The sequence below is a fragment of the Brienomyrus brachyistius genome, chromosome 12 (genome assembly GCF_023856365.1).
Source record: "Brienomyrus brachyistius isolate T26 chromosome 12, BBRACH_0.4, whole genome shotgun sequence".
Classification (NCBI taxonomy): domain Eukaryota; kingdom Metazoa; phylum Chordata; class Actinopteri; order Osteoglossiformes; family Mormyridae; genus Brienomyrus; species Brienomyrus brachyistius.
Window position 1 is genome coordinate 13,526,831 of NC_064544.1, and position 130,936 is coordinate 13,657,766.

General features: G+C 42.2%; 4 protein-coding genes and 2 non-coding genes across 15 annotated transcripts; 3 read left to right on the top strand and 3 right to left on the bottom strand.

Moving 5' to 3' along the window:
• Positions 1-1,568: 1,568 nt before the first annotated feature.
• On the top strand, positions 1,569-4,879 carry LOC125704373 (cyclin-dependent kinase 2-associated protein 2-like). The gene is made up of 4 exons (XM_048969802.1): positions 1,569-2,120; positions 2,763-2,860; positions 3,496-3,616; positions 4,682-4,879. The coding sequence occupies exons 1-4, from the start codon at positions 2,066-2,068 to the stop codon at positions 4,747-4,749; spliced, it is 342 nt and encodes a 113-aa protein (XP_048825759.1). The 5' UTR covers positions 1,569-2,065; the 3' UTR covers positions 4,750-4,879.
• A 128-nt stretch (positions 4,880-5,007) lies between these two features.
• Positions 5,008-16,511, top strand: LOC125704372 (calcium-binding protein 2-like). 2 transcript variants are annotated; one of them, XM_048969801.1, is made up of 7 exons: positions 5,008-8,428; positions 9,815-9,968; positions 11,812-11,842; positions 13,734-13,877; positions 14,097-14,206; positions 14,952-15,099; positions 15,858-16,511. In XM_048969801.1, exons 2-7 carry the CDS (start codon positions 9,819-9,821, stop codon positions 15,881-15,883), a joined length of 609 nt encoding a protein of 202 aa, XP_048825758.1. In that variant the 5' UTR covers positions 5,008-8,428; positions 9,815-9,818; the 3' UTR covers positions 15,884-16,511. The 2 variants fall into 2 exon arrangements, with proteins under 2 accessions (XP_048825758.1, XP_048825757.1); XM_048969800.1 differs by having other exon boundaries at positions 9,818-9,968.
• Positions 16,512-17,268: 757 nt separating this feature from the next.
• lonrf1l (LON peptidase N-terminal domain and ring finger 1, like) lies at positions 17,269-29,494 on the bottom strand. 2 transcript variants are annotated; one of them, XM_048969790.1, is made up of 12 exons: positions 28,447-29,494; positions 27,147-27,265; positions 26,707-26,829; positions 25,558-25,710; positions 25,302-25,452; positions 22,539-22,614; positions 21,741-21,855; positions 21,523-21,644; positions 20,461-20,622; positions 19,255-19,417; positions 19,007-19,159; positions 17,269-18,287 (listed from the first exon to the last, which is right to left on the bottom strand). In XM_048969790.1, exons 1-12 carry the CDS (start codon positions 29,036-29,038, stop codon positions 18,129-18,131), a joined length of 2,088 nt encoding a protein of 695 aa, XP_048825747.1. In that variant the 5' UTR covers positions 29,039-29,494; the 3' UTR covers positions 17,269-18,128. The 2 variants fall into 2 exon arrangements, with proteins under 2 accessions (XP_048825747.1, XP_048825748.1); XM_048969791.1 differs by having other exon boundaries at positions 20,461-20,619; positions 28,447-29,493.
• An 11,435-nt stretch (positions 29,495-40,929) lies between these two features.
• Positions 40,930-105,312, bottom strand: LOC125704611 (rho GTPase-activating protein 7-like). Of its 8 annotated transcripts, none has more exons than XM_048970430.1 (18): positions 105,113-105,248; positions 93,818-95,223; positions 87,094-87,225; positions 86,852-86,986; positions 81,868-81,901; positions 58,102-58,173; positions 57,076-57,157; positions 55,934-55,997; positions 53,157-54,394; positions 52,259-52,438; positions 50,568-50,730; positions 50,002-50,200; positions 48,276-48,489; positions 47,011-47,125; positions 45,158-45,352; positions 43,154-43,371; positions 42,745-42,918; positions 40,930-42,421 (listed from the first exon to the last, which is right to left on the bottom strand). In XM_048970430.1, exons 2-18 carry the CDS (start codon positions 95,042-95,044, stop codon positions 42,322-42,324), a joined length of 4,542 nt encoding a protein of 1,513 aa, XP_048826387.1. In that variant the 5' UTR covers positions 95,045-95,223; positions 105,113-105,248; the 3' UTR covers positions 40,930-42,321. The 8 variants fall into 8 exon arrangements, with proteins under 8 accessions (XP_048826387.1, XP_048826389.1, XP_048826386.1 ...); XM_048970432.1 differs by lacking the exon at positions 105,113-105,248 and adding an exon at positions 96,784-97,293 and having other exon boundaries at positions 86,852-86,917; XM_048970429.1 differs by lacking the exon at positions 105,113-105,248 and adding an exon at positions 96,784-97,292.
• On the top strand, positions 67,313-67,404 carry trnar-ucu (transfer RNA arginine (anticodon UCU)). Its single transcript is given in 2 exon segments — positions 67,313-67,349; positions 67,369-67,404. It is a non-coding gene; the product is annotated as a tRNA-Arg (tRNA).
• Positions 86,067-86,139, bottom strand: trnak-uuu (transfer RNA lysine (anticodon UUU)). The gene has a single exon. It is a non-coding gene; the product is annotated as a tRNA-Lys (tRNA).
• Positions 105,313-130,936: the final 25,624 nt, after the last annotated feature.

The following is a 130,936-nucleotide window of genomic DNA, read 5'->3' on the forward strand; positions in this document are numbered from 1 at the left end:
TCGAAGCCGTCCGGAAGTCGTTCTCCATGGCCTCACCAAACTCCTCCCACACCCGAGTTTTTGCCTCAGCGACCGCCAAAGCCGCATCCCGCTTGGCCTGCCGGTAGCCGTCAGCTGCGTCTGGAGTCCCACAGGCCAGAAAGGCCCGATAAGACTCCTTCTTCAGCTTGACGGCATCCCTCACCACCGGTGTCCACCAGCGGGTTCGGGGATTGCCGCCGCGACAGGCACCGACTACCTTACGGCCGCAGCTCCGGTCAGCCGCCTCCACAATGGAGGCACGGAACATGGCCCATTCGGACTCAATGTCCCCCGCCTGCCCCGGGATATGGGAGAAGTTCTGCTGGAGGTAGGAGTTGAAACTCTCCCTGACAGGGGATTCTGCCAGACGTTCCCAGCAGACCCTCACTATACGCTTGAGCCTGCCAGGCCTGGCCGGCTTCCTCCCCCACCAGCGGAGCCAACCCACCACCAGGTAGTGATCGGTTGACAGCTCCGCCCCTCTCTTCACCCGAGTGTCCAAAACATGCGGCCACAAGTCCGACGACACGACTACAAAGTCGATCATCAAACTGCGGCCTAGGGTGTCCTGGTGCCAAGTGCACATATGGACACCCTTATGCTTGAACATGGTGTTCATTATCGACAATCTGTGACGAGCACAGAAGTCCAATAACAAAACACCGCTCGGGTTCAGATCGGGGGGGCCGTTCCTCCCAATCACGCCCCTCCAGGTCTCACTGTCATTGCCCATGTGAGCATTGAAGTCTCCCAGCAGAACAAGAGAGTCCACAGGAGGAGTGCTCTCCAACACTCCAACACAATGACTCCAAAAAGGGTGGGTATTCTGAACTGCTGTTTGGCGCATAAGCCAGTTATGCTTATAACAAATTCAGTTATGTAACTGGAAAATGATTAGAAGTAAAATACTACTTAAAATTTTGAAATTATGAATGTTACTAGAAGTGTACATTTGACTTTTCTTGATTTTATAGCTTTACATAATACCTTAAATTAGATAAATAGACACCATATAAAAAAAAAAACACACACATACCATTTTGGGTCTAATCCATAATTTACCTCTTTTGTTTTTGCAACTACAACATTTTGAGGATCCTTATCAAATGATCGTTTTTATAAATATATACTTATCTTAGCTTAGGTTACATTTAAATTCAGTTCCTTTTATATATACAAAACTTATGGTATGGCATTAAAAAATATATCTGATTAAGTTATTATGGAGAGAAAAATAAACGAAATACTTTGTTATAGGATTTATGTGATATTTACATTGGCTAAACTTATTGTAAAAGTATTCCATAAATTACTTTGCTTTTCTTTTGGTGTGATATTATTGAATTAATTATTTTTTACTCACAAATGTAAATTGTCTAACTCAAACTGCTGTTTCTGACATATAAAAATAATTTGAATAATTAGCATACTTTGATTCTATTTTATTATCAAAAATTGTGAAGCTGTTTCTGCACGAATACTCCTGCACGCACTTCTTAGACAGATAAACACTCACGAAACGGAAACTGATGCAGACAGCGGAAGTGCATGCTGTATTGCATTCTGGGAGAGCGGAAGTAACTTTTCATACACGAGCCTATCTTTGGTAACAGCAAACTGCCCGGTGGAAGGGTCTTAATGTTTTTTTTTTTTTTTTTTTTGTATTTTCTGCCTGCTGAAATTTTTTGTCTAGAAAACGTATAGTTAAAGCAAGCCATTGATGTCCATTCTGTGCTAATTTCAGCACTTTCAAGCCTGGAAGCTTATTTACTCAGTTTCTTGCCTACTGTTTCACCACATACTTAAGCACGATTGTTGCGGTTTAGAACTTCAGTGTTGAATCTGTAATCGAGGACAGCGAATCTGCTGCCATTTGGCGCCGGTTACAAAAGCAATAGAAAAAAGAAACTGGCATGCTTTCTTTGAGAAGGAACTGAGGCTACAGAGTGATATTTACTCTTAATTTCGGTAACTGGAGGCACAGCCGGCACTGAGAGGACTCCGGATACGGGGGACGCAAAGAGAAGAAGGGACTAAACGCAGAATGAGCTACAAGCCTATTGCGCCAGCCCCGTCCGGCCCCAACCACACCCCGCCAGGTCAGCGCCCTCGGACGGGAATAGGTGTCCGGATTCTGCTCCGCCAAGACAATTTTTTTAGTTAAATTATATCATATGCCCCATCTCATGGTAGCACAGTAAATTCATTATGGGCACTTTGTTCTTTGTTGCGGAGATGACCTGAAAACAGCGTGAATGAAAGGATGAAGCCGGTCTACATCTGAGCGGTGACCGCGGCAGATCTTCTATTTCCCTGATGCCTTCATGTTTCTTGGCGATTTTTTTTGTGTTGGCGACGGTGTGCTGTATAGTTTCGGAGTGTAAAGCTGACTGGTAGTATTTGAGTTGCCATACTCTTTTTTCCAGCTATAATTTAATAGGCGAGGTGTTTAAAAGCAATAAGTGCTCTAAAACAATAAGGGGTATATTTTCCAAGACAATTTACAGAATCGGTACTACTCAGTTGCATAGTTCGAAGCATGTAAGTTGCTAATGTTGCATGGTGCTTTGTGAACAACTATGCTTTTGGGAAGCGTACCGCAGGTTGATTGTATACGGTTTGAGCTGTTAACGTGTTTACGACCTGGCTAGCATGTCTAATGTGGGCTGGTTTGATATTACAATGATTATGTTTGAGTGTGTTGTTCTGAACGGTTTAAAACCTGTAACCTTTCTTTGCAGGTTCTAGTGTTTCTTCCCTGTCTCCCTCTCTCCCTTCCTCTTCCACCTACAGACAGGTGTTTAATGACTTTGGTCCCCCTTCAATGGGCTTTGTCCAGGTAACAGTTGAAAAAATATATGTATGTATGTATGAATGAATGGAAAAAATATATATTTGCACACTATTGCACCAAACAAAAATGTTTAAAACGATTTATTTGGATAATAAGTATATATTTGCATAAAAAAAGCTATTTAACAACACAATATACGCAAATTAACAGTAAGGCAATAAAAACAAGACTTTCTTCTTTTCTCCAAAAAGTTACTGATATCTTATTGGATCCGCCGCTTTGGTTACCGAATGTATTCTCTGTATTAGTTATATTTTATCACCAGCTCATTAAATTAACTTAATTAGATAAGTCAATGAGACATTGATTAGCCAAGCAAGGTGTGCTAATGGTCTGGATAGGAAATGCAGGGGTTAGGGGAGGTTTAGAAATGGCTAAGCTGACACACTTTGCACATAAAATCATAAATTCTCCTCTAACTTAAAGATTAGTCTAAACATAATTTTCTTTGATTGCTTTAGAACTGTGCGGAACTGTGTGTGTTTGCTTGTCATGAGCATCTGTGTGCTTATATATATTGGAATTGTAATTTTGTGTCAGAATATTCTTCTCACTGTGTGGGGTGACGGTTAAGTGTACTGTTCTCATCTGTTGTCAACTCCCTCTGCCATCTCTCTCAGCCAGTGAAAATTTCTCAGGGGTCCACTTACAGTGAATTGCTGGCAGTCATCGAGGAGATGAGTCGTGAGATCCGGCCCACCTATGCTGGTAGCAAGAGCGCCATGGAGAGGTTGAAAAGAGGTATTGCAGTTAGGAACCATGAACCCCGTGTGCAGTAATAATGCACAAAATCATTATTTGTGTTTGTTTGTCACCTACTTCGACCAGTCTCACCCATTCTTGTGGACTGGAAACCACTCCAGTGCCACGTGTGCTGTGTTATAAGGTTGCGGTTAAGTTTCCCAGTCAGCATGGTGCGTTGACTCCAGATTTAAAGTTGCCTGTTTTTTCCTGCCAGCTCTGATTATCTGCTTGTGCTTCTTGGGTGTGTTAAGCTTTGCATGATGTGCTGCAGGGTATGTGTTAAGGTGGCTACACACTGCAAATGACGTCCTGACCAAATTAAATCGAACACTTTTGCATGCTTAAAATGACGTTTGGCACCTTGTCCGATCTTTGTCACTATACAACCCTGGAGGGCGCAGAATATTGTCGATGCAGCAGACCCACATGCAGAGCCAAAATAAATGTATTGTAGCAAGCGTACAAGTCATTTCAATAGAGATGACAGCTCTTTTGAAATGGAACCTGCTCTGTTTATTAACAGCCACTGTCGATTTAATATTTGCGGTGGCCCAGTCAGAAAAGCTAGCAATTTACAGTTTATGACACAGTTCCACATTTTCCACAACAAACAGTACATTGATGCGATATTTGCTATTAACAGAAGTACACAAATGCACATTAATTTTCAAGCCTGTTGTTAACTGCAAAATTATCCAGCTGACCAACCCTAATCATGCAGTGTGTGATGGGTCAGAACAAACAAACAAAAAAATGTTTGCCTTGAGGACCCTGCACAGGCAGTGTGTTGAAACACTGATCACCAGTGATCACTACTCATACAATGAGGTATTGCTAACATTATGCTGATTCTGTCAGTTTCGTTTGAAATGTACACCCAGCCTTTGCTCTGCCTTGTCAGTGTCTATTAGCTGGGTGAAACCCACTGTCACTATAGGACCTCATAGTCATACCTTTGAATGTGCTGTTTCTCTGACACTACGTTCTTTTATCTGTATTCCTGTGTTGAAGTTCTCTGTTATCTCGATTTGCGTTAATGGGGTACTCTTCTCTTCCCCTCAGGTATTATCCATGCTCGGGCGCTTGTCAGGGAGTGTTTGGCAGAAACGGAAAGAAATGCTCGCTCATAACACGCCACATTATCACACATCTTCTCTGATTCGTCATTCTCTGCTCCATACAAATCAATGCTGTTAGTGTGGCTGTTTTTATAAACCTTTTTTTACAGTTGGTTGATATAAATAAATTGTTTTTCACTCAGCCCTTGTGTATACTGTGTGCCTGTTTGGAGCGATTGTACTTCATGTCGCTGGGTTTAGTATTGCTTTGCTGTGCAAATTAACTTTTTGCCAAGAAGAAATTTCATGTGAGGGATTTTCCTCCACCATCTTGACGCTTCTTAATTTTTAATAGCTGTTAAATCCTCTGACTTGCAGAAATGCAGCGCAGTTCAGGATGAACGTATTGAAATTTTCCATTTGAAAGTCAGTATTGGGGGGGTTGGGGGGTGCTTGTGAACCTTTTGAAACATCTGGTTTTCTGCATGAAATGCACCATAAAATATGACCTGATTCTCATCTAGGTCAATAATATAGTCTTTTTTAAGACACACCCAACATCTTAAATTTCAATATATTTATTGAACAGTTTTTTCAAGGTCATTTGAAGAAAATGCAATTTGAACCTCATTTATTTGCAGTAACCTTAAGCAAAGATGTTTTGTAGCTGCTGATAAAACCTGGGCAGCATTTATGGGGTATTTCAGCCTATTTCCCCACACTAATTTCTTTCAGGTTGCACATTTTTGTAGGAAATCTTGTTTGTTTGTCCTGCTTCAGCTCATGGAACAGCATTTCAGTGAAATTGAGATCAGGCCATTTTCTGTTGGAGTCAGTCTGCTGCACATTTACTCTCTGTGTTTCTTCAGAGCTATCAGATCATATACAGACACCCCAGCACCCTTTTGTAGAACTTCTTTGTAAAATAATCATTGGTCCTTCAATGACTGCAAGTCAGCCGAATCCTGAGGCAAGTGTTTGGCTGCATATCATCATATGCTCTTCACAAAGCCCATGAACATTGCCGTTCTGGCCAGGATCGTTTTATGCTCCCCCTCTATTTATTTATGCATCCTCCTAGAATATCCTTCCTACTCATCATACTTCTACACCTGATGAATGGTGATTCCTCAGCTGCCTCGCGCTGCTGCCTCCATGCAGTATTAGTGTAAAATAATAGAATCAGTAAAAGAATTGTCCTGACTAAAGTGACTGTCAAGCTCCTATTGAGACATCGACAGTCTTGGTGCCTGAGGGCAGTGTAACAAACCTCTTAAGCCAGACACTGCAAACAATGTCTTCTGCACACAATGGCTTTTGCACACAATGGCTTTTGCATTGCTCAGATTTAAGTTGTCTTTGTTTACTCTGTTCTTGTTCACATCTCCTTTTTTTCTATACTAATACCCGTTCAAAAGGGTTTACTATAAAACACCAGGCATGATTGAGAAAGAATGGCTGTAAGAGTCAATTGTTTGTATGTGTTGTTTGTATAATGATTTCTGATGCTCTAACATTCAGGCAGTGTGAAAATCAGCGCTTAAGGTAGTTATTCAAAGATTTTGGATTCTGATTTTCAAACTACAGGGCATATGTAGTAGGGAGAATTATAAATGTAAATTTTTGTGGTCAGAAACTCCCAGGACTTGTACAGCTGTATTCAGCTATCAATCATTATTACATTTAATAAATTGAATGCATATAAATTCTATTCATAATTTAATTGTATCCATCATTTCCACGATCTCGCGGCTTTCTTAATTCGATCTTCAATGTTACAGGCATTGCTGTATTTTGGCGCCCTCTAGTGTTTGCTGATACGTTGGAGCACAGAAAAACGTCCCCCTAAAGTTGTGAGTTTCTGAGAACTTTTGCTTTGAGAAAGAGAAAGAGAAAGTATAGTGAGACGTGCGCTGTTTAGATAATATCTTTTGGACTTCACCCGAGTATCAGCCTGCATTGCAGTTGTTGGTTTAAAGCTGTTGACTAATGCTGTGTGCTTAAATGCGTGTATGCTGTGTGCTTAAATGCATATACTGTGGGTGTGTGCTCTTAAATGGACCAGTGTCCCTTTCAGGGTGTTCCTCATCCTGTTCCCCGTAACAGAGCCACAGCAAATTCACCCAGATAACCCCAGGTAATGAGCAAACCAGTCACACCGGGCCCCACGTTGTTCTGACAGACCCACAATGAGAATAAACCTCTGCAGGAGAGGTTGTGGATGGATGGAAATGAGGTGAAGCCTCTTTACTCCACCTTAAGCAGCGTTAATTATAAGCTTAACCTTCAACCCTTCAGTAAATGTCCAGTTGTGTGTGCTAACTGGTAGGCGCATGGAATCGGAAGGTCAGAGTGACACTCTCAGTTCTGCTCACATGGACTTCCTGGCCACTGGAATACTCAACAAAAATATACCCTTTTTATGGGAGTACTGTGTATGAGATGATAAGCAGGTGCCATTCACTTTCATGTTTGATTGCCATTAAAAGTTTTACTACAGATTAACGGGAATTAAAATGCTGGAGACCTGGAGGATTTTTTCCCCGCCTTTGTGGGTGTTTTGTGGACGGGAGAGATGCAGTACATGCTGCAGACAGAGGAACAGGGGAAGGACATTTGAGACCCCGAGTAGGATACTGTGCAGTTTGATACTTGACCCAAAAACTCAACGTGATAAAAATCACCAGTTCTGGCAGCTGGAGCGAATCCTGAATCATCTCGGGTCCTGCAGCCAGAATTACTTAATTGTAAATGACAGCATCTCTGGGTCAATAATCATGGTCTGGTGTCCACCCTCATGGAGACCTGTGACACCTCTGTTTTGTGCATTGTGGTGATATGTAAACCCATCCCCTTGACTTGATAATTTGTGTAGCTCAGTGTAAGGCAGAATGGAAATTGGAGAGAGAGAATAAACCATGGTGTGATAAATAGTCAAAATATTGTAGTGCATTATGGAATAGGTGTGGTAAACTAAGAGTAAATAAAGCATGATGCCAAAAATGCTAGATGTTTCCACAATTTTGGCCACTAGTGTAAGTTAATGGTATTTCAAGTCCCAGTAATATATTGTTATATATATGTAAGATTTCTTACTGAAACAATAATAAACATTTCTTTTCTAGTATTATTTCAGTTTTTTACACTGGTGATGCAGTGTGATCATTCTAGAGATTAATGGCACGAGATCCCATCAGAGCAGGCACACTGCAGTTATGTTCTCAGGCTTTGCAGTGTGAAGCAGTCCACGCTGACAGGGAGGATAATGCCTGGATAATCGTAGCCTGGAAGGTCTTCAGCTGCAGTTCCAAAAGCCATAAACTGCAAAATAGGCTGGAACTGTACTGAGAACTTTGCTTGTTTGGACACAAGGTATGAATTCTGGTAAAAATCATGTATGTGGCAGAAAGGGGTGAAGGCTGACTGCATGTGTGATTTGTGATGCAAGTTATGAGTTCATCCTTCGTGAAAAAGGGATAATGGTAAATAGTGCACTCAGTGACCCCACCCCTGCCCCCACCCCACATACACACAGAGTTTTTCTCCTGAAGTCACACACAGACATGGTGGAGTGTCTAATCCGGACACATTTATCCAGGTAATCAGCTCTCGCAGTCTTACTGACACATCCCCAAAGGTGGAACAAGCTGCGGTTGGTCACATCTCCCCAGTGTAGAGCAGAAAGGCGGAACTTCCCCAGCGAAAAAGCAGGATTTCTTTCCCCAGTATCTCCCAGCCGGCTGTGATCAAGGTAAGACCAACACTCTTTACTTTCCTTCTTTTTCTGCAGAAAATTCCCAGTCAGTATTTACAGTAGCTGCTGTCTATCATTATAAATGGAACTTTATTTGCTACCTTACAATAAGGCTACCCATGTACAGAGTTTATGAACGGTTTATAATCTGGTTATTAATTAGGTTATAACACTGTAAATTATTAATAGACACTTTTAAACAAGTTATAACACAGTTTTCTATTTATTAATGAGTTACTAATATTTACCGGCTGCACAAGGGAGATTTATTGTAAAGTGGTACTTTTCTAGGCATGACTTGTTTTCTGGTGCTGGCCAGTGGTTAGTGGTTGAGAATGAACTGGTAACCATCAACGTTGCCTGTTCAAGCCTTATCGGAACTAATCAAGTGTCCATGAGCGAGAAACCAAACCTAATGCAGTGAAAATATACAGCCTTGAATACTATGTTGCTTTGGAGGTTAACAAAACGGTAGTGATGTATCAGGGACTGTGAGGTATCTGTTGGGGGTGACTTGTCATGTATGATGAGATCAGTCAGATATCTCACATTCAGCTGCTTTCTGGGTTCATGTCGCACAAAATGAAGGTTCACATCAGCTAAGAGAAGCTGTCCATAGAATTCAGCTTCAACATTAAAACGTTCTATTTTAGCCTTGTGATTTTCATTTTTTTTCTTGAAAGTTTATTTTGACATTGATCTCAAAATGCTTTCTTTGCCCCGACTACTCTTCCATAGAAAAGACATTATTAAAAGTGAGTAGGGCAAAAAAAAAAAAATTTAAGTAGATTGAGTTTGAACTGATCTGGGAGTTTATCTGTAGGTGACTGGATTTTTTGGACTTAAACTTCCTCCTTGTGTTTGCACAAATGTTACGCATGATGTCATCGCGCACACATTATGAAGAAAGCATTCCTTGCATTTTCAAAATACAAAAATACTGAACATCAAACTATGTTGGTAGAAATTGCATTATCATTTTTATAAAGTAAGTCAAATACATATAACGAAATGCAATTTTGTATTTAAAATATGTATTTTGAAGACATGTATCGGACATACTGCCCTCTGTATGTAGAATATGTAATAGAACAACAATAATAATAATAATAATAATGAGTTCTATTTATATAGTGCCTTTCATACAGTGAAGTAAACTTTACAAAAACACATTTAACAAGGCAAGCAAGTTACATGCAAGACGAATAATATTCATTGAATAGATGTGTTTTTAACAGGAGCTTTTTCCTTATGGAGACTAAGAGGAAGAGCATTCGAAAGTTTAGGAGCTGTTACACTAAATGCTCTAATATGTGAATTTCTACGCAAATTTAAAACAAGCAATATATTCCCACGCTTGTGCACATAACGGCTTTTCTGGAGAAGCATGTCTGAGAAGAAGGCAGGAGCTGCTGCTGCTGGGGCCTCTGGGGAAGCTTCCACATCTCAGCCCAAGAAGACCAAGAAGACCAAGATGAGCAGTGAAAGCGCCATAGCTAAGATGTACTCCCCCCTGCTGAACTCACTCTTCGGCCAGGTCAGCCTCTCCCGACCTCCCCAAGCCCCCATATACTACAGAACATTGCAGAACATATGCAAACGAACAGTAACACAGTTAAAATCAACGGGAATTCCTTCCGTTCTTCGAGAAGTTCCTGATATGTTCTTGGCTATAAGAAACCAGGTTTTGCTCCCAAACCTCTTCTCAGGGGCACCTCAGCCAAATTTGATGAACACTTAACACTATACTAGTGGTTACAGTATGTCAACAAATCCATGGATATATTGCATGGCTACTGTAAATGGCCAAGTCAGGGCTGCGCTGATCATCATGTACCAGTGGGTCAACAAAATTTGTGGGGGACCCCATGTCCCCGGACAGAAAAATATATTGCTCAGCAACAGTTCTCATGGAAATCCTTCTTCCCCTCTCAGAAAAATTCATCATGGGAAACCTCAAAATCCAGGGCCGTTTTTAAATTCCAATCCAAGTTAACATACTTTGACATGTTTTACACCAACATACAGTAAAGATCGTTTAAGCATCATTTTATGGCTGCCTAAGTATTTTATATAGTATTGCTTCCTCAAAACTTTTTCTAAAAACAATCGTCAGCATAAAAACCGACATAATGCACGCTTGTTCCAAACGTCTGCCCTATGTCTACATACACCTAAAATCAACATATGACATATGAAAGCTTGATCCTTTGAATCCTTTTGTTTGGTTGTCGATATGAACAGCAACAACAAACCAGTAATTTCACAATTTGAAACACAAAAGCTGAGGGTGTCACTTAAAACACACTGTATTGTGTCCGTATGCAACAAGATTCAATCCACTGAAGAGTGGTTAGACCCCAGAAAAGACCCACCACAAGCAGAAAGGCTGTATTAATAGCTCATTAATATGGATTAGTGTCTCCGCTAATTGATGTTGACGCGAATCCACAGTAAGGTGAGACACACACGGCGGGGAAAGTGAGGATTATCTTTTCTGTTGTCAGTCTGTGTTTGAGTGCTTGTTTGTAGAGGTCGGAGGATTGTGGATATATCTTTGTGTGTGTGAATGCATGACAGGTCGACTGATTCAGTGTTTGGTGTCAGAGTTAGTTAATTAATGAGTAACTTTTCCGGAAAAGAAGCCCAGAATGATCACTCCGCAAAAGAGCTCCGTGACCCCTAACCTGATCTCAGAAGCAGCCTTTTTGATATTCTTGTACATTCGTTTCCTGGTTCCTTCTTGCTCCACAGACCTCAACAGCAAAGCCTGACAGGAACGAGGCTGAGCAGGCAGTTCAGTGTCTATTGCTCGGGTCTCTCTGTGAGTCCCCCCCCCCCCCTTGTCAGTCAGGGCTTTTGCTGCTTCTGATGTGCTTCTGGCCTATTAGATGACAGGTGAGGGCAGGGTTGAAATAGTGAGTGACCTTGCTTTAGTTGCAGATACAGTGAAATTTGAGCCACTCCATTGAAGTATTACCGCTACGTAATGGCCTACGTGTGAGGCGGCTCGTTTGGGCCCCTGCTGTTGCATTCCAGCATCCTGGAGCGTATTTCTGAGTGGAGGCTCTGCTCTTAATCCTGTAAACACCGGAACTGCTCATCCTCAATGCTAGTTCTACTCTCCACCATATTCCTAGTCGCATCTACTCATGTTTATCTCCACCACTTTAACGCAATCCCCACAAAAAACATTGGCAGTTTATTTTGCATGCTATTAATGTGGTAAGTAGTATACCTTAAATGGTAGGGTTACATTTTTAAAACCTCCATTTCATACCGTGACTCCACTGAATGTGCATTATGGAAGGTAGGTGGATGGAAATCCACCGTTTCCGTCGTTCTCTCAGTCCTTTACCTTGTCATTTTTTTCTCCTTAGGAACGGCAATTGGTACCTGAGGAATTGGATGGTGAGTTTAGTTTGACTAATAATTATTGCACAGATTCATTCAATTTCTTGTTTCACTCATTGGGACTTTGGATTCTCATTACTTGTGCAGCAAGGACATTAAAGCACATACCTCTGTGTGTAGTACAGTGGGGGTCTCACAGTGGGTTATTTTCCTGTATGGGGAGTGTTTGCACTCTTCATCTGCCTGGTTTGCACATCTTAACATATCCACATGTTCTGTGGATATTGTACAGTTATAGAAAAAATATATGTTTATTTTGGGTGTATCTAGAATCAGGGACGGATTATGGGTTGTGTGGCCCCTGGGCAAAACGTTCGTGAGGCCCCCCCACCACCACCACCACCACAATTCAAGGGCCCTTGGCAGCCAAACGCCCTCCCTATAGGGTCAGGGGCCCTTGTAGGCAGAGGATCAAAGAATGTAGGCCCTCTAAAATAGACAAACGAAAATACATCGTTGATAAGCGTTGCAAATTGTTTTGGGCTAGGGGCCCCATGGGCCCCCTGCACCCCAAGGGCCCCTGGGCAGAGGGCCCGCTGGCCCAGTCCGTAATCCGTCCCTGTCTAGAATGTATATTTTTTGTTCAGGAATTCACTGTATTATACCACAATTCACTACATTAATTAAAAAACGTCTTATTTTTTATTAATTATGAGGAAAGTGAATTGATATATTTAGCACTGTTAGCCCACAAATCTGCATTATGTCTCCACTATTGCTCCATGTGTGTGGAGTTTGCATGTTCTCCCTCTGTCGCTGTGGGGTTTCCTTCGGGTAGTCCAGGTTAATTGGAGTTACCAAATTCCATCCATCCATCCATTTTCCAAACCGCTTATCCTACTGGGTCGCGGGAGGTCTGGAGCCTATCCCGGAAGCAATGGGCACGAGGCTGGGAACAACCCAGGATGGGGGGCCAGCCCATCGCAGGGCACACTCACACACCATGCACTCTCACATGCATTCCTACGGGCAATTTAGCAAGTCCAATTAGACTCAGCATGTTTTTAGACTGTGGGGGGAAACCGGAGTACCCGGAGGAAACCCCACGACGACATGGGGAGAACATGCAAACTCCACACACATGTGACCCAGGCGGAGATTCGAACCCTGGTCCCAGAGGTGTGAGGCAACAGTGCTAACCACTGCACCACCATGCCGCCCCCGAGTTACCAAATTGTCAGTAGGTTTTGGTGCCCCATCCTGGGTTGTTCCCTGCCTTGCGCCTGTAGCCTCTGGAATAGGCTCTGGACGTCCCGTCCACCCCCCCCCCCCCTGCGTAGGACAGGTGTGACTAGTGATTGTACCTATATGTTCTGTGGAACTCTAAGTGACGTGATGGGATATGAGATTGGTAGGTGACACAGTAAGAGAAAATAGCCCACATACAGTGTACTTTATTAACGAAAAACATGCATCCAGGGTGGGGATAATGCTCAGAATTAGGACAGAATACTTGCAGGCAGTGGGTGGTTCTGGGTAAAACCCTGGAATCCTGATGGGATGGTTGTCAAGGTGATGTGAACAGCAGGCCTATCGCAGGCATCGTTCTTCAGGGGAGTCCGCATAAGAAGATGGGAGCACAGCTGGCTACTGGTGGTCCCCTCCCTCATCCCCCCACCCCTCCTTGCTGCCCTGCTTTTATGGAATGGATGGTGGGCCAGAAAGGGGTCACTGCTGGGGGGCTTTTCTAGCCACCAGCTGTGGGTAATTGAGACTCCCCCACCACGATGTCTAGCACTCGTCCTTTTTGCCAGCATGACTCTGATATCCATGCGTCCATGCCGGGAGGATGCGCTGTATGTCACTCAATATCTCAGAATCATTCTGAAGGCTTTTGTCCTACATTGGGTTCCAGTGAGACTAGCAAATTTCTTTTGCTGATTTCCAGAGTTAAGTGAAGCCTTTAAAGAGTTCGACTATGACCAGGATGGCTACCTGAACTATAAAGACGTGGCTGATTGTATGAGGACCATGGGCTACATGCCCACGGAGATGGAACTCATTGAAATCATCCAGCAGATCAAGATGAGATGTGAGTGTTGCAAACTGGACTGCAATGTCGCACTCAGTTTAGTTTCTCGTTAGAATATTACAGTACTGTTTGTTTGTCACTGGCCTTGTATCCTAGAGTTTGCTCATTTATTAGTGGTTATAAAAATTCTGAATCATAGATTGTGGCGGTGCTGCAGTATCTGTTGCTGATTGGTTGATTTATCGCAGTGCTAACCCTTGATTGATGGTTGCCTTGCAGTGGGAGGTCTGATTGACTTTGATGACTTTTGTGAGCTTATGGGGCCAAGGATGATGGAGGAGACAGCTCACATGATGGGGATTAAGGAGCTCCAGTGTGCTTTCAGACAGGTGAGGGAAAACACTAGGGGAACAGGTCACCATTCTATACAATATATAACAATTGTCATCATACGGAATACAGACCACAGACAATGCTACAGAATTTACAATGACACAGGTCTGTACAGACTATGGATGTGCATCTCCGTCACTCAGGCCAATGCAATTTGCATCTTGCTGCATTGCCAATGATCCAATACATTAAAGATACATACGAAGCAACTACTAATGTGATACGATATGATTCGCCCCAATGCAATGCAGTGCCAGTGAACATGATTTGATCCAGTACAATGTGATTCAACACGATGCAATGCAACGTAAAATAATATGATGCTATGCAATTCAATATGGTACAAATACAGAAAGAGTTTAGAGAGGGGGAATCAAACTAAATATAAAATTATTAGTCAGAATTCAAAATAATAATGGCATAGGGCTCCTACTAATAATTATATATTAATCAATCGAACTATGCGTAGATGTTAGAAACGATGCATCCTGAGTTCATTCCATAATTGTATCCATTGCATACATTTTTAATCAGGACAATTGCATCAGCAATTTTTATGTTGGTGCACTGATGCCAATTGGCGAATCTTCCAAACAGATGCTATCAAACGCAATGCTATGCGAATGCAATGCTAATGGTCATACAGATCACTGTTCTGTCCTGCTAAAGACCACACAATGTTCTCTTACAGAACAGAGCTGCCTCTCGCACTCATGACTCCTTTCCTTCTCCCTGCTGCAGTTTGATTCTGATGGCGATGGACTGATCACCTACGACGAGCTGAAGGATGCTATGAAGTCCCTCCTTGGGGAGAAGCTAAAAAAAGGGGAGCTGGATGAGATGCTCAAGGAAATAGACCTGAACGGAGATGGGAACGTAGACTTTAATGGTACGTCACACGCAAACCTACAAGCGTGCGCCTGCATTCCTCACTTTTTGCATAATGCTAGTATTGACCTTTTTGGAAAAGGTGCCAGCAACAAGGAATCTTCTGCAAGATTTAAGAAGAACCTTTGCTCTTTCCTCAGTGGGTCATTTTCTCACATCTCACCGTGTAAATTTGTGAATCACTTTTCACAACCCAAATTTTGGTGTATAGGATCTTTAGAGTAGTTTGGCTAAAACGTCCTGATGCAGGATATTGATGCAAAATTAGTCAAGATCAACAAAAACCTGCAGTCGTGTTTCATTATAGATCCCACATTCCATCTTCACAAATTTTACATGAAATGAAGCAGTGTTACTTTTATGAAGATACCTGTTCTCAGCTATAAAATCGAACATGTTCTTTCTTTACATAAAGATTATTTTGCAGGAGGTGATATAAAATGGTTTTGAAACTTTCATCTTCAGAATGTCAGATGATTTTGTTTTGGAGACGGTCTCAGTTGTAGCTCTTGAGTTTCCTTTGACCTCTCAGACATTCTTTCCACTGGAGTGAGGTTCTGTTCTCCATACCATGTGCTCTGGTGTCACACGCATGGGGGACTTGTACAGATCTATCTAATGTTGCTTCATTAGTCTCACATTTTATAGAAAATGGTTCAGCATATTATATATTCAGAGAGTAATATTTGCTTAAACACAGTGTACAGCAGTCAGAAATGTACATTATTTGTGTTTTTTTTTTGTTTTTTTGCCTTTCAGAGTTTGTAATGATGCTGTCCCGGTAATTGTGGGCGTTACTTCCAGCTGGGCTCCATACCTGCACAAGCACTCTAACAGAATTCTGTATTTGTGATTTTTGTGACTATATGGCTGTTCTGCAGTTCTGAAAAGGTCATGTTTCTGTCTTTCCGTGTGTGTGACTGGTAACGAAGCTTGTAAGATTCATAAGATACACCTGATATTGTGTACGGTTCTCCTAGAAATCCATTAGAAACGGTTTTTAAAATGCATTATGAAATAAGAGGCACCAAAAATATTGGCATTTTTGGTTGGAAATTACAATTGTTACACTCCTAGTATAGATGTGGGGAGCTTGGAACCTATCCAAGGAAGCACAGGGCAGGGAAAGCCCAGGAAAGAAGGTCGGCTGGCCCGTCACAGGGCACACACTGGGAAATTTGGACTCCAGTCCGCCCAGCTGTAGACTTTTGGATTGTAGGAGAAAGATGGTACAGTGATGCTACACATCCAGAGCTGGGGACGGAAATCGAACCTGCAACCCATGAAGCGTAGCGTGCTACCCACTGAGCCATAACACCAACCCATAGTTAAATTGTTGTGATATAGTGTATCATTGTGTTATAGTGTACTGCTGTATATTATAGACAGTATAGCTGCACTGGTCTAATAAAAGGCACGGTCTCTACTGATGTTTTGAAGACTTATTTATTCGTTCCGATCTCCAAAGACACCGTGAAAACTACACAAAACAAAGGAAAATAAAATATGAAGCATTAGCGTAAGTTCCCCGTTCATACGTGAGTGTACATACATCAGTAAACATATCACATAAATAACAAACTTGACAAACCACAAATTGCTGACAATGTACACACATCAGTAAATGTATACATTTACACAGTGTATAATATTACCGTTTGCGCCCCATGACCATGTACAGACTATTTGCTCTGCCGTGGCATCCATGCTACTCATCCCATGATGCTTCAGGCCACACCTTACCGGGCTCGAGTCATGTGACCATGCACGTCACACACCAAATTAAGTGCAGCTCAGCCACTTGAGCAATTGAAGCACACACCTTTTAGCACTTTTTTCAACAATCACAACATTTTTATACACTTTAAATCTAATGAGCAATTCAAGAATTTGACTAAATATATTTTCAAATAAACAATGTCCTTAGGACATTTACAGACAGTATTATAGAAAGTTGATTATTAAAGACAGTGATTTAGTGGCAGAGGAGGCCTTGCGATTTTCTTTTTATCTGGGTGAAGAGATACTGTCTGTACAGTTTCTAAAACTGTACGGAAATATAATTAATCTGATTTTATTCTCTGACATTTTGTTTTTTGTGACCCAGTCAAATCCACCGTTTGACACCCTGCCCGTTCCCATTTTCATTAAAAATAAACACAGACGCAACTCCAAGCAAGGTATAAATTTATTTTACTTAAATTTGATAACTTAAACAATACAGACAAAAAAAAAACTATAAAAAATCTTCATGAATGATTTACAAACTTCAAAGACTGAATCTGACACAGAAGCAGTAAGTTTGTCGAAACATCTCAGGTGCAACGCAACGCAACGTTAAGGCACAGTTACTCTAACTTTATCCTGCTCCTCCGCGGTCGTGACGATCCCTTTAACAGGCTGAATGTCCAGAACCATTCAGGTGGTATCTACACCATAAACTGTGCAAAGCTGGACCTGAAGATCCTTTCACATCTCCTCCTCCTCCAATTTAAACATGCAAACGCCTCCTTCCGAGAGCCGTGCTACGCCTCTCCATGCACAATGGATACATCAAACCGTCACACCCGCCAACAAAACAGAGATAATCTAAACGCAGTAAACACATCATTTACTTAATTTAAATGCTGCAAATATTCCCACAATAATTGCTCCTGATATTATATAAAGTGCAAAATTAAGTTTGATTTAAAAAAATCTAATTTGGTGAAATAGTGAATTAATGAATACTGAACAGAACAGAACAAAAAAAATGCAGGCTAGCCATTACATCACAGTTAATTAATTTCAACACTGATGACGACTGATGTGGGTCTCAGATTCAGGAGGCTGTGCATCTCCGTCAGCTAAATGGGAGAAGCGCACGTTGCCTCACATTCCACAGGGACGGCACACGAAACTAGTGCAGAGTCGTCGAATACGAAGTGTCACGAAGCAGAACTTGACGTCGCTTGTACTCGGAATTTCACGGAAATTGCTAGAACACCCCACGAGACATTTTCCCACCAGAAATATGAAGGGTCACTGGGGTCAGGGGTCGGGGACATTTTGCAGGTAGGTGAGGATCTGTTGGATCTTTAGCAGCCTTTCGCGCAGTGACAGCAGGGAGAGCACTGACAGCTGGTACCGCGGGTCTACGGGCAGCACTGCCAGGAGCCACCAGCAGCAGGCTGGCCCGTTCGCTGTGGCCTGGAGACCCACCAAGACACACAAACACACTCAGAATCACACTCACATAAAGACCTTTTTTTAAACTGCATTTGCACATTCTTCATGAGCAATACACTGCAAATCCCCGGCTTAAGAACATCCAACTTACAGACATCTTGTACTAACGGATGGACTGCCATAAAAATATGAAATATAAAAATATTTTTATACATATAAAAGTAGAGTTAAATACAATGCTTCTATATTATTATTTTTGTTTGAAATGTTTTAGTGTATTTGGAAGCGTTTCTTAAGTGTTTTATATGCATTGAAAGGTAAAACATATGGTATATTCTAATACAAACATTTAACTGCTGTATGTACCTGTTCTGACTTACCTAAAAATCTGAGTTAAAGACGCACTTAGGAATGGATCTTATTCGTAACCTGGGCACTGCATGTCCTAGTTTTGTACACTATTTATATTTATCTTTATATTTATAGTGTATTTATTGTGTTGCCAATGTTTTATACTGTGTACGTGTGTACGTGTGTATGTGTGTGTGTGTGTGTGTGTGTGTGTGTGTAGTATTTGAACTTATGTGCTGCACTATAGAGTGCCCAAAGAAAATAGCATTTCAAGGCACTAATGGTACATTTTCTGAAAATAAAGAACTCCTAAGTCTTCAGACACAAGCGAAACGAATGACACACTGTAGATCAATGGCATATATGATGGCCATGGACCGACTCCTTACCTGTATGTCTATCTCTCTTGCTGGCATGGGGCCAAAATGCTGCAGTATTTGGTCGCGGAAACGTGGCTCAAGGCTCCCAAACCAGGTGTGCGCTTGTCTGTACACCTGGTCATGCAGCTCCTGGAGTTTCAGCATCTCCTCTGCATCTGTCACCTGGGCCAACGGAAAAGGGGGAGATGTGACACGCCGGTACACACCCGTGTGCCGAGGAAGGGCGATGGGGGGTGGGGGTGCAGCCGCTGGGGTACCTTCACGTCTTCCAGGTACTCGATGTCGGCGACGTGGTAGCCATCCCTCATCCCCCGGGCCAGAACGCGGAAGCGCTCACCGCCCACCGTGTCCACCACGGAGCGACCGTCCGGCAGGAAGTGGACGCAGCGGATCTGCAGCATGCAGCCATAGTCCACAAACCTGTGGCATGGAAACAGAGGGAGATGCAGAGTATTATAACTTGGTAAAACAGAGCAACAACACACACACACACACACACAGAGTTACGGGGGGACACACCTGATAAAATCAGTAGTCATTCACTAACACTCATGATTAATGACCTTTAGACAAAAAGTAGCTGTAAACATTGCAATACACAGTCCTGTTAAATTTGTGTAAACATTGTAATGTAAAAAATGAGTTCGGTAAACATGTGGCCCTGATAATGACCACTCCTCATTGAAGGACTACCTCAGTTAACAGCCATTCACAAATAAGACGGTAGTAAAAGATTTGTTTTGGACGCATTTACGACCAAATTTCGTACACCTGACAAAAACACACGCCACAGTGGCAGAGATTTTTGAAGTAGAATGTCAAAAATGTGAAAAATGTCCACTTCTTGAAGGGTAGAGGAAACTGAGTATGGAAGGCTGAAGTAAAGTCGTAACCACAGTTGTGGTCATGACTAGGCTACCGAGATTTTCAGTTTCGCTTAACGCAATTTCGCTTAACGTCAGAGTTCGGTCACTAAATGAGAAGTGGCTGTAATACGTAATGAATGTTTGTTAAACACATGGAAATGTATGCATTGCATTCAAGGTTGTTATGGAAGCCACCTTAAGCGTAATGGGAAGCTCTGATGAAGTAGACAGATCATCTCCCTCTGAGTGCACACAAGGGCTGGGCAATCAATGGAATTTTAATTTCAATTACAATTACAATTTTGGTTCCAATGATTATCAAAATAAAATAATCCAGATAAAAAGATTATTGAACCACATTTCATTTTGCGACAAAATCCAATGTACCCCCCTTTCAGTCCCTTTTTATTTATTTCTCAGCTGAATTATATATACAATTCAAGGAAATCCACCGTTAAACATTTTTTTAATTCAGTAAATGCAGGATATTTCCAAATATTTGAATGTATGTGTTATGTAATCGTGATTATGACTTTTGCCATATTCGAGCTGCCCTAGCAGACACCCCTGCGGCTGGACACTGTGCCGCGGCCTTACCCCTTGTGTGGGTCACTGATGCACATGCCGAAGCGTCTGGTGCCCATCTCCAGGCAGCGGCGGACCATGAGGCGATAGCGGGGCTCAAAGACGTGCAGCGGGCAGGGCACAGTGGGGTAGGCTATGGTGCAGATGAACATGGGCACACCCCTCCTCAAGCTACTAGGGCAAAGGGGGACCAAGTAGAGAAAAAAAACAGCAACAGAAAGAATCAAACAGGGTGCTTTAGTGTTATTCTGTTTGATGGTTTTATAGCTGGAGATTATTGCATGTAAAAGGTTACACCAGCAAACGCTCTGCACACTAACAGCCTAAGTCCTGAATTATCGTCTTCTCCATTTTATAGCAATATAGCAGTTCTCCGATATCCACGGATAATACGGTAGGTCTAATGCGGAAAGCCGAAACCGGGGATAATAGCGAGCCATCCATTGGTCCTAATTCTTTAGCATTGCACCGTATTGTGTCCAATCAAATTATGATGAATCTTATGACATCAAATGGCAGTGCATCGCTATAGGGGGGAATCACATCATATCGCATCAGATTTTTGTGTGCTTACATATGGTAATTGATAAATTATGCACAGTAAGACATTACCAATATTAAACACAGTAATAATAAAGTACATTGTACATGATTATACAGTACTATACTCGAATGAAAGGGATTATGTATGTTTCAACCTAATTCTCAAGAGACAATAGAGTAATGAAAAAATATAATGCATCATAGCATGACGAAGCAATGAAAATCATGCTTTTGTACCCCTCGAAGGATAAAAAAAACAATGAAAAAACACTGTTACACATCTGACATTTTTTTTCAAGCTGCGGAAAGCCGCAGATCAATGAAACCGATGATAACTGAAACCACGGATTACTGTACAAAGCGATGAAGGCTTTAAAGAGTATCATTTAAAAATTAGCGTACAGCTAAGACATTAGCCTCGGTTGCTAATTAGAGTCACTTCTGAAGGGGTAACACTACAGGACTAGGTACAAGTCCATGCAGTCAGATCGTGCTAGGGTGGGGTGCAGGTGGGTAGTGGGGGTTACTCACTCTGAGAGCTCCTCCATCTCCACGGAGTGGCTCCTCAGGCGTTCCAGGTACTCCTCAGGGAGAAGCGTCTTCATCAGTGTCTCAAGCACCGGCGTCACGCTGAACTTCCTGCACGCCAGGAACTGTAGGCAGAGAGCCAGCCGTCACGGTGTGAAGATACAGCAGAAAGAGAAAGACACCATCTTTTTGGGACTGTATTGGGTGGGAGAGTGGCTCACCTCCCGTAGGCTGTCCTTGCAGAGTGGACACTGAGGGGCATGGTCCAGGCACCGTTCCAGGCAGTTTCGGCAGAAGGTATGTCCACAGGGCGTGGTCACCGGTTCGTAGAACAGTCTTTAACAAACCAAAACACACCCAGTTAAGTATCAGTTAAACCAAACCACATAAAATCAATTCAATCAAAACAAAGTTTATTTATCAATTGCACGATCTGGCGTGGGACAAGGTTTTGAACTCAGGGTGCTGAAAGTCGAACGACCATTGGAATTCAAAGTATCATTGCAAGTTATCAATAGCTAACAACAGTAGTGTTTTTTGGAGAAATAACCATGAAGTTGCCTCGGAGCCATTGTGAGATAAGTGACATAAAACTAGGTTATTCCTACACGAAACAGACAAGAGGAGGCGCTGAAACACCCTCAGCAACCCACCTTCCAGCACTACTGGGCACAATATAGCATGCAGCAGTACGTGTAAGCAATGAAATAAGCAATGAAATGAGCAATGAAATGAGCAATGAAATTAGTTCCCCTGGAAAAACTAACTAAATAAATAAAATCATAAAATAAAAACCAGAGAAGTGCAAATTATCCATAATAATAGATTGATCAACTATTGAGTAGCCTCACTGCCTCAGGGTACAAGCTATTATGGAGTGAATATGATAAACGTGAAATGGGAGCGGTCTGTTAGACAGGCATCCCACAAGCAGAAAGCTGGTGCATTTGGTCTTTTCTGACCCTCTTGTCATGAATGAGTGTCACAGTGCTGCTGCATTTAATCTTCATGCCCCTCACCTGATACAGAGAGAACACTCAAAGTCACTGGCCTCCAACAGTTCCCTGGGAACCCCTCTAGAGGGCGCTGTGGCATCTAGACAGAACAGGAGAGAGCGGATGATTGAAACACAGTTGAAAGGGAGTGCTCTTTGGACGCGTTCCATTTCAACTCAGAAGTTGAGTTCCGAGTCCAAGACGGAAATTTCAACTGGGGCGCCCGCTGAAGTCGGAATTCTGACTCTGAAAGACGAAGGAACCTTTGAAACCCCAGTCTCATAATTCAAGATTTCTGTTTCCATCATCAAACAGAAGTGAATGCTGTAGTTATATACTTTTTATTTGCCCTTATGTCTTATTTGTGTCATTCAATTAGTTTTAGACACAGTATATATGGGTACGTGTTCACACACTGCTATCTGTGGACATGTTGCTATGAAGTTTTCATGTGCAAAATACAGCATGATGCATTGTTATCAACTGGTATTGGGTCATTCCATGTCAAATGGAATCATTCCAGCCCGTTTACTGAGGGGAGGTGGGTGTCAATTTTATCCAGCCTCATTTTTAATCAAATTTCACAAGTCCATAGCTCAAGAACTAAACCATCAAGCAGGCTCAGATTATTTGTTATAGTAGATGCCAAAATTGGTCCAGATGACCCTGTATGGTCAAAGCAGCCCCTTGAATTTCACAAAAATTTAATCTGAGTTTTTGCCTCAGCTATATTTACCTATATTTGTAACCAACACAGACTTTAGATTTTTCTTCCTTATTCAGATAATATATAGGCTTTCAGAAAAATCAATACACAGAACAGGAACTGTATCAGGGTTTGAAGAGCGAACCTGTCAAATCCAAAAAAACATTTAGGATCTCATTTTCAGAGCAACCTAACGGCATGTGGGAATGTGCAGATAATTTAAAATATATTTTTCATTTATTCTACATTGTCCCCTCATTCTCAGAACACAAATCTTACTTTTCTTAAGCAAATGTTTATTTTCCATCCTAAACACAGGCTGAATGCATCGCGTTTCAATAATGGTAATCGTTGAGTTTTCAATCAATATGTTTTGATGGAAAGAATAAATCACTGTGTGGTTTATTTCTTACTGTCACCTGTTGCTCTCCGACGAGATCAGCTGATGGTTCCTGAGTAAGCGTGGGACTGTCCTCTGAAATGTTAATGATGGCCGCACCTGTGGTTGCACTGAATTCTTGGTGTCCTTTACCACAGCTGTCTCAATATGGCCACAAATCTCCCAAGCTGTGCTCTCAGTTCGGCTGACAGTGAATGCCATCTGTCTCATTACACCAGGTTAGTAGTCTTCCTGTCATGCCCGGCTCGTCCGCTCCTCGTGTGTGCCACGCCCCCTAATTACCCACGTGTGATTTCCTGATCGTGCCCAGTCGTGTCTTGTTTCCTGCTGCCTTGTTCCATGTATTTAAGTTCCTGTTTTTTACTAACCCGTTGTCTGTCATTGATGTTCCTGATGTTTGTAAGCGTGAGCTGTTTCCCGGTCCCTGTCTCCATATTAATACGTTTGCCCCGTATTCCTGCTTCCTGCTTCCTGCTTGCCTGCTTGCCCGCACGATCGCCGCTCTCGCTTCTGCCGATCGTGACACTTCCTTTCACTTCATTTTTTTTGACAATCATTGAACATTATACCAATATTAAATGAGGGGAAACCCAAAAATGTGCAGGGCTCTGGCCCCCCAGGACTGCAGTTTGACACCCCCTGTCCTACACTCTGCACGTCGGCTGAAACAGAAATGAAATGGATCACGTTCCAAGCTGTTAACATTTCATTATAACTACTGTTGTATTTAACGATCAGTCAAGCAGCTGCTGTTTATGTGCTTCATGTCCCTTTGGTGATTTATTTTTTTATCAGACACTCAAGTTACTGGATGATTAACATTACTGACAAATGGAAAATGTAACCCATGTTTAGAATGGAAAATAAAAATTAAAGATTCACATAAGAAATGTAAGACTTGTTTTTTGAGAAAGGAGGGACCATGTAGAGTATAGGAAAAATTATAAAAAAAATGTCTGGATATTCCCCCCAGTGCATTAAGCTGGTCTGAAAATTAGACCCAAAATGATTTTTTTTCAAATCTGAGTGGTCTGCTGGTCAAACCCTGATGCAGTTTCTTGTTTGTTTATAACCATTTGAAAATCCCTGTCTATGTATCTGAACATGGAAAAAAATTCTGCAGGCTGTATCAGTTAGAAGTACTGAAAGCGTAAACATGGCAAAGCCAAAGATGCTAAATATTTTTTGTTTTCCATTTTTGAAGGTCTGCTCTTACCAAGCAGTGTCATCTGGACTAAACATCTTGATTTTGTTCCACACTATAACTACAGAGATATCACTATGCAAAATCTGAGCCTGCCGGGTGGTTTAGTTTTTCAGTTACGGTCTTGTGAAACAGACGAAAAAATTAAGTTGTGTCAATTTTGACACCCCTCTCCCATCACATAATTCTCTGTATCTTGGAAAGTATTGATCTTACATCAAAATAATTTTATTGGGTGTCTCCTGGATAACATGGGTACACCTGGGATTTAACTCACACGGGATGACTCTTGCCAACAATGGCTAACAATGAACTTGGCTAAAATTGGTATCGCTAAATGGATTTCTGACTTGCTGTACTGGAACGCGATTAACTAGGGTATGATGTCATTCCCAGCTCAAACCTCTGACCTCTGAAATAGGTAAATGAGTAAATGCAGCTTAAGCATATCTGTCACTAGCCATGAGGGACACTCACCTTCTTGTCTTAGGTGTTTGCTCCTCCCATCAGCAGAGACAGGTAGCTTCCTCTTCGGCAGGGTGGGCTGGTCCTGGGGAGTTAACAGTAAGGTGGAGCTCCTCAGTCTCAGATCCCCCAAAGCTGGTGGAGGAGGGGGTATGTCACAGTCCTGGGCACGGAAGGCAGGTGAGAATCAGTCTCAATCATTAAAAATAGAGCCTCATGAAATGAATGATTGCATCATGAGAAAGACACTCCCCATAAAAGGATTTACCTGTTTTTGGTCCTGGAGTGACGGGGGAGATGCTTGCACCTGGGTGTTCACCAGTGCCACCTTCCTGGGCAGGCAGGAGGACGAGCTCAAGTGTGCCACCTGCTGGGCCAGTCTGGCATCCGCAGAAGCAGGCAACAGCAGGTCATAAAGGATCTGCACAACAGCAAAAACACGTGGCTAAATTGAAAATGCAATACAAAACACATCTGCCTTAAAAATAAACGTTTAGAGATGGTTAGGTAACCACTGATTGTCTTACTAATGAGTAATGCACTCATCTGTTTTTAAAATACTCCAAGGACTTTTGTCTGTGCGCGACTCCTGTGTCGACTAATATTCTTGTTTATCAAAATGAAAAAGTATTTCCCAAATTATTACAACAATCTGGAGCCTCGGTAAAGGCCTCCAAAGGTTTCCATTATGTGCACGACTTTCTATTTAAATCTAGTTAAGCTGTACATAAAAATGAAGCTCATCCATCAACAATTTATTAATTTATCCCACGGAACACAATACAACGTTTAGCAGTAGCAATGTGCATACAATCCTCAACAGTTTAATTGCTATATTGTAGCAAAACTGTATTACTACTGTATCTACAAGAGCTTCAGAAATACAAGTTCTTTGGTCTGGGTCAGTGTTATGAAAGACTCAGCAAGACAACACTTAGCAAACATTTACATAATCTGTGTTTATTCCAGACCGTATTTGTGACTGTGAAGTTAGCAGTGCTATCTGGGATCAGACCCAGATGTAGAAAACAGATACATCCAGTGCCCACAAATAACTGTTCTGGTACATTTATTAATTTGATGTACCACCTAACCCTAAAACGTTTTCCTGTTTTATTGCATCAGTTGTTTAAGTTGCACTTTCAGAGACCATGCATTCCTTACTAGTTTGCGACAAGCCACTGAATTCTTGCTTCTGTTTGGAATATTCAAGCATAAAACCATGAACAGATCCTAATAGGCTGCAACAATACGCTAAAACATTCAGAAACGTTCCTTATTTCCGTCTCAAAGTATTTTTTTTTGTGCAGACATCTAGTGCAAACTGTAAAACAAGAAGAAAGTCCAAAGTTGCAGAACTATAGCTATTTATAGTTACCCCAAGGTCATGGAGTTCAATAAGCTGGCCGATCATTACCTTTTCCACTTCCTTCCTTGCAAGAATAAAATCTGCATCCAGAGCCAGGCAGTGGAGGAACACCTGCAGGGCGTCGTCCACGCGGCCCATTTTCTGCAGTACATCGCCTTTCCGAAAATAACCCTGTGGCCAACACAATGCTTTTTGTGAACTGACCCACTTGGCAACAGTGGGTTACATCCTAACCATTATAACAACGTAACGGAAAAAATACACTGGCTCTGGCACCGTGAGATGACCCCTAACACATAACACATGGCTCTCACTGCAATTCAAGCTTCTCTAGTGCAACTCCCGAGCTCATCAGTTTTTATGCAGTGCCCTTGCTCGACCCATCATCTAAGGACAGTAACGTATTGTAATTAAAGATAAATGCCAAAGACCACTTGGTATAAATATGGCTTTCATATAACACAGAAGGTAACCCTTGTATCAGTTACCTCTGGCCAGTGGGGGGAGCTCTCACACAGCACCTCCAGATCATTCAGGGCGGACTCGTACCTCCCAAGCCCAACGTACGCCTCTGCTCGATACGCTAGAGCGAGCATATCACCAGGACCTGTGGGAGAGGGCGGGATCAGGTCTGACAGGTGCTCAGAGACCAAGCAAACATTCAATATAGCCTTGTGACTTCCGAGTAAGACCTGGCACGCGTCCACTTGGCCATCCTGTCTGCTGAATGAGCTCACGACACACTGTAAACACCTCTATGAAACTGACACACTGTGAATACACTGTAGTCCTTCTTTATTTATTGTGTTATGAATGGAGGACAGAAAAAAAAACTCACAGGGTAAAACAGCAATCTATCTGTGCGAGTCTGTGTGGGGTGGAGTAATCATAGTTGCCTGTAACTTTTACTTTTCTTGTATACAATACAATAAAATACATCACAGTAATGTATGCAAAAGACAGAATGAATCGATATGACAGAGGACACTTGACATTGATGTTAACTTTGCCCGTCACGTGACTGTAACCAGTGAAAAATTTGGTAAACTTGCTGCCATTTGATCTGTCAGTACGGTAAGTCAGTAGGTACATTTTTACCTGAAATCCAGTATACACTGTTAACTTTTCAATGATATTAAGGTCTGCTAGGTTGGCTTCACTTCATGATGAAATTACGAGCTATATGAAAAAATACCATAATATACTACTAGAATTGCAGATAGGATAATAAGCGATTCTTACTTGGCTATAGTGATTGTTTGTGAGAGTGTATGTGCCCAGCAATTGACTAGCATCCAATCCAGGGTATACCCCAGCCTTGTGCCCTACAAAAACGGTTATATTTTCAGCCTACAAGTAACGGTGAGGACTATCTTGGTGCATTAAGGACAGTCATTGTATAAATACGCAATAACGACATGGTTTAATTATTATAAGAGTAAATAAAACTTTTGTACGTTACTGATGGCTTAAATAACGCTTGGAGCACTTTATTATTTATACATGCATCGGTAGACCGTGCCTCGTAGCGCGCATGCGCGCTTGCCAGCTGTAGGTGGGTAAGTAAATAAATAACCTTCTCTAGAAAAAGAAAATTTTGTTCAGTATAGCAAAACACAGACACTGGTTTCCACAGTTTTCCTGATGTAATGAACATGCTTACGACGAGCTTCATTTCTTATAATCAATTGTATAAGGCTCGTATTAGAGTTATAAGTTAAGTAACTAAACATATGTTAAATCAATAATTGCCACCATATCACATCGTGTGAAACCTACAAGGCTTACCTGATTCAATCGCCTCATTGGCAAGAGCCAACGCTTTGTCAAAAAGTCTTCTTCTGGACAGATCTTCAATTTCTCCGATGACTTTACACTGTTTTGTCTCTGCAGGGAACCACTTTTCCAAAAGGTAGTTGAGAATCACGTTTGGTTTCAGTGTCCCCACCTTCTCAGTCCCGATCGTCGCGTCGGTGGTCTCCTGGCACAGCGTACATTTGGAGAACAGGTGCCGTCGCAAACACCTTTTGCAGTATGAATGTCCACAAGCAACAGTTACGGGCTCGCAGAGAAATCCACGACAGCTCGGACAAGTAAACACGGCGCTGGAGTCTCCAGAGCAGCCGTCTGACGGCGTATTAGCGCTGGAGTTTTGCAAGATACTATCAACTAAAGCCCTTAGTTGTTGTGGTCTGACAGGACCATACCGTAAGGCCACGGAGAAAGAATCTAGTGCTTCTTTAACGCGGTTTTCTGATGCCAACATGAAAGCTTTCTGTAAAATGAATATCTGATCTACACAACCCCCCTCGTCCCACGTAGTTTCTCTACATAAACTGGGATCTCTAAAGATCCTACTGTCGGAATGTAGAACAGACATCGCGGATTAAGGACACAAAGTGTCAGATATCATAAATATGGACAAAACATCTCAGTACATTAAAGCGCGATGCCCTCTGACTGGTAGGTAGTTTAGTTATTCACTGCACACTACAGATACAGTAAAATTATCATTCTACTCCGCTTCGTTACATAAAAAAAATCACGTGGGCTGCGCTCCGTTCTCTGATTGGACGAAGGGATTCGATTATAAAACCTTTGTTTTTACGTTTCGTAACAACTCCGCTAAAGTACCGAGAAAGGGAAATTGCAGGCATATAACATCCACTCCTTTTCCTACAGCGGTCACCTTGTTCTGTGACCCGACTTTGATTAAATGTCATTTGTGCAGAAGTGAAACTACGCAGCTCGACGCCGATTCGTATTCGCGTCTTTTTGGGAGTTGCGGCCGGTAAAACTGGGAACTGGTGAGGATAATGTCAACATCAATGACGAACCTGGTATCAGCTCCGCTTCCCCTGACTTGTCTTTTGCTGAAAGACGTCAGAACTCTTCAATTTGGCAGGATGTTAGAGAAAAACGTATGCAGAGGAGCTTACACTCAGCATTAACACTGTATTTGCAACCAGGGCAGCAATTATAAATGATCTCGTTTTGTAAACAAAAAACATATATTTGTGTCGATTTTTAACTGTGGAATTACAAGGCAATTCTAGATTCTCGGTGAGGGCTATTACACTTTTTAATAGGCCTGTTTAAAATGTTCTTCACTAAATTGTAGTAACAGCTTCTGCCTGGAGCTTATGACATTTATTTATTTTAGTGACACTTTTATTTAAAGCAATGTACAATTACAAAATCCGGATTATACAGGAATTGGGGGTTAAGGGCTGTGCTTATGGGCCTATTGGTGAAATCATTTTGCCGGTGTTGGGATTTAAACTGGCAACCTTTCAGTCAGAGGTTCAGTGTTCTAACATGCTGAGCCACACACAAGCCTAGATTTCATGTGGAGAAAATAGACTGCTTTACTTTTATATGATATTTTGTATAACCTATAATCTGTATATCGGTGTAGGTTTAAATGATAAGCTGTGAACTAATATCCTTCTAGGTCATGTAATCATGGTAATTAGCAACCCTGCATATGCATCACTAGTGTATTGTAGGTTGCTACGTTACGGCAAAACTTTCGTCAGTGTAGCCTGAGAATGAATGTCAAAGACACGCCATCAGCATGGCGTGGTACAATTTGTGCTGTGTTCATTTTGCAATGCTATTGTACATCACAACCAATCACAGACATTGGCAGTGATAAATTGGAGCCATGATTTATGCATGTCTGCTGCTGAATGCATTTGTTCCCTTCAAAAACTATGACATACTAAATCATTGTAGTACATACTCACTAGTCACTTTATTAGGCACACCTTGTTAGTACCAGACTGGACTCTCTTTTGCCTTCATAAATACCATAATTCTTTGTGGCTTAGATTCAAGAAGGTGCTTGAAACATTTCTCAGAGACTTTGGTTCCATGGTGACACGATAGCATCACGCAGTTACTACAGATTTGTCAGCTGCACCTTCATGATGCAAATCTGCCAATCCACAACATCTCATAGGTGCTCTATTGGGTTGAGATCTGGTGACTGTAAAGCCCATTTAAGTAGACTAAAGTCACTGTCAAGTTCAAGAAACTTGTCTGAGATGATATGACCTTTGTGACATAGCTCGTCATTCTGCTGGAAGTATCCCTTAGAGGCTGGGTACAGCAGTCCCCAGGTTACGAACAAGATCCTCTCCGTAAGTCTGTCTTTAAGTTGAATTTGTCGGTAAGTCAGAAAAATCCAGTACATATCAGTGATAGTAAAAGTAAGTACATACGGCACTGTACTGTACCTCAAGCTTCGAACCACTAAAGCCATGCAATATTTTCATAAGGGTCAAAGTACTGCCTGCATTCGTTATCACGCACCATTTAACCCAAATCTTTAATATAACAGGATTTATGGCAATCTGTTCGTAAGTACGAGTTTTCCACAAGTCAGACATTTGTAACCCATGGACTGCCTGTACACTGTGGTCATGAAGGCATGAACCTGGTCAGTAATAATACTCAGGTAGGCTGTGGCATTTCACTATAGCTAATAGATACTAAGGGGCACAGAGTGTGCCAAGCTACCCCCCATACCATTACATCACCACCAGCCTGAAATGTTGAGACAAGGCAGGATGTTTCCATGCTTTCATGTTTGGACCCTACCACCTGAATGTCACAGCATAAATCAATGCTCATCTGACCAGTGGCACACGATTCGGTCTTCTGCTGCTGTAGGCCATCCGTGTCAAGGTTGGACATACTGTGTGCCGGAGATATTCTTCTGCATTGGTACCTTGGTTGTAACAAGTGGTTATCTGAGGTACTGTTGCCGTGTTCTATCCGCTTGAACCAGTCTGGCCATTCTTCTCTAACCTCTGCCATCAACATGATGTTTTTGACCATAGCCCTTCCACTGGATGTTTGTTTTTCTATTGCAGACCATTCTCTGAAAACCATAGTGATGGTTTTGTGTGGAAAATCCCAGTAGATCAGCAGTTTCTGAAAAACTCATACCAGCCCATCTGGCAACAGCAACCATCCACGTTCAAAGTCCCTTAAATCACCCTTCTTCCCTCATTCTGCTGTTTCATGTGAACATTAATTGAGGGTCCTGACCTGCATCTGCATGCTTTTATACATTGTGCTGCTGACATATTATTGGCTGATCGGAAATTTGCTTCAAAGAACAGCCGAACAGGTGTACCTAATAAAGTGGCCAGTGAGTGCAATATGTTCATGTTAAAAATCGTTTAACAGACTAATTTGGTCTTTCGTTCTACTTAAGCATGTTAGAAGTGATATCATACCAAAAATGCTGCTGTCGCACCAGTTGTTTTTAAGACAATCAGTTGTTTTTAAGACAACCCATAAATATTGAATGAATTAATTATTGTGTGACTGACATCATTATGCAATACTTAAGCTAATGTTTTTATTATTTATATTCAGGTTAAATTATGCGTCATTGTAAAACATTTAAGTTTTTAAATAGAACCTTTGCTCAAAATGTTCTAAATAGAGCATGGTGTGCTAGCTGTCAAGCATCAGTTTGAATGCTGTTCTTTTATCCCCGAAAATGGCATGTTTGCTGTGTCTTTTCCTGGCGTTATTCTGACAATCGCCTAAAGTTGTTTAGCTTAGCGAATAACGACATTACGATTGAAACGCGTATGAGATCAAGTATGTGTTTAGTCAAATGTAAAATCATTCTTAAGTGTGGTTGGCAACTGTCAGGTTGTGATTTTATATTGTTTATTATTATTATTGTTTGAGTATAGTCTCTGAATGGGTTTTCCTGTGTTTGATGATATATTGGGACGAATTATAAAAATACAGCACGGTAGCTTAAGGCACCCTGGTCTGCGATCGGCTGTCATGCCATCCAAGTGCACCCTTACCTTAAGCTAGTATTATGCATTCAGCTTTTTAAATTTATTCAACGAAGAATAAATTGCAGTACTAAACATACATTGCCAAAATATAGGCTATATTTGTCAGCAGTGTTTACTTAAAATTTTACGTCAATGTAGATAACCCATTTTAAACATATTTTTGTGCTGAACCAACAAAATATATTTAGGTTCACGCAAAAATAATCAGAATAACCATCTTTTGTATTAATTGAAGTTTTTTTCCTTTTCTACTGCATTTCCAGTTTTCTGTTTTGCCAGGTTAGGTACCCAATGATTGGTCTGCAGGGACACCTGCCTTTGACTGCCACCCTGTGTACGTTGCACCTTAACCCCCACAGCCCCTTCTAAAGGTGGTGGGCACACAGGAAGACGGGCCCATTTTCAGTTTTCTGGCTATGCCTGACTGGGGCCCATGGGTGGGCCCTCGGTCTCCCTAGTCCAGGCGGGGTCACATAGACCATCTTATACATCATCATGTCAGTCACACTTAGTCTGGGCACTCATCTAGCATCAGTTTGCCTTGGGTAACCCTATTAGGGGTAATGGCTCCCAACAGCATATCGCATAGGATCACAGATGGGCACAAAGCCCTCCACCTTAATAAGGTGGGGCTGTGATCTGCAGCATGCACTCAGGAGGTTTGCATCTGAGCTTGAGGCGGCTATTGATTTTTACTAGTTGATCTACATTCCTACCCTCAACTATGGTCACAAGGTTTGGGGAATGACCAGAAGAATGAGATCGCAGATGCAAGCGGCAGAAATGAGCTTCCTCTGCAGGGTGTGTGGGCTCAGGTCGAGGGTGAGGAGCTCGGACATCAGGGAGGGGCTCAAAGGAGAGTCGCTGCTCCTCCACGTCGAAAGGAGCCAGTTGAGGTGGTCCAGGCATCTGGTCAGGTTGCCTCCTGGACGGCTCCCTGGGGAGGTGTTTTGGGCATGTCCAACTGGGAGGAGGCCCCGGGGCAGACCCAGGTCATGCTGGAGAGATTATATCACTGGGCTGGCCTGAGGATGCTTTGGTGGCGAGAGAGGTCTGGGTCTCCCTTTTTGGACTGCTGCCCGCACAACCTGACCCCGGAGACGCGGCAGAGAATGGATAGCTGGATGGATGGATGGATGGATGTTGTCTTTTTGTGAACTTTACACAGGTACCTAAGTTGTTTGGAATGCATATGCCTACTAAGCTAAGTATCATGGAATGTGCTGTTGTTGCACATGATAAATCAGTCATTACCTCTGTATAACATTGTATAACATCTTTGTAAAGTCCTGAAAAATGTGTTTCTCGGTTAATTATGCTCTGCCTGCAAAGCTGCGGGAAACCAGCAGGCCTAGATAGGCCTATTTGAATGCTTTGATTTAACAATTTACAAGGTGTTTTATTCCTCTTTAAACTGTGTGAGTTATTTGCCTTTGAGGCTACGTCAATTAATTTAAAATATATGTGTGAACATGTCTATTTACGTATACAGATGCTCCGGCCGTTCGTAACTTGAAATGTTCTTAAGTCGTTATTCAAGATCATTCTAAGGGTATACGCAAGTACTAAGAACTAGGATGCTGGGAGTACGCACGCTACGCCGCTGTGTGGCGGGAGTAGCGGCCAGAAGTCGTATTAAGCGGAATTGGTGTGCAGAAAAAAAAATTGATGTTGAGGACCGGAAACAGGAGCCCAAGGAACACAGTTTCGACTTACAATCTTCTTCGTTCGTATGTCTGAAAGTTCGTAAGTTGAAAGTAGAGGAGCGTCTGTACTTTGATTTTGGGTCTGGACCCAGCGTGACATGTATATGCACAGGTGGTCATTTAGGGGGCTAGGCCATCTTGTTGCTCCCCGCACCAACACGGTGTATATGACATACTCTATATGGACACTTGGCCATTACACATACAGGAAGCGAAGGCCTGGCTCACAGTCGCCGTTCTAGTTCATCCCAAAGATGTGTGAAAAGGACCTTCCCCAAACTGTTATCATAAAGTTGGAAGCACAGAATTGTCCAAAATGTCTCAGTATGCTGAAGCATTAAGAGTTCCCTTCACTGGAACTAAGGGGTTTGGCCTAACCCCTGAAAAACAACCCCATACCATTATCCCTCCCCTACGAAACTTTACAGTTGGCACAATGCAATCAGGCAGGTAACATTCTCCCAGCAATCTGCTCATCCATCAGACTGCCAGACAGAGGAAGTGTGATTCGTCACTTCACAGAACACGTTTCCACTGCTCCAGAGCCCAGTGGTGATGTGCTTTACAGCACTCCATCTGACACTAGGCATTGTGCTTGGTGATGTGAGGCTTGCATGCAGCTGCTCGGCCATGGAAGCCCATTCCCTGAAGCTCCTGGGGTGCTGTGGTTAATGCCAGAGGAAGTGTGGAACTCAGTTATTGAATCAACAGCACGCTGGAGACTTCGACTCAGGAACCTCACTCTGTTACATTATATGCCACTTTGTGGCTGACTTTCTTTTGCTGCTTTAAGCTTCCACTTTGCAGTAATACCACTTACAGCTGACTGTGGAATATCTAGCAGGGAAATTTCAGAAACTGACTTATTGCAAAGGTGGGATCCTATGACAGTACAATGCTTGAATTCACTGAGCTCTTCAGAACGACCCATTCTATCAGAAATGTTTGTAAACCTGACTGCATGAAACACCTGAATTCAATGATTAAGGGGTTTGTCCCAATACTTTTGTCCACGTAGTGCAGGGGTATCAAACTCCAGTCCTGGGGGGGCAGAGCCCTGCACATTTTTGGGTTTCCCCTCATTTAATACACCTGATTCAACTCCTTGTGCTAATTACCACACAGCTCTTGAGCTGAATCATTTATGGTGGAACAGGGAAAGAACTAAGATACACAGGGCTCCGGCCCCCCAGGACTGCAGTTTGAGACCCCTGATGTAGTGCATCACACGAGAAAGCTGTCAGTTGTAATAGCCAGTTGTAGTACTGAATTTATCCATTAGATGTCCTCGTTTTACAGAAGATACTGATAAAATTGCCCGGCACACTGTAAGTAATTTCTGCCATAATTGAAACAAAAACAAAAACGAGTAACTCGATTATCACAATTAACCATATTCTCAGTCTGCATGTTTTCCTGATTGCCAAAGAATTGTAGGGAGGATGGGGATTAACCTCATTTTTGGAAAATCTCAACATTCAGAAGATTTTCAGAAAAAGGGACAGGAAGCCAAGTAGCCATTGTGACCTTCTACGACTTATTATATCCGTGTTATTTATTCAGATTTCACAGTGAAACTTCTAAGATATGCTAGGACTGGGAGGCGGCTTTTTCCCCATTGTTAAAAAAACATCATTAAATAATAATAGCCTTATCGGCTGGGGCTTTTGTAAAAAGGACTGTATTTTCTGTAGTAAAAAAATTGTTTGTAATATACACAACCAAAACCCCACCTGTAAGTATGAGTATGAACCCGTTACATTGTTGATTTTTCTTTAGACCTCGGTGATGAGACCACGTTGGGGCAGATGCGTATGAAGTCTGCAGAAAGAAGAAAATGCACATCCATTCTTGACTGGGTTCATTGTACAACGAAGGCATCACATTTTTGAAAAAGCTCGGCTCTCCCATTCGGAAATGATTATAGCTGCATCTCCTTGTTTACAAAAATATATATACTGTAAAAACTTGGATCTTAGTGGTTTACTTGCTGGATATCAATACTCTCGGCTTTAATATTCAAATCAGCTTATGACCCTCTTAGGAAAACATTCAGGCTTTTGACACAAACACATCTCTTATTTGAATGTGGCTTAAATGTACCATGTTGTTCTCTTGGCAGGGGTATACTTTACGTTTCCCTGAGCCCAAGCAGAGTCTGTGTTTTATGTCGTTCTCTCTGTTCTCTTCCGTTCCCCATACTGCCGGTCGTCTCCCTCTCTGAGATGCTGCTGATCAAAAAAAGCATTGAAGTTACCACATATCTCTGTAGAAGCCAGTTCATTTCCAATACCGGGAGCAGCCAAAAATAGCTTATTGATTGTGTAACACCTGTTTTGCATTTAATAAACCGCAGAAGACGGTCTCTTGCAGCTTGACGGCCCCCACGTAATTGTGTCACTAAAAAGGTCTTTCAGTTATGGAATGCAAAATGGAGTCATGTAAGTGTTGATTTTATCGGCAGGTAAGAGAAATTAAGACATTATGCTCTTATTTTGAAACGTAGCAGATATTTTATTGCATTTTGTATTTATTGCTTTGTATTTTTCAGGGGGCAGATAACTTAGACTTTCATGGTACCACAGGGTCCCTCAATTCTGGACCTGGAGGGCCAGAATCCAGCACAATTTGCAGATTTGCAGAACTGGCCCACCCTGTTGTACCAAATGAAAATAATAAAAAAAACCCTGAAACTTGATTTGCAAGGACCTTTTTATGAAGACTTCAAATGTGAGTGGCTGTAAGGTGGGCATTGTATGGGTTGGATTGAGAGGACTGCAAACCATAAGACTTGTTCCATCGTGCAGAATCTGTTGGCGATTGGCCAATGGAGATGAGCTCCCTCGACCGACCTTGGCAGAGATGAAAGAGTCCTGTTGGATTGGCCTGCTAATGTCTTGATTGATTATTTATTTTCTGATTTACTGTTTTTCCACTGGATCTGTCAAACGACGTTGTGCAGATGCAGGTGGGAGTCAGAACAAGGACAACAGATGCAGGTAAGATGAACAACTTCTGCAGCGGGAATTTCTGAGAATCGCAGAGCGTGACGCCTGCTGGCAAACGCAACCTGTCACAGCAATATGTAGAACCAATAGACTGGAAAGAGTGACACAGCATGCGCACACGCAGGGTGTTCATTCATTTTGCCTTTCCTGTAAATATAATTTTCAATTTCCAAAGAAGAGTCAAAGTAATTATTTTTATATAAATGGTGGTTAAAGGAATATAATAAACCTCTGGGGGTGGAGTGTTTAGCACTGTTAACTCACACCCCCGGGTTTTCAAGTCTCTGCCATGTCTCTTTGTGTGTGGAGCTTGCATGTTCTCCCCATGTCGTCGTGGGGTTTCCTCTAGGTACTCTGGTGTCCCCCCACAGTCCAAAAACATGCTGAGGCTAATTGGAGTTACCGAATTGCCCATAGGTGTGCATGTGTGTATGAATTCTGTGCGAGTGTGTCCTGTGATTGGTTGGTGCCCCATAGCATCAGACCCCCATGAACCTGCATGGGACAAATAGGTATAGAAAAAGGATGGATGATGGTTCTTCTGCTCAGATTTACCCAGCATGCATTTTGGGTATTATGTTAAACTGATTTATACAGAGTAAATGAATGAAAAGTAATCACCTGCTTACAATGGAAGCAGAGGCCATCCGACTACAGGAAAAGGTTGTTCATGATGTGTATACAAAAATGGCATCCTCCCTCAACATCCATGGTAAATTCCGGCTCTGGGTTCGATATTCCTTTCTCTGTCTGTAGCCAGGGAGCCCAGTGGCAGATGTTGTTAGTAGTTCGATGACTCATCACTAAAATGGAATGTCCATCCAACATGACTCTGTATATAATTATGAATATGAAGCTGATAGCATATTGACTTTATGCAAACTTAATGCATTCGTGCTTGACATACATTTATATAATCACATATATTCAAATCTATTCCATTATGCAATCATATGTGAACTCTGCAGCATGACTGTAGCAATGGATCTGGTAGTCATCACAATGTCCCAGTTTGATAAATTCCAAGTTGCGGTACAGGGAAATACATGTGTGTCAACCTGGAGGTGTATGAAGTAGGCAGGGATTTGGTTCCCCCTGGTGGACGAAGCTGAAAAACCGGGTAGCCAATAACCTGCATATGCCATCGATATGACGCAATTTTCTACGCTGTCGTCTCCATTGGTGGTAAACAGATTCTTCCGCTATGCTCTGCTGGGGTCCCAGAGCAAGCCCTTTATCTTTCTCAAACAGTCCAGATGATTCTCTGGCCCATGCAGTTTATCAAGTAACAGCCGACTTAAATAAACGTTGCCTTAGAAGTGTTACAGGAGGCAAAAGAAATGGAAAGACTCTGCTTTGGCTTCTGGCTGTAGAACGCTGGCAAATCACGTAAAACCTCTGTTTCTGCCTAAAATATAATTATATGTATCAGTTGTAGCTTTGGGATAGTAAGAAATCCATCGTTATGTTGAAAAGAGTTATGATGCAATCCTGCTATAATCGTGCACGCCGGCCTTCATTGGGACCTCCTGCTCAGTTTGGCACATTTTGTAGTTGGGTCCCACTGCAGGGTCTTCAGTGGACCTTGGCTTTCTGTTACTGATGGAGTTTGGCTCTCGGGGATCCTTGCAGTAGACCGTCATAGAACATTTATTTGCTGAGGTATGAATCTGTGACCCTTGCTGCGTTTCTTAGGTTGTAATCGTGTGCTGTGTTTCTCAGTGATTCGCCACCCTTGACAGGAGGGTTGGTGCCATAGCAGAACCAAGATCTCAGCAAGACAGTTCAGGATCTCTGTCAGGGCACAAGAACAACAGTGTTGTGCTTCCAGATCTTGTAGCCTCGTACCCAATGCTGCCTTCTGAGCGACCGGGCTGGAGTAGTAGGCCTGCAGACTCTCAACACCATGGGGCCCTTTAGCACTGCCTAGTGGCCTCAGTCCTCTCCTGGGTCTCCTCATGGTCCTTGGAGGAGGTATACTCCTTGGGGGTGGGGTCATTCCATTCCCATAGGCGTGGGAGTGTGGACACAGCCCAGAGCCAGGGGTTCATGAAGGTCGTGAAGCAAATAAAAGCAGCGAGGATGAGCAGCGCGAGAGGGCGAAGCAAGACGATTGGCAGTGCAGACAAAGCCACACCCCCAAACTCCACAGGGCCTTCGGGCCAACCAATGAGGTGCTAATGTGAAGCTATCACGTTTTCAGGCAAGGGGAAGTGTCTGACATCATGGTTCTGAGCTCCAGTGTTAAGCACAGACTTTGGTGTATGACAAAAACAGCTCACTAGCACATTATTATTTGATGCTTTTATCCGTAGCAATATTTAATTAAAAGAAAGATTTTAATTGTATTTCTCAAAGGTGAAGCAAGGCTCCACTTATAACTGACAATTTTTAGATTGCCTGTCCGTCTATAGCAGTGAATGAATTTCCTGCAGTATGTGGTGAGTTTTAAATTCCTTCCGCTTTCACACGTTTCCTGTATCCTTTGAATTGTCATTTTGCCGGAGTATCTAAGATATCCGCTATAGAATGTTGTTAGAACCTCCTGCTGTGGGAGGTTGTGTGAGTGCAGCATAACACCATGTGATGTGAGGGAAGGTGACTTAAAGGTGAACACGCCAGACCCTGCAGTAGGAACAAGCCTTGTGATTCAGTGTTAAAGGAGACCTGACCACCAGATGGCGGTGTTGGGCGGCTTTTATTTGGAAAACTTCGTCATGGTGTACCATTGGGGCGCTATGCAAACTAGACATTAGTCCATCACAAGCCACTAACCAGTATTGTTTAAAGTCTAGAGCGTATTTTCAATAAAAATACGGCTCTGGAAAAAAACCAAGAGACCACTCACTGTATTTTCTTTAGCAGAAGGCTACACCGTGATACAGGCTGCTTCCTGGCTCAAAATTTCTAAGCCAGCAATACACAAGCACAAGGTGAAGCAGGAGACATTGGGAACAACCAGAAACCAGCCAGGTAAAGGGCGGAAGTGAATTTCAAATGCCAGAGATGACCGTTAACTTATCTGACAGTTTCTCATGAATCAGAGGGTGATGTCAAGTAACCTTTAAAAGGAATATGGGAAACATCAAGTGCAGGTGTGAAGCGCACTGCCAGGACAAGGAAGAAGCCCTTCATTCATTCATGAGAAACAGAAAAGAACCAGGCTGCAGTTTGCAAAAAATACAAAATATTATTCCCAGACCCATAAATTGAGAAATGAGTGAAACGAAAAATTGTCATGTGGTCTCTTAATTATTTCCTGAGCTGTATACTGATAAAGTCAGTAAATCTGGGGTAGGTTTCTTTGAATAAGTGTATCCAATATACAGCATTTAAACTACTGCCTGAAACACATATCAAAAGATGACTTTTAAGACATAGTAACAACTTAGAAAACACATTTCCATCTATTTCAGCCTCACAGAGGTTTGGCTAAAAGCCCAGTGCGCTTAACATTGGAGTATCGTATGCAGATGTCAGTGCATACCTCTCTGTGAGTGTAAATATATGTATGCGAGAATAAACACCCCCCTTGTGCGTAAATGCATGTCTGTGAGTGCAAACACATCCCCACTGGTGTAAATAAGAACTGTGAATGACCAGGCCTCATTCCAAGAAGATGAAATGGCATGATTTTCCCAACATGAATTAAATACAGATGTTAATAAAGCCACCATATAAACAAATATAAATCAGCAAAGTAATATAAAATAACACAGACAATTTACTTTAACTCATTTAATAGGGCACGTAATGTCGGTGAACTGTACAGAAAAATGCATATAAAATGATATATCGTGTATTTACCTTAACTTAAAGAATAACATTTACAATCAAATGCTGTTCCTGTTGAAAATGAATATCTGATGCATAAATATCAGAATACTTCAAACAAATGTTCATAGTCATGCATTACTTTTATTTTGTCTGAATCCTATTAATGTATAGAAGTTATGCATCATGTACAGGAAGTGAAGTAAATATTTTTGCAGATATCTAAATTTAACGTTTATTTTGCATTAACTTCATGTTGCTTAATACTGATAAAATGATACCGAAAACTTACATATAGTATTGTCCTTTGATATAAACCTGACTTTTCTCTGCTTCACACAGAATAAGATGCAGTTATGGGTCTTTGTGTATTGGACATTATTCTCTTTACAGTAAAACCTGTATAATAACCCCTTTATAAAAGGACAGATACATTTTAATTTAAAAATCCATAATTTATATTTTCTTTATATATACATATATATATATCAAGATACAGTGGTTCTTTCTCAATGCATTAAGTCGGACCTACTCTGAATTCCATTTCTGTAAGACATTAGGAATAATGATCCTTAAAGAATGATTTTTTTATTGATAAATGTTCATCGCAGTTGTTTTTGTAAACTGCTTTCAGATGTAATGCATATCTACTATTGCTTGTGAAACACTTTCCCAGCGAACAATTGGAATAACATGCACGGAGCTTCACTTCTAACAGGTAAAGTATTTTGAATAAATCTTACAAAAGGCTCAATAAGTTCGTACTTTTTTGCCCAAAGATATCGTGTTACTCACGTCATAAAGGCTTCATTTGGACTTCTCAACATGAACAAGTTGTCTTGCTCATGATTACCCTGCGAGATTATACGCACACTTCTCTCCCACATTTAGTCTGTCCATCATTACATCTTGCCTTAAACTTCCATCAAAAGTATTACATACCAGCGCATTTCCTGCATAGCCTTTTACAGTAAAATAACATGTAAAGCCTTCCCTGTAATGCATAATTACATACAGGGTTGAGTGCAGAGTAGAATACATACCTATACGCCCATGCATACATATATAAATACAAACTAGTAAGTGTATTCTCTTGCTTCTCAGAAGCAGTACTGCCCCCTGCTGGACAGCTCAGGATCATATTGGCCTACATGTGGCTTGCCCTGTAGCCTGTTATTCCAGCGAAGCAGCTGAATGTTTGCAGATGTGATCAGAGTCTGGGGCTGTTTTTTCTCTGTGTGCAAAAGGGTCCTCCGTGGAAGAGCAGATTACGCTTTTCTGCACCGTGCTTGCTACGAGCAGAAGAGACATTCCCCAAAAGGACTGCCACCGGGTGGAGGTTCATTTCTCTGTTTGAGCCGTGAAGGAATCTCGTATCCGCACCACTTCAGCCGCACACAGGTTTCCGAAGATCTTACTGTAATACTCCGGGAGACGGCCCCTGTGTCCAAGAGAAGGAGCGAACAGTAAGCTAACAGTGCCCCCTAATGCTGAGAAACGTGTTTCCTCCTACTGGTCAGGATTCTTGGTACCTCAGACTTCAATCTGATGTCTCAGACACTTCCCTCTGTCCTTATCAACTATACCCATCCAGACAGACTGTCACATGACCAGCTATATCTCTCAGATCTATGAGTAAATCCAGGCTTTACTTTAACACAGGCAGGAACAAGCATTCACTAAAATACACTGCTAAACATCAGCAGAGCCTCCAACAAACCCTGCTTTCAGGTAGGTGTGTGTGCTCCTGGACTTGAAGCTTACCTGCAGTCCACCCTTGAGATATATGTGAGACGAGACCGTCCAGGACGGCTAGGCTCAATGAAGTAGCGGGCTGTCAAGACATTAACCCGCACGCCCAACATTGACGCCCCCTCATGGTCCACGGAGGTACAGACCAAGGCACAAGCACCCTTTGGCAGGTCTGTCACCCATGTCCTAGCAGGAGAAAAGAAGCAATAATAGATTAACAAAAGGTCTTTAGTGGGAAATTCAACCATTTTGTAATGTTGTGGTGCGAGTCTGTGAGAACAGCAAATGCATCTCAGCTGAACATAGGCAAAGTGACTGTATCCGAGCCGAACATGAGCATGGTAAGTGTATTTGGCTAGATGAATAGATCGGATAAGAATTTGAGCATGGAAATCTTTCTGAGCAGAATCAGCTTGTATACCTGAGAAGGACATGGTCACGTGGAGGATGCGGCGCCATGCTGTCCCGCCCATACTGATACACTTCAGTCTGTGCGTCCAACGTTTCCAGAACCTGGGCCTCCAGAAGGTCATCATCCCAGCGGTGCTGCTCTCGCAGCAGCCGGGTCAGGACCTCCTCGGGGGTTGCTGGCACCTCTAGAGCTGCCTTCCAGAACCTCAGCGGAACTCCATCCTGGACCTTTTGTGTAAAGGGATGGATCAAAGAATAATATATAAGCAAATGGAAAGTCAAGAACTATGTGCACCGTGCAGTGATGACTAAATGAAGCTTCATGAACCATTTGCTGTATTTTCTGACACCACTAGATGGCACTCTTTGTTCAAGATAGGGCTCAAAACAAAGAAAACCAAGTGCATCATCTAGTGGAGTAAAAAAATACAGCAAATGGTTCATGAAGCTCCGTTTGGCCATCACCAACCTTATGCACTTTTTCTCAGCGCACAGAACTCAACCAAGCTCAGACTTGGAGTGGATCTCGGCTCCTCAAGCATGCTGAAAGCTGTGTGTGGCCGCCGAGAGCCTTAATGATCATTTGTCCTTACAGGGCCAGACAATCGCAAAAAATTGACAAAAGACTGAGCCATAAAGGGAATGCGATGGAAACTGAAAAAGACAAGGATGAGTACTGAAGAAACTGTGCATATAAGTGTGCATTGGATTTAGCGACTCCGATAAGCAAATTCTAAACCCAGCAGCTTATCTGCGTGGATGAGATAGCTCCCTTGCTGTTCACTGTGGTTTATCTCTTGCTTACAAAACACGGGTACTTTCTCTTCATTTAACAAGCAAACTCCGGTACAAAGCTACAGCGGAGCCAAGCAATGTGCCACATCCCATGTTGAGAAGGCTATTTTTGAAATGTAATGGGTTATGTATTACTTGTTACCCCGTTAATAATGTAATAAGTAATGTAACTATTCTGATTACGTCATCAAAGTAGCATAACTTATTACATTTGATTACTCTACTAACATATTTTTAACCTGGGCAATAAATATGAAATGTTAAATTTGTCCCAATGGCTTTGCTGACCTGGATTGTTTGGAAACATTCTGAAAGAAGGTATTTCTGCATGGGTAAAAGATACAAAGCAACAAAATGAATGTTACATTGTATATATAGCCTTTTTTACTGAAAAGAATATATTCAGTTACCCCTTTGTAATCACCAACATATTAGTAACAGTCAATGGAGCGGACTACATTTACATTAATTTTGTAATTTAGTTACGTAATGACGTCACACGTAACTAGTTACTCCCCAACACCGACTCCAGTCCCAGTTAACAATGGACTCCTATCTCTTAAACAGAGGAAGGAACAGGGACCTGATTGTGCTGAAAGGAAAGCTTGTAAGCAGCTGGAGAAGTTGGCCATGGCTTTAACCATCGAACAGTGACAAACTGGAGGATGTGTTCTCATGTGAAAGGCTGTGCCGTAAGATGCGGCGGGGACACAGAATCTGGCTGCCCTCTGCGCAAGCCAAAGGGGGGGGGGGGGGGGGGGGGGGGGGGGCACCACGCTGAGAAGCCATGAACTGTCTGACCGCCCAGGTGTCACACGGCCAAAGGGGGGGGGGGGGGGGGGGGGGGGCACCACGCTGAGAAGCCATGATCGGGGCAGATCTGAGCAGCGATGACAAACTGCTACCATCAACACCATCCTCTGAGCAGATAAATCACCGTGCAGCAACTGTCCTGGGGGATTTTCTGCTGCTAATAAAAACTGAGGCGTCGGCCTTAATGAACCGTACAGAAGAGTAGACTGGATCCTTAACGATGCCACTAGCAGTTCAGTGTGTGGCAGGATGCACCCGCACACGGTACGGTACGGTATGGGTTAGGGTTACCGTTTGTTCGTGAAAGGAACAAATGACCAGCTTAGCTGCTGTACGCAGGTTAGTGCATGGGGGTGAGGGGTGAGGTGTATGTATATGTTCGGTGAGTTCGCTATAGCCCAGATACCTTCTTGCTCCCCAGCTCTGCAGGCTCCAATGTCGACCGGCTGTCATAGCCCCGGAAACGGTCTTTGGCCTCCTTCAAGAGACCATCCAGACTTTCCTTCAGGACGCCCCCGTGGGTGGTCTGCTTCCCCTGTCCTGGGGGTTTCAAACCCTGATCCGTGTACGAATTCCTGCATCGACTCATTTCTTCTGGAATCTAGGATGAAGAGCAAAAGCAAAGGGGTTCAGATGGAAGTTTGCCTGATGCAGTGAGAACGTTTCCTGGCCTGAGAGAGACTGGGTAGGGCAGAGGTTTTGGGTCCCACTGAGCCCATAATTAATTAGCCAGCGTTATTTGTTGGCAACCTGAATTTGCACACCTGAAAATAAACCAAACACCTGTCTCAGCTGTGTTTGTCCTAGTAAAAATATTTCTGTTTATTTTATTCTTACTGAAATTTAAACAAATCAAAATATATCATGAAATGTTTAATCATTTAGGAGCAATGAACAACAAATTAATCTGAGATTCTTTTAAAGAATCCATATTATCCATAAAAGAGCAAACTGTATAGGTTAACATAACATTTTAAAAATCTTCATTTGTTTATATAACACTAAGTTCTAAGCTTCTTACAGTTTCATTTGATTTAGCCGATAACTTCAAAAAAGCTAATTAATTAAGCTCATCTAAAAGCAGCACTCAAGGCACACAATGCCCCAGCTGGAACCTGCAGAGGATGAAGCCTGCAAACTTATGAACAAAACTGTACACAAAGCAAGTCTTCTGTCTAATCAATAAAGGCTTTGCAGGGGGGGCCCTATAACCAGAAGCATGTGGCATGAATTTATTGTCAACAAATACAATTGCATGTATAAAAACCCTTGTGTCCAGCCCTGTATTTTCCACTGTCCTCTATTTTGCATTTTAAGTCCTGTGTAATCCCTCCCTTACCAAGTACTGCTTGCATGCCACACCGTGGTCCTGGGAATACACGTTATTTCTTGCCACAGTATAACGGCCTACGGATGGTACGGCAATAAAGCCCACTTTACTTGACTTGACAACGATGGGATTTCAGTCCATCAAAAGGGATACACTTGAATTAAATAATTCACCAGAAAGCATTCATTTGCCAAAATATTATTTTTTAAATTTTAACTTGGGGGAGGAGCCTGGGGCACCTGGAGGAGACCCTCCGCAAACAGGGACGAACGGCAAGACCGCCGGAGGAAAGCCTGCGTGGTGGGGGGGGTGCGAGGAGACAGGGCTACCCACTAAGCCACAGTGCCGCTTTCCTTTTAATTCCCAGTTTCTTCAAAAACTCTTCAAGCTTTTCACTTATTTACCACATACTTATCGCTACTCAAAGAGAATAACTCACTAAATTCTCAACATATTCAGCATTTTTGGAAATTTTCACAAAACTGAAAACATTTATGGCGTTTACACTTTGATTGATTTTCAGGGTACTCTGCGCGTCGCATCAGGCATTCAGCCATATAGCAAAATTATGGGTTAGATCCCCCCCCCCCCCCAATATGTTTGCTCCTGACCGAGGTACGTAGATAGGTAATAAAGTACGGAGTTTCCATTTCCAGACCCTCCTTCAAAATTCATTTTTGGCTATGGTCCTGTATCACGTCATGGAGGTCACAGGGTCACAAGGTCATGGGTTGTTGCTGGTTAAACATTTCAGATTCTTTCAGTCTCAGCTTGCGTTTAAACAAATAAACCGGCCAGATCCGGTACTGTGACACGGTGGCTAAAGCCCAGACGATGCTGATCTGGAGAGTTTCCCAGCATTCCTAAGCCTGGCCTTTGAGAAAGAGATCTGCGTGGGGGTGGAGGAGGAAGGGATGGCACAGCCTCACCAGGAAGATCTTCCTGCACTCTGAGATCATGTGGGCCAGGCCTTGGGTGGCTGCCAGGTTCTCATTCAGGTCCTTCTGGTCCGGTTTTCCCAGGCTCTGCTTCCGCTGCATCACCCTGTGCAAGCAACGATCCAGTCAGACACTTCCTGCGACTAACACAGGACTGATGCTGCTGCCTGACGTCATTCAGCATTTATTTAAACACCTCTACTGCTGCACTGTGCGAAGCTGCTCATAGAGACCCATTACTTTAACTTAAATTCAACAGGCTGCGATCTCATTCACTCGGTCCGACACATGTTATACAGTAAAATCCCATTATAGTGGATTCGCTTATAATGGACAAACAATTCGGTCCCCAGGGCCGCTTTTAGCTGTAGTTTTGTTCGCTATAACGGACACGCAGGCTCCGCCTACAAGGCGTGGCGTGCCGGTGATATCCAGCGCAGATACGTAGTCGGGATTATTAATAGTTATGCATCTGGTCAGGTAAAGTTGGATTACTGCATGTACAATATAATAATCTATACCACAAGTGTGTCTGCAGGGGTGTGGCATGAGTAAATGGTGTCCTGTAGTTGTGTTCTAGGCAAACAGCAACTCTGGACATAACAAACTATGGATATAACGGACTGTTTTGCCAGGTCCCTTTAAGTCCGTTATAACGGAATTTTACTGTAGTCTGATTTTTTTATTTCATTTGAAATCTCGTTTTGCTTTAGCTAGCTCTCCAGTGTGGATTTATTCATCTTCAAAGTATTTATTCATTTTGTTTACTTTATTTTAAATATTTCTTAAATATTTGTAGTTTTTATGTATTTTATTTTCAGTTTAAGTATTGGTATTTTGAATTCTAGGAACAGACTGAAAGTTGTCTGCAATCTTTAGAGAATCCTGCAAGAACGCACAGTGCCCATTACGTGCTAATGTACCCAAAATGGGATAAAATATGTCCCAGGTATTATTAATTGAACGATAATTTAAAAATGAACTAATCGTGACTTAATAGCAATAAAATTGTAAATTTCATGTTTTTATTTTATTTCAGTTTCTCAAGCAATATTTGTAATTATTGTTAGTTCTATTTTTTTCATATATCTTTATTTTGGTTTACAAAAATGAGTTCTTACAGATTTATGATAATAACCTTGGTCCAACAGCCGTACCTACACACTGGATAAATTCTTAAAGAGTGTGTGGGCCCCGTCGGTGGGACTGTTCTTGTTTGAGCAGGAGTCCAGTGTAGGGATGTGGCGAAGGCTTACCTGCTGGTGGAGCCGTCTCGCCGCAGTGTGTTCAGGTGGAAGAGAGAGGGAGCCAAGCACACGGCCAGATTGGTGCAGGTCATCTGGTTATCGGCGGCGGCACCGGCGACATCACTCAGGAAGTAAAGCAGCGTCTGCAGCGCCTCCCTGTGATGGTCAGGCAACAGCAGCACGGCCGCACGGACGGCCTGCAAGCGCTGCTCTTTGGGGATATCTGCGGTGGGGGGAGAAGGTGGGAGGGGGGTCACTTAGGGTCTCTGCAGACGCCTCCAAACAAAGCCATAAAGCAGGATGCTTAAAATATCAACAGAGCCGTCATGTGAAATAATTACGACGGACAAACAATTATATGTAACTACAACAATGTAACAACTGGCTTTAAGAACCCTGCAGTGTTCAGTACCAGACTACAGATGCCAGAATCTTTCTTTAATCCAGACAGTCACACTTAGAAGCTGTTTAATTGGGCTCCGGGAAGAGTTTGGCTTTTGTATTGCATCGCACTAAATCTGCCACAGTCCTACTTATTTGGAACACATCAAACATTTTTAATGCTTGTTTTTCCCTTCCAATATTTTCCCCTTTAATAAAAGTGTAATATTAGTTATAGACGACCCCGCCTTAAAGATCTTCTGAGGGCTAACACCACATTCGGGCATTTGCAGCAGTCAGGTGATGTAATGGTAGGGAAGTTTCCTCATTAAAAAGTGAAGGAAAAAAAAAAACCAGATTAAATCATAATTACTATTACGCAAGATCTATTATAAGATGCGGTTTATGAGAAAGGTCCTCAAAATATATGTTTTATGTGTGGAAGGGAGAGAGAAGAAAGGCATTGAAAAATAAGCATGTTTTGCGTGTTGTGGTAAATTTTAACAACCAGCACAACAAGGCTTCCCGTTACAGCAAGCGGAGAGATATTCTACTCAAACATATGGAGTCTTTCTGAAGACAACACACAGGAGTGTGGTTAGGTAACAGCTTAAAGGCTCCACAATAATAATAATAATAATAATAATAATAATAATAATAATAATAATAATATCCGGGAGCCTATCCCGGAAGCAATGGGCATGAGGCAGGGAACAACCCAGGATGGGGGGCCAGCCCATCGCAGAATAATAATAATAATAATAATAATAATAATAATAATAAATGAAGTCAGACAACAAGATGGCCAGCTATCCGCATTGGTCGATCTGCAGCAAGTTTGGTGCAAGGAGAAGTGCCTCAGAAATGTGCCTGAAACACCAACATTAGTAACACAACCATCATGTTGGACATGACAGTACAGACCAGCTAAACCATTTCAGCATAAATCGGATGTAGTGGTTCACTTAAAAAAGGAGATGCAATGCCTGCTGATCGGTGTAGCAATCCCAGATGACTACATTATCATGCTCAAGGAAGATGAGGAACTGGGCAAATGCAAAGATCTAGAGATCGAGATCAGCAGGACGCGGGGCACCGAGACGGTAATGTTGGTAATGATCAGAGCTCTAGAAAGGATTCACCAAGAACCTTCACGAGCTCCCTGGTCACCACACAGCACAAGAAGTGCAAAAGATCACACTGATGAGAACTGTCCTCCACAAAGTACCTGACTAATTACCTTAGGTTCCTGGTTGGGACACAGACCACCCAGTGGCTGCGGACCAAAGCCGAAAATAAGAGAGTAAGAGAATAATACAAATAATAATAGTAACAAAGCAGCCATGCTACTCACACTGGTAGATCTGTAGGAAGGTCTCTCCTAGCTTGCTGGTCAGCAGAGGCTCGGGAAGATCTCTGAAGTACTGCTTCAGCATATCCGCCACGTCGTAGGCCGACTGGCCCTCGTAGCTGATGCCATCGAGGCAGGCCTCGTTCATCTGCCTGAGCGCCTGGATGCGCGACTTGACCCCCGACTTCCTGAACAGGCCCACCTGCGGGAGTAGAAGTTACAAAATGCATGGGAACTGCCGTGAAGCGCCCGGGGGTGTCCGCGTCGCTGAGAATTCACGGGCCGTTAGCCTGTCCTTCACAGCTGCTGGGGAGCTCTGCCCCAGGGCCCTGCTGATGGCCGCACTGAGGCCAACGCACTGATATCCTGTTGCAGTTTCTCCTGCACCATTTCCACTCTGCTTCACATGACATAACGGAGACACAACGGACTGTCGGAACAGGGTTTACGTCATTATTCGGTCAGCTAGCACCTGCGAGATGAATTTACGTAGACTCAAGGCGCACCAGCTGTTGTGTGGAACCAGGGAGCTGGGGGAGGGGGGACTTGTCGATGGACGGGGTTCTCACCTGGTCCAGGCATTGGCTCCGCAAGTAGCGCATAGCTTGCTGGATGCCCAGGGGGAGGGGCTGTCCGCTGTGCTGCATGTTCAGCTGCAGAGACACGCTGAAGACACTCCTATCCCGGTAATCCCGCAGCTTGGGTCTCTTCATGAACCGGGGCAACACCCTGCTGGGGCAATGCCAAGGGAACGCCATGAGGCCAGCAACTTCTCTATCTCTCTCCTATCTCTGCATGCTATTCCCCTCACCTGCCTGCACAAATTAGTCCCTCCATCTCTCTGAGTATCCGTTACTGCCTCCACATCACTCTTGCATCCTCCCATGTAGCATGACTGTGATAAACCCCCAGCCAAGCTCTGTGTGGACAGGCGGTGTCCACTGCCTCTTGCTGATCTTCAGTGCCTTTGGGGGCCCCCGGTAAGCGGGGATGTGCTGCACGCTGAGCACATACATCAGGCACCAGCGGGACAGTTGTCAGTAACAGAGAGGGACCCACACCTGCATTCACTAATTGGACCAGATGCACATCTGGGGTTGTAATCTTAGAACCTCAGGACCAAGGGTGGGGGAGGTTAAAGTTCCAAATTAAGAAAAAGCCAGATGAATCATTCTATTGTCCACCCCCCCCCCATTACAGTGTATTTCCCATGGGGCTGCTTGACTAATCTTCTTACTTTTGGGAAGCTTATGAGTTTATATATGTAGAGGACAGTTAGAAGAAGGTCTAGGCAATGACACAGCTAGTAAGATGAAAAGGATCTTTAGCTTTGATTAGTGTGAGGGGTGCTGCAGTCAGGCTTCGGAGGGAAATCACGCTGAGATTAAAGGTCTCGGAGACAGGGCCGATGCAGTGGTGCAGTGTATAAGAAACTCAAAGCGAGGGGTATAACATTCTCATATAGAAGGGCAAAGCAAAACTGAAAGGTTTTGAGATGAGACCTAGGGGGTATTCGATGGAGGATTTCTTGCTTAGCCAGATAACTTCTTGGATTTAAGGTCTGGCTAAATAGACTTTATTTTCGTTCCCTTACATTTAGCCCAGGCTACCTTAAATCCGACAAGTTATCCGGCTAAGCAAGAAATCTTGCATTGTGGAACAGCCCTCAACAACGATATAAAGTCAGGCTTCTTCATCACATGTTATAGTACTGGAAACCAAAACTTCCTCAGTCATATAGTCCAATGATGGATTTTCATTGAATTAAAAAAAATTCAAAAATGTATCCCATGAAAATTTGCGCTTCAATTCAAAGGGTAAACCTGAAGTAGGTCAGTGATGAAATTCACTACTCTGATTAGAGAAGCAAACCTCAATCAGCAGGATTGGGGCCATTCCGGAATGCAATCATCAATTCCAATCCAAGTCAGGAAAGGGAACTGGAGTTGGAATTTAAATCTCCAATTCTAACTTCAAATTCTGTTGCCCATAGTTTTTTTCCCAATCCCAACTCCGGTTCCATTTCTTGATCTGGATTGGAATTGAAGAATGCATTCCGGAGTGGCCTGTTCATCAGCGGTGTCTCCCATTACTTGTTTTCTCTCCTACCGCTGGCCCCGGCCCTGAACGACTCATTAACCATGCCCCATCCCACGCTAGACTCCACCCCCACCATAGCCCCACCCACTCAGTCTTGACTCCACCCAACAACTATGCCTCACCCATTCCACCCGTGACCCCGCCTCCATCTCACACTGACCAGCTAAGGCTGTGCTTGTGCCCCGGTGTGTGCTTCTCTAGCAGGGCGGTGAGCTTCAGCAGAGCCAGCTTCTGCAGCAGATTCATCTGAAGCACAGACTGGGAGCTGAGCTGCAGGGGGGCAGAGGGGAGGCTGGCACGGTGCGAGTCCTGGAAGCTTGGCCAGCGCAGCTTGGGGGGCCTGTAAAGGAAGCAGGGGGCATGAACATCGGGGTACGACTGCTGGGGATAGAATGGACGGCTTTGTTGTTTGCGCTGGTCATTAATATGGACTAGATTCATTGTGTGCGTCACCAAAACTCTTCCAAAGGAGCCTGAGCCCAGAAAGAGGGCATGTGCAGCATTGTATTAGCCTGAAATCCTTCTGTACTGAGTACATTTTATCTGCACTTAAAAAAAAACTATCTACTATATTCTACAAATAATCATAGGGTGGTTGTACTTATCAAGGAAACATATCTTCTTAGGGGATTAAAAGGGTGCACATTGGAGTGGATTTCCTCCTATTTTCTGTTAGGTCCCTTCCTCTTTACTGTAAGTAAAATCTTAGTATTTGCCCTTATTTTGCTTCAAAGGATGGGATCTAGGGTAAGAATCAAGTAGTTTGCTGGTCACAACAACATGGTTCCTGGTATACTGTGCGACCTCCCTGAGATCCAAAGAGCATTTAAATTTAATTAATTAATCTGATGTTTTCACCCAAAGCAAGCATCAATAAAGGGAGGGATTACTTATGGGTGCTCTGTGGGATTTGAACCTACAACCTTTACCTTGGGAACTCATTTCGCTACTTGCTGAATTACAAGAGCCATGTAGAATACAAACAACATAACCCTGGCAAGAATGGTTCGGTTACACAGACACAATCGCCAACGTCAGGTTTAAAAAATGGGACTCGCCTGCTTGGCCTGGTCAGGGAGGCTCCCACGCCAGAGTCCCTCCGATCTCGACTCGCCAGGCCCTCCTCCTGTTCGCTGATGTGGGCCGCGCTGTCCAGGTCACTGCTGCTCTCCGCCTCCTCCAGGTGGTGCTGCAGCGGCGAGTCTAGGGCGGAGTCCGAGTCAGCCTCCTCCTCGGCCCACTCGCTGACGAACCGCTGCAGGCCGTCCACCTGCCGCAGGATGTCATCCAACCGCGGTTCGGGGAGATCCGTTCCAAGGGGCTCGGGGGACACGTTATCGTACAGGCTGAGCCGGCTGTCGATGGAGCCCGCCGAACCGCTGCGCTTGCGTGACCCCCAGCCGCCATCCCGTTCGCTCTCTGACCGGCTCCTGTAGGGGGCGACGCTGCGGCATAGTGCCTTGGGGAAGGTACCTGGCTTGTGACCTTCTGGGATGAAGAAGATGATCTCTGCCTCCTCCTTTTCACGGTCCTCATCCAACGTCCCTGTGTCTTTGTACTTCTGCTTCTCCTCTTGAGTAATGGGCAAGAATTGGGGCAGGCTGAGCAAGTCTACTCCATCCAGCAGGGCAGCAGGGTCCAAGCCTTCTAGGTAGAGCCCGCCTCGCTTGCTGGCGTTGTGACCAGAGCTACTGCGGTTACGCGAGCGAGTGATGGGGCTGGGCGTGCTCACGACGCTGCTGGCTTCTGACTGGCTACTGCTGCTGCTCGTCTGGGTACAGTAGGGGGCGCTGTGGTTCTGGGCCGGGGGGCGGCCCTGGAGGCTGGAGACGTCCACACAGCGCAGCCGACGTAGGGCGTCTTCATGCAGACCCTCCTGTGGTACAGGGGCACTGATTACCGGCCTCGACGGCGTCTTCCGTTGCTTGGTAGAGGAACTTCGCAGACGTAGGCTTTCCATCCTACGTAGGAAGCTCTTGGCCCGGGACCGTGCGCTCCGCCCCATCGGCCTGGAGCTAGGTATAGCTGGTGGAGGAACATCTCCTGGCAAGGAAAGGCCTTCAGAAGAGCGGCTGGAAGAGCCGGTGCCTAGGCTGGGATGCCCGGGATCGGTGCTGCCCGAGCTGCTGTCCATACTGTGGAGGGAAACCACCTCGGACAGCTCGCTCTCAACGCTGACCTCGGCAGGCTGGCTGCGGCCGTCCAACTCGGCGATCCTGGACCAACGTCTGCTACCCCTCTCGAAGGCCCAGCGGCCGCTGATGGCACAGGGCTCATCCTCATCTGAATCTTCGTTCTGGGTCAGCATGAGAAATGTAGGGAGTAGGGAGACGATTAGCGACTGGGAGAGTGGTAACTGATCAGGGAAACCTCACCAACCTATCAGCTGTCCCTGATCAAAGAATTCTATTGATCTTGGGCTGATCAAAGAACCCTGGGAATTCTGCCTGACCTAATTATCACAAATCCATAACTAAACTTACAAATACTTTAAGATAAACCTGAGATAACACATTCCGAAGTCCAAATTTTTAACACAGATTTTTTTTCCCCAGATTTTCTATTTATGTCAAATTTCCAGGTGATGTGAGACAACATTTTTTATTGGTGCACTATGTTATGCAACAAGTATAATCTGGTTAATTTACCAATTGAGGAGAAAATGATTAGTGAAGAGGGTACTATGCTTTACTTATCTTTGTCAACATCACAAGAATCCCATGTGGTTCTAGTTAATCAACAACTGCCCCAAGGGCAAGAAGAAATTCCATCCTCTCTGCATAACCTATAAGAGTCAGTCAGGCGCAGGGGTGGGGGTTGGGGGCAGAGGCCACAGGGTCAGCTCACTGCCCATAGTGACATTGAGATAAGGCCTCCATGGAGACCGAAGAAAGGAAACCAAACTTTTCTCCAGGAAGCCACGACGGCCTGGTATTGGAGCTCACATTTTCATTTACAGCCTGGGACCTTGAGCTTTGGGAACTCAGGTACGCTGCCTGTTTAACACGTACACCAGTACGCGGGTAAAGCATATCTTAATGATCTAGCAGATAGGCTCTCTTTACAGCTCCTGATAAGTGCCCTGTGGTTGAAATGCCATTCATTCCAGTGGGAGGAGCCGGGCTGTCACATGACGTGGGTAATCACATTCCAGCGACGTTTAGAGCTGCACATTTATTAAGTGTGCAGATAAGCTCCCTCGGCTATGCGGCGGCCCAAGCTGACCCTAAAGGTCAGTGCATGTTGCTGGTCCTCCAGACTCCTTAACTGGCAGGTCATTCCGAGCTGGGAGACTGCCGCTCATCCAGACAACTAGATCACATCTCCCCAAACCTCAAGATGCTGCAAAAGGTCCTGAAAAGATGGCCCAAGATGGACACTCCCTGTATGAAATATTAGGTAAACAATGTCTAGGCGGAGAACAATGAGGCACATTCCTCCCAACCATCTCGGCCAACGAAGACTAACGACAAAGATCAACAGAGCAAGAAGCTCATCCAGTAATCATCCTGATGACCAGAACACCTGGAGAAGCATAAGAATAAATATGACCTTCATACAACACTTTTTATATGTGAGAAAAGCAGTCAGAGATGGAAATTCCAGGTCCAGCAAGTAAAAATCCAGACCAATATTTTATTTCAACCAATCAACTGCGTATTCTGAGAATGTGTTTCTTTATGCCCAACTGGTTGGTTGAAACTAAATATTGGTCTGGATTTTTACTTTCTACTGAACTTTCAGTAGAAAGTAAACTGAACTTTCTACCTCTGAATGCAGTACTGTAATAGGAGGGGGTAGGTGCTGTAAACAGGGCTGCAGGTGAAGGGCTTACCCGTTTCCTTGGGGGCGTGATCTCCAGCCTCATCATGGCGCACTTGTTAAGGGTGGCCAAGCGTCTGTGACACACGCAAACAGAAGGGGAAATGAACAGGAAAACGGGATCGCATTTACACCAAGTAAAAACCCTAAAATCAGCCTTACAAATGCAGACCCGGTGGTTCACTAGTGAGTGGGAAAACCGCTGCCATGGAAACAAATGTAACAAACAGAGAGCATATCCCCCACGGAATGGTGTCCACCTGGCCTGCCTTCTGACGTGAGAGCCAGGCTTCGGCTGACCCTGAGTGATGTTTTCCAGATGTCCATCGCTTGTGCACCTTAAACTACCGCCTGCTTTTCTTGCCTGTGCATTTCTCATCAAACTGGTCCGAACCATCCAGAGGCTGTCTTCCGTTGGTCTTTCATGTTCATTCACAAACACGCACACACACACACACACACACACACATGTAGGGTATACCTATCCTTATGGGGCCTGCTCATTCACTTCTATGGGAGAAATGCTAACGCTAACTACCTTAACCCCTACCCTGCCCTAACCATAACCATAAGTAACCAAGAAAAATACAAGAGTTTTTGCATTTTTAGTTTTTTCATAGCAGTCACTGATTTGTATAAAATAGAGTTTCCCTTATGGGGACCAGAAAACCGGTAAGGGAAAATTTTTTTTTATTTATCACGTTATGGGGACATTGTGTCCCCATAAGGATAGGTATACCCACTCACACACACACACAGACCCACACACACAGATTTATAATTATATATTTGTGGGGACATTTTTTTATTTGGAGAAAAGTCTAATCCCAACATGACGACCTTATCACTTGGGAGAAAACATTCTTAGATAAATGTGATGCTTCCGTTTGATACAGGTGAAGGAAAGAGCAAACGGGACAGCTGAGACACAGCAGAGACTGAAGCCCCTTGACTCGTGCTGGGGAGATGGGGACATTTTGATTAGCTTATCACCTTCTGCTCTCAGCAACATGTCTGAAGTCTGTGATCTTCTCTTATCAGACCGAACCCCCTCCCGACTGCGCAGGTGGGGAGAAGCCCACCAGCTGCCAGCCGGAGCCGTTGGCCAATCGCGTGCTGGGGGGGGAGTGGCCTGACGAGGCTTCGCGGTCTTACCTGCAGAGTGCGGCGATGGCATCTCGATCCAGGAAGTCATGATCCCGGGTCACGGAGGAGATGTCAATGGGAAACTGAGCGTCTGAGGTAGATGCAGGGGAGGGTGCAGGGACATGGGCGAGGGGTTAGAAGGCTAGTGATGAATCCCAGAAGCACTTCTTAGACATGAGGCATTTTTGGGTGGGATGGCGGGGGGCAGAGGGTAGAAGAATGCACCGGCTTCCCCAGCCACGGCAGCTCTGTCATCAGATCTTAGAGAAGCCCCCTAACCCTAACCCCCCCCCCCCCCATGAAACTACAGAGGAAACGCATCTCTGCTAAGCAAACACAGCTGCCAGACAGAGGCCTTCCATGTGGGGGGAAGAGTCAAGTGCTACACTGCTCTGCTCACAGGAAAAGGTATAAAGGGTCATGAGAGCAATGCGATGATGTTGGCAGACCCCCCAGGGGTGACGCCTTACCGGCTCAACTTTCCCTCCAGTTCGCCTTAGCACTGACAAACAGGTCGCGCAATAACAAATGACAGTTCATTTCTGGAGCTGGTCTTCACTTAATATGGAATGTAGCATGGAGACAAACCAGAGCTCAGCAGGGGCTAGACAGAGAGAGCGCCTCCTGCAGGAAGGGTGGCCACAGTGCACAGATTCACCCCCAGGGCTGAATTTAGGGGGCTGGGGTTGAAGTCATTGATGGCCACCTACAGCATGTACCATTCGGGGCCCTGGGCCACTGGCCAGGTTACCCTGCTCTCTCTCCTCATTCATACAGTCCTCACTCCATAACTCAGTATTGTGCGTGTTTTTAAAATATGACAGCATGGAGGGAAAATTTTAATTGCTGAGAATGAAGGACACGATGATTTGGGGTGTGGGGGGGGGATCCAGCGATACAGGATCAAGCCCGCTTTGTAAAGATGCAAAGATGCCGGTTATAAATCACCATGACCACCAATCTGACCACCCACAAGTGGTTTGAGTGCAGCTGAGGTCAATGGATTGGGGGGGGGGGTGGGGGGGTGGCCGTTACCTTCGTAGAGCTGCGCATACTGTGGAAACCCTGCCGCTCTCAGCCAATCACACACCTCCTTGGCCTCTATCTCTGCGAGAGAGAAAAATAAGGTAACCTGCTGTTAGACATCTCCGGAGAAGAAAATTCCAACAAACAGTCTGTTGGCACCATAGCAACCTAATTACCCTGAACACCTACAAGCCGATCAAGGACAGAAAAGCTCCTTTTCATTTGACTTCCTCAGTGTTCAACCCACAGTTCCAGCATGAGGAGTATTTCCTGCTTCAGGATTAGCAGCGCGGTGGAATCGATGTTATCGCTGGCCACTTGTGACCGATTTCCTCTACGTGACTTGTGTTAAAAAGAACACCGCCTTGAAAGATCTCATAAATGAATATAACACAACAAAAAACACCCAGCCAATACTGAAGCCCTTTATATCATCCTTGCAGGGTGCTGAATTTGCAGAGAATCTAGGGATTATGAAAGGCCCCTTTTTCACGCACTGCCCTCTTGTCATGTGGGTGAAAAAGTTCACATGAGAGTCATGGGAGCTAGAGGAGGCCTCCGGTGAAAGCAGGATCAAGGCTGTGGGAGTAGTGGACCCCTGACATGGAGGCCCATTACGCCTTGCCAAGTCTTACCATGCTTCAGTTTGATTCAATGGACACTGTGCTTCACTGTGCTTCACTAGGGTCCTGTTTGGTGCTTCACTGAGTCTCATCCTTCAATAATGTTTGTTTCAAAACGTCTACCTAAATGTCTCTTTCCTGTCAGGAAAAGCCCTTTTCAACAATTTCACTTAATGATAATAAAAAAAACACACAATTCATTCCAGTCTACTCCATGTGGAAACCTTCCTCAGTTCACCAGCAAATATGCAGAAAAGGCCCTCAACCCTGACAAGGACAAGTGGATTATGGATGGATGGACTTGAAGAAAGGCATATTTTGACCATTGAGGTCAGGGTGTGATGGAGAGGAGAGCAAACAGTGAGGCTGGATGGATCTGTGTGTTTTGGACGCATTTACATCTGTCCCTGTACACAGACCATCCGTATAAGGGAGCTTAGTGGCTCTTGAACCTGCTCGGAATTAGTCAACATTGTGCATTTGGCCCAAAGAAACGACCACTTGTGATGATCACATGCTAGTACCAAAATAAAATGTGAATAAAATGTGATGGTGTACAAAACAAAGAGAGTAGAGCAATGAACTGTGTGGTCAGTTAACTTCCAGTTGGGCTCAAATGGAAAAATAAACAGAAACAGACCAAAAGAGAAAATGAGTTCTTAGCAAATTTATATTAATTTCTCTAGTGAGTAAATGATAATTAAACTTGACTTCATATACAGGCTTCTCTGTTTAGTTAGTATTAACTTTTATCACATCATATATCCATGTCTTTTTGAAAAGTTCTCTCAGCCACATAAATCTGACAAAGTCAAAATTGTATCTATCCTGCACAATACATTGACAGGAAGTCTTGAAAAGCTCAGAAAAGTGGATGTGCATTTAAGACGGCCGAGTTCACTGTGATCTATTAGCCGCTTGCAATGAAGCTGATGGCACCCAATAACGCTCATCACAGACAGGCACCAAGTGGGTATAACCGGAAAGCACAGACAGCATTTTCATGGAGACACAGGAAAAATAAAAAGATAACATATCTGGGCCTTCTGTTATGCCATTAGTAAGGGTGACGATTCCTTGGCAAATGCAGATGGATCTTATCCACAGCACGATAAATATAAGATGAGTCAGAGTAGCAAGAAATCCAGAAATCCACTGAGCAGAAGGAGGATAAAATCAGCTATAAGTCAGATCACTGCATCATTGATCAACACAACAAGGTTTAAGAACCGCAGCAGCCAGCCTTATTTTCAAGGGAGATCTTTATTTAAGCCGTGTTAGACTAAACAAAGGTGCAATTTATCACAGTTCTGCCAGGTTCTTGCCTCTAGAGAGTGTCAGTGGTGCTGCTGTGGGCGGAATCTTACGGCAGTACAGAAAGGACGCTGACATGACCGCATGAACAGACGAGCAGCCCTCAGTGCTCGAATGCAGGATCAGCCTGTGTGTTTGTGTGGGGCGTGCTGCTGTATTGTCTACAGATTTCCAGGGACGTCAAGTGACCTCATTTCCCTTCTCCCATTGGTAGGAAACGTGTGAAGTTGTTTACTGTACGAGACTGTCCTGTACTGCAACCCTGCCCATTTCTCTCAAGGCCAGATAACAGACCTGCCAACTCAAAGAAAAAAAAAAATCGTCCGGCAATTGTGAAGGTTTGAAATATACTATAATTCTTTGCTAAAATAAGTGGAGGGCAGTCAGCCAAATACTGTGGACTTCCAGAGACTTTTAAAGCAGGAAAAAAAGCTAATCATCTCAAAAAGCACATAGTTCTTTATAGAATTTAAGAGGGCACTTAGGAAAGAGACCTCGCAATAATACTTAGCTGCTGAAAAACCCATTCAACACGATGACAGTAAAAAAAATGTAAAAAAAAACTTTATCAGGAACGCATAGTTAAAACTGTGAGAGATAAGAGGGAACAGGAATTGTGTAAGAGAATCAGTCGAGTTCCTGACGCCTTCCTGGGCTCTGCATTGGATGCTGGAAATACGTCACACAGATGATTGACAAAAAATGCTTGCGAGGCTACAAGTGTTCAGGGGAGCAGAACTCCGGAAGGTTCCGGTGCTGTTAATGGTGTCCCACTCAAAGCCATTCTCCAAACGAGTTACCACAATGGATCCCCATTTTGCTAAAGAAAAATAATAAGTATACGTAAAAAAAAAGCACAATCACACACACACACACACACTTAAAGAGAATGGCATATTCATACTGCAATTTTGAAATATGAACATTTTCATACCAGTACTGCTGCCATAAAATTTTGTGGCTCCCACTGTATCCATGACAAAATTCAGCTACCAAGATATTTTCCCATGATCAGCACCTAAAATTACTCTGCACCCCCTGTGTCCCCCAACAGCCCCCGACTCCTTCCTGTCGCAGGAAACTCTCCCCACTGGGGGCCAATATTTACTTGAAGCCACACTAAGACCTACGCCAGACTCGGCCAGGCTGACTCGCATGGGGACAAGCGCACGTCGCGGCCGAATGAAATGTTTTGAATCAAGACAGCTTATAGCTTATGCGTGTAAACGATTGCTAAGGGTGGAGCCTTCAAAGAGTTCAGTGAACCACAGAAGGATTTAGATTCAGTATTTTCCTAAGAGAACGTTATGTTCATATAAAGGTCCTCTCATATTCGCCAGAAAAGTGTGTAAATATCCCCAGGTATAATTCCTTGCAAATGATCCAAACTTAATGGTTTGTTATGCTATTATGTTACATTAGGGAGGTAGCTACGAACACTGTGCCCTGAACATTGTCACGTAGCATTTCGTAAAGATCCTCTTAAAGGTCTGAGCTCATGGTGTTTCAGCCAGTGGCTGTAAGAAGAACATTTTCATAGCAGTACCACCCTAAGCAGATACCGTGCTTAGTGTGTATTAGGTCCTTCTTCACATCTCAGTGAATGAATACAATCACACAGCCATGGAGCTAAATTTTAAAGACCCTCTCGTCATACTGAAGAGCCCAGGAATTCTGGAATTCTGACATATTAACAATCTATGTCTTTGAACACAAAGGTCACGGTGAGGGGGTGGGGGTGACTGACCCTTGGTACACCATTGCTGAGCAGTGACTGAATCTCTCAGGTGATTGTGAGGCATGTTAAAACCGGCACTTGGGACCCTCGCCAAGCCCACTTCCACACTGATCCGCTCGGCCCCAGATCCACAACCACAAGCCGTTTGAAGTTACTCCCATGGTTGCAATCTCCAGCCAGCTACACACACGGTTACAAACAGGCAATACAACTAGTTTAGCGGCAGATAAAAAAAAGACGCAACACTAAACAGAGAGTACACCACATTACCAAAGGGCAGACATGCACAAAGCATGCAAAGCATGTCCGCAAACAAGATTCAGCAAATGCAACAACGCAAGATGCAATTCAAAGATGACTGGTGAACAGAACAAGCAATAAGTCATGATTGGTCTTCAATAATTAATTGTAGATATCAAATATGTTTCGCAATATGAGGTTTCAGATTGTTTATGCCACAATTTTAATCATTAATGCCACCAGAATACCTTATTAAATATTGTATCTTCACCGTAAAGTTCTCATAACCCAGCAGTCACGCTTTACTGTATTGGTTTGCATTTCTTAATGTACCCTCGCTTTCCTCAGGAAGGTGCCGAACGTCTCCCATTAGTGATGGGAGATCGCCAGTACTCACAGATCTGCACGTACATTGGCAATGCAGACTTCTAGTAATTAAAATCATATAACTTAAATATTTGTAACAAACAATTTTTAGTATATTATTTTTAGAATATACTCACTTGTTAAGATCATTGTTGTGATACAATATTTGTTCCGCGCATAAAGTATTCCCAGGCGTACTAAAAGCGGGTTATTCCAACATCAAGGCGAGACAATCATTCCATCCATAATAAAGGAGACATTTAGCAGGAGCAACGCTGAAAACAGATCAGACTGCAAGCGAAGTCCTTCCACCGTCACGTCATTTTATTTCTCCCCACGCTTTTTGGGACACGATGCCGGTGACCATTTGGCGCAGTTGCCCCAATGTGGAATGTGAATGACACGGGTGGGGAAGGGAGAAGTATCGCGGGGCTCCACCTCCTTCCTCTAAACACACCTGACAGCGGCGACACCCAGCCTGCCTGAGAAACACATGCACCGTATAGATCAGATTCACATAGAATTACAGCGGCTGTAATTCGATTCAGCGCTGGATGCGAATTAGCAACAGAATTTAATGCGATCTCACATTAAGTGGCGGTGCCAAGATCACTTTCCGAAGTTTATATCAAAACCTTCAGCGCAGTTTAGCCAAACGATGTCACAAGTCGTTGCTTTGAACTCGATTAAGCAAGTAAGGCTGTTAATAAAGACGAACTAAAGTGAAAATGCGGCTTCAGCAAATTTAAGTTTCTGCACGTTTCTGTACACGCATTTGTCACTGGTAATGTTAATACAATTAAAAAAAATGTTATGGAGGGAAAACAGAAACGGGATTCAAAACCATCTTTTATATGCTTGACCCGTGGTCTGTACTACGAAGCGGGGTTACTGGTTTATCGGGGTAATTTGGAAGTTTATCGAACTTAATATTCGTTCACTTACATTTTGCCCAGACAACCTTAAATCCGACAAGTAACCCTGATAAGCTGCAGTAACCCCGCTTTGTACTACAGGCCACAGGGCAATTAGGGGTAAAGCTTGGTTCTGACAGTGTTACGTTCGTAAATTGCCCTTTTGTGCCCTTAATTGTGACTCTGTCTTGTGCTGCTCGGTCCCTTTTTCTTTAGGTGACCAGATAATCCGCGTCAGGGAGGACACTAAGGGCTGCTTCAGGCTTTACAAGCTACTTTGTACTCATCCAGCTGTTTCACATTAACATTAGAGAAACATACTGACCAGTCAGCACACAGTAAGAACACAGTACATACGTGAAATCCAAGTCCTTTTGATTGAAATGGTAGTTTACAAATCCTGTCCTAGCTCAAAGTGTCCTTTCTGACATGGATAATCTGATCACTCTACTTGTTACCCTAGGGTGCGTTTCTCAATAGCATTGTTGCTAACTGTTAGCAATTTAAATAGTTGGAACCATGCGACTGACTGGATCTGACTATGAAAGTTACAAAGAGGAGCTTTTGGGAAACATCTCCATGGCAGGAAGACATTGGTACTGAGGCACTTAGACCCGAAGATATTGTGAAACAGTTTCCTTTCATTTTTTTCTGAAACCTCATTGATTATGAAAGCAAGTTACACTTTGCTTGTTTGGTCTGAATACATTGTTTAAGGCCCAACATTGTCCCTACTGTAAAAACACTGCTATCCTGTTCTGCATCTTCTTGCCAAACCCTTTGGCTGAGCGGGGCTTGAATAGAAGATTGCACTGGTCATTTATACCCATGGCTGGCTTCATCCCTGCTTTGACCCCAGTAGCCGAGAGCAAAATCCCTTCACTATTAATTCAGCCCAGAATATCATCCAAAAAGACAAATAGCCAATGTGTCCGCAATTTAGGTCAAGAAAACAGTTTAAGATAACAAAGAGGCAAGCTTCTTGAACAGCTTAATTGGTTGTATAATGTGATCATATTGTTTATTTATATATTTATTTAATGTGGTTTCTCATTAGCCTTTTTGTTTGACGTTGCCTTTGCTACAACATAGAACATTACCCACAATGCACTGCACAGTCATGTTATTTTAATTTTCTGAAAGCCTGGCATGAACAAGCTGCACTGAGCGGCCTGTGGTGATATTTCAGGCCCCCGGTACTGAGACACTGAGAACAAAAGACGTCTGTTGTAGTCAGAACGGAGGAGCCACACGGGACAGTGGGTAAATGGGGGGAACGAGGGGCACAAGGGCAATTTGCGGCCCCCATAGCCCCAGGGAAGACACCCTCCGAGACGTATCCACCCAGCCCTCCCCCTTCCCAGCCCCATTAGATGCTTCATATGCCCACAAAAAAGCCAACAAAGATAACAACAAGGCTAGTCATTTCAGACGACCACAAGATTCAAACAGCTTCTGGGCTTGTGTGAAATGCAGTGCAGCAAACCACCTAATCTGAGGTGACAAAATCCATCCTCATCCAGATAAAACGTGTCTGCAGATTGTCTTTATTTCACTAGACTGGACATACATAGTATGATGCGAATGATACGCCTTGACAGCATCCACCCCCTGTGCCGTTTTTGCATCCCTTGTCGTGCATGCATTCCAGCCGTGCACTGGAGCAGCACCGGGTTAGTCTGGCTTTAGCGTATCTCTGTGTACTAGTTGGGGTACTAAAAAGCTAGCAGCTCGTAAGCCCCCCCCTCCCCCTTCCATTAATGTGGTGGCAATAATGCCCATGACACCAAACGCTTTCTGAATGACTGAGTAAGAAACCCGGAGTTCATCCCCGGAGTCAGGTCGTAATCACGGAATTACTCTAGCTCCAGTTCAACTCCTGTCTAATTATAATCATGAGCCTAAATATCTCTGTTCAAGCTGGAGTATGACCTTTACTTGGGGTTAATATGGGGAGCCATCCAAACGATGGGGGATGTTTTCACTGCCACTGAAGACTTCTTTGCATGCGGTCATGCAGCAGGACAGAGACAGGACACAGACAGGACGGCTCTGTGTTCACGCTGACGCTAATTAAAGCTCAGGCCGCGGCCTTGTGGGCTCCAGCCCCCGCTTCCTCTGCCTTATTGTAGGGACGCATCCTACGGGACCTGGGCGTGGCCTTAATATCTTCTGCAGAGCCAAACAAAGCGATGCTATTTCCATTGTTCCTGTCAAGGGTTGGGGGCGCGTGGACGCTGGGACGATCTCCTTCCTGATGGATTTGTAAGCACTGCACGCAAGCTCCGTCACCTTTCTCCTGGAAATAACGACTGGCTAGATCTTCCCTCCTTACCAGCCGCATTTATGTCGTGATAATTTGTATAATAATTATTATCGTAGCTAATGAGTAGCTAAATGCAGTTTGCACATTTGAAAATTGCTCTGTATCAAATCAGCTAATAGTTCTGACCACGTTCCCTGCCTGAATCTTGGGACCCTTTATACTGGTGTGCATTGCAAAATGCAATGTGGTTTTAACAATTTTTTTTTCTTTTACTTCTGTCTGCATCCATGCTGTAGTTGGTTTCCTGAAGTATAATGACTTTGCTAGTCAATAGCGTGACTGTATGAGTTCTACGTAATTCATCGCATTGGCATGAATGAGCTGGTGTCAGAGACAGTTCGCATCTTCTGAGCTTCATGCCAGACCTGTCACTTGCTCGCTATGGTGGAGACTCACGCTATCAACATTCTGCAAGCGGGAGATGGGAGTTCCCCTTTTAATAAAGGATTTTAATTTATACACTAGCGGCTCATTATACTGCTCTTTGGCATCACGGCTTTCTTGTGGCGTTTCAGATGCTGATTATTATCAGATTTTCCAGGCAAATTCCTAAAATAAAACACAGAAGATGAAGGGAACGAAAATTCTACAACTGAAAACTATTTGGATGGTCATGGGTGAAAGTCGGGATCACATGCGGTTTAAAACTGAAGGGTGGATGCTGTATATTAAGGAGGAATAGGCCCTGTAGCCACGGATCTTTCTCTTCAGGTCAGATAATAATCCCACATCCTCCAATTAATGTTCCTGCTTCAGTGCACAGCACAGCAGAGCTAATGACAGCTTGACAGGCCAGTGAGGGATCTTTCAGAAGCTCCACCGATAAGCGGTGGAAATGGCGCCAAATTATGGAAAACCAGGTGAAAAAAATCACCCCTTTGAAAATGATATGCTATCTATCGTATCAGGTACATGGCAAACACATGCTTATGAGAAATAAGACCTCAGGAATATCACGCATGATAAAAGCTGTATTTTCCCTGAAATTTCTGTGAACTTGTAAAGCCACCTATCCAATATGAAAACACAAAACAATATAATAAAAATCTGTGGTAGTTCAGTAAAAAAACAGTAAAAAAAAAAAAAAAGGTATGTTGAGAACAGTGAAATAGGTCAATCTTTGTATTTCAGCGTCTTCATGCAATAACTCCACTAGACTCATGTTTCATATGAATGGAGCGTAGAATCGGATTTTTGATATTGGATTTATGACATGGCATGAAACGGTAAGAGGCGAAGCCAAACAGCTTTTCTTTGGCATAAAAGAAGCAAGACATAAAAAAACCTTGAAATATAAACCACAGAGAGGGCTGGCCAACATCCAAGTCATGTTTTTTTAATTTGTTCTGCATGGATGAGGAGAAATGTGGTAAATTGATTTGAGGATGAAAAGAAAAGAGAGTGAAAGACGGCAAGAGAGTAAGGAGAGAGTAAGACTGTAATCTAAGATGTGGAGCAAGAACCTTAAACACCTGAGCATACTGTATGGGCCAGTAGGAACCTTAATGGAACCTTCTTCACTTCTGTTTGCCTGAAGTATATTTTCAGATCAAGGGCATAAGACTTCATTCAGACAGGCAATTAGACTACTCATATTTTTCCATTGCCCTGTAGTGGACTGGCATCCAATCCAGTGTCCCCTTGGAGGGGGGCAGGCTCAGGAATGGATAGATAAGCATTATTGAGAGCAAAAGTAGGTGGCTCTGTGGCGCAATGGATAGCGCATTGGACTTCTAGTCAAGTGCTTGAGGAGTGATTCAAAGGTTGTGGGTTCGAGTCCCACCAGAGTCACTTTTGGACAATGGCATGCGGCTCAGCAAGTAAGTATGGTCTGCCTGTAATAGGAAGATTGCAGGTTCAAATCCCTGGATCAGCAGAGCGATTTTGACGTTGGGCCCTTGAGCAGGGCCCTTAACCCTCACTACTCCCGGGACTGTCTGACTCTGCTATGTCGCTTTGGGTAAAAGTGCCTGCTAACTAAATAAAATTAAACAGAATAACGTTCTGATCTTTCCAGCAGTCTTAAAAAGCCTCGCTTTAATGATGACCTGACTATGAATGATTATGGGTCTGGTTCTCATGGCGCCTCTGTGGGCAGCTGGTGATTCATACCCATGCATTCTTACAGTCTTGTTTGCCAATTAGCCGCCTGAGGGGGTGGGCGGGTGGGGTCAAAAGATTCACAGGTTACGTTGTTGTTCTGATTTGTTTACTTACACTGTCGCTAGGAGGCAGTAGCTAGATGGCAGTTTTACCGTCAAAGCCACACGGTTTAGTGCCACCCACAGGGGAAATCTGAGTGGACCAGGGGGCTACAGTTTAAAAATATGCTCATGTTGGCTGCAGAGGAGCTGATGCTATTGAATACAAAGCCTTTTTAAAAGCCTAAGGTGGCTTCAAACTCTGAGAATCACATATACAGGAATTCCACGGATATCTCTGATATACATTGTCTGGCCAAAAACAAGCACACACTTTAATATTTTGTTGGACCGCCTTTAGCTTTGATTATGGTGCACATTCGTCAATGCATTGCTTCCACTTGCATATATGTGTGTGTGTGTGTGTGTGTGTGTGTGTGTGTATGGTGTAATTCATAAATGAATATCAGATAATTGCCGCTCTTCCTTTACAACACTAGTGACTAATGCACCACATCCCTTTAAAGATGAGCAAATGCTGGTATTCATACCCAAATCCATCTAGCAGAAAGCATGATATGAAACAGGCATCATGGGAAGTAGCCCATGTCAAGCTGATGCAACTTCCTGTACAAAAATCGCATTTACAGCCTCATTGTCAGTATTACATATAATATCAGAACATATATCCCTGCAGAGGATGACACAACTAGTCAAGGACCCAGCACTCAGGGACAGAAAAGGTCTCCCCTCTAAGCCCTATACCCATGGTCACATCTCTCTGTCCTTGGAAAGGTAACAATAAACACAAGACATTCCCAAAACAAAGATCAGTATTTATAGCGAAGATCAGCTTCGAGGTTCAGTCAGACTGGAGCCTGGGCTGTGAGTATTAAGACGTATAAAGACTCTGGGGACCTTTGATGTCCCATAGGGGGCTTGACCATGAGCCTAACAACAATTGGCACAATCCCATCAGGGACTCCAAAGCATAGCGATGTGCAAGGAATGTGGAGGCATTCCCAGAATGCACGTGAAGCTGAGAAACACATTAAAACAGAGCCTTAGGTGACAACAGCAGACACATTGTGGTTTTAAACACAGCGCTAGGTGAGAGAAACAGACGCACTGCGGTTGTTAATGGAGCGTTGGCTGGGAGAAGACTGGATGTAACAGGGTTTTTATGATGAGAACTAGCTGAGTGTCTGGGGTCACACAGAAAATCTTGGCTGAAGGAGAGGCGGTAGGTGATAAATACAGACGGAATACAGGAAATAAATAATGGATATTATGGAGATGGACATAATGAAGTTAACATGATCACCTTCTCAGCAACTGAAAGGAATGCATTAAAAGGAGATTTTTATGCCTTTTTAGAACATCCATTATACAATAGCTTTTTGTTTTGCCCAAAGGGATGCTTGTTGCGTAGGACAAGAGCATCCTTGTATTACTGCATTCTGACTATGAGTTCCCATTGTCATTAAATATTTTGGATATACATCCTCACAGACAAGGTTGCTCTTTGACAAGTTAAGACTGACCGGCATCTCGTGCTTAAAGGCAAAATAAGCCGTTGATGCTCTCTTTGCAAATTTCAGTGGACTATATAAAATATATAGAGCACAGGTAAGAAATGTGTCGGGGCAGAGCAGCCGTAAAACAAAGGTAGGTATTTGTAATGTGGGAAAGTCACATTATTAGCTTTTGGTATAAATACAATCCATGAAAGTGAGTAATTGTCATTAGTAATCGTGTTTCCAAGAATGAATGAAAACCAAACATATAAAGGAATATGAGTGGAATTGTCATTGATGCAGGATAATGTCACTGATCACACAGCCACAGTTTCACAGATATTATATAATTATAACATATTTCTTGTTAGATTTTTTAAACATGGCTTACGCATTGTGGCGGAAAAGCACACTCTCGAGACAGTGAAAGGCAGTGATATATATATTTTTTGAATACTGACCTTAAACAAGCTCATGAGAGAGACTGAGAGCAGTAAGGAGCCGGACAGCCAGCTGTCTTTCATATTCCTTCTGAGGATTAACACAAGGTTGCCCAGATCCTTTCAACCACATCCGCGTCCAATTAAAAAGCTTCGGTTATCTTCTGTTTTACAGAGGTTACATTCACAATGAGCCTCTGACTCATGCTAGCTTTCCTTTGAGCAGCCTGGGTGGGCAAGATACCAGGAAAACAATGACCCCCCTTTTGTGGAAGAAAGAGGTCCTTCTGACACTTGGAGGTCGAAAAGTCTCAATTATTAATAATTACTATTGGCTGATATAAGTATTGGAGAAAACTGCCGTGTCAACTGACAAAAAAGATTAGTGGAGGATGTGATCTACTTGCGTGCTGTGACATTCAAACTGGGTGTGAGAAATCCGATGCACTGGCAGAATAGAATTGCAAAAGCGTTATGTGCATTTTCATTAGAGCTTAACACCCGCTGTGAATAATTCATTAGTCATTATGAAAAGCAGTGACGGGACAAAAATGGTTTTCTAGGGATGTGAGCAGAAGCTGTTAAGGATCTAATCGAAGGGAATCCAGCTAAATGTACAGTGTGATGCTGAAAAATACCCTCTAACAAAGATTCAGTCATGTTTGTTATATAGCTCTAACTTTAAACATTATTAGAAAAAAACATCATTCTGTGCAGTACTTTTAGTGAGATCTGGGTTTGAGACACAAAAGATCTGTGGCACACCCCACCCAAAAAACTTTGGTCTCACCAAGATGGAATCACCAGCAATCACCCTCGAAATGCTGAATGATCTATTCCAGGTACCTGATTGTTTTTCCTGTGCTGTGCCACTAAATCAGCCAAGTTGTGAAGTCTTGTCTGTGAGTTGCGATCTGAAAACTAGGTACAATCTGTGGTTTCTCTATGTATGACTCTTGCTTGTAATGCTTGATTCCAGATCTCCCATGAAACTCTGCAAGTGATTGATTGACCTTGGAAATAAACTCAGCACTTGGATCTACACTAATGGTTCTCAATAAAATTTGGCAAGAAGTTTGATGGATCTAAAAGGAATGACGTTTGTAAGAAGCTACATCAATCATTCATTAATCATTATAATGAAATGAATGAAAAGCAAAGGTTACACTTGGTACCGTCATGTTCAAAATGTTGTAAATCCCCATAATTCAAGAATACAACAACAACAACAAATTCATTTTTATATAGCGCATTATCACAACATTACATTGTCTCAAAGCGCTTTACAGCATCCTCACCCAAAGCCCCTAGTGAGCAAGCCAAAGGCGACAGTGGCAAGGAAAAACTCCCAAGAAGGAAGAAGCCTTGGGAGGAACCAGACTCAAAGGGGGAGCCTATCCTCCAGGGGCCGGCAGGGATAGTCAAATAAGAGTCAAGTCACATATTTCCCAAGTCTTATGATTGGGACAAACTGGAAAGCAGGGAAGATGACAAGGAAGGATAGTTTTTCCATGGGCATTGTGAGATTATTGAGTACTATATATGACACCTCAGAGGACAAGACATTGTTACTTTGTTGCAGAAAATGGGATTTTAATTTAGGAAGCTGGCCAAAAGTTACGTATGGAAGAGCCCCTCGCTCACACATTGTATTGCCCTTTGTCAGGGAATAGCTTCATTTTCAGGTGAAAGGCTTAGTATGACTATACTATGTACTGTTTTATCACAAAATCACATCAATGTATTCTGGAATACATTTTTAAGAAAGCACTGGGTTAGTCAGGGCAAAAGAACTGCTCGTGGTTCGAATATACAGACAAGTATGTCAACCCACAGCTAAGCTGTACAGCCAAGAGTAGAAAATGTTTGCAAATGGAGCAGAGCAGAGCTACATAAGGTACTGAAAGGTACTGGACATGTAGACCCCATGGCTATTTCACCAGAGACATTTGTTGAATAGGGTCAGTTGTTCAACGCCTGTACGTTCCTCCACTTTTGCTAGCTTAAGGCTCCTAGCAACAGTTATGATACTTAATAAACATGTCCTGCTAAAAGTACACAGATTGAGTAAATAGATACCAGATTCAATTTAACGATTGTCCCTGATCTCCCCTAGTTAAGACACATGATTTCTTTTAATCCCTGTAACAGCAAGTTCCTGGCCCACATAACACTGATGTTCATTATACGGTTCTCCTTTTTACCACATTGTCCTGCTTCTCAAACTCAATGCATGTCATTGTCTTCTCCACAAGTTGCGGGTCCTGTTTTTCATTCCTTGTGTCCATCATACAGTCCTGTTGTTCAACACACATTCCTCCTGTCAAGCACATGGTCCTTTTTGTTAGTCAATGTTAGGAAAAACAGCTTCTCACCATTACGATGCTGCAGACACAGTAACAAAGAACCCAGCCAGAGCATGCAGTCCTTTGCAATTATGACTCAGGTCTTCACTGTAAGAGCGCAGGATACATGGTTTTAGGGTGGGGGAGGGTTGGGTGCTAATTAAGCGTGGGACCCACACAGTTCCTTGACACCAGAACCAGGTGACTGTTTACAGCACATAGGAAGACACCTTATGAAGATACATTCCAGTTGTCAAAACCTGACACGGAGGGATTTGTTTCTGCAAACACAATTGGCACAAGAAGTCGCCAAGGTTTGAAATAAACACCGAGGAATGTGTCTCACGTAGACTGGATTGCTCTGAATTTATTCTAATGGCAGTAATGTGTTAAATTAGGTTCACGCTGAGTACCACAAGTTAAAATCAACTTAAATGCGACAAAGAACCATACTTCATTGACCTTTTGCCCTTGATGGTTGTCCTGTAATTATAAATGCTTCATAGTTCTATCAGGTCAATCTAGGTATCCTTGCTAAACACTGACACCAACCTTGTTTAAATAAGGTTCATAACAGCCGCCAATTATTCCCACTCAACAGCACTTTTTGCGATTGCTCTGCAGTTTAAAAGCCCAAACTCCCATTCAAGCAAGACACATGCAAGTATATGCAGGCAACATGTCTCTATCTTCACCCACAGTCTTCTGTATATGAACCAAAAACCTGACCCAACATGTTGAGATAAACTTTGGTACCCTCTGTCGTATTTGGTACTCATCTGTCACCACTATGCATGATTTACATGTACTAAATATTTCTCTCCAGAGCTACAAACCAAAACAATGAGGCTGTCATAGAGCATATGATGTAGACAAATGCTATACTTTGGTTTCATGGATATCTTTGATATATAACTTTCCTCTATGTATTGTTGCTGAAAAGCATGCAACGGTGCCTTATAGTGACACGACTGTACCTTTACGCCTCTACTGAAAATACAACTGAATACACCCGAATATCAAACTGAATTCTAGATGAAAAACAGAAACAGAAATTTGTTTCCTGAGATCAAAGTATTAGACTGCTGAACTTTTAGGCAAAAAAAAATGAATATTTATGAATGCCGTTATATTTTCACACATCGAAAACTGAGAAGGGCATTTGAATACTGAGCAGATGGGAAATTCTTGACAGCCTTTGATATGTATGTGACACGTTATTAAGTATTAGGAAATCTGCTCGCCCTTCCTTTGACAAACGGAGTGGTTAGTTTTGGGTGAGACTCCACACATCTGTTTGTCAGACTGAAATTCAGACTTACAGCTGATATTAAGGCATTAACAGCTATTACATTTAAACCATGTCTGCACCCATTGCTAACTGGCTATTTGGAGGGTGTGGCATCTGCAAAGCAATGGGATGTACAAAATGCACAGTACCAGTCAAATGTTTGGACACACCTACCTATATAGGGTATATTTGTGCTATTCTCCACATTTTTAAATAATTATAAACACATCAAAACTATAAAATGACACATATGGATTATTCACTGAGCAACAAAGTATTAAACAAAAAAAAATCTTTGGGCTGGGACTCAGGAGGTTGCCAGATCAAATCCCTTGGTTGGCAGAGTGATCCCACCATTGGGCCCTTGGGCAAGGCCCCTACTGTAACTCCAATGGCCCCACGGACCGGCTGACCCTATTGTCTCCTCTACACCAGTATCATGAGGTGGCCTCCTGAGATGCTTTTCCAGCTGTCCTGTACGAGGTCCCACATTTGCTGAGCACTCGTTGGCTGCACAAGGGCCCATAGGTGATATGACAGCTCTACCAGTAATAGGACTGCACCTTCAATCTTGCAAACATGAGTGCAGATCCATATCCTACCGATGTACGTGACTCCCCATTAGGAAAAGAAGCAAATGCCGAATCTCACTTGGAATTTGGAATGAAATCTGAATGCTTCCCCTACAGGTGTCCTACAAATATCCATAGTATTCAATCAACAAACAATTGTGTGTTCAATGAACATAAAAACATGCAGCAAATTTACAGAGTAAGTCTATCGTTATGCGTTCAACGTTTTACAGGGGAACAACCAAATGATCCGTCCGTTCATTACCGTAACTGCTTAACACCCAGTCGGGTTGCAGGGGGCCCAGAGCCTATCCTAGGAACAGACGCAAGCCAGAACCAACACAGTACTGGGCACACACACTCACAGGGCCACTTTAGACACACCAATTAGCCTACCTGCAAATGTTTTGGACTGTTGGAGGAAACCTGAGCCCCCAGCAAATAAGCACATGAACACAGGGAGAGCGTGTGAACCCCACACAAAAAGGACCCAGGATCAAACCCAGAACTTTCTAATGGGGAGGCAGCAGCGCGAACCACTGTGCCGTCATGCTGCTCAAGCAAATGATGGTATAGAAAAAAGAATGAAACAAAACATAAGAAAATACCATCTGACTACTGAAGCCGGGAACTGTAAGAGACGAGCAGGGATTTTCAAGGCCAGGAGATAGCGTGTGACTGAAATTGAGGGTCACACATGGATAAATACGGTCTGTCATGTGGTCTGTGATCAAAAGCAGAACAGTATCAAACAAGTGACATATAACATGTATTTCCATAATTTGCAGAATGTCAGGGAAACAGCTTCTTCCTGTGCCTGCGATTCAGCCCACTGTGGCCTTGAAGAAGACAGACTGGAACCCAGTAGCATGGGAGAGATGGGAAACGGAACAATAACAAACAGCGACCCGCGGGTCCAATAAAATCCACTTTGATCCAGACACAGAAGCTGAAATATATTACTCACAGAATAAAACGCTCTGCATTTCACGAAAAAAGCATGTTAGCTGGCTTTAAGGGGTCTGCGGAACGTATTACAGGCTAAACGGAATGTTAACTGTATCCATTATCACCAGCATTCATTAAAACCACAATCACAAACTGGCCACAGGCATTTATGTCAGCCCATAAGGAACAAATATAAAACACAGGCAATTATGCTCTTTCCATATTGCAATGATCTGGTTCATGCAAAGCAGTGCAATCCTCAATTAGAAATATCTCCAGCTGTAATGAATTTTGAGAGATTCCCATTAAACATAAACTATTCATACGCATGTTTTTTTAAATTAAGATATATTCCACTTTATCAGATTGTGATGCTGAAACTGTGATATTTGTGATGAATAACAGGCGTTTGCAGTTTCAGTAAATCATCGATTGCATTCTTAGACAATTCTTAAGCTATTCTTAGAGTCTCATGTCCTGCTGGTTTCCTCTGGGTATTCCGGTCGATTATCATTATTCCGGTTGATTATCATAGTCAGGGGATATGCACTTAGGTTAACTGGGCGTTCCAAAAAACACTGATAGCGTATGATTGTGTTTGTATCCCGTGCTTCCTTAGACATGCTAAGAATCTCTGCGACCCTGTACTGGATATAAGTGGGTGGATGGATTATTGGATGGATGGATGAATACTGATAAATTGTCCCAAAAATGGTCTGACACTGAAAGGATTGAGAGATGCTGGACTTTTTCTGGAGGCATGTAATGTGCACATACATGCATATTTATACATTTCTGTTACTAAGGTATCCTCCGTGTAACACTTTACAACCAAAGAATATGCTAAACAAGATTAAAATGCATTGTATCGTTACAGCCAAATGTGTAAAAAAAGGGAAAACAGCGTATCAATAGCTCTGGCACAATAAAGTGAGTACAATAAAGGTTCATTATATTAAATAGCATTATTTTTTCATTGTTATGGTGATATTTTGGGAAAACTGGGGTTTTTGGGTTGGGCTAGAATCACATTATAATTTTTCATATTAAAATAATGATTAGGTTTTCAATGCTTTTTTCAAATTATGGATTCTGGTATGAAAATTCGTAACCCTTTACGGTGAAAAAATGTACAGCAAATTAGCATAATCAAAGGATTGCTATAGTGACATGCATGAGTTGCATAATACTAATAGCTTACGATGTATTACTATTTGTGTTACAATGTATTGTCTATATTGCAAATAACCACTGGAGCATCTTGCTATTGTTTCACTGTCTATCTGCATTGTATATCTCACACATTTGGGAGACTATTTGCTCCTCAGATTTAGCAGAAGCCTGTTAAAACTTAAACATAAACTTAAACTTAAAAATAAATTTACCTTGAGCTGTACTTTTCCTATTTCCTGTGACTCAATGAGTTATATAACAAACTGATTCTTATCTGAAGAAAACATGATGTTAGACCATATTTATAAATGCCATAAATCTATGAGTGGTGTCACACTGGAGGAATTTTATCTGCAAAGCCTTTCTTGTACATTCCTTGGTCTGACTGAAACACTGATTTTTCCCTGTGACACTGAGTAACTCTGCATTGTCATGGCAGAGGAAATAAACTTTCTTGTCAAAGAAGTAATAAAAAAAAGCAACTTGCCCATACAGATGGCCTGTATCAGCATCAGTCTGTGCGCACTCTTGTGTTCAGAAGATAACCTTACCATGACCAGTGGTAGCCCAATGATCAGATTAAAGCCAAATGGATTCTCCCAGCGCTTACAGATCGCTGCTGCATGCAGTACTGGTTTATGTAATGTATATAATGTGAAAAAAAAATTTGATGTTAAAAATCTGTATTCATTAGGTTGCCTCTTAAAATATCACAGAATAATCTTTCCTTACATGACAAACAGTAACATAACATAACATACAGTAAAACCTGTAGCAAACCTGTCAGACTGTAACATTACATTTACTTCATGGATAATAACACTACCATTATAATACATAGCACTACAATTACATCATAGACAGTAATACTACTATTACATCACAGACACTGTAACACTGGAATCATAATACATATCGTAACACTACAATTATTTTGCAGAGAGCAACACTACCATAACATCACAGATACATACATTGCCGTCATCCCACAGAGAATAACCTTGCTATTACATGACAACATTTGTCGTATGTCATAGATAGTTACACTACCATTACAACACATCCAGTAGCACTACTATTACATCACAGATAGTAGCACTACCATTACACCACAGATAGTAGCCCTACTATTACATCACAGATAACAGCACTACCATTACACCACAGATAGTAGCCCTACTATTACATCACAGATAGTAGTACTACTGTAACATCACAGATAGTAACTTGCCTTTATACCACAGAGAGTAACACGACCATTACATCGAAAGCAGTAACATTACTCATTCTGTACATTACAGATAGTAACACTACCATTATACCACAGATAGTAGCACAAGCATTACAATAAATGTGGCATTACTGTAGTATTACCTTTGCATCACATACAGTAACAGTGTCTTTACAGTACAGACTGCAACACCACAATTACAGCACAGATGGCATGTGTTCTGCAGCCCTTTCGCCTCCTGCAACATGACTCAGCAGCTCCTGCACTCCTCCCTGTCTCTCAGCATGCAAGCCTTTGTCTCGCACTCTCCTGTGCTCCTAAGTCATCGCATTTCACATCACTCCAAATACACTACCAGAACATTCCGTACGCTGCAGCAGATCAGGCAGACGACCAGATCACGAGATATCTGTAAAGCCGAGCCCGCCCAAGAAGGAGCCGGAACAGCCCCGTTACCATGCCAACAGGGCAGGGATGGCCGTGCCCTCACCTTTGACTTTGCTCACCTGCATGACGCGCCTCCCTGGTGCTTTTGTGCAGAAGCTGCAGGGTCTTGGTGGAACGGTGGAGATGTTCGCTGAGGGAACGCCTTAGCAAGAGCAGCCGGGCAGACTGAGCCATGTCACGGAGCAGCTGAAGGGGGACGCGTGCGTCTGCGGTCTGCGCGTGTCCTTATGCGTGTGTGTCTCTGTAGGTACCCTATTGGTCTACATGCGACACATGCAGCCCGTCCCTCTGCAGAATCCTCTCTTCTGACTCACAGCTGTCTGTGCGTGTGCCGGTGTGCGTGTGTATGTGAGTGTGGGGGGGGTGCATTGAAATGATGCAGCTAGAGCCGTCCTTTGAGCAGTGTGGGCTGAGAGGAGACTCCCTAGGTGGAGGTCGCTTACTCTCGGCTATGTCACGCACGTCAGCACAAACGATCTGAATATTTACAGCTACGACTCTGCTGTGACATTTGACTTGAGATAGAGGAGTTTTTAGCTTGGGGAACGATGTATGTATTGGGGTTCAGTGACGTTGTAAAATATGTCAAAGTGTGGTTTCTGACAGGGATGACAGAATGGTAACACTACACACATACAGGTATGCGGATATCCTGAGGGACCTGTCTATAGCAATGTACCTCATTGCATGCTTATGCTATAATGATCAACTTAACAGGACAGGCAAGGTGCTATAATGCAAGACAGTAGGGAGGCTGTTTATCGTCCCCACCCCTTGATAAGTGAAAGTGAAACTACGGCAGTGGGCCGTTAACCAAATGGACGTGCTGTCGTTGTCAGTGCTGTGCGTCAGACATTCGGCCTGCGGCTTTATATTTTGGTTAGACAATGAACTAATGATCTAAGGCAGTATTTTTTTGTACTAGAGGGCTGCGGACTGAGCACGAGGACAAGAAGCATCAGATAGCTGTGATAAAGGAATCCCCGCTACGTTATTTCTTAGGATGTAATTTGTATCGCATGACTTCCCAATTGAGAAGATTTAGTAAAGCTGTTTTACTTAAATACTATAGCTTACTATAGGAGTTACTATTCTATTATAGTCTTCACTATTATGTCTTGCACTACAGTTTACAAGACAAAGGGGCTGACACAGGATGGAGTGACAGCAAGCAAATCGACAGCATTTAGCTGAATCTGTGCAGTTGTTACTAGTCTATCCCTTTTTAGGCATATGGCATGAACCACGATTAGCACCAGGGCAGCTCTTACACAGCACAGGCTATGAATGTTTTTAGCGAAACCCCAGTTTGTTTTTAATAATTGCTTTTACATGTACATTATTGTGTTATGATGTGCGACAATTTCAGTTCTAAGCCCCCGATAACCTCTAACACTAGAAATGCCCCCTGGAATGACCGAAGAATGCCACAACTGGAACCTCCTGAACACTGCATACACACTGGATATTGAAACCCTGAACACAGCACATACACTAAATGTTCTCAAATGCTGGGACATACTAAATACCCGGGACAAGCTGAATTCTAAGAATGCCCCGAACAGAGTGAATTCACCGAATACCATAGACATCCCAAATTCCACGGATGCCTTGAAAATAGCTCATTGATTGAAAGTGTTTTTTTACGAAATACAGCAATAAAGGGTCTCAGATTAATGAAAACTGGGTATTTGCTTGAAGCATTACTCAGGAATTAGCCATGTTGTCCCTCAGATACCAAGGAGACCAAGTCATTGCAGACTTTGCTGTTAGCTGCTCCAGCTGTCCTACACAAGTCAGTGGGACATAGATAAGAACACAGACTGGATGGAAAGTTGGAGCCCTGACTGTCTCTCATAAGACAACAGGGTCAACCAGTTTAGTATGAGCTGCTAGAAGATGTTCCACCTTTTCTACAAAATGAGAGACACTAAAAGCTTCCATGCAATCATTCTGATTAAATTTTCACGTTTTGTTCTTGGTAAATAAGAGATTAAAAATAATGAATAAATTTAATATATAAAAATGACATTTCCCATTATTTTCTAAAGAAATAACAGGAAAAGGAAATGAAATTTCCTTTCCGTGAGCTTTAACAGCGAGCTTTAACAGAGCACTAAATGCATTAATAACGAACCCAGACTAAACATCAAGCCTGGGAAAGATTTCATCCACTAACATAACTTAAAAGGTCACAGACCTAAAATGTAGAGGGAAAAAAATGCTGACACAATTTGTTTAAAAACGTTTAGATCCAAACTTTTTGTAGGGTAAAAAAATTAGAGGTCAGCAGATTAAGTGCACCGAAGATACCAACTTGCACATGCTTCCAAACGATTGATTTGTTTTGCCTCAAATGAACAATGAAGCTTTTCCTTTTTGAGTTTTTGTCTGGCTTGCAGACAAAACTAGCATGTAATATTCCTTTTCATCCATCAGCAGTTAATGTTATTTGAGACCTCCCAGCATGCAAAGGGTCACGCTGTCAGCCAGTGGAAAGATCCTCTCATTCTTCTATGTTTATGTATTCCCGCTGTGGTATTTTTAGATTGGGCAGATGTTCCACAAATGGACCTTATGCTGGATCTGTACACAGACTGGACTTTTGAAATGCTCTACCACTTCCAAGAATAAATGTTAAAGTCAAACAAAATGCAAATCACTAGAAGTACAGACGCTCCTCTACTTACGAATGAGTTACGTTCCGAATGGCTGTTCGTAACTTGAAATGTTCGCAAGACGTTATTTGACATCATTCTAAGGGTATACGCAAGTACAAAGACCTAGGATGCCGGGAGTACGCACGCTACGCTGCTGTGCGGCGGGAATAGTGGCCAGAAGTCTTACTAGGTGGAATTGGCGTGCAGAAAAAAAAATTGATGTTGCGGACAGGAAACGGGAGCCGAATGAACACAATTTGGACTTACGGTCCTCTTCGTTCGTATGTCCAAAAGTTCGTAAGTTGAAAGTTCATAAATAGAGGAGCGTCTGTATATCTCAAACACTATGGCTCCTTGCCATTCCAAGTCACAAGTCAAGTGCTAACAACAAGCATTTTTTGAATCTCCTTCTGTACCGAAAGAGATTCTGTGTAATATTTTTTTGTATAAAACAACATCAAATTAATTCTTCATTGTTTTTATGACCTGGGTGGCTTATAAGTAACCCTAAACTGGGGAGAGTATTTTGGTGCTTCTCTTTGTTTTATAAATGATTCTCTGAATCGTTAAACACTTCTGTGTAACACAGGCAGCATCACTGCATTTCCCCACATACGGTGGTGTCAGGCAGAGCGAGCAGTGCTGCCTTCCCATGGTTCCTTGTGTAAACATTGCTCTGTGCTGCCTAGTGTCACAGGGGTTAATCTTTCACATGACCAATCAGCTGCTCCGGGGAAAAGCCTCTGTGATGGAAATGTGAATGACGGCTCTCGGCTCTGGTATGGAAGAACCCGGACCACAATCCAACCTGCTTATCAGCCCTATCCATGGCTGCCCCTTGGCGAACACATTACCAGCAAATATTACCATGCCAAGACGTGCTCCCTCAGAATGCTGAGGCTAGGGAATGGCTTATTTATGTGAGCTATGTAACAAATTTATCACCATCACTATTTGGACCCACACATAATAGACATTGTAATGAATACTTACAATTCAATTCTTGTGAAGGGAAGGTGCAGTGATACTGAAGTGTCCTTAAACCAAGCCTAAGCTACACCCATTTTTTTTTGCCTTGCCTGTTCTATTCTGACTGGATAAGTACATTCCTACATTGTTTCGGATTGATAAATAGGTGATAGGTATTACGCAAGGAGGACAAAGATTAGCTTTGCATGTTATGCAATTCCGCTTCATCAGGTTTCAGGATAAGGATACACAGAAGCCGCTGTCTGACATATCAAAGGTATTCAGAGGCTCCATTCATCTCAGATAACAAATCAAATGACATTTTACCCACTGGAATACCAGCAAAGAAATATTTTTATACGTAAACAACCAAAAAAGAGAAAACAGCCAGTTCTGTGGTACAAGTGTGGTCACAATTATCTGTACAAGCATATTACAGAACTTCAAACTTAAGCACAAAACTACTGATTATTTTGATTAGTAGTAAGTGTACACAAGGAAGAAATTGATGTAAACTTACCAGCTTTATCTTTTTCTGAAATAGCTGGCATCATCTACAAAAAAAAGGCAGAGAGGAAACTGTTATTGAATACACCCACAACCCTCGTTCATATAGCATCCAGATATTAATGGTAATATTTGTCCACAGAGTAGCGTGTGGTAACAGCCAGGTACCACATGTCCTCATAGACAAGCCAGAACAAAAATAATCTCTGAACTGACTTATTTCATAAGAGCAGAACAGAGGCATTCACAGAGAAGCGGTAACTGTCTCACAGAAGCACAAACACACGAATCCACTCCTTAACCTCTAACACATTCTGCATCACTGATAAGAAAATAGCTCACTGGATTTTTCTCATACTTTAAGTAGTGTTTTAACATGCTAATGTCCTTTTCAATACGATTGTCATTCTTTTTTCATTTTCATTTTTACATTTTTGTCATTTTTGACCGGTAACCACCCTCTGTTTCTTCACTCCTTCACCCACATCAAGATTTAGAGTCTGACAATATTTTCATGCTCTTTCACACAAAGGTATGATTTTGTGATATGCAAATACATTGCATATATTCCTCATTTATTATGTCTTGAACCATATTGATATTTCAGCTCACCGCAAAGTGTCAGTAGAATTTGCATTTTACCATGCATGACTCCACAAATAAAGACGACCTTCACTGACATTCATATGTAATGCATGGTCTTTGTCTATTTACTGTAAAGCACATTTCATTTTTTGGCTGAAGCTATAGAGTGGCACAGTGACTCAGTGAGTAGCTCTGTCATTTCACATGTCCAGGGTTTGGATCCCGCCTCCCTTATCTGTCTATGTTTGTGGAATTTGCATATCCTCCTTATATTCTTCAGGATCCTAGCTTTGTGACCCATATTGCTTGCCATAGGCTCCACCCCTTTGTGACCCATATTGCTTGGCATAGGCTCCACCCCTTATGGCATGACCCCCCCCCCTCCAGGAACTCGCATGTCCTTAATGACTATCCCATCTATTATAATATAACAATACTACAATTATGGAGGAAAACCGAAGATTTTCCAGCTGCGGTGTATTAAGGTTCCATTTAATGATGATGCTGAGGGTTTCAAAGCTACATCTGTGGTTGTGACACAGACTCCAGACTATGTCCCGGTCCCATTTGTGGGTGATGGAATGACAAAATGCTGACTTTGTCTCAGCCTGGTCATCACTTTTGTTTCTCAATTCCGTGACAGAGACCACATTCCTCTGCTGGTTTATCTCAACAATATTAGCCCCCATAGACACATGTTCAGAGAGCTTGAATGGCCTGAAGACAGATCTCAGTCTGGACTTAAAGATCTGAAACAATGAATTTAATAGTAATAATACTAATACTCCTACTCCTACAACTACTCAAAGAATTGAGGATAAAAGTGTATGTATGGAAAGACATTAAAACAGTAAACAGATATTGCCAGCTGAACCCCCCCCAGCCTGAGATGACCGAATTCCCACCTCCTTCCTACATGTGACTTCTTCTTTCTGCGTATACATAACACGGATAAGATCATGAGGCCTCATGCTCCCCTATCAGTTTAGTAACATCGGTTTCGGGTTTGCGTGGGCAGTATGTGTCTGAAAACGAGGATTCCTCAGTCCTTCCTAGTGAGAAAAAGCAAGTGATTAAGTGTCGCCCATGTGAATATAGTGCTTGTTCCACTGTGACCAAAGCTGGCACTGTGCTCAAGTTTCTGAAATATGTGGGAAAGTATTGTTATAGCTTGGGAGTCGGTCAAGTCTTCCCACCTTTAATGCCTTCCATCTGCGGCGAAGCCGCAGCCAAAGGTGTACCGTTTGTGGAATGACGGCATCAAATTGGTTTTTCGCCACGGAGCTACAGGGTCCAAAGTGAAGGGAGAAGCCAGCTGAGCAGCCTTGATCCAGAACAGCGGATCGCTGACTGCAATGAATGTCGTTTCCACTCTAATCGTCCCATAGCAAGAACATTTAAGAAACAGACATTAGATTGATGTAGTTTTTTGCTTGTTGGAGGTTAGTTGGAAGGAACGCAGGAGCGTTGTTTATAAAAAAGCATTTCAAAAGTCTTTTCAGTCACAGCCCAGCAAACTCTCCATGGCCTTTTCACATTAGCTGATAGGGAAAACTCATTTGGAGGGAAAGTGAAAAGACATCTGCAGGAAACTGGGTGAAAAATAGAACGATTACCGTGCACTAAATTAGCCGTTTTGGTTCCTTTGAGATCATCAGTATTAACACACAGTTCAGTATTTTACACATCTTGAAGGACATCAAAACCTTTCACTCAATGGATAGATGTTTATATCAATGTGAACTTGTATAAAAACATAATTTAGCAAGCGAGTAAATATTTTAGTTTGCCTTTGCTGTTGTACAAGCAAAAGTATGGAATGGATTAAAAGCTGAGATGAAGTTCAAAAGAGTCGACCCTGTTTTCTCCCTTTTAGTTCAATGGACAGATTTCTGGCCTAGAACAGCTAATGATTTATCCATTTCTTGGGTTACACAGGGAAGAGGTGAGCTAAGGTAATGTTCACTTCACACATACATTTAAAAAAAAATGATCTCCTCACATTTGTTAAAAGCTTTGGTAATACTTCACTTGAGGAGGCACAAGTAACTTAGTAACTCAGTTGCTACTCAAGTACAAATCATGAACAAATGTAACAACTGCATGAAGTACATGCACCGTTATGAATAACTTATGATGAATGAACATGGCATCAATGTGTAATTAATGTGGTTAATTAAGACATTAAGTAGGAGTATACTACTACTTTACTTGTTCCCCCTCAAGTAAAGTGTTACCAAAGCTTTAGATGAAAATTTTCCATATACATGTTCATCAGCAACCCGGAAATGTCAGTACGACGGCACATTTAAAAAGGACAGGAAGCCGACAGTGAAGTAGAGGCAGTGGTGAAATGAGATAGGGCTCAGATACCAGCTCCCCCGCGAAGCACGTGGAGAGGAACACAAAACAAGGATCTGTGCGACATCCTGAGGAAAGAGGTGCCTGAAGCCTGTCAAACACAAAGGAGTGGAAAGGTGAGGCTTCAGGATGTCTCTGTGGCTCAAACAGCGACCGCGGCCAAACAGGAACGAGCAGGGAATGAAAGCCAACCCCGGCCTGGATCACGCCATCTGAACTGCTATGAGGTGAGATGCGTAAATACGACATTGGTCTGCAGGAATCTTAATAAGACTCTTACAAAAAAAAAAAAAAATTGGATTAAGGTTGTGAAATATCCCCAAAACTTGTTTTACAAATACCTACCGGGGCTTAAATATTTCTCCACAGCCTTTCACAATCCTTCTTGCATAAATCTAGCGGGCCTACAGTTTTCCAGCTTTGTAGACAACCCATGTGAAACTAACTGTGACTATCTGTTGGATCATGGATCGGAACAAATAAGTGAATTTTTTTGCATCTCTTTTTTGTGTTGCCACACAGCTTATCAGTCCAGCTGGCATACACGTCAGCTATACATAATTCACGAAATGTGACGGTTTTGTTATGAAATGGGATTTTTTTTTTTTTTTTTTACAACAATGCTCTGTCTGTTGTTAAACCATGGCCTTGTGAAATTGGTGCTCTGTGTTGAGACAATGATGCCTTGGACCTGAGCTGAACATCAGTGCCAGAAAGATGAGCTAATACTGTTTATCCATCGCTGGTATTCCCAGCCATATGGGAAATGGTTCTGGATAGGGTCTGTGCTGGGAACTTGTCCAGCATAGACTACTTAGACCACTTTCACTCCACAGAAGGGGAAGCCCTCGGTGTAACATAGATAAGGCTCTGAACGCAGCCAATGGAATAAGGAGCAAGCACAGATCACGTTCAGACATCATGTGAGGAACATGTGCAGATCATAGACAAAACAACGCGCAGATGTTGCAACACAAACCATTTGGAAGACATGCACAGGCCATATGCAAACCATATTCACTCCATTCACAAACTTTGCGCATGTGCTAAAGGTGTTACTCTGCCCCACTGTGCTACTGTCATTGGGATAGGTAGTGGTGCAGGAACACAGAGACAAAAGGGCACCTCCCTGACCATTAAGCCAACACTGCCTATAAACTACCACATGCCGCTGTGCGCTACGTTCAAACCTACTCGGGGAAAACGCCCTGGATTGCAAAGCCAGCACCTTAACCATTCAGCCACACATGGGATTCCAAAAGGGTGGGTCCGAACGGGGACTTGAACCCTGGACCCTCGGATTAAAAGTCTGATGCTCTACCGACTGAGCTATCTGGGCACTTAATTTCCTTATAATTATCTTCAATGTATCTCACATCTCAACAGCACACACTACTGCACATTTCTACATAACGTTAGACATGCAAACATTAGTCAAAGGCCAAACACATAACACAGGTAGTATATATATTATCCATAGCAGTATAACTAGAGAGGATGGTACACAGTACCAGGCTGTTTACTTTCTCCACTAAAACACTCAGTCACTGCCCTGTTTAAAAAGGTCAGGAAGGTAGCAGTCATTAACTTCCAGGTGTAAACAGAGCGTAACGTGAATGGCCGTGTAAAACCCAGACCGTCTCACTGACGCACGCTGTGCTTCTAACTGTGCTAATTAAGGCTGGAACAGAAGTGCCGAGCTAACATTCCACTCCACTGCCCCAGAGAACTGAGATTCAGGATTTCTGGGTGGACGGAGAAAGCGACGTAACAAGGAACAGGATGGGAGTGTTTGCCCTGTCCTGCTGGTCTACAAATGCATACTAAGGCCAGTTATCGATCAGCAGCTCTAACGCTTGGTCAGAAGTATTTTAGTAATTACTACAAATGTATTGCATTTGGTCATCGTGTACTTATGCTGAAAACGAATCACTAGTCATGTATGACTAAAAAAAATATTAGACATAACAAACAAAAACACCACTTTTAAGGCCAAGGTTGATGAAGAAACTTCTCTGTTGAACAACAAATGATCCAGTAATGGTACCTACCTCAGCCTTGTGTTTCGCTCTGTCAGCAGATATGGATGCTAATGTTGGTACGGTGGGATAAGGGGTCTGGAAGGTAAGAGACAGCTCTGAGGAGTGAAAAGTGTCCTCTCCACGTTTTTTTTCCATACCAAACTCCTGCACAGTAAACAGAACATCACGATGATCTTAATCATGCTAAGAATGAAGGTGGTATTTGAGGTTAATGTTAAGACAGACATTCTGATGATCAGATGTATACCTACAGGGACAGTCCTTCTTGATGGGATGGGTGTGATATTCAAGGCGCGGTCAATATCCTGGTCAAGTTGGTCTAGTTTCATGATCAGCAGCACCATAGAGTCCAATCGGGACCGCTCACGCTCTCTTTTCGATCCCTGGGGGGGGGGGGGGGGGTATCAGATTAGTGTGAGGAACGAGTATGTATGAGCATATATGAGCATTTCATCTATGGAATAGCAATATTTTAAACACAAAACAAACATGTAAAACATGAATGAAACCGGACATGACATATGTCATTAAAAAGTAAAACATCATTTTTTTCAGGATGCCATAATTGCCACCTCTGGAGCCTTTCTTCACTATGAAAACCTTGATATATTTACACAAGGCATGCAGTTTCTTACATATAATACATACCTGTCCACTGCATGGTGTCATTAGTCACTGAAATCTGACAAGACGCACATTCCTATGTAAAACAAGGACCTTAATCTAGTCAAAGCAGCAAATCAGAAGAAAAGAATGTTCTAGCATTTGCCCAGGGCAAGAAGAAAAAAAAAGGAAAGAAAAATACTGTCAGCTCCCTCCTGCTGAATATTCTCATTTGAATCACAAATGAAGGGTAAATGATGTAAAAATATTACACAAGTAAAATATGGAATACATGTTCTCTGATATTCAAATGAAATATGTACATATCTGTTCATCTTGCACTAATGCCTATTTAGTATACGGTCATGGACAAAGCAGGGGACACACTGAATGCGATGCCCTTTAGTCGTTAACCCTTCACATCTCCGCTGTTTCTAATCTCACATGGGCATTACTTACCTAAGACTGCATGTGTGGTATTAAGTCATGGTCATTCCATCTTAAATTCACTGACAAGCCCAATATCTTCTCAGTTAACTACAGAGTTAGCCCAGCTGTGACTTTTTATGTATTTCCATTGTGTTGTTGGATATCACTATTAGCTGTTGCTAAATATCGTAACATGTGAACAACTGTATGTTAACATTCATATAAATTTTATATATCATTTTTATTGGTCTAATTGATGATATAACCAGTTACCAAGCTGATTATATTATTAAAAAGCCCCTTGATCAGAAGCTACTGCTAATTTCCAGTCTTTAAGCTTTGTACTGCAGTTTAATATTGAACTATAACCATTGGTGAAAAATGTATGTGATGGGGAAAGATTTAGACCTGTTTTTCCAACGATTTCACCACGTTTCTCGGTGCACATTTCCCGTGCCCGTTTTCTGCATGAAATATCCATTCTATCAGGTTTCTGAGTGGACACAGTGGACATCTCCTATTTCTCTCTGTTTATGATGCACATCGGCCATCTCTCTCAGGTCCCTGCAGAAAAACAGAGGTCTGCTCTTTTTGAACCTCGCTGGACTGGCCTCCTGATTTATCAAGGTCTACACTGACCTCAGGTGGTACGTCTGCATAAAGACAGGTGTTTCTTCTGCGGTTACAATGGAACCTATGCTCTCATCTTACTGAAGAGGAAAGCCTATTCCACACAGTAGGAAAACTTACTTATTGTTTGGATTTCATAGCAGACTTTCAGTCAAACATGTAACCAATGCTTAGTTATAACAGACTATACTTACTGCTAACCAAAAGTAAACAATTGCATTTCACAATGACTATTTACATGGTGCTGCATTTTTGTTCAGTGAGCATCAGTGAAATCAACCCACACCGACAAAAACAGGATGTTGCTGAGTTGTCAAATGAGTTGTCACTCATTTTACAGACTCCCCTACAGCATGCTCTGTGACTCCCCTACAGCGTGCTGTATGACTCCCCTACAGCGTGCTCTGTGACTCCCCTACAGCGTGCTGTATGACTCCCCTACAACATACTCTAGGACTCCCCTACAGCATGCTCTATGACGCTCCTACAGTGTGTTCTGTGACTCCCCTACAGCATGCTCTATGACTCCCCTACAGTATGCTCTGTGACTCCCCTACAGCATGTTCTATGACTCCCCTACAGTGTGCTCTGTGACTCCCCTACAGCATGCTCCATGACTCCCCTACAGTATGTTCTATGACTCCCCTACAGTATGCTCTGTGACTCCCCTACAGCATTCTCTATGACTCCCTTACAGAATTCTCTATGACGCCCCTACAGCGTGCTCTATGACTCCCCTACAGCATGCTCTGTGACTCCCCTACAGCATGCTCTATGACGCCCCTACAGCGTGCTCTATGACTCCCCTACAGCATGCTCTATGACTCCCCAACAGCGTGCTCTGTGACTCCCCTACAGCATGCTCTGTGACTCCCCTACAGCATGCTCTATGACGCCCCTACAGCGTGCTCTATGACTCCCCTACAGTATGCTCTTTGACTCCCCAATAGCATGCTCTATGATGCTCCTACAGCATGCTCTATGACTCCCCTATAGCATGCTCTATGACTCCCCTATAGCATGCTCAATGACTCCCCCCACAACATGCTTTGCATATCTCCTACAGAATGCTCGAGAGTGTCTAGTATCTTATCTGTAACTCCTCCCCCTCTAAAGTACACTCTGCATACATACTTTGGACTCTCTTTGCCATCGTAACACTCTGGTGAGGTGATCAAAGGACAGCAGCAAAAAGTAAAGCAGACACTTGCTCTCTGCGGAGCCCTGACTGACGTACTTTTAGCTGACAGGCACCGGCTGATAACTGAGGCTGAGACACAGGCCATTCTGGGCCAGTGCGCAGTGACTGGAGAGTCACACTACAATCACAGAAAACTGGTTTTGCAAAATTGTATTAGTCAAGGTTTCTGGCAAGTTAACAGGGTTCTGATCAACAGTTCAAAGTAAAGGACTGGCTGAAAACATAATAGAAGTGTTTATAGAGGCAATCACCATTTAACAGGCGTCAAAGTGCTGTTTTGGCACTGTTTTGGTGGCGTATCAGAGACTTTTCACTGCACTGGCTCATGAACTCAACTAAGAAATTGAAGAGCAGTCATGAAATGAATTTCTACAGTTTTCAAAACTCTTGGAGCACTGGAAAGAAATGTTTACTACTGAGTTCATGAAATATTTGTAGCATATAAATCTGCCTTCTGATTGCCTCAGAAAGCAAAAACAGAAATGAATGCCTGCCCACACAACATCCAAATGCTTATCTGGGGCAGGCTTGCCTGGAGTCTATGACATGCAACACAAGGCTGCTGTAGACCCTGGGTGGGATGCCTGTCCATTATAGGGCTCATGTATTAGGGGCCCTTTAGCAAGGCCAGTGTATTTAACTGGATTTCTTTGGACACACTGGGGGCATCACACACAAAGCTACACACACACAAAGCAGAGGCAAGACTCAAAGCCCAAACCCGGGAGATTTACTGCTGAGCCACTACAGTATGTCACCCAGTCTAAGCCTTCTGTGTATGAATCAATGGTAATGCTTTACATTAACTGCTCCTTCATAATGCTTTTATATTGCATTCATAAAACCTTCAGTACACCTTCATAATGTATTCATTAAGTATTCATAAAACATTCATAAACATCATGCATGTATACCTTTACATCCTACCACCCTTAACAGCTGTAATATACATTAATAACAAACATTATATAATAATAACAAATATTATAATTATATAGACATGTAATGTTTGTTATTAATGTATATTAAAGCTGTTAAGGATGTTAGGATGTTATGGTGTACTTGCATGCTGCTTATGAATGTCCTATGAATACATAATGAATACATTATGAAGGTGCACTGAATGTAAAATGTTACCGAATTCACTAATAGCATAGAGAAAAAAGTCTTTGAAATAAGATCAGAAAGGAGTAGGAGGCAAATCGAATCCTTTCTGGAAGCCAAAGGCAAGCTGTCAATCTCGCTCAGTCACCTATACCTGTTAATACATTCACATATCACCATCTTTAGTTGTTTTGCAAAATTTTACATGAAGCCACTGAGCCAATGTGCTTTGCCACTGAAACAAGCAGAGACATTTTATCAGTCTTGTGAGATCATTGATTGAAAGGAGAACTGAAACTGGAATCTGTTTGCCTTCATTTCCTACAATGAGTGGCTCTTGTGACTTTGCTTATACTTACTTTCTAGTTAGCAGTAATGTATCCCATCAATGGAGCCCCTTTAAGATTTTCCCCAAGCCAATGAATCATGCATTTATGCCGCTTGGTGTAATGGAAAGGATTGACTCGTTTTTTTCCCTTCAACCTTCCACTCTGTCCCCATATTATTTTGTTAGAAAACAACAGCGGCCTATGAGGACCGAAAGCAGGCAGAAATCCGCGTGTCCTAGTCAATTGTTACTCTGTGTGCTGGTCTGTTCCAGTTTTTGACAATGCAAACGAAACATCAAGATGCATCTTCATTAGGTTCTGGATTTGTGTTGCCTTAGTAACTTATGACTATAAACACACACATATCTTCCCAAAATAACCCATCCATCCATCCATCCATCCATCCATCCATCCATCCATCCATCTTCCAACCTACTTATCCTACTGGGTCGCAGGGGGTCCGGAGCCTATCCCAGAAACTACTGGCACGAGGCAGGAAAAAACCAAAGACTGGGGGGCCAGCCCATCACAGGGCACACTCAGACAACCATTTACTCGCACCTATGAGCAATTTAGTAACTCCAATTAGCCTCGGTATATTTTTAGACTGTGGGGGGAAACCGGAGTACCCAAAAGAAACCCCACGACGACATGGGGAGAACATGCAAACTCCACACACGTATAACTCAGGCAGAGACTCGAACCCGGGTCCCAGAGGCGTGAGGCAAAAATGCTAACCAATTCACCACCATGCCGCCCCTTTCAACATAGCAAACATTATTATTCAAACCAGCATTTTATTCTATAGATGTCAAAAAAATCATAGTAGTTTCACCATTATTGACTACCTGCTCTTAGCAATTACATGGTGAGCTTAACCTTCAAGTGTAGGTTTAAGATAAGGTAAGATGCACTTTATTGATCCCAGGGGGAAATTCTTTTGCATACAGCAGACATGCTATCTGATCCCATCTATGTTATGACACATTGCATCTGACCATTTAAACAGTCAGCTGTTTGCAAACATAATTATGTTAAACAAAGTTTAAAAAAGGTTTACTTTTCTCTCTTTAAGCTCTTGTTTTCCTGACACGGAGAACAACCATAAATACAGCCGACAGAAACGTCCTGAATGTAGCATCACTGAGGCAGAGGAAGTGGGTTGTGTTTTACCATGGTGGACGCTCACCTGTTTGCAATTTACAAAAGCACATATGGCAGACATTTACATACCATGTTCTGTACCATGTGTATAGTACTCAAGAAAAAAAGCTTTAAAATAACTCTGGGTGGTTTTTCCTCACAAAAATTGTGCAGAATTATTATTATTATTATTATTGTTATTATTATTATTGCTGTTGTTCATGTTCTTGTTGTTTACGATTTCTTAACTCTTAAAATAAGATCTAAAAGTTAAAGGGCATTCAGGACAAGGGAAATCAGAAGGAAATAAGATGACTAAGGGGAATTTATTCACAAATACAGGCACATATCTTATATCATTGCAGTCACTCATAAGCCATTAAAAACAGTAGCTTCCTGTGGGAACCAATGCTAGCCTTTATTCTGTTTTCTTTCAGCTTATTATCTTATCTAGAGTGAGATCCTCTTTCCACCAACCATAAAATTCTGTTTCTTTATGCTTTCACAGACAATGAAACTGGAATTAGTTATTTTCATTGAACATTTCATAATATAGATGTGAAATTAATAACTACTCATTCTTTTTTTTTCACAAGAAAACTAACATCTCGCTTGTCTGCAATGAAAAATAATAAACACCTTTATTAAGTACAATTGAACTATTATTCAGATACTTGCAGGTTTCCTGCTGATTGCCTGTAATTTGCGGTTACCCATTTCCTTAACAAAAAATCTCTAATGAGAATTACTTTAGCAAAATAATTTCCTCGGTTTTAATGATTCCGCTTAGACAACTGTGGTTTGTTGCTATTGCCATATATTTTGAAAACAACAGATGCCTTTAATTTTTCTGGGGAAATCTGATTTTATAAATTGCATCGACAAACCACATTTGTGCACATTGTCTCCCTGTATACAAAACAAACTCTTAATCTCTTAACTGAACATTCATTATCATAAATGCCACAAGTATGCCTTAAGTGCTTTAAACGCTTTAAATGCTTTACATACTTTAAACGTCCCAAATTCTGAAACCCCACCCTATCTTTTACTAACGTCATAACTGCTAGGGTAGACAATAGTGAATAAATGAAAGGAATTGCCCTAAAAATCCTGTGGAATCCTTATAGTCTTGTGTAAATACGGCTGAGTAATCTTTGCTTCCTTAATAAGACCCTTTAAGCAAACGGTACGATTCTGGCAGGATCAGTGATGGCAGATTAGGCACCGAATTATTATCACCAAAGGTCTCACTTACCACCAAAGATCACGCATTACTACCAAAGGTTTCACAGAAACTAAACACATCAATGCATTATGATTTATTACATCTCTTCTAAAATGTTCCAAAATTTGTCTGTATTTTGAGTGACTCTCATGATAGTACTGGTGCATTGTGGTCAGTTTTGTGGAATAAATTTCTCAAGGATGAAATTTTAATTCAAGACGACATCCAGTATGCAAATAAAAAACACAGAAGGTGGGCTAGTTCATTGACAGTGTAACCTACTTTAGTAAGACTGGGGAACAACTTACCTGCCTTTGACGCAGTTTTACATCTTCAGCCATAAGAGTGCCTGATTCCTTGTTCACATCTGGAATTTGAATTTTCTCACATTCCTCAACACAGGCAGTATCCCCATCCACATCCATGACAGCATGGGTAATGACGGCATCTCCCAGGATACATGGAAAGTCCACATCACCAAAACGCGGAGCCTGTCTGATCAACTCCATCCCCGATGCCTCACTATGACTCCTTGCAATTTTCCCATCTACCTCCTGAGAAGCAGAGAACTCCCCAGCTTCACTGCCGGAACCTGCCGCGTCGCAGTCCTCTTGCCTTTGGCTGTGCTCCTTTTCAGAACATATCACTTCACTGATCATATCATCTGCATCTGTGATTTCCTCACTTATACGGGATCCTTTCAATATACTCCTGCTAGACTCTAGCTCTGTGTTCTGGGTAAGAAGCACACGCTCCGAAGAATCCCCATTCTGACATTCCCTCGGCTCATCTGTGGAAATCTCCTTGGGCTTGTTAGGCGACTCTCTGTCTCCATCACTCTGAGAAGGACACACATTGTCTTGACACACGGCTACATTCTGATGACCAGCATCACCCTGAACGGTATCACCCTGAACACCAGCATCAGTTGGAGAATTACCAGGACCCGGAAGACCGACATGGTCCAGAAAACCGACATCTGAAGACACGTCAACGTGGCTCCACACCTCTTCCTTCTCCTGCAGGCCAGATGCCTCCATGGAGGCCCGGAGCAGGATAAGACCCTCTTTATCAGATCGCTTCGGCTTTTCTTTCCCTTTCTGCTCATCGCTCTGGGAGCCGCTAATGTGTTCTTGGCCTGTAGCTTCACGCTGGTTCATTATGGGAGGCTTGTCTTTGTCTTTATCTAGGCCCCCCTGCTGAGTGCCCTTGAGGGGGTCACTGGAAAAGCTGTGTAAAACACAGGCTGGTATCTCCCCTCTGCTTTCCATGGATGCACAGCAGCCCTCTTCCGGGTAGTTGGCATTTTCATCTGTACCCAGAGTTGGGGCCAGATCCCGTGCTCCATTCCAGCATTCCGGCATTGAGACGCATCTCTCCCTGTGACCGGAGTGGGACATGGCACGGCCAGACTTTATGTCCTGATGTGTAATCCCATAGCAGCAAATGATATCCAGATCATCGAAGCTGTACTGTAGCCCAGTCCTCCCAGACACATGCTCTTCCCAGCTCCTCTTCCTTGTGGTAACTGGCATGTCTGACCCGACGTCCAACGGCACTTCATGCAAACTTCACGAGGTCCAGTTCAGATCCAGTACTGATCAGCTGACTTCTTTGGTCAAATGACTGGCATTGTCTGGTAGGTCATATAAACGTCATGAGGTCCAGCTCAGACTCAACACCGGTCAAACTGGCCTTTTATCTCTGGAACTGACTGTAACAGAATAACAGATGGACTGTCTTAAAATTAAAAGCAAATTATCAAAACCTCAGAAATGCATTCAAAAAATAGTTGTTAATCAAGAAAAAAAATGTTTTCCATGAGAAGATAGTTTGTTCACTTTAGTAATATACTTCCAAAAACAATTAGTGACTTGTTGGGGGGGGGGGGGGGCACTGAAGTCTGTAAAATGAGTTTGACAGTATAATTTTAGCAAAGTCCTTAAATAATCAAACTGGCCTGTGATGTGGTTGCCCAATCACCGTTAATCACTACTGGGCTGAGCACTGGAAAGAGTGAGAGCACAGAACTGATGCATTGGTACCCAACAAAAGAGATGACAGGACTGAGTTACTACCTGGGAATGTAATAAGATTTAAAGAAATCTAATTAAGAATATTTATTATGGGTAGATACAGTATAAATAAACAGGTCACTGCACTTTACAAATGTCACAGAAGTAATTTAAAAATTAATACCATGCATCTAGGATTAAACTGACACGAAAGAACAAATTTACTGCCAAAACTGAGATAAATAATAAACATACAAAATATATTATATTGTTCATTTACACAGTAATAGTATTTTTCCCTTTTTTGATGTGTTCCCGATCTTTGGAATTAGTTTCTTCTCAGTGCAAGTGATTTCAAGCACTTTCAGGCTATTTAAAATCAAAACTGAAAACAGAACGAGAGATGAGGTCGGGATGGTCCTCTTGTTTTTTTGAGCTGCGCAGTCAATGACCCTGTCTACCCTGACAGCTCAGGCCAGCACTCTGGTGCAGAGCTTCCGACGAAGACGAGCAGCTATAGCCCTTAATAATTTGGGTTGGGTGTCCTGGCTTAGAACTCCGGGGACCAGGCAGGGGGAGAGGCTGTCAGGGCTGAGTTTTACCCATGATGGGCTGCCTAGCTGGACTGGCACTGACTTGACCACCAGAAGGTACAGCCTGCGGTGACAACAGATTCGAGGCTGGGAGGACAGTGGAGAGCTGAGACATGCTGCTGTCATTTCTGAGTAAGGCATGTCTTGGGAATATGTAATACACTAGAAATTAAGCCAGGAGGATCAGCTGCACAGCTGCATCCGAGAGCTGAATCTTAGAGACAAGCCACAGAGATTCTTAAGCATCAAATAAATGGATCATAAATCTAAACCACAGAGAAAGGTACAGCTGGACCAGATTAAATAAATATTATGGACTGACACTTCAGTGAATTCTATATATCGAACCAATGAATGAGAGCCGCAGTAATCAGCTACTTTAACCGAAAGGTTTAAGTAAAACATGTCATGTACATGAAGACTTTTACACCTAAAGTATAAACTATGACCTGAGCGCTCATCAGCGGAGATCTGAAAAGCTGATGAATAGCCAGCATGAAATAGGCTAAACGGCAGCGCAGGAACTGACACGGACTCTTGTGAGAAATAAAGAAATATGTGAGTTAGCAGGACTGCACACTGTACAAAATCCTGAGTGAAACAAGAGCCAGCCCATGAAGTGATTTCATATCCATGTCCGGAGTTGATAGCGATCTTTGTTCTTACCTTTGCTGACAAGCCTCCAGATCCACACAAATGCAGAGCGGCAGAAGCCCAAAGACAGTCAGTCTCCATCTTGATCACATTAGGATTTTGCTGACACTGAGCCCTCGGAGGAGCAGCACTGGGTCCCGCCTGTCAAGACGCCCGGATCCCGGCCGTGGGACCTCCCCCGCCTCCCAGCCCATCTCTCGCTCCCAATGCTCAGCACCGCTGCACTGCCGCTCCTCTGTCTCATCTGTTTATCTCCCCAGCTTTCTTCCCTTGCATAGCGACTTCCTGCAAATTGCACGGAGTATCTCTCGGGCTTGGGAAACGGTCTGGCTGTTTAGTTTTGATTAAAAGCAGACATGCAGCTTAGTAAACCTCGGGACGCTATCCAAAAGAGATTGCGATGTTTTGGCAGTGACTTTCCGAGCTGTTTAATGGTCGCTTGTAACTGTACAAGCATCCTTGCATAAACAGAGTGAGAAAAAATGCATCGAGGCACATTTATGGACATTTTTGGAAGAATGTGCCATGTCTGCAAAGAAATACTCACACTCCTTCAGTTTAAGATTCTGCTAAATACTTGTCTACCATAATGATGTTGCGAATATGAAATGGAAATGGCAGCTAAGAAAATCAATATAACAATTATTTTTATAAATGTACTTGTTTCTAAAATGTCATCTTATGTGAAAATAGATAGATAGATAGATAGATAGATAGATAGATAGCCTTTATTGTCCTATAAAGATATTTGTCTTCACAGTCTGATCACCACAAACACAAGTGAATAACAGGCCTCTGTGATGTTAAACATGTTACACCCAAATACATAGAGCGCACACATATATGAAATACCATACAATTTGTGTAAATGTTAATAAAATATTTGAATGTTTTTAGCTTATTTGCCATTTTATTAACTGCATTAAATTAGCCTACCTCCAAGTATCATAAGCTTTTCTTATAAGTATTATACGTTTTTTTTCACCGTTCGGTCGAAATATCACATACAGTAATACACAAAAGTCATGGGCAGTCAAACAAAATGATATTTAAAAGATCTTCCTCCTGATGCAAAATTATGATACTGTGCCTGTCAATATTATCAGCATAGCCATTTCAAAACCTCTCTGCGGTATTTGCATCAACCATCCCAGACCTACATGTGTTTTTTGACTGGACCAGTAGCACACCTCCTATGGCTAATCAATACCTCATTGACTTAATTCAGTTAATTAATTAAATCAGCTGGTGGTGAAATTAAACGAATACATGGAATGGCTGGGCTGCCCCTGAGGAGAGGTTTGGGAACAATGCGCTGTTATTCCAGCCATGCAACAAGATATCAGTAACTTTTTAGAGAACAGAAGACATTCTTAGTGTTATTATTCTTGTTGGTGTTTTTTTTCTGAGTAAAAATGCACTTATTACCTCGATAAATATCTTTCAACAAATTCTTTTGACTGCCTAAGACTTTTGCAAAGTAATGCATAAAGGAACGAACTTTTATTTTGTGTTTCGATTCCTAACATCAGTATTGCTAAGAGTACTTTTGCCAGTGTGTGTGTGTAGATGGTGGATCAGGACATGACCCCTGTTTCTCTTAGGCGCTGAAGAACATCCAAAGCCCACAAGAGCACACCATCACAGGACAGAGTTAAAGGGATGCCTCAGACACTCCAATTACAGAATCCAGGCGTCTGACCTCACACATGCATTGCAGGGCTGTTGAGCTTGTCACCTCCTGCTTCTCATTACACACCCAGTAAGCATGTGTCATGCATTTTTCGTGTTGACGAGACCCTCTGGCAAGACAGTAAAATGTTTTCCATAAACAAACCAACAAAAAAAGTGTTTCATGGGTTTATTAGTCACTTATTAGTTATTCCCTTTGTATTGTCTCCAAAGCACTGAGGATTAGGAACTGCAAGTTCTGCCCTGGGAGGACAGTGACCTTTGCACCCCTGCGGCTTGGGAGTCACATGTGTGAGTCGCTAATAAATCCTTTGACTGAGCGCTGGACAGTGTTAGCAATGACACAGGAAACATTTCCTGTGTTTTTTTTTTGTGTTTGTTATTGGATTTTTGAACTTTTGGTGTAGCGGGATTGCCTTTCACGGTCAGGCCTGATCAGATATCAACCTGGAGGTGGTCCTGTCCTGACTTGACTATGACGTTATGACAAGAGCACACGCTTGCTGACATGAACATGAGTAAATGGCTATTGATGTGAAGGTGAGAAAAAAAAAACACATTGCATATGAACAAAGCTGTAACCTGGTGAACGAGAGTGAAAGGCCTCGGATCTCTTGAAGATCCAAGTGATTCATTGGTTGCTAAACTGAAATAGCCCCCTGATGTGCAATGGCGCCCCCCGAAGTCTGCGGGGCGGAGCTGGGGAAGAATAAGCCATTCACAGGGTGTTCAGAAGCTGCTTCTGTTAGATTTTCTAGGCCTAGCGTCCGTGAGTCGCAGTGGGACTGCTCAGAGGAAGTGCTCCCAGATTCCTCACTGATACAGTTTATTATTGGAAAATTCCAGACCAAATTGTGAAGAGAAATGATATGGTGTCTTGCCCCCGTAGGAAACTTTGGTGGATGCTCTTGGTCCCTGAATAAAACTTTTATTTTGAGTCCACTTTTGGCAAAGCGGTCCTTTTTGGACTGTTACGGTTTCATGGGATGAATTTCCATGAATTGCAGCTCAGGGTAACTGCGACGAGCGGAAAGGAGCGTCACAATGGTCTATGGGTGGAAATGAACAGAATGAAACGAATCAGTTTGCTGCCCTAACAAGTCCATGAGTGCTGAATTATCAGAGCACACTGTACAACATTATCAGGCTCAATGGTAGAGTCATGGACTAAACCGAAAGGTTAAATGTAATTCAACTGCGGATCCTTAGCTCTTTCACACGATTCCGGAATCAGGATGTTCTGGGGCGTCATACCAAGCTGTAGCTGTCACTGCTTGGACACTGCAGACTCAAGACTCAGACCAGATGTAGTTCAGCGCAAAATGAGAGAAGTGTAAAGCACGACAGTTGCTTTATTTTCCATTACAGCCATAGATCACCCAACATGACCCTTTTGCTGCCCTAGTGTTCGTACTGTCATGACTACAGAGCACTGAACATGGAGTATGGGAATAGGCTGGGCGTTTTCAGAACATGCACTGTGAAAAGCGGACACACAAGGTCTTTGAATAGTCACATGTATCTGACAGGTCCCATGTCCAGCTGACAGTGAACACAAATAACCATGTAAACAGTCATGGTCACAAGGTTACCGTCAATAGTCCATAGCAATGGCGAAAGCCAATCGTGGGAACAGGAAGTCATGCGGCAGAGATGGATCAACGTGATTTCGAAGAAAATAGATCTGAATGGGGCGTGACGTGGCTATTTCACAGACGCTTCAGACGCAGAATATCTGCATGTTCTTAAACGATTATTATGCAGCATTTTAAGATACAATTAAAGACCGTTTGACAAGCAAGACTATGTTAATGCTGCTGGCATCTCAAAAAATGTCTTGCACAAACCCGCTTAAAAATTGGGAGTCAACATTAAATTTACACACATTTTGCAACATCTTTGGAAAGCGTATTTTAAATGCACAGAACAGAAAGAAATCACTTGGCCTCTCTTGTTCAAAGCAGTTGTTTCTTTAGTTTTATTACTGGTTTTTGTCTATGCAGCTTAAACCAATAAAAAGGTTTGCAATAACAAATTGACCCAAAAAATTTATTCATATTTATAACAGAACAAACGAAATTACATTAAGTAAATTGCATTAACTAATGTAGTCTCTAATGCCCATAATATAGATTTCTCTCTGTATCTCTGCAGCAATTCCTAAAGTTTATTATACTAAAGAAGTACTAGATCAGATATTGTAAAGATCGTAAATAACTACTAGATTGCTTATTATAAGGATCATAAATAACTGTTAAATTAGAAAAGATTTGCGCTGTGTAGGTCATCTATAAGGCTGCGATTAACCCCCATTACCACGGCAGTTAATCAAAGGATCTTGATGTTATGATAATGCTTATTTGGGACTTTCGGGACAAAGCTCTGTTTTGCCAGTGGCTAAAGAACACAGATTCAAACCACATGTCCCCTCCATATTTTGCCCCATATGGAAATACCTCGAATGCAAGTGAAATTTTTCCAGGAGGACTGTGTGCTGCATACTCACAATTTATAGCCCCGTGAAATGCTGGTTCACCACTTCATCCTTACAGAAAGCACCGTGACAGAGTCGAGTTTTTTTCAGGTTCGATAGCTGGGCTCACATGTGAGAACAGATTGATTATTATTTGGTTTGGATTCAATTATGCGACGCCTTAGCTAGCCTTAAGTACCACACACAAGTAGGATAAGCTTATTGCTATTTTTAGCATTGGTTTACTATATATACACAGTACTGTGCAGAAGTCTTAAGCCACCAAAGGAAATTGTTTAAATTATCTTTATGTTGGTGTAAACTGTGATTTTATGTTTGTCAAGATGTGTTAGCTTGGCCATTTCAAAACCTCTCCTAACGTCACCCCAGTATTTTCCAGCAACCATCCAATCTACTCATGTATTTCATCTCCGCTGGGACACCTCAGCCCTTCCATGTATTCATTACATTTCGCCGTCAGTTCAATTAATTCATTTAATTAGTTAAAAAAAAAAAAGTCAATGAGGTATTGATTAACCATACGAGGTGTACTAGTGGTCAAGTGAAAGAAACACATGGGTATATTGTATGGTGGCTGGAAATCCTGGAGTGACTTTAGCAGAGGTTTTAAAATGGTTAGTTAATATGTTTCCACTGACATAATATCATACTTTTACACCAAGACACATACAGGTATGTGCAATGTGAATATTGCAAATAGTGCAGCAGAAGAGAAGCAACCAATGCATTATGAAAAGAAATGAATGCAGCTTAACTTTTTAATATGTTTCTCGTGTCTCACTGTAAGGCTGATAAACACGCGGTTCTGCTTGTCAGTGTCCAAACAAACGATGAAAAGCTGGAAAAATGAAAGCCTTCTTTTTCCATTTTCATATTTTCATCGAAGAACAAAAACTGCAGATCCTTATCGTCGTAAAGTGCCCTTTAAAGAGGACAATGAAAGCTTAAGAGCAGCTGTATTGTGCCGCTTAAAAGGAGCAGGCCGTCCACCATCTCCGACAACCAGAGTAAAACTGGCGATAATCTCAACAATTAACAAAACGAATTATGCCTTTCTCTATCTCCTAATTTCACCCCTTGTCATCCTTGTCGCCCTGAATACCGAGTTCCTTCGGCATTGTTTTCCACTTTATCATTTCAGCCAGGGGCTCGTGTGAATTAGGGGAGGGCAAAAAAGGAAATACACAAGGGACGAGTCGCCCCCCCCCGCAACCATGTATGCTTGACTTACGAAGATGAACATGCAGCAAGATTCAAAAACGGAAAAACCAGTAGCATTTATATTTTGCCGTACTATTATTTAGAATCAAACCAAGTCACATAACATCACATTCAGACGCTTTGGTGTGCTGCATGTTTACAGGATCATTAACCATCGTTAAGAATTTATAAAGACAAAAAAACCATCAGAGATTGAACAGATGAATGCCACTGATTAAAATAATGATTTATACGGCATAGGGTGTCATTTCCTCCATGACCCTGTCCAGAATAAGCAGCCGGAACATGGATGGATGATGTATGAGATGCGATTGCAAAGAGTTCTGAATGAAACACCGTGTGATAGAGATACTCTATCAGTATATGCTTGTACTGAGGCACTGTTGAATTTTAGAAGTCTAACTGGTCAGAAGTCTAAGTGGGAAGGCACTGAGAAATTAAAACGTTAATTTCATCAGAAATATAATTAAATGCAAAGAAAATCATGGAGCAAAATAAGAGGAAATTATTAGGTAAAATAAAAAGGAACTGAAATTCCTGCAGCCTTCTTGCATACCAGTGGGTAAGATAAGCAACCCCATACATTTCAGGTCACTTTAATTATTAATCCTAGCAGTCAATCAGTCTTCTATTAATCTAAGGTAAAAATATTCCCATCTGGGCCAACTGTGGGTGTGCGCTGGTCCATCACAACAACATTCCCCCGTGGATCTGGTGAGGAGGTATTTGCATTCTTTTATGTCTGTTGAACACATAGCTTTGCACAATGTCTTTTTGTCTGGTTCTTCACGGATCCTATGTAGACTAAGGTCTCAGCTGGGTCATGCGCAGTGGCACATGTTCATCAGGAGAGTGCTAACACTCACGCCATACCAAAACCCAGCATGACGACCTCAGGAGGTCCGTCACCGTTCTGGGACAGGGGCAGGAACGAGGCCAGACAGCACCCAGGCAGCACTCAGCTGGAACTCAATTATTACAGCCAGCTGAAGACAATCGAGCTGGCTCTCTGCAGAGCAGTGTTCCTCAACCCGTTCCTCGGGGACCCCCAGACGGTCCACGTTTTTGCTCCCCCTCCAACTCCCTGCCAGACAGTCCACATTTCTGCAAAGACGTGGCCCGTCTGGGGGTCCCCAAAAAACGGGTTGAGAAACCCTGGCATGGAACCTTCCCAAACTAAGGCAGCAGGAGAGAGTAGCTCTGCTTTGACTAAGTGCACGGACCTTCTCGCCAAAACCAGATGCAGCCCTGGCCTGCACAGACTTCACTCCCCCCCACCTCTGCCACACTGTGAATAAACACCCCCCTCTGGGAACTAAACGGATTCCTCTGTCTCCAGATCCTTCCTGCATGTGACACCCTGTTAGGATTTTTAGCTCCTTTCACAGCAGACACAGTCTGCCTGCCCAGTGGTCTTAATGTATGCCAGTCACTTTACGGTGGAAGACCGTGAGATTTAGATTTGCTTATACGGACACCGATGCCTTTCTCTCAAACAGATTTTGAGACATTTTCTCCGGTCTCCCTCTATGGAAGCTCACAAATAATGTCACAGTAAGGGCTGTGCTGATGTAACATCTTGCAATATGTATGGTTTTCCTGCCTGCTTGGAGCTTCAGGAGTTTATTATAGTGGACCTTTTAATTATTCATGTAGTTGTATATCTATATATAAATAAGTATACACACAATTTGCTCACCACACACGCATGGTAGATAGGGGGACATTTATACTTAATAAAAGATAATAGACTGAACTACTTCTCTCATAAACGCTTCATAAAAGCTGTTTCCTGAATTGGCCTTAATTATACACTTGTGTATTGACGGTGTCAGTTGAGGCATACAATAACTGTGCATCATATTCTAAGTGGGAAACCATTCCCGGTATTCTCTGAGAGAATATAATTAAAACCTTGATTTATGGGTTATGCTTTACAGGCCGATTCATCAGCAAACGCAGACTTGAATTAAAAAGGCATGTTCTGTAACAGAACTTGTCTGTGATTCTTGCTTCGTAAGGAATACTTGGACAGGTTTGTGGACTGACATCAGCAACAAAGTTCTGAGAACTTTCAGGCTCAGCCAGAAGAGCACACATTAGTCCCTGTTCTGCTTCCGAATCCCAGTCCAAGCTGATGCAGCTGGAGTGTAGCAACATTCCCCACAGAACTCCATCGGGGATTTAACAGTGCTGTATCCCTGTGGCAGAAGCATCCCGGAAACAGCCCGTCCAAATGCCTGTTCTGGTTCTCATACTAACAAACAATGTTTCCACACTAACTGCTGGCAGTATGGGTCAGGTTTACCTTTCATGTTCAGAAGCACACAAGTTGGGTTCAAAGTTCACCTAAGCTATTACTGGCAAGGCAGTAGTCAGAACATGTGATGTGTTTATCAAACATAATCATGGCCATTAAATTATGCCCACTTTGCAGTTCAACATGCCATTTAATAATCTGTGAAGAGTTACATAGGATTTGCTATTTCAATAAACAAATTACTATTTAAATTAACAATGAAAAGACCATCTTGAATCAATAAACCATATTAACCAATAACTTACCAGCTATAAGACACTAGTTCTGAAGTAGACATAATAATTATTTTTGTATGTTTGAACCTAACACCAGGAGCCTTTGGGACTACAGAGTGAGAGTGTGTGTGTTGTCTTTGAGTTTTTTGTTTCATTTCCAACATGGACAATACTAAAAATAATCTTAATAAAAAATTGCGGTGAAAATGCTTAATGATATGAAGTTAAACGAGACAAAACTAATTGTGCTACAATTACAAAACACCAGAATAACCATTAAAAATCTGTTCCATTGGCCTATAGGCCAGTTTTGCGGTGTACAGTATATCTGTTTGATAGAAAGGTTCCAGAATGTTTCACAAAACACAGAAGCAGTGATATACTGAATGAAAAACTTACAGTTAGCCAGAAATGCAGTAAATGAGGGATAGAGAGACGAGCCTTCCACCTCAGCGCTGACCCCCTCTTCTTTGACGCTGCCCCTCTGCTCATCCACGTGCTCTTCTGTTGTCATGGTCTCAAAATGCTCTGAAGGACGTCCAGTTATCTGATAAATTCATTGGCACAAAGTCACCACTGAGGACAAGAGCAGGGCCCCATCTGAGAGACAGACGTGTTGTATCAGCGGTAGAACCAGACAATTTATCTCAGTGATTTCATCATGACAAACAGAGCTTTCCTCTTTCAAATCCAACCTGCCCCCCCCAGGGTAATGTGTTAGCCTTTATTTCATTATTTCCCTGAATTCCAGAGGCAGCAGTTTGCGGAGACGAGTGGCTCTGATTCACAAGCAGGACTGAGGTCGACCCAGTCGGTGGAGGACACATTCAGACGTAAACCCTCTCGTGTCTCTGGAATTCTCAGAGGTTCTCCTTCCTGCCCGATACACAAAAATCCGGGAGACACGAGATGTTTATATGGCTGGTTTTGACTTTCTGGGCATGAAATCACAGTCCGCACACACTACCAGAGAGATAAATGACACGGAATCTTGCTGAGATTGAAGAAGCGTTGAAGCTGAGTTCATTAAAGACAAATAGACGCCCATATGTTGGCCAGTCAATGCTCCTCCTCATTTAGTAATTACTGCAGTCAATAGAAAAGAGGCGAAACCCAGCAAATGCACTTAAATCAGGACCTCAGACAAGCTTCATCATTGTTTCAGATTACTTTCTTTATGATATATAATCATGGCGTTCAAACATTAACACAACGCATTCAGGTGTGTTTCATATGACATTCATAATTATAGGTATGCAACAGCCAACTAAGTGCTGTACATTTACTAAGTTATGATTGATTATTCAGTGAAAAATGAATTCTCAGATATTAATGGCAAATCTTTTACACTACCATTTTGTGGAAGAACACTCTGAAATTATAGTGTTATTTTATCAAGACTGAACCACTAAACAGTAACACAATTGATTTTAAATACTGTTTATAAATTTTGTTATGAGGTCATCTTATGTTCTTCTGCTGTCATGATCTCAAAAATACAATAAAAAGACCCATCAATAGTAAAACTTTCGATGGCATTATGCTAGAGACTGACCTCTGTGCTGCCACATTAATGTTCTGGAAATACACACTTGAGTGGTCTACAGACTTCAGAGCAAAACTATGAGCCATTCCTCTTGGCTGCTTATCATTCACCAGCCTTCTCCTTCTCGTACATTTTGCTGAGCTTTTATGCTATTAGAGAAGATCTCAGCCATCTCATGATGGAGCTGAATAAATTGCTTCAGATCCCTGCTGTCCTTTCCTTCACACACATCGAAGTCCATAACCACATTTGCCATTAACTGCAGGAAAGGGGCAGTATTTCCAAATAAGAGTAAGATCTAAAGACTAATTTGATTAGGTTTAAGCACTTCAAGTTAATTAACTAACTTTGTTACTGAAAACCAAAGTTGAATAATAATAGAATTTAATGAGTCCGTTACTGTGAAAAACACACATCTTAATACACATTCTTCTTCTTCTTCTTCTTCTTCTTCTTATTATTATTATTATTATTATTATATAATAATAATAATCCTGAAAAAAAGCAAATTAAAAAGGCAGAAAAAAGCTGGCTTACGGTTGGATTATTAAGTGCTTAGTTAAAACTATCCCAACGGTACAAAGGTTGTCCAAACAAAAAAATGACCAGTTGTTGTTAGGGTTATCTTCTTCTGAAGATGCGCTGGAATCAAACCAGTCTCTGAACACAGAACAACACAGACAGCTGTGATGACTTTTTACTTGCTGCAAGGGAAGTCCGGTCCCGACTTCGAGGTGTCAGCCTCTCAGTCGAACTCAGCCAACTTCGGAAGACGAACTCCCCTCGCAGTGTCTTTTATTGAGGTACACAAACCGGATATGCAGCTGACATTGAACATTGTTTGTCACCATATATGGGGTGGAAATATTCAAGCGACAGTTCTTGAGACTGTTATTGCTAAATTAAGATCAAGCTGCTGCAGGGTGTTGTTTCCAAGCGTCTAGCAAAATGACAATAAAAAAGTACATATTTCTCTAACAGTTGTCTTTCTCCATCCAGCAATCCATCCATCTCCATCTCCAAGCACGTACCCACTACAGGGTCAGAGAGACGGGCTTTGATCCTTCCCAGGCCGCACTGGGCACGAGGCATGAGAACACCCTGGACAGGACGCCACATGCACACACTATAGGCGGGAGACGCTCGATCGAGCTCACATCGCCGGACTACATTAGGCAAAGAAGAAAACCCACATCACATAGGGGAAACATACAAGCGTCATGCAAGCACACGCACACACGCACGCACACGCATACACACAGGTTTGTAATTATATCTTGGCGGGGACTTTACATTCATTTCTGTGGGTAAATCCCTAATCCTAACAATCATGACCTTAACCCCTACCCAGCCCTAACCTTAACCATAAGTAACTAAACAAAATATGAGACCTTTGGCATTTTTAGTTTTTGGATTGCATTCACAGTTTCATTCAATAAAATTGAGTTTCCCCTTGTGGGGATTGAAAAAAATGGTTTCCACAGCATCAAAATAACAGGGTTTTATCATATTATGGGGACACTTGGTCCCCACAATGTAAGATAATCATAACCACCTCCCCCCCGCCCTCCACACACACACATGCCCCATCTCAGTAATATCACTTCCATACACTCTATATGGATTACTTTGAATGCTCCTTCAGGAAAAAAAATAAAACATCTCAAACAATGCAACATCAAATTCGGTCCAAATGAACTGCCACTCTTTAGCTTCAGGGACTATTTGCAAACTGAAAAATGCCTGAGACAAGGCTTAGAATGAGCAACAAGAACACAAAAACAGAGATTAAATTAATGTAATATGGCCCTGTAGTTGATTCTAATTAATTTATGTGTCCTATCTGCGCTCCAGGGTCCTTTGCGGATACTTTTTCAGTCTCTGTGTTCAATAAAATGATTAGCTCCAGTGCTGCTCAAAGCCTCCAGAGGCAGCAGACTGCAGCCACGTTGGGGATCTTGTTGTGTCCGGTGTGATCTATTGGCATTCTGGAGTGATATCAAAAGTCCTGAGGCGGAAGCATCAATTTAACGGCAAACATCGCGAGAGCCCAGCAGAGTGAACTTGACACTAAGAGGCCAGAAACGACCTTCTAAATAGCCTTTTCACACGCTAATCTTTAATTCTAATGACAGGAAAACCTATTTAATGGGATTGCTCTGACATATTTATTGGCATGGAATAAAGCGTTACTGTGAATTTCTTATGATAGAGTTCGATTGCAGGAATACATTCATGATGTTTGATTTGATTTGATTTCTACTTTAAATGTCAACATCAAATAAAATGATAGCTAGGATTATTTTTTTCAGACAGCGATGTGACCATCCCATAATAACCCAGATAATGAAACATTCTATTTCAAGGTTCTGTTTTTAGTGCATTTTCTATGGAGAGTTTGGGAAAATCCAGAGCAGAAGCTGACACGTATTATACAAGAGCGCATAGCCTTTATGAGAAGCATGCGAAGCTCGAGCTGCGACTTCATCTGCCGTGTGGCATGACATCATCCCCCTGAAAGCTGTACAATCCTTGAAAAGCAGATATTGTGAATGATAGGCCTTTTCAGTCAGGATAAATCTGCTATACACAGAGAGAGATTACCATTTTGTTTGCCTTCATTCGAAAGCACACACGGACTAACAAAAAGATCAGTTCATATATTATTTTCAATTTGCTGAGACAGGTCTTAAAATAGCCGTTTGGAATGGTTTTCCCAAAAGACCCGGATTTATCCCAATCCACTAGTACAGCCACTTAGGAAAATTGCAGCGCTGTTTATTTGTGGATGACACCCTGAAGCACACATTACTCTGCTTCCTGAGTAAAAAGCAATAAATCTGTTCTTGTTTTCATTAGGGCTTTCGGCAGAATTGTGCTTGGTGTTCACTGAGGCTGGGGATTGCGTTTATATAGCTGGGCACGATGCTTCTGTTTCTTAAAATTGTTCCGTCTTTTGATATAAGCAAAAATGCACAGAAACGAAAAAACAATCCCCCAAAGAGAAGATTAAATTACTATCGGTAGTAAAATAAGATGGAAAAAAACATATATAAAAACTAATAATCTTGTGGTCCGGCTGTAAAACTGCCTTTTAAAAGTGAAAAGGTTTATAGCATTGTCAATTCAACCTGCAATCAATAATGACACATACATGATAAGTCAACACTTCTGTAATATATTTTCTGTTTCTGCAGTTCAGTTAATGGCACATAGCATCAATACAGGAAGCATGCAATTTCCACAGTTTAAAGCCTTCATTACTACTTGTCTAGAAGACGGCTAAGTTAAATTATTATATTTTGCACTGGTTTTTTTTTTTTTAACTGTGGCTAAAGGAAAAGTTTTTAGTGGTAGTACAAGAGGTGACACATTTCTGGTGTTTTATTTGTAAAAACAACCAGCAGGGGGCAGCACGAATATGACAAGACTGCAGTAATGGACGTAATCTCCTGAGTGTGGAATAGCTTAGGGTGCTGCATGCCAACAACTATGGGGATTTGTGACATTAGGCTGACTATATTTTGCTTTGCAAAAAAGACACCATGAGAAGGACGCAAAGAGAGGCGTCAAAGCGATGCAGATATGCATGCAGAGAGGATATTGACTGTGAAAAGCAAATGTCAATATGAAACAAAATAAAATCCAGGACATTTCAGGCATTTTGGGTCCCAAAAAGGAAGACAGGTTTGTCATAAAGTGGTGGTCATTTAAATAGATAAAGTTCTGGATGCATATTTTATTTGCACATATATTTTGATCTGCACAAGTAGGCAGTGTGATAATTGAGACTAAACATATCAATAACCTTTACGTTCGTTTAACTGGGAGTAGTAAACAGCTAAAGGTGTAACAATAAATCATTTGACTGCAGGTCTACATTAGGGTTAGACTGCACGAACGCATTTGGAGAATCGTGTCTGCATGAAGCAGCGTGAGAAAGCGCATTTGGGGAGGACAAACTCCAAGAGGCGCGCTGTCTGGCGTGTTGACTTTCCCCGCTGACGGCCTACAAATCAGATGACATCACTGATGGTTGATTTGTGAGAATGAAACGGGCTGCGAGTTTGACGGGCATATCTCAATATCTCCAACACGGGGGGGAAAAAAAAATGTTCCAGGATGATTGATGACTAACAGTTTCAGCTTTGAACAGTGAAATATGATTCTGTAAACGAAACAAAGAGTTTCAAGGGATTAGATGGACGTCGCACATCCCATCCGGGAAGTCTGCAGCCAGGGACCTTGCACTGCCTGGGCTAAGCTGCAGGCCCAATGCGACCTTGTATTCAACAAGCGGTTATGGAAGATGGACAGACGGAGGGATGGAAGACACACATGGGATGTGAACCACACTCAGATCAGTCCGTATCTTTTCAATACATGCTGGGTTTCCACGGCTCAGTTACATCCCTGCCCCTCACATCCCATCCTCTCTCCAGATACTCCTCTTGACCCCCTAATAATGCATGGCGTCCGAAAGACTCGCCCCTGCAGCTCCAGCCCACCATTCTTCTCGTCTTCACAGTCGTCACACCCCGTCTGTCTTTTCATCTTCAATTTCTTGTCTTTCGAGATTATTATCAGTCAGAAGAGAATTTCTTTAATCTTTTTTTTCTTCCTTTGCTTAATCTTCCTGCTCTCTTGTATTAGAGCAGAGCATTTTTACCTTTAGCTGTATCCTAAGGGCATCCTGTAAAAACTTTGATTTCCCTGCTTCTTCATTATTCAGATTAAATGTTATGCCTTAAATTAATTTGGGTCTTGTAGTCGTTTAGGAACTAGCGACCACACTGTCATTGAGGATTTATACTGGGCAGTAAACCTGAAGCACAACAAATGACTAAATTAAATTAGTATAGTGAAGACAGAAGGTGTTACACCTTATTTCTGATAGGCATCCTACACGGTAGGTTTGGGTTATGTTAATTCCATTCTTTTAATGAAAGGGATCCACTATCTGAGACTGAGCTGGTCAGCGTTTCTGTTTGAGAGCTGGATTCAAGTTTAAATGCGAGGGACAGCATATCCTTGTCATTTCCCTTGACCTGTCGGCCTCGCACGTAAACACAAGCAAGTGTAAACGGACATTTACACGATTCATTTTAGGATGATGTTACACCGTCAGGATCCTGGTTCCACAGTGTGGTTCTCTGCTTATTGTAGCGAACCCTGGGAAGCAATGGTAAGGGAGTGCAAATAAATTAAACCTTCACTATGCTTTGAAATAAAGTGGGGAATTAAGTTGTAATCTTCGTGGGGACTCTCCATTCATTTCTATGGGGCAAACTCTAATCCCAACATGGCGACCTTAAGCCCTACCCAGCCTTAACACTATAAATAAGAAGCATGACGTAATAATGACATTTTTACTTTTTTGATTGCATTCACATGTCTTTGTGGGGACATGAAAAATGGTCCCCACAACATAAAAAAACTAGTTTTTATTAAATTGTGGGGGGCGTTTGGTCCCCACAAAGTAATATAAACCGAGGCCCCACACCCACACACACATGCAGTATAAAAGCATGGTAATGGAAATAGGGTGACATTTAGATTAGGACAGGGTAGGTAAGAATAATTTACATTTTGTTGCTTGGCCTATTTTTTTTTTTTTTAATTGGCACAAACTACATAGCAAACTAAATATAGTTGCTAAGCAAATAATACGCCTGTTCATTCAGGAGAAGGTGTTTTATTTTGTTTGTACAGTTAACAAACATTCACATTGGATTTGGGATGGTCGATTACACACTGTCTGCAAGCTTCATTGCATTTCACTCGTCTGTCACACGCACTTACTCCGCGCGCCCCGGACTGCACCTGACACTTGTGTGCTCGCCCGCGTGCTGCAGCGACACTCTTAAGGCACTCCTCATCTCCTCTGTATAGTGCAGAGAAGCTAGCCATCATTTTTGGTATTATTTTATAGATGATGTGGGTACACACTAATTCCTGAACATAATACAGTTTGGATAAAATAATTGAGAAGATTAAATTTTATTGAATGTGGTTAGAGATGGAGCAGCGAGCTTAAATGGTGATTTAATCTTCTATTCAAAGTGTATTAAAACTGACGTTTTATATAAAACACTGAGGACCTTTTTAAATGAGTTTTTGCAAATATTAGGCCTGAGAAGGATGAATGAAATCCAACTGTTAAATCCGAGGCCCTTTAATACATCTGGTAAAATTATAAATGTTGTAATTTAGTGTAAACACAGCTCTATAGCAGTGTGTAACTAGATCATGGGTCCCTTGACACATAGAAGCTGAATTTTAATTCTCTTGTTTGGGGCTGTTGTAATTACATTCCTGAGTTTGCACATTTGTCGTCTTAAACTTAACTTCTATGCGAGTTCAGAAACTTTACTAAATATCTAATGGTATTTCCGGCTATACACTTCCGAAATACCCGCAAGTCGATAACTGCGACATGTCATAAACGCTCATTAGCTGAGCATCTCCTTCAGTTTAAAGCCTGAAGGCACAATTAAGCTTTTATTATAAAGCTCCTCGGGCCTGGTCCTGCATTCTTATTGACTAGCCTATATTCTAGACACCTAACTGCAAATAGTAATCAAGTCTTGACTTTCAGTGAAGCAGACCTCCACTGATGAAAAACATTATCTCAGAAATCCAAAGCAGAACATAAAGACTGACATTTGTCATGTCAGCAAAATGACATGGACGTTTTCAGCTTCTATCCGAGATGGTATCAGACTAACTGAACAGTTGACAGAAAAATAGATTTTCTAGCAACCATATGCACACACACACACACACACACACACACACACACACACACACACACACACATATACAGTGGTAAAGAAAATTACGTAATGTCATTGCTGGTGACATCGGTTAATCTTTTCAAGGTGCCACAAACCCATACTGAAATATGAAGGTCATGTGACGAAAGCCATCACACCTGAGCACGGTTATTATAAATGCGAATTTGTCATAACAAACAGGATGCACCTTATATTCTAGTAATGCTGATTCTCCAACAACTACATGACATTTTCTCTGCTTCATGCAAATACAAATATGCACATGCAGTGTTTTATATGTTATGCAAAATCTGTTTGTCAGCTTATTTACATAAAATGGTCTTTAACCTCTTGCCATGAAATCTGCTCAATTCAGCAGATGAAGAGCAAAAACACTGCAGTGTTTTTTTTTCCCCAAGATTTTATTCTGCATGGTTGAAAAACAACTCAAGAAAGTGCGCAAGGTCAAGGCAAATGAGTGGGAATATAAAAGCAGATAAGAACAGACAGAAATGGAAGACAATGCAGGAGAAAATAAATAATCTGCTGGGTGTTATAATAGAAACGTCAGGTTGCCATGCGCCCGGTATTGTGAGCGGAACACATGTCCCCACTGAATGTTCACCTGGAGCTTGGTAGCTGGTAATTCCAACACAGCTTCGGAGAGTTAGGGAATCAACACAACCTCATTACTGGTTTGGTGAGCTGGTGACTCCAACATAACTTCAACGAACTGGGGAATCAGCACGACTCTAACACCTGTTTTTTTTAACATCCAGTTGGAGTTGGGGTGCGGGGGGTGGGGGGGGGGGGGTGTCAACGTCTCTCCAGTGAGCATGTAAATCAGCACAACTTTAACATTGATTTGGAGAGCTGATGATACCAATGCAGCTTCGGTGAGCTGGGGAAGTCAACAGTGATTCACTGTGGAGTTGGACATAGCTTAAAGGGCCAAATGATACCAAACCAGCCTCAGTGAGCAGAGTGATTCCAGTGCGGCATAACTGAGCTGGCAATGCCAACACTACTGGGATGTTGCAAGCAAGCCACAGAGACTGAGTCTCACAAAGAGATCCAGATGGGCAAACTCTCTCTCTCTCTCTGTCTCTCTCTCTCACACACACACATATACATCTCAGGCAAACATACACACACACACATATACATGTATACAAACACGCACATGCCCGCACACACACATTTGGATTCATATCTTTTTGGGGACGATCCATTCATTTCTTTGGGCAAAACCATAACCTCAACAATGATGACCTTAACCCCTACCCAGCCCTAACCTTAATCATGAATTACCAAACAAAATACAAGACTTTTTTAGTTTTTTTTTTATTGTAGTCACAGATGTTTATAAAATTGAGTTTCCCTCGTGGGGACCAAAACAAGGGTACCCACAATGCCAAAATAACAGGTTGTTATTTATATATATAATATAATATATACATGACCACCCCCCCCACACACACACACACATACAGGGGATCACCCTCTTTGCAAAAAAATAACCAAGCTTAGTTAACCAGCAATGCATGAGGCTGCAGGAAATATCATCCAGCATTAAAACAATAAAAAACAATAATAAAAGAAAACCTGCTTAGAAAAATAAGCTTAACATTTCCCCCCAGTCATCTATATCATACAGTTTTTAAGGACACTTGTGTCATATTTTAATGGTACTGGGCTTAAAGAATTCATAGCTCTATAGTGTGTGATAATCCTACCATGATAACCATACCTTTAACATAAAACCGCTGAGAATAATGGAAATGCTGGCAGAAATTCAATCAGGGAGCCCATTAAACCAATGGGTTTATAAGAATTATATCAGCCGTTACGGAGAGGAAAGCTCATGAAGGAATTGGTGACATTGTTTAAAACCTGTTCCCACCAAATGGGCGACAGCATGCAGATGTATGTCAGTATTAATTCACAAGAGTATTTATTATGGATTTTTACATCTTAACTTAAAGCAAACTGTATATCGTACATAATTATAAGAGTTGGTACAAATCTGGGTTCGCAACGCTATAAATGAAATGAGTCCAAAGCTATAAATGAAACCTAAATTTGAGACACTATATAAATTCACTGATGATGGAGAGTTATTTGTCTGTGGCTAAGGCTGAGTCCTAAGAAGCATACACAAACAAGCAACTGTATAATTAATGGAATAACTTATAACAGTGAAATTAGCTTCTTTATGAACAGTATGATAAATAGCTGTAATTTTCCAAGGGTAGTGAGAATCATTATTATCTGTCATCAGTATACAGTGACTGATGTCAATTAATCAAATCACAAATACACTTGTTGGAATTAAGAAACTGTTTCAACAGCAATATCTCAAACTGCATTACATAGCTAACCCACACTTTTTCAGAGCATAATGTAATTACAGTCAAAGAAATATTCTATATATATATAGTCTAACATCCATCTCATTGATGCATTTATGACTCTTCCACGCAATTGAAATTACAAGCAATTTTCCACTTTTTCCTTTTATATATAGCACAATCTATAAATCAAAAATTGGAGAAATTTTTCAAAAAGAAGTGATTTTGAGCTTGAAAATTATGCAAAGCATATTAAACCAAGGTTTCTAACCAGCTGCTGGAGCTCAGGATGGCTTTGTGGTTTTAGCTGCAAAGCGGCTAAAATACTCAAGTAAGAGGTATTTTCTAGTTATGATTACCCATGTGTATGCATTAATGCAGTGTAATAAGGCTCTATACATGTTCATAACTGTATCTTATAGTTTAGTCACTCATGTTTATTGTTCATATGATTTCAGGTACAGGTAAAATTCTTGCATGAACAGCCTGTTGGAATGATCTCACTAAAGTTCATCCAGTATTTATTGGTAATCATCCTCTTGTAGACCCCCCAACCCAGAAACATCTCTCATAGCCATTCCAACCTGCAGCTTCAGCTTCACTTTTTCCAAAACTATTCTGACCATGTGGCTTCAGTCTCCTCCTTCTAACCATCCCGATCCCTTAGCTCAGTGTTTCCCAGTCCAGTTCTGGATCCACAGACAGTCCATGTTTTTCCAGGAACTGAGAAGAAGCAAAAATGTGAAACGGCAGGGAGCTCGGAGGGAGCAAAAACATGGATCAACATGGGCCCCCGAGGACCGGATTATTGGAAAACACTGTTTTACCTTAATCTTTCATAGCCACTATCAACCATCAGCTTCCTCTCATAGTCGTCCATATCCTGTAACTCCAGATTTTTCTCATAGCTATTTTGCAACTACAATATTTATATCCATTGTGTCACACCCCACCTATCTGCCCCTCCTGGCTCCGCCCTAGCATTGCTCTAACAAAACACACCTGGAGCTTGTTTGTCTTCCCCTTGTTCCAGCTTGTTCCAGCTGCCTCCTGTTTGCTCCCTCGTTAGTCTAGTATGTAAGTAAGTCCTTCCCAGGCCTGTGCATCTGTCATTAATGCTTTATCCCCATGTTGCCAGTGTCCTGCCTTTCCTTGTTCTCCCCATTTGGATCCCTTATCATTCTGTTGATTTGCCATTTTCCCCTTTTTAGTTTAATAAAGTCCTTTTTGTTTGTTCATAAGTCTGCTCCCACATCCTTCATTCCACTCGTCACGGCACATCGTTAGCTTACAAATATATTTTATTTATATTATTTGCATAGCTACTTGATATCTTACACAATGTATAATTAAATATGACTCAAAAGCAGGCACACTGTGGCCAACCACTCATGAAGCGTGTCTGATAATGAATTAATGCTTTTTGAAACAAGAAATACTGAAGAGGGAAAAATGTCTTGCTAAGACATACTTGTAGAGGGAATATTGGAATGTGCATTTTACACTTGTCTGGTAATCCAGTCCGTACTGGCTGAATGCTTAAACAAAGTCTCCACTTCCTCGCAGGTTCTCGTGTCTCTGCGTTTCCCAGGCTCCCAACCCGGTAAATGAAATCAAACCTACAGCAGATATTGTACATGACATGTATATCCATATGTACGGTGTGGGTGAATGCTCTGAATAAGCAACTGAAGACAGTGGTGGCCTTCGTGTCAGAGCTGCCTTTTGATTGAGCCACAAGCTCAGCCTGCAGTCTACACCCAGCATCCACCTGGATGCACACAAGCTCAGTCTGCAGTCTACACCAAGCATCCACCTGGATGCACACAAACTCAGCCTGCAGTCTACACCCAGCATCCACCTGGATGCACACAAACTCAGCCTGCAGTCTACACCCAGCATCCACCTGGATGCACACAAGCTCAGCCTGCAGTCTACACCCAGCATCCACCTGGATGCACACAAGCTCAGCCTGCAGTCTACACCCAGCATCCACCTGGATGCACACAAGCTCAGTCTGCAGTCTACACCCAGCATCCACCTGGATGCACACAAGCTCAGCCTGCAGTCTATACCCAACATCCACCTGGATGCACACAAACTCAGCCTGCAGTCTATACCCAACATCCACCTGGATGCACACAAGCTCAGCCTGCAGTCTACACCCAGCATCCACCTGGATGCACACAAGCTCAGCCTGCAGTCTACACCCAGCATCCACCTGGATGCACACAAGCTCAGTCTGCAGTCTACACCCAGCATCCACCTGGATGCACACAAGCTCAGCCTGCAGTCTATACCCAACATCCACCTGGATGCACACAAACTCAGCCTGCAGTCTATACCCAACATCCACCTGGATGCACACAAGCTCAGCCTGCAGTCTACACCCAGCATTCACCTGGATGCACACAAGCTCAGCCTGCAGTCTACACCCAGCATCCACCTGGATGCACACAAGCTCAGCCTGCAGTCTACACCCAGCATCCACCTGGATGCACACAAGCTCAGCCTGCAGTCTACACCCAGCATCCACCTGGATGCACACAAGCTCAGCCTGCAGTCTACACCCAGCATCCACCTGGATGCACACAAGCTCAGTCTGCAGTCTACACCCAGCATCCACCTGGATGCACACAAGCTCAGCTTGCAGTCTACACCCAACATCCACCTGGATACACACAAGCTCAGTCTGCAGTCTACACCCAACATCCACCTGGATACACACAAGCTCAGTCTGCAGTCTACACCCAGCATCCACCTGGATGCACATGCACATAAATGCCTTAGAACAATGTCCCATATGCCTCACACTAATCGCCAAGCTCTCCATCTTCATCTTTTCGTACTGTCCTACTTAAATCCTCACAAAATTTAGCACAAGTTTCTCTAATCTCCACATAAACTGCAGAACAGACATGAGCTGCAAGCCCGTCCTTCCATATGTCACTTTTCAAGGGAGCTAAGGTGAGAAGAAGAGACTATGAGGACTGAGGATTATGCTGCGAATTGTGAAAATTCTTAAAAATGTACCTCACGAAGAATTCCCAGCTTCCTCCTGCCACACAATGTTTAAATCCTGATCAAAGCAAATAGAAAACGTAATGTATTGATGTCTCCCTTATTCAGACGGCAAAGCCCTGTGATGTATGGGATGAAAAGTTTATGTAATAAGTTTGGAAGGGTTTAAATGGCAGTGAATTCAGTGAATCAGCATTTTCTTATTATTATAAAGGTGCCTAGCTTGCAAAAGAGTGCATTTCAAGTTTTGCTGATTAAAAAAAAAAGTAATGAAAAACATATAATCGCTATAAAATCTACACTTCAAAAAATGACAGACTGACGTGCGAGACTGCAAGTAGATATTTAAAAGCACAAACTTATTAAAACAGACCTTGCTACTTTGTCATCCAAGTGCAATATTATAGAAATAAGAGCAAGCATTTTCAGTTGAATCAGTACATTGGGTTTGTCAAAAAATGAAAGACTAATTACTTTGTTTCTGAAGAACGTTTATTTTGAGTTATCTGACAAATTGTGCTTACATACAGTATTCTTCAGATGAAATCCACCTCAAGGTCTTTCACTAAAGCTGGAAGCTAAGGTTGACCTGGGACCAGGTGATGTTTTGCTGATGAATTACAATACGGTGGGTGTGCTACGTTTGCCTGGTCTCAGAGGTCTTCCCTGTTTAGGCAACACGGAAGCATATTCGCTATTTTTGGGCTTCATACCAAGCCCACACAAACCGCGAACACTAAAAGTGCTTTGGATTACAAAATACGGGAGTTTATACATGTATCTGCAGTGATGATTGTTCTTTAACAAAAATATGCCTTCGCAGACGCAAGTGGGATCACATTCTTAACTGGATTTTTTAACCTTTAGAGAGACGTTTATTTTTAAAAAAAGAGACTGAAATTGAAATAAACTGGTTTCCAAACACAAAGTTCTCAAAAGTCAAATCACCATTGTTACTTTTTAACTGGAAGATATTAAACAGAATCATTTCCCCTTTTCACTTTGCCTATTGGTTTTAGATCCTATATACTCTTTTGTTTCACGATAATGTCATTATCCAGTCCTGTGTTCAGCACGTGCTCACAAGAAAACATGGAAGACAATCCCAGAGGGCACAAGAAAGTGAAAATGCATTGGTGTAAGATAGAACCCTTCAAACTCAATTGTGTTGTGCAGTAATGCTCTCCTAAACTAGTGCCTGTCTGTTGTATGACATTAAAAAAGAGCCATAGAGGGCTATATACAGTAATTACCACAAGAGAGCTTTATTTCCGTGTTTTGATGGAGCTCTCCTCTTCATTTGTGTCATCTGGAACATCCACAGACCATAACATAACATTCAGTCTATTACATGCCTGATTAATAGACTCATTGAATGAGGTAGGGAACAGTCTGACTGGCAGCCACGTTATATGTGGCCAGAATGCTGGATGCATGAATGAGCTGGGTCTGAACTCGCAGTTTGACTGGTAGATAAAACTTAGCATTTACTCAGTCCTCTCAGTCAAACTCCCCTGAAACCGGTGATTGTCACAAAAGGACGGCACAAAAATTCTCACATATAACCAAGGCCATAACTTTGGTTAGAACATTAGATTGGGCACATTGGTTAGAACTTTGGTTAGAACACTCATCCCCCCATAATTCACACCCATGCATCTACCTATCCGTGCAACCATTATTTGTTTAATATTGAGAAGTCTACTACTATGACCAAATGATATGTTTCAGGTAAATGAGCAACAGCCCATAAGGTCACCCTTATTTATATATGACAGCATACATACATTTTGTTTAATAACAATAGAAGAAGCAGGGAAAGTATACACATGTTGCTGACTGGGATTTATAGAGCGGCAGGTGAGCTGAGCTATCACTCTTAATTAGCCTAATAATATTGATAAGTACAAAAGTGCTTGAAACACTTAACCTTCTTGTAGGAGCTTCTTCTTTTCTTAATGTCACCTTTGTCAACTAAAAAAATACTAATAAAAAATTCTACTGTCAGCCCAAGTAAAAAGCAAAGTGAGCATTAACCTGAAGTATTTTAAAGCCTTATTTATCCGTACATAACAGAATGGCAAAACAATCAGATGCCATTAGATAATGAGATAATGAGATTCAAGCTCTTTTCAGGCCTCAACGGACAAGGTATTTCTCTCTAAATGTCCCCAGAAAGCAGAGCTCTGTGCACATCCAGCAACCAGGACATCCTCTGATTGAAGTCCAACCACTGACCTGCATTTTGTTTATCCTGGAATCCGAACAAAAATAGTGCCTAATTCATAACGGCATCTGGATCCGGCTGGATAATTAAGTACTCCTTTAGGACTTGAAAAGTATGGCACTGAAAATGTCGCCTAGATACCATGTACATTATTCAAGAACTTTGCCTCGCCAAAAATGTGCATATACCTAATATGCAGCAGCAGGAATGAGAGGTAGCGACAGGACCAGTTCTTGGAATTTAAGGAATTGTAAGTGACATGCACGGCCAGTCTGAAATTTTTGAGCACTCTATATTGTAACGTTTTTGCTTAAAGAGAAATGTCAATTGAAAATAAGCTAACAGAACTATTTCACGAAGAAGGAAGATGAAGGAACAAAGGCATCGTTAGGTCTCATCTCCTGGGGCTATAGCCCCAAGTATTTTAAGCCTAACCCCTGGTATTTTAGTCACGATGCCAATCTTCCTTCCTTCTAAAAAAGTCAAATCCCAGTTAAACTTGACTTTAGCCCCAGATCTTTTCAATAGCTACAAACGTCCCTATGAAGGAGACTTCAGTATAGAAAATGGAAGGATGGATGGAAGGAAGGAAGATGAAGCAATACGTTGACAAAAAGACAAAATGGCTACACAGCCAATCAGATCATTTGTAAGACAAAACAAATACGTTAAATGTGATTGCACACTTCAAAAGACTTCTGGGCAAAATTGAACCTGCTGGTCAGAACAACCTGTTGCATGCTTAAACAACACTGCCGCCTTGTTAGTGCTGTGTCATGTCACAACCCTTGAGGGTACAGAATGCCGTCTATGTAGCAGACCCGCAAACACAGTGCAAACAAATGCAGTGTGGTGAGCGTGCGAGTTATTTTTCAAAAGGAGACGACAGCTATTTTATTACCAACCACTTTTGGTTTAATACTAGCAGCAACACAGACAGGGAAGATAAGAATTTGACGACACTAACTGTTACACTCTAATATTACACAGTTACAATATTTTCTATTAACAGAAATACACGAATATGTATGTTAAATGTATACTATTTAAAGTGCGGTGCTGTGCAAAACATGCCGTTAACTGCATAACTAATCCTGCTGACCAATCCCCAGGCATCACATTTATGTCAGCCAGTCGTGGACAGTGGGAGGGATCAGAACAAATGAAAAAGTCTGCATTGAGTAACCTGCACGGACGGTTCACTGAAACGGTTATCACCGTCATGCGATGTCGTATAGCCAAACAACGATGACTTTGTGAACTTCGTCTGAAATATATGGAAACTGCAACACATTGCAAAATAGAATACCTAGAATTTTTTTCAGCTGTAATCACTTTAAAGGCAATTAATTGTAATTAATTTAAGTTAGCATATTTTTACATAACAAAAAATGTTTCTTTAATATAATAATTTCTTTTGCCATCGATTTTTTTTTTACATTCTTTTTGCATTGGCACCGATTTAACCTCGTGAAACATAAGAAACTCCAAGCATTCAGAAACTTTTGACTAGCAGTATAGGTGAGTATTCATTTCAGGCAGGAAAAGTCCACATATCGCGTAAGCTTTACATAGATCGGACCAGCACCCAAGGTAAACAAATCTACTGTAACTTTATACACTTTATCTGTAATTTGTTATGCAGGTCAATAATAATGCTAATCCTTAGCCTCTATGGGCTGATGAATCAATACTCAGAGGTGTCTGTCTGAATAGGAAGTGAGCACATGGATAAGCAGACTACTTACCACCACGCTTACATGATTTCCACGCAATGATTTGCACTGTGTTGACTTAAATACTGATTATTTTGACGCTATGCAAGATTTTGATGACGTTCCTTCACGTCTCCCACCATATATAAACCAAAAAAATCAAATGAGACGAACAAAAGGTGAAAATGGGGCTTGTTTCTCTGGCCAGTTAACCCACGAGCCATTTACTTATGTTACTGGTCCGCTTCTTAAGTGGTTTCGACTATGTCCATTGCTTGGGTTTTTGCTTTTCTCTCTGTAAAGAGAAATAATGATTCCAGTGGGGACATTTATCAACATACCACACTATGCTCTGTTGCAGCAGTTAAGTGCTGACTAACATTAATATTCTGCACAAGTACCAGTGCAATCCCTTTAAACTAACAAGGCTGCCGCGAAGATGGTGCATTCAAAGGAAATATAAAAATTCAAGGTCAGTTCCTAAAGGTATTTTTGAAGGTCGACTAGGTCCTGCGCATTACCCAAATTTACTGAAAGTAGATTATTCAATTCCGATTATTAGATTCACATGATAGAATTAATACGGCAGACACTTGACATTATTAGAAGTAATCCAGTAGCATATAAATGTCATATTTTAATAAATTACAGCTATTTATTAGTGTCTGCATTTAAAAGTCTAAAATAAAAGACCGTCTGTAACTGACTGTTTACATCCCAAACACCATATTTTGCAGTATGGAATCAATGGCATATTGTCATTGATAAGGCATCTCTGTATATTATACAGTAATTACAATGTTTTCGCTGCATTGGAAACTGACAGATATTCAGTGAATCTCACAGTATGGGTCCACAATGTAATTGTACATGGTTCGAATCGGCTTTCCGCCAAGGAATTATACTCTGTTTGTTCCTTTAAGTCGCTTAGCAACACCACTCCAGTGTGGATGGAAAGCTCCAGGTGGAGACAGGATGATAACTCTATGATTTATGCACATTTCTTCAGACCCATGGAGAAACTCATTCTGTAAAGACTAAGGCCTTATATAATCACGTGCTAGGCTATCTTCACAGTGCTGTCATCTTCTTCCAGAACAGAACTTTCAGAGGAATATTCCTGAAGATATATCTTTTCGTACCAAAGACTAATGGCTCATCAGTTGATTTTCCGCAAGCCCCTGTGTAGCTTAAGCTTCACACATTGTCCTCTCATACTGTGGAAGGGAGTCCCTTATAAAATGAGAGGGAAAAAAAAGAGTTTGACTTTCCAGTTAATGTGCCATATAATATTAATGGAAAAGTCAATTTCCAGCCTCTTTATTAATAAAACTGATAACATCTGACTTGAGATTTAGCCGACAGCTACTACATGCGATGGGAGTAGTGATATGTATTGCATGAAACCACTGACTAGCTCAGGTACTCCCATATAATTAATGAAAATTAAACATATGATTTCTAGAAGAACTTGTTCGAACTTTATTTTAACTTCATCCATCTTAAAGACTTCCTGGCAGTACTCGACCCATATTTTTATAATCTCAGGAAAGGTATAATCTGATTATTACTTCTAAATCCAGATGTTATTAAGAGCCATAAAGCCGAACCAAACCATGAAATCGTCTTTCAAAAAACACTGGAAACAGATTAAACAGCTTATATGTAATTTGACATTCCTGCAATGATGTGATGCTGTGCCATTATCAAAATTCCTGCCAATGTTCAGGAATTCTGTCTTCTGTCTCGTTATGATGATTGAACATAGAAAATACCTTTATTTGATATTTCTAAATCTTCAGTCTGCTTTTTTGGCCCTGCGGTTATGGCCGTCTTGTAATCATTGTTAATGGTTAAATATTCCAAAGGGAATTATTAGTCTCATTCATCATTGACACGGTACAGCTAAGAAAGTTCAAAGAAAGCCATAACATCCAGTTTCATTCCAACGCTGATGCCCCACAAATCAGTTTATGTCCATTTCGGCTCATCTGTAACCCTCAGTGCATAGATCTTTTTTAAACTAATGTGATTTCAACTGGCATCCTGCCAGCACCTGTGTTTTCTGGGCGGGCCCCTGACTCACCACGGGCCTTTATTGGTTAAGTGGTATGGGAAAAGGATGGGAGGATAGATAGCGTGATTTCTTATCGTTTGATGTCTGCGAGAAGTTCAGTGAATTGAATCAGTGTAAGAGATGTTCCCTCACACTTGGTGTTTGAATCCAGACTAAAGTAACATTATTTTAGTACAGCCTACCTTTGTGATAGCGGCTGGTCTGGCTCCAAGGCAAATGTTTTTGTTCTGTTTTAACCTGAAAGCCTAAACCAACTTTGCGCAAACAGCTGTCTTTATAATTTGTGCGATATGTTGATTGGAATCCACCTGTGTTCAATTAAAATGATTATCTATTCAGACTGAGCACATCTGTAAAGATTATACACCTACCTGTCAAGGGGTTGAATACAAAGCAATATTAAGGCATAGGAGAACAACTCATGAAAAGAGCTTGTGAGAATAATAATTACACAAAAATGTTATGAGAGCAGAAGGAAAAATGATTGTTTCAGAGAGATAATCAATTAGCTTGTGGGGGAGGTGGGTCCAAGCAGCCATAGGAGGAGGGACCAATCAATCAGACGTCTCAATCCCGCCTCCTCCAGTTGCTTGGACACACCTCCTCCACAATCTTATTAGTCATCTCTCTGAACCAATCATTTTTCCTTCTGCACTCAGAAATTTCTTTTGTAAGTAAAACTCCCATGAACATGAAAAGAGCTGTAGACAGACACAAGACAGCAGATGATGTAAAAAGTTATCAATAACACAGAGCATTTCACTGTTAAATCAATGATCAAGTTGAAGGCACATCACACTACACAGAATCTTCAAGAAAGAGTCAAAAATAGCTCAGGTGCTGCAGAACCACAGCACATGCGGGCGCTTGTGGACTTGTTATGTTAGAGGACAAACCCTCTGTAATAGACCTGAGACTGTATTGCAGTTCATCTTTCAATAGGACATTGATCGCAAACATAAAGCCAAAGTAATTCTTAAAAGAATGTCTTAAAAAAGTAGAAGCCCTGGAGTGGCTAATTTAAAGTCCAATACAAGGCAGAAACTGAGGGTTGTTCCCCACTGCATTGGCATGGAATGCGGTAGCTGGAGGGATTTTGCAAGGAAGACTGACTGTAAATTAAACCCTAAATATGCAAAAAGCTAGCTACTAAAAACTGCGAAATACATTATGCTAATGAATGTAAACTGGGCAAGCAAACTAAATATTAAACACTAAAATAGCTGTATTTTTGCTTCTTACATTTCATGAAATATTTCTTCAAAATAGAAATAAAAGCCCAATGCTTCCTACACCCACTGCATGCCTATCGCATTTCTGTTATTTTCTCCTACCTTATCCTTGTGTTTTTGTCCCTGGGGCAAATATCGACTGTTCGTGAGCATCAAACTGCAGAATCAAGCTCGCTTCAGCTCTGCCACAGACTGACCCGTGGAACATCACTGGCTGCACTAACAGAGGCCCGAACTGAAGCCCACTGCATTGCTTTTCATTTTTTGTTGTAATGACAGGCAAATAGCTATTTATGACATGTATAATGCGAGCGTGTCAAAGATGCTTTGGCAGAAGCGACTGTTGCACATTTGCTTTTCTGTAAGTGCCAGTAATTTGTGCTTCTCCTTCATTTTCTTCTCCATTACTTGCTGTCTTAGAAATTTGTGATTGCATTGTAAATGCTTGAAGTATATTTCTTTTGTTCCTAAATCCTTTATAAAATTGTTGATATGGAGCTTAAAACCTATTAATTTAGTAATGACCATTGTTGGGGCAAATGGACAATAGTTTTTTTTTCCTTTGTTGTTCGGAGGGTCTTTTTTAAACTCATGTTTTTATACCACAGTGGTAACGATTAATTGGATTAAGTGCCTGCTTCTCTCCTTGGGATGGAAGGGCTGCACACATTCTAAAGCTGGAGGTGAAGCTGATGTGAATGATTAATTCACGACGAGCTGCAATCCCTGGTCCACTGCCTCTGCCGTCTGTTCTTTAGTAGAGCATGCTGGGAAATGGAATGGAATAAGCCCAGTATATTATCCTTTAATAGTTCCTTCAAAATGCAAGTGTTCGGCGAGTCCAGTGCCTTTATATGTTAGACATGCAAGGCTTTTGAAAAAGATGCACGTTCAAATATCAGCCGCTCATTACCGGAACAGCGAGGGCATTTGCTGCCCGTATTAGCATTTAGTGGTATTTAAATGTGCAGTGCTACTTCTAGTTACACCACAATGCCACTGAAGGAGCTGAAAATGCGAGCTCGCAGAAAACGCCGACGGTGAATCACAGAAACTGGAACATTTAGCATCTAACTTGTTCCTAGGGAGTTTTGATTCTTAATTTTGTTGCATGACTTGGCATGAAACCAGGCCTAAACGTAAGGGTGTGCTGAGACTGTTTTTCAGTGTTAGTGGATACAAGGTGACTGGGATGACTTACCGTAGGGTTCCCAGAGGGTTTTGGCCAAACACCACCTTTGATATCTCATATAGACGGTTTCCTTTCGCACGCAGTAGTGCCTCCAAGATGGATCGTTTCCTTAAATTTATCTTATTTTTCTGGCCACTTAGACCTGTTTTTATTAAGCATTTATGGACAATCCACATAGACATAAACCCTGGCGTAATTTGTCCCATCCGCAAAGGGCCGCGTTTCCTTGAGGGCATGAAAGGAAAACAGTTTTTCTTTCTTCTTCTCTACACACCACATAAAAGAGGGATGAAATCTTTTAAAATACAGCGGGTACGGCTCTTGATCCCAATGCTGTATAGTTCCTGTCAGGCTCTGGTCTCTCTATACAAACTAAAAAAAAATCCTTCTTCTTCTTGGTTTGAGCAGGCATCAAACAGAATATCTGACATATTTAACAGTGAGATTTAACCTTAACTCCAGCTTCTGTTGTTTTTGAGAACTTTAGTGTGACCAACAACTCATATGACTGTCATCTGGAATCCCCTCCTTTCCTCTTTTTCTTACTGGCAGCCGAATGAATTCAGCTGAGCAAAGCAAAGTCATTCCACCACGTGGCTTTCATATTAAAATCCTTGCTGATGACTTTGAAACTTCAGGGTCTCTTATAACATTCTCACCAGCTCCTGCGGCCTCACAATACTTCAACATCAGGCCTTGAGGCTCGCTGTCAGGAGGCCATAAGCTTACTCTGCTAAAATTTGGAACAAAAGAGGAGGTACTTCATAATTGGTGGGCATAGAACATTCTGTTCTAATACCAATTTGTATACTGTCATGCCCTGCATAACGACATTTTCGTCATCGACACACCTCATATACAATTGTGGTCACACATTGTCATCCCTTGCTCCCCGCTATGTCCACCTGACCCTCCTGTCTCCTCTCCAGTGTGACTAACAACCCAAGCAGGTTACTGGATTGTCTTTCCTCTCGTTCCTTACCCTCATGTTAATCACTCCCAGCTGCCTCTCTTTGCTCCCTTGTTAGTCTAGTATATACGTGCTTCCCAGTCATATGCTCTCCAGTCTCCTGTCAGCCCGTGTCTGTTTGTGTTCCAGCCCTCTTGTTTTGATCCCTCGTGATTTTATTTCCCTGTTTAGGTTTAATAAAACTTTTGTTTCACCCCAATTGCCACCCATCAAGTCATTTGCATGTCATGACACAAGATTATAATGGAGCTGAAGTATTCCTATTGCCTAGTCATGTTGTAGCCGTTGTAACGTCATAGCGCAACACATTATTTATGTACTTGCGGTTATGCTGATGTAAACAAACAGACTGCACTGGCAGTAGTGTAAAAGTATAGCAAATACAGTTATGTACAATACATAACACCTAATCATGACAATAACTATGTTATTAGAGTGTACTCTTTCTATTTATAAAAAAACTGGGATTTACTGTAGCTATGTGTGTAGTAGGCTGATTATCTAGGTTTGTGTAAGTACACACTATAATGTTTGCACAATGATGATATCGCCTAGCAAAGCATTTCTCAGAATGTATCCCTGTTGTTAAGCAACACTTGTCTGTATTTTACCTTAGTAATTACTTTATTTTTTTTCTTCACATTGCTATTTTGACTATTAACTGTGGCAGATACACATATTTTATATGCTATCTACTATGATTTTGTTTTATATTTTCATTTTTCTTTTTTGTAGCATCTGAAGTGCACAAAATAAGAATTTCATTGCGTGCTGCACATATGACAATAAATTGCTTGACTCCTCTTGACATTGATGGCCACGGCGATGTGTAGATTTAATAATAATGGTGTTTCTGCAGCCATTGATGACCACGGCGATGTGTAAACTTTAATAATAGCCGTGTTCCTGCAGCCCTCCAAGCAGCCTTTGTCACAGTGCCGCTTCGGTGTAGAGCATCTTAGTCTATCCTACGGCATGTTGATGAGCAAAACACTACAGTACATGCTAAATATAATGCTCATTAACTCTCCCTCACTGAAGATGAAGCATGATGAAGCCATTTGGGCCTTCAGTACGCAGATCAGAGCTATTATCGCCAAAAGTGAGTTTCCTGATTGTCTGACACAATACAGTATACCACTGTTTTCCAGACCGGTCCTCAGGGACCCACAGACAATCCATGTTTCCTCAGAGGGAGCAAAAATGTGGAGAGTCTGGCAGGGAACTGGGTGGGAGCAAAAACATGGACCGGCCATAGGCGTAAATAATGTTGCCGTTAATAATCAAAACTGGCCAATACAACTCCCCCAATAATCATGTCTCTCCTTAAATGGATGGAGACCTCAATCCTCAACAATGTTCAAACCAAATTTACACCCTTGGGACCGACTGTGGTTCCCCGTGGATTGGATTGGGAAACACTGCATCATACGGTGTTTGTTGGCCTCGTACCATCTACAGGTATGTCAGAGGGACCCTAACATCCCTACTCTGCAGTTCTTCAGTTCATCTATACTAACTGACATCAGTTCACGGCCCACATTTGATTATCGTTACACCAGGGTAATTCGGCTCTTGTTTTGACCTGTGCTGTTGCAAATGCACACAACCAAATCATTTGTATGCACGCTACAGTATATCAATACCGAAGAGAACAGGAAGGATAAGTAGAGTGGTGAGGGAAGGGAACCGGATCTGGCAATTCCATCATGCTTATTATGGTACGGAAATATCAGAAGACACATACACAAACTTCTTTAAAAAATTATTAATCTCAAGATAAATGAGATTCAACACACACAGCACATCAAAGGCGTTATTTAATCAAGCAGACGGAGCATTAGTCGATAAATTTATACACCCTTGATACCAGTGTTTAATCAAACTTGCAGTCTTCCTTCAGGCAACATGTGCTCAGAAATGCTACATATTTGATGCTTCGCTTGGTGTTTTCACACAGGAATGACATGTAGAGAAATTAAACATTTATATACTTCAGGTGAGGATCAGGCTAGCTGCTGCATCTACAAAAAGACCTTCCTGTCGGGTGATTAGCATTATGCTTATCTTAAATGAGCATCGTTGAATTTAGATTGGCTGACTGGGCAGCAACGTCGCCTCCGCGCCTCCTCTTGGTAATTCACATTCCTCCTACAGCCCAAAGACATGCGATTAGGGTAAGCGGTATCTCTAAATTATCCATTGTTTGTGTCAGTGTGTACCTCTTGATCTCTGTGCTGCCTGGGATAGGCTCCAGAACCCCCCCCGATGGGATTCTCCAGGGTAAGTGGTTAGAAGATGGATAGATGAAACTCAGGCTGGAAGGAGTGTTTGTAGTGCACAAGAGCACACCGTCTTCAAAAAAATCCGTCAGCGCCCACCTGACACAGGAGTACTCCCCTTTTGGCCGTAGCGCGGTTTGCGTTTCGCTGGGGCTGCTAAATTATTTACGCTACTCAGAACTAAAACGTGACCTCTAAACTTCGGCAAACTTCAACCTTTTTTTTTTTTTTATCTTAAAGAACTTTATTTGCTCTCTGAACTCAGGTGCTCTTAATTCCCATGCAAGATAGCAAGCTATAATATAATATTTGCATTTATTACTGGAATATTACTCTTGTGTTTTTCATTAGTCTGGTCTGCAATGAGGTTTTCAAGTTGTGGATTTCAGTTGTGTTTTTAATGTTCACTTTACGATGCTAAATATAACTAAAATAAAAGCTGCAAAGCATTGAAGTTCTGCAAACACAGACAATATTTATTTAAACCATTTCATTGCTATTCAATGCTGGTAATACTAAGAAGTATTGAATTTTTTTTCCCCAAAGAATCAACCATGTTTTACCATGTTATTCTGTATCCTAGATAAACCTTTTGCTTACTATCTTCAAATCTGTCCTTCATTCAAACCTGAACGCAAAGGAGAAATTGGGGATATCTCACAGTAGAACAGTATTATGTAGTCTTAAAATGAAAAAAAAAGTATTGCAGTCAACACATCACCTTCATCTAAATAAAAAAACATCACAAATATAAAAATCTCTAAAACACTCGTTGCACATAATAATTTTTTTTTATAAAAAGTGAGACTGACTTCTTATTTCACTGTGAAGCAG

What these genes read in the sequence shown, in the direction of transcription:
- LOC125704373 (XM_048969802.1), top strand. Translation starts at nt 2,066, where the DNA reads ATGAGCTACAAGCCTATTGCGCCAGCCCCGTCCGGCCCCAACCACACC. An exon ending in CTTCAATGGGCTTTGTCCAG is followed by an intron (nt 2,861 to 3,495) that starts GTAACAGTTGAA and finishes CATCTCTCTCAG; the next exon opens with CCAGTGAAAATTTCTCAGGG. An exon ending in CATGGAGAGGTTGAAAAGAG is followed by an intron (nt 3,617 to 4,681) that starts GTATTGCAGTTA and finishes TCTTCCCCTCAG; the next exon opens with GTATTATCCATGCTCGGGCG.
- LOC125704372 (XM_048969801.1), top strand. Translation starts at nt 9,819, where the DNA reads ATGTCTGAGAAGAAGGCAGGAGCTGCTGCTGCTGGGGCCTCTGGGGAA. An exon ending in TGAACTCACTCTTCGGCCAG is followed by an intron (nt 9,969 to 11,811) that starts GTCAGCCTCTCC and finishes TTTTCTCCTTAG; the next exon opens with GAACGGCAATTGGTACCTGA. An exon ending in TCCAGTGTGCTTTCAGACAG is followed by an intron (nt 14,207 to 14,951) that starts GTGAGGGAAAAC and finishes TCCCTGCTGCAG; the next exon opens with TTTGATTCTGATGGCGATGG.
- lonrf1l (XM_048969790.1), bottom strand. Translation starts at nt 29,038, where the DNA reads ATGTCTGTTCTACATTCCGACAGTAGGATCTTTAGAGATCCCAGTTTA. An exon ending in CAAACACCTAAGACAAGAAG is followed by an intron (nt 22,615 to 25,301) that starts GTGAGTGTCCCT and finishes TGTTCTGTCTAG; the next exon opens with ATGCCACAGCGCCCTCTAGA. An exon ending in GCAAGGACAGCCTACGGGAG is followed by an intron (nt 21,645 to 21,740) that starts GTGAGCCACTCT and finishes CTCTGCCTACAG; the next exon opens with TTCCTGGCGTGCAGGAAGTT.
- LOC125704611 (XM_048970430.1), bottom strand. Translation starts at nt 95,044, where the DNA reads ATGCCAGTTACCACAAGGAAGAGGAGCTGGGAAGAGCATGTGTCTGGG. An exon ending in GAGCGAAACACAAGGCTGAG is followed by an intron (nt 81,902 to 86,851) that starts GTAGGTACCATT and finishes TTTTTTTTGTAG; the next exon opens with ATGATGCCAGCTATTTCAGA. An exon ending in GTATGCGCAGCTCTACGAAG is followed by an intron (nt 57,158 to 58,101) that starts GTAACGGCCACC and finishes CATCTACCTCAG; the next exon opens with ACGCTCAGTTTCCCATTGAC.